This window comes from Mercenaria mercenaria, chromosome 15 (genome assembly GCF_021730395.1).
Source record: "Mercenaria mercenaria strain notata chromosome 15, MADL_Memer_1, whole genome shotgun sequence".
Taxonomy (NCBI): Eukaryota; Metazoa; Mollusca; class Bivalvia; order Venerida; family Veneridae; genus Mercenaria; species Mercenaria mercenaria.
This window is the reverse complement of record NC_069375.1, coordinates 5,371,382-5,515,560: the sequence shown is the minus strand read 5'-3', so window position 1 is coordinate 5,515,560 and position 144,179 is coordinate 5,371,382. Positions and strand designations below refer to the sequence as shown.

Sequence of the window (144,179 nt, the reverse complement as noted above, 5' to 3'; positions counted from 1 at the left end):
AAGATTAGTGACAACATTACATGGTGTACACATTTTACTATGTGTCATGTGTGTATGTACGTTATGTTTTTAGTACGAATGAGAACGTTTGTTTGATTCATCTTTTGATAATTAAATTTTTAAATGCAAAAATACTTTTCTAATATGAGCTGTCTCAAGGGGAAAAAAGGTGTTTAGGTTAAAGTTTGAAATTCAAGAAAAACTGTGTCATAATTTGGCTTCTTTTGAATTTTGATTACATTGTAATATGGTATAGAAATAATAATCATACAACCGGGCATATTAAATATAGACACATGTGAATTTTGGCCATTTTATCTTTCTATGCGTTATTAACAATGCTAATTACCCCCTCCCCCCCCCCCCCCCCCCTTCATCTGCCTTTAGACGGCATTTCAAAAAATACATGTATATATAGATTAATGGTTATTGTCGTAAGTTGTTGACAAAATTGTTTCATTCTTACTCAGTTTAAACGGGCTACAGTACAAATTCAACAAAAAAAACAGGAATTATTTCATGACTTTAGTGAACTTTTGTGTAAAATACATATGCTCTTGTTACCTTTTGCGATGAATTTGTAAGTAATGAATGACCTCATCTGTTATAGCTTTTACAATTGCTTTCGTTAAATATATTTTTTTTATTTTCTGTCAATGTTTCTGTTTGCTTTAATGTTTTTTTTTAGTCTCCTACCCGTTTCTCCGGATCGGACTATAAGTAGACTGTCTCTCATGAAATTTAGTCCCAAAATTTCGTTCAGGTTGTGTAGCATTTGATAAATTTCTTCTTACTCATACCCGTTCATGGGAATTGCCTGTACTGTAGTGTTTTCATTCAGTTGTTAATTTATTGTTTTTCTTATTATTTTCTGTTATAAAAATGTTTTTTTTGCATTTTACTTTTAGTCACCTACCATTATGTCAGCGGATCGGACCATGTAAACGCGTCAACTATACGTTATGAAGGTTCATTTAAATTTATACAAATTCTAATCTGTTTTTGTGGTGTATACATGCAAGTGCCAAAACAAAACTCAAAACGTCGAATGACACTTCGTGGTAAAACTTAAATAGTAGCTAAAAGTGTCTTTTTCTTAGTTTGTTATGCCTTACTGACTTTCAAACAGATTTTAAAATAACTGAAATTTATTAATAGCATTATATCTAAATTGGAGCGTTTTCCCAGTTGCAAGCTGTATTCCCGTGATACTTTTCTTTAAAGTCACAATTAAGGTATTTAATTGTTTAATCATATAATGAAGAATTATAAGATCTCATTTCACCTAAAGCACATTCATGTACGGTTTTGGAAAACAGATCATTTAGAGTCTGTTTTTGTTTGAATTTGCGGCCATTTTCAACATTATTCCAGTTATATCAGGCAGCCAGTTCAACTAACCATCGTTCCTGGGAAAGACCAGTACTAGACGCCAAAGTCCGTAAGCAACGCCTACTTTCTCACATAAAAAAAACCTAGTCGGTAGCCCCAGCTCGAACCTGCGACCCTCCGTCAGTGAGAGGATTCAGAGATTACAAGTGCACGGGAAAGTATCCCCTACGTTACGGGGCCCGACTATTAATTTTAAAAGACTATACAAAGGCTCATGTGAAATACTGAATACTGTACCATTTATAAAGCATTCCAGAGTATCCATGCATATAATGCAAAAATGCATGGAGCTCAAAGTCAAAATTACCATTGTTTTACTTTGGGATAATTTAAATGCATTCTTACCTAAAGTTTGAGTTTTAAAATTTTAAAATACAATACTTCCATAGTGGATAAATTTACACACGTCTAGTATGCAAATGGAAGAAGCGATGTGTGCATATGTATTACGTGCCCACGTAAAAACGATGAAGCGTTCTGTAGAGAATTTCCACAGTGTATAATGTATGTTCCATGTGCAAAAAAAAATTTAAAATATTACTGCCGTAGTGTATAAATGTACATTATTTCTGATTACCACGTGAAATTTGTATTTCATGGGAAAAAAATTCAGAACTACCGTAGTGCCACAGTGAAAGTAAAATGGGTGAAAGTCTACAAAACGCATCAGTGGCAGACCCGTGGGTTTTAGTCTTCTAGAATGCCGGAGCCGCATAATGCAGACGTAGAAAATAGCTTTAAATACCGTAGCGTAGAAATGAGTAAATTAATTAAGTTTAAAAAACTGGTTCGGTAATTACCGCGACGAGCAACCATCAAAACTAATGGGTATTTTTGGAGAGTAATGATCCCCTTTAAATTTTCTAAAAGGATTTTCCTTACAACAAATTGCGTAACAATGATTTTAGAACATTATTGCGCACGAGACTTTTGGTTTTTTTTTTAAATTTTATGGGACCTGTAATTTTTTGGGTAATATTATTTGTTGTATATGAATGATTTAACTTTTATTTAACTGATTTTTACCGTTTTTTTAAAAACTAAATGAAAGTTTACATTTCAAAAAATTCTGCAATAAATAAAAAAAGCATTCAAATTCTCCCAGATAAAAAGAAAAATTAAAAAATTCCGGTAGTCTACGCTGAAGATCCCGGAAATTTGGACCCTCTTTTTGAGGTACGTTTTAGGCGCTGCGGAGTCAGTCGGGGATGAAAGGGGAAATTTCGACCCCCGTTTTTAGGTACTTTTGCTAGGAACCGAAAGGAAAAAAGGTATTTAGCAATAATTCTGCAGAAAAATCATATTTGGGCGTGGGCGCGTAGGGCCCTGAACTCGTGTTGTTATTTCCAGGGGGCCCCTTGGACGGGGACTTATTTCCTATAAAATGCTTTCCTCTTAACCCGGGAATGGGGGTGTTGCCCTTTTATTCCCTGTCATTAGCAGCCCCAAAGAAAACCCAATTTTTATATCTTTCCCAGGGGTTGCAGTCTTTTTCTTCTATCAATTTTTCCTTTCCAGTCCTTTTTTAAACTTTTTCAAAATCAAGAATAAAGAAATTTTTTATTCGGGAGCTGTTTTCCCAAGCGGAGCTTTGCTTAGAAGTTTTAAAAAGAATGACTGGGAATCGAATTTATCCAATTAAAAAAAGTAATCCCTTACAGAAAAGAAAAATTTATATACAAAATAATAACAATCTGTTTTAAATTACTAAATTTGAATTTATATTAAAAAAACTAATTTCAAAAAGAAAAATCTAAAAAACCCAAAATCAAAAAAAAAGTTAAGAGTGATTGATAAAAATAAAAATTGAAAACACAATTACTCTATAAACCATCGTCTTTACTTATTGCTCAATAATAAATATTTTTACCAGTTTTTCGGCTTTTAATCTCGGGATTTTCATTTTCATAATCGATTCTCTCAAGGGGGCACAACATTATTTCTCAAACGTACACCTTTAAACCCTAAGTTCATCCCTTAAAAAAAAACCCAACAAAACCAAAGGTTGGGGGCATCCCGTGACCCCGCCCCCGTTTTTTAATTTTTCCCTTTTACAGCTCAAATCTAAATAACTGAAATAATACACAACAACACTTTTTTTTGCTTTCCCTCATTTTAAAACCCCAAAATATAAAATCACCAAAAATGCATTTTTGCCAGATGTTTATACTTTTTACTTTTATATTTAATTTTGAATATCAAAGATAATTTAAAAAAAAAAGGGTTTAGTAAATTTGAGACAGTTTTGGGAAAAAGTGCTGAGAGCGGGCTACCCAACCCTAACTCCACTGGGAGGGGTGGTAGGGAAAAAACCAAGGGTCTAATAACACTTTTCAATCGCCCACCGCGTTATCCCAAATTTTGGGTTCTAAATCCCCGTTTCTTTTTTTAAAAAATTTTCAAGTTAAAAAAAGTGGACACTTTAAATTTTAAACAGAATCCACATACTGCTGTAAATAAAGTAATCATTACAATGAATTTCATTCTCCCAAGTGTCTATTATGTTTGTAACGTTCGTGTAATATACTGTACGAGGAATCTGAAGTAAACAAAACGATATATCAAAAATCAGATTAATACATAGGTAAAATATTTAGAAATGCCAAAACAATTATAAAATTCATTTCACAAAAAAATTGCCAAATAGGAAAAGCTTGTAAATGTTCAAAAGTAATCGAAAATATTCTAATATTTTCGGAAATTTCACTAGTGGACGGCTTGAACGTAAAGCCTCGAATGACTATATTACTTTTACACACTACTTCGTATAATAAGCGCCAAAACTACTTATCCGTGTTATCATTGGTAATCACCATATAAGGAAAGACACGGTGTATGCACCGCAAATAAATACATTACTTAAACCTTAGTAAAATATACATTGGCATCTACTAGTATATTGTTATTAGGAAAGTACGGACAACTAACCACTGACATTTACTGTAGATCCCAAGAAATTTGATCCTGTATTATCTCATGTCAACGCAGATATATGCTGCAAATAAAAGGAGACTCTGAAATACCGTAACTAATGTTTGTTTTAATTAAGTAATGTACCGAAATGTTATTTCTATGCTATACAGAACGGTAACTGGTTGTTTCTTCACAAACGAACCTAAATATCCGAAAAGTGTATCATTGCTTTTAGTTTGATCATTTGTAATTATTTATGCACTTATACTTTCATAGCTGTATTAAACTTTTATTTAAATGCTAGTGTGAAAATATGGAGAGTTACATCAAATGTAAAATAAACAAGTGTTTTAACAGAATAACAGAATTATTAAATAGGAGTACAACATAATAATTTGTTATTTTAATGTAGGATTGAGATGTTGTTCATGGAGTAAACACCGGCTGCTACATTTTACGAGTGGCACAGACATAAACATGTAAAACAAACACACGTTCTTGTTATTTTATGTCATAACACCTGTTATATTTAACCAGATTACAATTTTTACTTACTCAATATTGTACAAAACGCCTAATAATAACCTTGAACGAAGGTATCCCTTTCGTAACATTGTAAATTAACACTTATTCAATGCCATGTACAAACTGTACATGATTATATAAGATAGCATTTTAGCGAATTGATGCATTCCGCTTTCTGATGGAGTTTGCATTATCACGTATTCAATTCAAATGTTTCCCCAAAAGAATTATGTAAATGACGAAAGACTTTGCTAAATCTAGCGGACGATCATTTTGTTCCAGTTTCAACATTCAGCTAGCTGACTCATTACCGTACATGTCCGTGTAATATGACCGGTTCTGTCATGTATTGTATCGACATGAGAGAAGATATAAGCTAATATTTGACAAAAAGTACAAACATGATTGTATGTTTATTGATCTCGTTTTAAATCTGACCATCCTACTCCATCCTGCAACGCTTAGAACAGGACACCAAAGTTACATCAAAGTTACATCAATAGTCGACTGTTCCATTTTTAACAACTTTTCCTTTGATCTAATTTAAGTCCCTTTTATCAGATTTATAGTATTTTGTGGTTGTCTCTTCTGGTCACCCCGTATATCGTAGCCCACCAGGACTGCTTCTGAAAATTATTCCTCGAGAGTTATGTAATTTACCTCAGCCTGGTCAGGACACCATCCAAAGCTCTTATTCCTGCAGCTGAAGGATTTCTGTTTCTCACAGTCATTGTCCTTTTCGTTATGCAGCACAACCATAAATAACTCAAATGTAGAACATAGTCTCATTAGAAGAAAAATATTTACTGGGCATTTTGAATCTGTCGGATTTGGCTGACCAGTGATGTGATTGCCAAAGAGTGTCGGTACTTCCCAATTTTCTAAGTACGGTCGGCACCGAATGCCTGAGATTATCATAGTACGTGTCTGTTAGGTAAAACATGACTGCCCAAAATGAACAGAACAGCCTAGCTTGTTGTTCCTACCCGAAGATCGAGGACCACTCCACGACCTGTCTCTGTAATAATGTGTACCCGTGTGCCGTAACGCAAAAATCCATTTTACTCAAATAATTGAGTCACTTAGAAAGAAAGTTGTGCAAGCTTATATTAGTACCTCGCCTATTTTTGCAAACAGCAAAATAGTATCATGGAACGTGTCCTTCTCTTTGTTGTTTCAAGTAGTGTTGAACAATTGAAATTTGCATTTTTTTACACAATTTTGCTTCGAAATTGTAGAAATTACATAAGAGAAGCTACAAACTTTGCTGGAATCTGTCTTTTTGTTAGGTCATTGAGTTTTGAGACGATGCGAGAATGAGAATGCGGAAATGAATTTGAAAAAAGAACTGTAAAGTTTGCTGCTACTTTCTGAAATTTCCTGCATTTCACTCAAATATGTATATTGCATTGTCAATGTACTATATGTATTATTGTACTGTTACATCCAAGATAAATTATCACATTTATTACTCATGTATGAATAGATAGTCATTAAAAACCTACTCTTTTTTTTCTCTGTAATTAAACTCTGATTTTCTCTGGAACAACTTTGATTTAAAAAAACAACAACAAAGTACTTTTGAGACGATGCGAGCATGAAAATGCGAAAATGAATTAGAAAAACTGTAAAATTGTTGCTACTTTCTGAAATGTCCTGCATTTCACTCAAATATGTATATTGCATCATGATAATACATTGCACTGTCACATCCAAGATAAATTATCACTTCTATCACACATGTATGAATGAATAGTCATCAAAAACCTACACTCTTTTCTCTGTAAAAATAATCTCTGATTTTCTCTGGAACATTTTGATCTGAAATCACAACAACAAAGTACATGTATCGGGAAGACGGTCTAACTCAGAAGCAAACAAAAACTTCGACTGTAATTCTTACCCTTACACAGGCTTAGCATTATAAGCCTTGCATATTAAATATCAAAGATAAAACTGAAGTTGCAATTATATAGGATTTAGAAGTAATCCTTTAATTCCATTTCATTTATAATATGACTGCAATATAAGCGCACTCAGATATGATTCTACGTCTGAATTTAAATATTGCAATCTAAATTCACGCACTGCCTAAAGACAATTCTTTTTTCCAACTCCATCTAATATATGGCTGACTTTAAAACCATTTAGAAAGAGGAACAATTTGCACAAAGTCAATATCACAAGTACTGTATCATATGTGAACACACGTGAGAAGACATTTGAAGTCCCCTAAAGACATAAAAAAATAAAAACGAAAGCGTTTTACTTAGTCCTTGGTTACGAGTGAATGATGTATTGACGTGAACTTGGAAATGGAAGACGAACAACAAATAGTCATAGCATATACGATCGATTAGCAACGCTGAGCAAAAGCAACATACATTCAGGAATGTCAATCTTTTGGCAAATGTAGCAACGAAGGAAGCAGGCGACAAAAAGAAAACGAAACGGTTTGGTTAAAAAAGTTCTTATTCTTATTCACGACATTAAAAATCTGGATACAATTTTCCTCATCTTACATTGACATGTATTTCTACTAAAACCTTAATAGAAATGTCACACCAAATTTCACTGCATGCCGTCTAGCAGTGACAGATGAGCGCTTGAACTTTTCTTGGAGAATCGTACACTTGTTGCACATATGTACATAAAATACACTTACAAAATAGATCAGCGCTATTATATTTGTCTAAATAAAATCGGGAGACGAACACACAAAGGTTTAACAAACATGTAAAGGAAATTACATGTTATTTCATTTGCATTGTTAATGTTCAGATTGTCTCATCTTTTTTTTACCTATCTCAGCTGCAATCTTGAGCTATTTGATCAATTTATTAAAATAAACGTTCTTTCCAAATAATTTGTTTGTTTTCTTTGGGGTTAATGCCTATTTTTCAACAGTATTTCAGTTATGCAACAGCCGATAGTTCAGCTAACCAGTCCTGATTCTGAATTAGTACAAACCTGTTCTCAGCAAGTAATTGCCAACTTCCCAAAATGCATCGGAGGTGGAGGACGAATGATTTCAGACACAATGTTTTTTTTATCAAATCGTCGCGGAGAACACACGCCTCGCCCGGAGGTCAAATTCTCGACCCCGCGGCTCATCTGTTTGAGTTAAGCGGGCGGGTCCTAGCTGTAGTCTAGTATCAATCCGAATAGCATGTGTACGACTCTACCAGTATACAGAGGGTACAAAATACAACATTTACGCATTTGTATTCCATCTGTAATAGTCGCTCTGAAATTATTTTCGCCAGAACAGTAGCCCCGAATATCTACAGAATATTTCTGTAATTCAACAAAAACAAGGAAAAAGAAACGTTAAGAATAGCACGTTCAAAGATATTTATATCAAAAAGTAAATAAATACATTACAAATACAAAACAAACACATTAATGAGGAACATTGTGGTACACAGACTGCAAAAACACTTAAAAGTGAGACGTAATTTCGCGACAACCCCTCTATTTTTCCCTATCACGTTTCTGTGTAATTTAGTTATCCCCGTCTGGTGAATCTATTACATACGTACTGGTCACAAAAGTCACAATATGTAAACGCTTGATTAATTGATAAAAACGAAAATTTAAATAACCATATATGCATGCACTCACTACCTTTACAGAAACCACAGTATCAAGAGAAATAGTATTAACCCTTAGCCTGCTGGCGGCAAGTGACTCTGCCTTTGCGACTTGTGCAGACCAAGATCAGACTGCATATCCGTGCAGTCTGATCATGGTCAGCAATGTTCGCCATTCAGTCAGTACCGTTTTTGGTAAACACCATTTTTAACAATTTATGGTACTGTGCATATTGAAAAATGGACAAGTTCATTATAGAAATTTAGCGGGGTAAGGGTTAAGAACCCGACGATACAGAACAAAAGACAACTATCAAAACAGGTCAGTCTCAGCGAGCTTTGAGAATTGCCTGTCATGGAGACTTTATGACCCATTTGCCACAACCATCGAGGACAGCGTAGCTTCCAACTGTAAAAGAACTGAACACCCAACATGCGGCGTGTCTCTATAGCTGAAGTATGAGGACATGGAATAGTTCTTCTGCATAGTCGTACATTTATTGTATTCCATTGAAGCTGAATGACGCGCCTTTTTGTTTAATCTCAAGGGAAAATATCATATAACACTTTTCTTTATCAATCATGTATATTAAATTCTGGAAATAGAGGGAAGCTGGGGCAGATAGAATTTTAGCAAATATCTATCTTTTTGGGCCATTTCGAACGAACCCTTCACATTTCGTTACCATTTGTTAATTTTATACATCTGTTTTCACTGACTGTTTGATACTGAAAATGATTTCCGGTACAACGTTTACACATTCGTATTACAATTATTACTCTTAAATGATTATCTCTGACATGTTTTACAAATAAACAAGGTCATCTCATGACCATTTAACAACAACTATGTGTTGAGTTTTCTCTCCCAGTAGGGGTCATAAATAATATTATGTAATGTATTTCAACTAATCCAAAGGAAAAGGTCGATGCATGTCATTGCTTTATTCAGTAGTTGGTCAGTCATTTATAAAATGTGCGAAAATAACTCTATCCCAGTTTTATTTTGTAGTTATTAGCACATACGTGTATTTTGTAACTTCTGCTGAGATAACAGTGCAAGCATTTAATATTGATTAAGGCCATTTTAATGTCAGGTTTTCCCATCGTACGGCGAAACTCTCCATCGCGCCTTCAAAGTTCAATGTCAATTATTACACTTTTAAATGTGACACATAGCAAATGAGACGATCTACAAAAACAATAATAGGACAGTTCTCAACAACTGATGCAATTTCCGAATATTGTCCTACGGTTAATAAGACAAATAAGGAGAAACATATTTGATTACGAGACAAATACCTTAACTGAACTAACCAAGTCCTTTTATATCTACCTTACTTGACTGATTCGACATGAATTCCTTTTGACATCGAATAAAGTAGTGAGCATCAATGACTTAGACTAATTGAACACAGTTTTGGCGTGTTCAAATTATCTCTGACTTGGTAACGCTTAATCTTAAATTTAGATGTTTGTAATGCTGTTGTCATAAATTAATATTTTCGTTTGGCGTAAATCATGGAAAAGATATGACAAAGAGACAACGTAAATAATTTCAGGCCGTTAAAAGTTATTGACAAATATCCATCTCAGTTTGTTCAGTTTAACAAATTTTGTTGTAGGCAGCAGGGTGCATTTGTAATTGTATAATTGGTAAGTTTTATTCCACTGGTAATGCAAAAGTGCTCTCTTTTGAGCTAAACAGTCACTCTTCAGCGTTTGTCAAATTTATACAGAAGAATGGGTTCATTATATAGAAACAACAATATTAGGAGGCAACACAAAATAAGAATATGTACATTAAATTAAAAACACAAAAGTAAATTTGTGCAGTTTCAAGGGTCGATTTGGCCTTTATTTGGATAATATCATCTCTGGGAACATTTTGTCTTGTTTGTTTCTAATTTGTTCGAATTAATATCCTGTCTGTTATCACTTTGCTTGGAATTCTCAAAAGAAGGATGCATTGAATGTATATGTATTTACTTAGTTATTCCTGTGATATTTTATACTTATAAATTTATTCCTAAAATACTTTACTTTGATGACAATGTATACAGTTACATTGTTTTGAAATACTATGTACATTACACAGGCAAGAAAATTTCTCCAGCCTAAACTTAACTGGAAGGAATTTTGGATTCAGATTTGGAGTTTTTCTTATCAGCATCAGTGTCATAACAGTTTGCATTGGGCCGTGTTGATGACAGTTCATATAATCCGCTTCGTTGAACAAACATAGATATTTGTCAATAATTACGGAAATGCTTACTGACACGGTTGGCGTGGGCAGTGTTGCATTTTCCATTACTGCTCATGAACAGACTCAATCAAACCGAGTCTGCAATTTTCACTGTTTGTCTTGTTCTTGGTGCTTCCGAGGGATCTACTTTCCAGATTCTATTTAGAAACTAATGTTTTATACGACGCTGAGAAAAGACCCTTGTGTGCGTGTGCGTTTTCTTCCTTTTTTGTAATGTGGCAGTGTCAACAATAGGGATATCCCACAAAAAGTCGCCCATGAACATACTCAGTCAAACTGAGTCTGCTATTATTTTGCTTGGCTGAGTTCAATCCTTCGAAAGGATCTTCTAACTGATTTTATACTTCAAAAGTTGACCATAGCTTCTTATAACGACAAAAGATATTAACGATAATATGAAAAGTATTATATAATAGTGAAATAAAAATAGGAAGCGATTCTTGAAAATGAATTTGTAAGCCATTACTAGCGGGACGGGGGCGTGAATGATGTCGCAATTTTCTTTACCTCTCATCACGGACTCAATAAAAGCGAGTCATCTCTGCTATTATTTTGCTTGGTTGCATTCTCTGCCTCCAAAGGACCTTCTATGTAGGTTTTATTTCTGTTTACAATTATTATTATAAGAGTAGGGACCGCAACAAAAAGCAAAGATGTATAAAAAGGAGTTTAGTTTGAGCTACTTCTTTCTTTTCTTGGTTAGTCTTAAAATATAAATTCTGGTATTTAATACGAAGCAAACTGGGAGACGTGTGCCTTCATCAGTACATACAAATGAAAAATCTTATAATCATTTTTCTCTGAGAGACATCTTACAGTTGCCTTACCAAATATAAAAGTCTGTATTTGTAATAAGTATGAGAACTCGTATCATTAGAAACAAATGCTTACGTGTGAGGTAAATTGTTCTTAATCAGCACGTTTGTTTTCCAGCTATAATTGGTCGCTCTGAAATTAATTACGCCAGTAAAGTTGATTCAGATATCTTCTGAATATTCTTGTAATTTCAACAAAAATCAACACTAATGATGCCGACTTAACTCTGTCTCTTGTTACTTTGTTATACTGTAATGTTTGTTTCACAATGAGCATGGTTTTCTACTTTTTCACTATTCCGATTAGTATATATATCATGAATTTTTTTTATTCTATCAACAGAAAATGAAGGCAGTTTCGGTTTTAAAAGTATTTTTCTAACACGGCCCGATTTATTTTCAAATATAAAAAGGAAGACTGAAACTATGTCTTCTCAATTCAAGCAAAAGTTGCAATAATGTATTACCTGAGACACTGGAATATAAACAATTTAAGACTGAGTACAAATTACGTCAGAAATTTTACAGAGACACCACAGAAGTGTTCTAGCAAAATGTAGATGTGGCGTTGCCCCATTTAAAATTGAAACCGGGCGATATCAAGCTTTACCAATTGAACAAAGAACATGTTATAATTGTCAGACTGAAGTAGAAGATGAGTCACATGTTTTAATTCATTGTCCAGTTTACGAATCTCTTAGACAAGAACTTTTTGAAAATGTTACAAATACAACAATCTTTCTCAATGTATACTGACTCTGAAAATAAATGTTTATTTGCTATCAAACGAAAATATTGTTAAATACACTGCCAGAACCTGCTTTGAAATATCATGTGAAAGACAAAATAACCTGTATAATATTACTTAACTTGTACAAAATTTGTTATTCTATATGAACTTTTAAAGAATGAATATATGCATGTACTATTATAATTAATTAACATGTAAATAGTCCTATTAAAACTATTAGAATCGACATATATATTAAATTAAATTAGACCCTATAATTACCCAAGTTTAAACTATATATATTTAATTCGAAAAGTCAACAGTTGGGTCCGAAGTCGATTGTCGGGCCACGAAGTGGAAAAGTGCGTCTTTTGGCACCCAAATATGTTTTACCACTTTCCCTTTTTTGGCGGGTGTGTGTGTTGGGGGGTGGGGGTGGGGGTGTGTGTAGGGGTGGAGGTTACCCCTATGAAATGACCCTAATGTGTTAGGAACTGATAAGTGGGTCTCTTTGATTATAACTGATTGGTGGGTCAAAATCTTATATAAAATTTAATAAGGACACTTTAATTAACCAAATATATATATATTAAACAGTGGTTTGTTCTTAAATAAACTGATAATTGTCGTTTAAATGCGTGATATTATATCCCTCGAGCTGTGCACTCATGATTTAATTCGTTTGCATCTGAACTCAAAACAAATATTTTATTCAACGACATTTCACTATTTGGGGTATATTACTTCTTTAATATACATATTACCGCCTCGGTAGCCTAGTGGTAGAGCGTCCGCTTCGGGTGCGGGAGGTCGTGGGTTCGATCCCCGGCGCGTCATACCAAAGACGTAAAAATGGTACTAGCAGCTTCCTCGCTTGGCGCTCAGCATTAAGGGGATAGTGCTAGGACTGGTCAGCCCGGTGTCAGTATAATGTGACTGGGTGGGGTATCATGCCACGTGTCTACGACGTGATATTCCAGTGAGGCAGCACTATAAAGTTGGGCATCGTGCTCACTGCTACAAGTAGACACCGTCTTTTATATTTGTTATTATATTTTATTTAATCGTATTTTCTAGAGATTTGTGACCTTATATGTTTCTATATTATCAGTAATTAGCATTTTACTTGAAGTACAATGTATTTCCTAATTGTTGAAAAAGTCGTTAAATCCGAACACACATAAATATACATATATGGATATATTGGTTTTTTAGTTTAATTAGCAATCAATACGAGCTACATTAGAATCATTAATAATAAAGTCTTAAATATCTTAAAGCATAAAAAGCAATCTCAGGATATGGATAACACACAGCGGCACAGCGGCACAGCGGCATAGCGGCAACAAATAAGCTTAAAACGTGTGAAACAGGCACAGAATTAAACATACTTGTGCATTTTTACGCTATCCAAATTTATAATCCAAAAATAGAAAAGCAATCATTTTTTATTTCTAATTGCCACGAGTCTACGGCGTTGATATTATATGTGTGTTCGGGTTTAACGTCTTTTTCAACAATTTTTCAGTCATATAAACGACGGTGTCTACTTGTAGCAGTGAGCACAATGTCCAACTTTATAGTGCTGCCTCAGGCTTCAAACTACGCAAAACAAGATTATCCGGTTTGTCCTTGGTCTTGATAGTATGTCTCATGTTAGTCCTGAGCAGTTTAGGTCATTGAACTGGTTTCCAGTGGTTAAAAGGGTTGAACAGTTAATTCTCTGTCATGTGCATAAAATAAAGATGGGTAAAGCCCCTGAGTACATGAATGATAAATTTGTACCCCTTAGCTCCACGCATGATCGATGCACAAAGTCTAGAGTAACTGCTTTTCCTAGTCCGGATTCCTGTGTTGGTTATTTGTATAGTGATACTGGGCGGTTCTCATTGCCCAAGGTTGGAAGCTTTGGCAAAAAGACTTTTGCCTTCAATGGTATTGCTTTGTGGAATCCCATTCCCAAGGATCTTAGATATATTACTTGTCCTTCTAAATTCAGACATGCCATCAAAATCCAATTAATGACCAGTTAGTATTCCATTTTATCTAGTCACTTTTATGTTGTGCATGATATATTTCTGTTTTTAATACTGACCTCTAGGTGTCTAATACTAAAATACTGTGATAGTAATATGTGACATTAAATACTGTGATAATACTTAAAACTAAATTATCTGTGATACATTTGATTTAAAGGTTTAATATGCAATTTATTGTTAAAACAAATACATGACTTTTTGTGTCATGCCGCCAATAACAGGGACCACAAAGGAAATAGGGGAACTTTTGTTTCTCTTTTTGTGTTATCCCTGGTATTGGTGTGCATTTCATGGTTTAGAACATATGTATGATTGTATTAGTCTGCTTGCCACCATATTGTTGTTATATATCATGCATCTGTTTTATTGCCATGTTTTATAATTGATATGTGTACACTTTTACTAAATAAAATCTATCTATCTATCTAAATATCATTGATTTCGTTTTATTTTGTATTTATCTACAATTAATCTGTAGTATTTACCGGAGACAATCATATATGACAAGAGCATACATTTCAACATGTTTTTATTTCATATGTTTTTATACTTACCTGGTTATGGTTCTAAGGAAACAAATAATATCATAAGGAACTGGTCATATTTCACCAGATAATTATAAATATTCGTTTTGTATCAAATTTTATGGTTTCCATATAATGGTATGATATCTTACTGGTGGATATTTGAAGTATCCCTTTATCTATATAATATCACTTCTGCAATAATTGTTACACAGGAGAAAATTTTTGTAAACTATTTTGTCAGCGTTAGGTAAGTGTAGCCAAGCTAAAGACTTTTATTTATAAGTTATTGTTTATGTTCATTGAACAGCATCTTACAGCTGTACGACAATCCTTTAGAAGTATAAAATCTGACCAAACAAAGATAATATCAGGATGAGTTTGATTGAGTCCTTTTATAAAAGGCAAGATGGACAAGACAGTGTAAATAAACTATCTCCCCGCTACAGTGGCGCGGGCGTGCTTTGTACTGTAGCCAGAGTAACTTTCTGAATGAAAGGAATTTATGTATTTTGCAGACATCTATATTCAATTGTTATTTATGACGTTTATAGAACTAATGTTCCTCACAGCTATATGTTAGGCCATCCATGTAGATTTAGAAATTAGATGGCGAGGCCTCAATTCTAATAGTAAACATAAATTGTGCTATCTACTGCTCTTGCAGAACTTAAAACGACGATGTAACAGATGAAACTGTTTTCGAAGAAAACCTAAACATATTGACTAATAAACTGACGCACTTGGTGAAAATTGTCCTGCTGTTAATCAGGCAAATAAGGAGAAAATATAAGATAGATATTAGATTACAAGACAAATACCTTAACTAGAAACTACAAGTCCTTTCCTTATCTACCCATCTTGACTGATTCGACAAGAATTTCTTTTGACAGCGAATAAACTATTGAGCATCTATAGACTTTGACTGGCTAATTGAGAATTCTGTATTCGAATTATCTCTGAATGCCTTCTAAATTTTACATTCAATTTGACGAATGATGCTAGTGTTTCAAATGATCGCTTTAGTTCCGTCGCCTATGGACAATAAACGACAAATAAACAAAATCAGTACTTTTGATTGGTATTAACCCTGTTTTAATAACCGACAACGCATAACAAATGTAATTTAAAATTAGTGACGACGCAGGTGTCAAAATCTAAAAGACGCTACTTTATAGTCAGTTTAGTGTTTATAGTTCATTGTCTGTTGTTAATAACAGTATGCACTTTTGTGTATGTTGTCCTTCCGACTGTCTTCTGTCAGTGATTATTCCACACGACAGTCTGCATCTGCTGTACTATTCGCCATTTTGTGTGTGTGTGTGTGTGTGTGTGTGTGTGTGTGTGTGTGTATGTGTGTGCGTGTGTGTGTGAGTGCGTGCGTGCATGTTTGTTTGTTTGTTTGTGTGTGCATGTTTATTTTTGTCATAAAATGTCGTTCCCTAGATCTTACCGTTTCAGTTTTCACAGAGAGAACCATGTACGTATCACAGAAAAAGTTACAAACTGCAATTTAGTCAAGATGCTGCAGATATCCGTCATCTTCAACAGGATTTAATTTTCTATCCTTACCAAGATAGCCATATAATGCTTTCATTATAAAGTATTAAGGATAAATCAAAATCATAATTACATAATTACACAGGATTAGTACAAATTACAACATAATACTCTAATCCCATTTAATTTTTATGTAATGGCATTATTTTTCATCTTGTTACGCGGCTTTTAAATATTGATATCGTGATGTGGAGTCTATCACTCTTGCAGTGTTTCTCCGTATCTTCCTTGCAATTAAAACAAGATGAACAATTTTATCGATGATGGCAGTGTGTCTCATCCTTCGAGTCTGCTTCATCAGCTGGTGAAATATAGAAAACTGACTTTATATCCCATACTTTCAGTTCAATAGCATGTCCCTTTTACATATTTTACATAGCTGATTAACTCAACTACCTAGCTATGGTAAAAAATGCAAGCCATTCAAAACAATGTGCCATTACTTTGCTTGGTTGCGTTTTAAGCTTCCAAATGATATTTTCATCAATTATATTAACTATCACAAAGCAGTTTTCCAGTGCCGTGTGCAGGCTATAAAAAGTTTCCCTGTACTTAAACTCCGAGTTATTATATTTTCTGTTCCTTTGATAGAGCCCATCCAATGTTTCTGTATGATATATTAATATTGTTCATATGGGTTCTTTTAGATAAGTTTATTGCAGTCTGCTACACATGTTGCGACAAATGGCAGAACGTTACAGAATCGTAGTATACATTTCATCATGTCAAAGATTATAAACGTAAAATAAAGTAAATGTTTTGAAAATAGGTATTATGTCGGCTTTAAAGTGTGCTAATCAAACTACAAGTAATTTAAACACTTCCTTAACATATATCTTATTGTTCTTCTTCATTGACAAATGCTATTGATATTTGTTCGCTTTCCTCAATGTAGTATCAGCGAAGTGCGAGTCAGCCCTACTCAAGTAACGATGACATTCCCCTATTCCAGAAACAGCCTCGGACACTACATGTGTTCTCGTAAAGAAATTATGCAATGTTAACTTTGACCGTATTTGTAAGTATCTTTAAAACACTTCTGTTCAAACACCAGAACGTCTGCATATACATGTACAACTATAAAAGGCTTCATAACTGAGGCTTTATAACTGATTACAACAGATTTGAAATTTGTCACACGTGAAAAGAAATATGTTGTTAATAACATTAACATTTCAACATATTCAAATAATCTTGGAATCATTCTAGTTATTCTTCCGACACAACCCAATTCTGAAAAGTCACAAAAATGCACAGAAATGTCTTAAATGTAGAAACGAGTGATTTTCGCTGTAAGACAGCACAATCATTATATTCTTTATCCTGTCGTATCTTGGATTTGGTTTGATATTGGTCATATATCAGTGTAAAGTCAGAATTTACACCTCTGTATGCTTGTTACTGCGTAACCTTTCACAGTTTATATATTATGCAATGAAATTACACTCTGAAATAATATCGTAACTTTAAATTATTAGGTATGCAATGTAACCTAGCACAGTGTATATTTATAATGTCATGTAATTTTGTTTAGATGTAACATCTTGTCATCACTTACGTTTTGTTTAATTATTTAGTTTTGTATTACCATATACCTTTACCTGAACATTTTGTCATGACAACATACACATATTTTATTATTTATGCTTGTATTATACTATTGTGTATGGGCCGGTGGCCTTAAATGCAAATAAATAAAGATAAAGATCCTTATATGTTATACTGGTTACACTCACTGTATATGTATTCTTGTGGCATTTACATATGGGCAGATGTCGTAAAAATAAATTGATTAATGTCATCACATATTTCAACTTTGTGGAAATTTTAATATGCTATCAACAAAATATTTGCTAAATCTGTAAAAGACATGATGCTTTCGGAATTATTAAAGATGCTGTCAAAATATCAAGGGGCCGTTAGAAGTTTAATAAGTATATATAGTATCCGTGCTTTTCAAACGATAATAATTGTGAACAGTTTATCTTAGCTCTGGCTTAAACATAGATTAACTTTTAACCAAAGTTGATTTTGAATGACAACTGTATAAGGAGGCTATTCTTCTTTAAACTTAACTTTGGCTTGAGTCAGCTCAATGACCCTCAAAGACAACCGCTTCTCTTTTCAATTTTCTCGTATAAATATCAACTGTACATAATGCCCCTTTAGATGCAGAAAAAAATTTCAACGTGCGTGCTATAACTCTAATCAGCTGACGTAATGTGGTACTTTTAATAAAGCCTTAAGAAAAGTATACATATATTTTCAGGTGGAAGGAATGAAACAAAACAACATTAAGTGGGCATACTTAAAATCGGAAAATCTTAAACTTGTTCAAAGTACTTATATCTACTTAATTTATCTGTCTGTCTGTAAATAAAGTGGTTTGTCCTGTCGGGAGGTACATTCAGGATCATCATATTTCATGTCAGATATATATTAAGAATATCACTTTTTAGTACAAGAGAATAATTAAAACATGGGGCTGCGTGGCAGATGTGACTGATAAATGTACCAAATTATCTTATTATAATAGTAAAATTAATCACTTAATATCCGACATAAAGTATGACAAATTTCAATAACGCATCCTTTGTGATATAAAATATATTGTCATTGGTCAGATATAGTTCTTTCATAAAACATTCAGTTCTGTCAAACAGCAGGCATGTAAGGGTATGTAGGTTTTAAACATTTACACAGGAATACATGGACGAAACAACAAGAACGAAACGAACACACAAAAGAACACAACGGGGCAACACCATAGAACGGTCGGTTGCAAACAAACAAACACTCGGAGTTTAATTAAGCCTGATGATGGTACATTAAACTTCACTGCTTATTCTTACCATGTTCGAAAGTAACAGGACATTGCAAATGCATATTATACCCGGCAGGTGAATCCCATGCAGATCAGATGTAATTGTAACAGAAGGCACGGAGTGGTGTAAAACATGTACATGTACGTAACAAGTCCGGGGAAACAAATACGAAGTCTTTGCAGACGACGGACACGTTAAGGAACACCGCTAAGTTCCCGATAACATCAGAAGACAGATGTCAAAGCAGCACAGTTCCCGGTGACTTTACACAGTATATATGTCCACAATGTTACCAGTAAGGAACTATTTACATGAGAACACTCCCTGACAAAACCTTCATTTGAATTCAAGTAGTTAGTTTGCCATTGAAGTCAGAAGATGGAAATTTGTTGTAGTCAGTTATACAAACTTTTATAGATTTACTTATATTATCAGACGCACGGGTCATGAACAGACGTATTTTGTAAAAATACGAACAAATACAGTCAAACTTAACTATGCATAAATTATTCACGGTAACAGACGCAGCGGCCAAGACTGTTTTGGAGCCCAGTGTCATCGTTACATGTTTACGGCTAACTTACAATTTGTAGCTGACTCTGCATTGAGGAAAATAGCAGGTTAAATTTTCATTAGTCAAGGAAGGAGAAGAATAATAAAACATCAGTAAAGGATGTGTTTAAATTACTTGTAGTTTGATTATCAGACGTTAAACCCGACATAATACCTAATTTCGAAACATTTGTTTAATCGTAGACTTGATGAAATGTTTACTATGATTCTATAACATACTGCCATCTGTCACAACAAGTGTAAACATGTGCAGCACGAAAAGACTGCTTTGTTATAACATCTATAACAAATATTCTTTGGAAGCATAAAAAGAAGCCAGGCAAAATAAGGGCAGTCTCCGTTTGGCATTTTTACGTAAAAAGCTAAGTAGTCTAATTGTTCAATGGTAATAGGGACTTGCTATTGAGCTGAAAGTATGGACTATTCTCTGTCGTCAGTATTCAACATTTCCCCACCAGAGGCTGCAGAATTAAAGAAAACGGACGGATTGTTTGAGACAATTTGGCATGAGCTGTTGCATAAATCTTTATCGAACATCGGGTAAAATTGTTCATTTTGTTTTAATTGCGAGGAGATTCCAAGATGCAAAATCAATGCCATGACATAAAAGTGAAATGGGATTATTGTATTATGTAGCAATTTATACAAATCCTGTGTAATTATGTACTTAAGATTTTAATTTATCCTTTATAATGAAAGACATTAAGCCTATCTTGGCTTGGATAAAAAATCAAATCCTGTTGAAGATGCCGGATATCTTCAATATTTTTACTAAAATGTCAATAATGTTGCGGTTAGTAGCATTTGTGCAGTACGTTGATGGTTCTCCCTTTGACAAATGAAACGGTAAAATCTTGGAAACGATATTATTACGACATGCACAACCATCCACGCATGCAAGCAAGAGCATGTAGGCACGTATGCAGCATACACGCACACACTAAAACACTGACGAATAGTAGACCGAATTCAAAACGTTATAAAAGACAGGCGCGCAGAGGAACCGCTCACAGAAGATAGACGGACGGACAACACAGACACAATAACGCATACGTTAACTTTTGTAACAAAGGACAATAACATATTTAAACACAAAATAGTTTATTTTAATACTAGTGTCCTAATTTTTTTTCGATACTTGCATCAACAGAGTTAATACCAATCAAAAGTACTTACTTTTTATTTGTCGTTTATTGTCCATAGGTGTCGGAGCTAAAGCGATCATTTGAAACACTAGCATCATTCGCCACTGTAAATGCAAGGAGGCATTAACGCTTCTGAGATAATTAGAATACAGCCTTTTTTCAATTAGCCAATCTAAGTCTATAGCTGCTCAATAGTTTATTCGCTGTCAAAAGGAATTCTTGTCGAATCAGTCAAGATAGGTAGATAAGAAAGAACTTGCAGTTTCTAGTTAAGGTATTTGTCTAGTAATAAAAAAACACACCCTAATAACATATCTTATGAAATGTCCCATTTAACCGAAAGTGGATATTTTTAGCAAGGGGCTCGGCGTAATCAATGGTAGTGAGAAAACATCTCATAACCTTCACTGCTTCTCGCCAATTGGATTGTCTGATCAATTTATTTCAGTATATAAAATACATGGTATGGTACAAAACAAATTAAGAATTTCAAATATCACATAATCAATGACTAGGAATTAAAGAATATTGAAAGACAAATAAGAATCATCACTTACAAAAAGTACCAGTAATTGTAAAAACGTATCAGGACATGTATTCATATACCCAGGATGACACAAAAAGGGGAATGTGAATCCCCTTATTTCCATTTTGGTCCTGGATGAATGATGACATGTCCTAGCAAGGCATATCAACTTTGTAGTAAATGGTGGTAACTTGAGCAAATTTATCAGCAGTTAAAAATAAGTATCACAGTAAAGGAATCACAGTATTAATAAAAAAAAAAGACAAATGTAACTACAAGCTATGTAGAAAATGATTTTTATCTGAAACCTTGAACTGCTGCATGTTTGCAGAATTTTTAACATCATGTGGTAAATTATTCCACAAAGAACAACCATTATAGCAGAATGACTTTTTACCAAATCCTTTGACTTTAGGAATATTGAAACATGACACTTTACTAAACCTGGTAATATGACTATGTTACAGAACTGACTCGAGTAAAAAAACTCATTCCTGTAAGAAGGGGCAGGACCTGAATGTATTTTAAAAATGTGATTTAGCGTAATTTGATCCACTCGTCTTGTAACAGGTAATCAGCCCAACTATAAGAAATGCTCTGTATCAATATGACTTCTTTGATCAAGTCTAAGGACAAACCTAATGATATTGTTTTGAGTCACCTAGAGCATGTTCTTTAGACTCTGAGAACTACCATAGTACCATACAGAGCAGAGCAGTCATAGTCAAAGTGACATTGGATCAAGGACATGATAAATATTTTCTTAGTGTACAATGTTAAAAACTTTTGCTTTCTGCACAGAAACCCAAGTATTGCATTTGTTTTTTCTTTAATGATTGATGTAACCATAGTCTTATAACTCAAACATTCCAATATAGCACCCTAATATTTAGTCGGTGAGCTTAATCACCGTACCATAACATACTATACGAAGGAGCCCGCCCGCTTAGCTCAGTAGGTAAGAGCGTTGGTCTACGGATCTCGGAGTCGCGAGTTCGATCCTCGGGCGGGGCGTATGTTCTCCGTGACTATTTGATAAACAACATTGTGTCTGAAATCATAAGTCCTCCACCTCTGATTCATGTTTGGAAGCTGACAGTTACTTGCGGAGAACAGGTTTGTACTGGTACAGAATCCAGGAATACTGGTTAGGTTAACTGCCCGCCGTTACATGACTGAAATACTGTTGAAAAACGGCGTTAAACCCAAAACAAACAAACAAACAAACAAACAAACTATACGAAGGTCAGAGCCCTTCTTTATCCTGGGCTTTGAGCCGAATAAAATTGATTCTGTTTTCCCTAGATGTAATGACAATTTGTTGTCAACTAACCAGTTACTGACTCGTTCAAGATCCCGGGTTAACAAATGCTCAATTTCTAGTTTACATTTGCCAGACACAGAAATGTCAGAATTATCTGAATACAATAAAAGTTTGTTACTTACAACACCTGCTATGAAAGTTACGTAAATTAAAAAAAGCAGGGGCCCAAGTATGGAGCCTTAGGGCACACCACATGTGATATTTGCAGATGACGAAAGAATGCCAGATATGTCTCTACATTGTTGTCGGCCAGATAGATATGACAGAAACCATTTGATAACATCTGAACTAAAACCTAACATTTTTAGTTTGTCTAAAAGCATAGCATGATCAACTGTATGAAAAGCTTTCTGCAAGCAGAATCATGCCAACATAATTCCTTTTATCTAAATTAAAACTTATATAGTCGGACAGGTGTACTGAACATGTATCCGTTGAAAAAGAACTTCTGAAGCCCGCTTGTAACTCGTATAGTAAATTCTGTTTCCTCAAATAACTTTCAAGTTGGTCATATACAATTCTTTAAAATAACACATAAAACTCATAATGGTCTGTAGATTCCTACCTCAGTTTTAACTCTCTTTTTATACAAAGGAACAACACTGGCATGTTTCAAATCGTCTGGCACAACTCCTTGTATTATGTAATAATAGATGCTCCATCTTTGACAAAGCGTGAAGAAATACCATCAAGTATTTCAATACTTTGTTTTCTGTTTTATTTGTTACCGTATGTTTACAATAGGAGGGTACAAACACCTTCATTAAAGCTAACGTGTTAGCTATTGCTTGAACTGACGACATAGGCACAACATAAAACGGTATTCAATGTGCCGTTTTACACCGTGTATATCCAGTAACACCTGCGCAAATAGTAGATCTGTTGCACGAAATATAACACTAGAATGCACAAATTAAAGGCGGAAAATAGCGCCATACGAGCAAACGACGAGTAAACTGGTTAATATCTTTTGTACTAAACCATACCACGTGGAAACAAATGAATACAAGCATATGACCCAAACTGTTTTGCAGAAAAGTTTGCTTTTCGTTGAGGTCGAAACTTTTATGATAGGTAATTGTAAACAAAAATAAAATCTATGAAAAGATACTTTGGAGACATAAAATGCAATAGCAAACCCGGTTTGAATGAGTCTTTTGATAAAAGGTAATGCAAAATACAACATCCCTTAAGAATCATTTCATTCATTAATTTGCAAAATTTTATAATCTATTTTCATATTTTTCATATTACCAATTAGTATCCTCTGTCGTAATTAGAAGTTATGTCAACTCCTGAAGAATAAAATATGTTAGAAGATCATTTGGAAGCATAGAACGCAACCAAGCAAAATAATAACATAGTCAGTTTTACAGAGGTTGTTTATGACTGACCTTTTTGGGATTTCCCTATTGCCGACACTGCGACAATACAAAAAAACACAGAAAACAACAACAACATAAAAGCACATACCTACCTAATGCATAAAGTCTTTACATCTGTGAGAAATTTACCAGAAATATGTATGTTTTAGGAGGCAGTTAACAGTTTTCAGCTGTTAGTGTCAAATTGGCCATGGTCATTTTACAAATAAGAGGCAATTTACGGATTGAAGTACATATTTGTATTTTAAAATATTAATAATTTCCAGAACTGAAATATCAGCGGCAAGATATGAGTTTCCGTTATTGGGTGAAAATCAGTTAGTTGCCCTGATCTTAAAATTATGCCGTAGTGGCATAGTACATACCTTCGTTGAGCTTGCTTCGGTTTAGCAGAGGCGCCATAAAAAAGTAAGACAAAAAAAAACGGTACAATTTGAGCTTATTTTCAGATTTTACAGTGCTACCGGAGTAAGAAATCGTGAAGCAATTGGTGCTACTATTTGCAGGAATGTTTTTTCAACGATTTGAAAAATGGTAAATTTAGCTTTTTCTAATCAGAAATCGCGACCGGGAGATCACAAAATTCAGGTCTTGTAAATAGAAATCTAGATATTTCATATCTATTGCAGATGGTTTGTAATGATACACATACAGTCATGTTAATATTGCAATATCTTTATTTCAGGTGTGTGGTTACAGACTTGTGTGAGGCTTTGAAAGTCAAATAGGCAACTGTATTCCGAGAAGCTCTGAAAGCTGATTAAATTACTGCTCCCTTTGCATTTCGCAGTGCGACACCATAACCATGAGTTTTCAACAGTATTATGTACAAGACATTCACTATTTTTTTATATATTGATAACTCATTGTTTACTAGTTTTGAGACATGTATGTCAATAAGTTATTTATATTCTATAGTTTTCCAGAATGTTCCATCACAAATACTGATCAACAGGGTGTTTACGTTATTTTAAAGTCTGAGTTATACTGTATTTTTTCCAGAATCTTCTTTTCATTCTTGATAATACATTAAAGTGCTTGAACATTCCAAAAGCAAATATAACCAATTTAGACATTAATATTTTGGAGTTTAAAAGAAAAGTATCTTTAAAGAGAGGATTTAAATTCTTTAGATGAAATTTGGTTTTAATACTGGTTCAATTTTGAATTTGACCAGGACATGATTTCGACTAGAACTGGACTTTACAGCTAGTTAATATTGTCAAAGTATTTAATTTGTTACTTTTAAAATTAAATGTTTTTATTGTTAATGGTTTGCTGGTTTGTTTTTGTTACCTTCAGTATTTTGAGTAAAAACAAATTGATAATCCTTAGATGTATTAATACATAAAGACGACAAAGAAATGAATATTACAAAATTGCAATAACAAAGAATAATTGAACAATTAGTTACAAAATAAATAAATTTGCTTCACAGACCCGGTTAACAATAGAACAACATAGGATAGCACAAAATAGAATAGAACAACTGGATTCCATGAAAAACGTAGGGTTTAAAGAGCCAGCCAGTTTGGGTTATGGGAGGACTTTGTCTTGTACACACCTCTTTATAATAGATAGTACTGGCGAATCTGCATATTCTTATGTTTTATGAGTAATGAATTTATTTTCCAAAGTCGGGTCAGACAACTCAAATATTCTTCATATACACCTGTCTGGAGTGCGAATATACAAACTGTTTTAAAGCTTTTTGTTTCGATAAATCTTTCTGCCTCGATGGTTTGTGTACCTGTGCAAAATGAGATAACAAAACACAATTTGTTTTGTGTAGTAACGGCACTGCAGTCCCGTGCAAAGTTGTCATGGTATCCTTTGGAAAAGCAAACATCTACAAGTATTAAAAACAAGAAAAGGAAAGTATTCAAAATTATTTTGCTAGAGTTATGGTTACTGATAACTGCTTCAAATTGACATGAATTTTGTGCACAGAACATTTGAAACAAGTATTTTGATATCTTTAATTAATTTTACGATATCATTAATATATATCTAATGATATCGTAAAGTTAATTAAAGATATCAAAATATCAATAGTATGGCACCTCATAAAAAGTACATAAATCACACGATGAGTGTTTGATAACTAAGAAGGATTGTTTAATATTTTAACATGGGTCCCTTACTGCGGTCAGGGCTTTTCCTATTCCCTGGAAAACGAACATAATATTAGATTTATAGACATGCAAATTAGGTCACTCTGTTTAAACTTTTCTCTATTAACAAACACATTAGTCTACACAATCGCTACTTCGATGTTATCATAACTTTACAGGACACTTGGGTTCTTACCTCTAAAAACCTTAAATTACTTTCGCTGTATCTTTTGTCATATCTTTTCCATGATTATCACAACGCAAATGATAATTTGAGACAGTTTTATATGACAACAGCATAATTTAAACATGTAAACTCACCACTAAGCGTTAGCACGTAAGAGATAATTTGAAGACGGCAGAACTGTGTTCAATACGTCTAAGTCTATTGATGCTCACTACTTTATTCGCTGTCAAAGGGAATTCATGTCGAATCAGTCAAGTAAGGTAGATATAAAAGGACTTGGTTAGTTCAGTGGAGGTATTTGTCTCATAATCAAATATGTTTCTCCTTATTTGTCTTATTAACCGTAGGACATTATTCGCCAATTGCATCAGTTGTCGAGAACAGTCCTATTATTGTTTTGGTAGACCGTCTCATTTGCTATGTATCACATTTAAAAGTGTAATAATTGACACTGAACTTTGAAGCGGCGGTGGAGAGTTTCGCCGTGCTATGGGAAAATCTGACATCAAAATGGCCTAAATCAATATTAAACACTTGCATTTTCGTCAACTGAAAAGGTATAAAATACATGTCGGTGCTGGTTCATAACTACAGATTACTCGATTAGATTTAACCTGAAAACGCGTTTACTTACCGCATAGTGAATAAAGCAATGATTTGCACTGACCTTTCCCTTTAGGCATTAACAATATGGAGAAAAAACAATAGTCAAACACGCTGAATATGTCCAAGGTCATGTAATTGTACGAATCAATACGTAAAATTGTTTGGGTAAAATGCGAAATTTGGTTAAATATAACCCATACAATGACAGTAAATAACAAGAACGTGTGTTTGATTTACATGTACATTGTCATTTCATACTTCCGCTTGTGTCTGTGCCTCTCGTAAAATACAAAAGCTAATAATTACTCTATGAAAAATTATTTTAATCCTCAATTGAAATGGCCAAACATTGTACTCCTACCAAACATGAATAAATGCGAAAAAAGGAGATGAGTTCAATTTTGATGTTGACAGTCTTCATTAAAAGTTACTTTTATGGACCTTTAAGGTTTGTAGTAATTGCCTGTCTTCGGAGTTGATCATAAGGATAGGTTTGACTGTATCTAAATAGAACTGCAGTATTTCGTTGGTCTGCTTCATCCGAATTTGCACTACTCCACGCTTGTACAATGTTTTCAAAGAAAAGATTTCCTTTTAAGGCAAACTGGTGTTACAGTATATCTAGATATAGCACGTGATTTTGAATAGTGTATTTACATTTTGTCGGCAGAAGTTTTATGTTGCATGAAGTTTAAACCTGCAACTTCAAGCTGTGAGGAAAAGTAAAAGCTTATGAAACGGATATCCTACTGACAAGTTTTATCTACGTTCAACAAATCTAGAAAATCTTATGAATCAAGAAATAAAGATCCTTTAAGATGTTGCACGGGGAACATCCCCACCTAAGTAATGAATATTTACATATTTTTTTTTGTATGAGTAGCATGATTGTTTTGATCCTTTGGTCACAAAGAGAATTATCAATAATTATTAAGTATATTTCCTAAATTGCGTAGTGTATTATTACATGAAGTTTAAATGTCTGCCTGCCTAGCCGGAGAAACGTTCAACATAACCATCTCTCATAATGCTACTGTAAACATACATTCCCAAACCTGACATAAATGTTATATAAGGAAAGGAATGCGCTTTTCAAAGGTCGCCACATGTGAACAAATTCAAACTGTTGCTCATGTTCATAGAATAGAGGTGCAGTTGTGCCATTTCAGCTTAAACTTTCGAGATACTCTAAATTCGAGTTTATAACTCTTATTTCGAATTGTTTAGTAAAACGCGTTACAAAGTCTAAATGTCGAGTTGTTATTGAAAAATTGTCAAGTATCTAAGACGAATTTTCCACTTACTATCTCGAAATTTCGAGCTATTACAGAATTAATTCTAACGTTGTTTTTTTTTTTTTTTTTTTTTTTTTTGAAGGCATGCAGTCTAGGTAGGTGATATGGCAGTTGATGTGCCAGTTTTGTAAGTCATTTAGTAAACTTTCAAGCTGTTATTCAAAATTTCGATCTCGTACATTGAAATTTCGGGTTACTAAGTTACTTATTTCTATAATATAATAATACGTAAATGTGAAGTCCTGACAATTATTAAGGCTAAGGTCGGGAACGTTGGTAGTTCTCTTGAATATGAGGAGCGAACATAGAAGGTGAAATATTGAGTAACTTTTGAGGTCATGGCAGGTCATGCAATTATTTATGGTAGTGCATGTTAAAGTTCCTAAAATGCTGGGTACATGGATGTGTAGGAAAATGTACTCATTTTATAATTTTACTAGTCAAGGGTAAACAAATGTTGCACATTAACATGTTTAGCCTTTGACAGATATTGTGCTGTGGAATAGGCAAGATACTACGTTCAAATTTCGTGTAAGTAACTAGAAATGTCAAGTTAATGAAAAACATACACCAGGCACTAATGTTCTTCCATTTGTGTAATGTATTTAGTGAGCTATTACATGTTTTGTCTGTATATGAAATCCTTTATTTGTATATATGTTTTGAATTTTAACTATTTTTGCACTAAATGAATACATTTGCTTCAACTAGAGCTATCACTAAAGACGATGATGGACCCCCCACCCCCATGCACTGACACAGTACATTGCAATTTGACGCACACAATATTGCATAATTATGTGGACTGTATGTATATAGACTGTATGTATACAGTATAGTAACAAAAAACAAAGTCCCATAACTATGCAGAATATTTATCTAAAAGAACGTAACATGCACCATGCACAACCAACTAGGGTTGGTACTGATCACTTGTGTGAAGTTTCATTTAATTGTGTGCAAGGGTTCGGAAGATTAGGCGCGCAAAAGATTGCATATGCAGACTGTATGTACATAGTATGTTAACAAGAAACAAAGTCCCATAACTCTGCAATTTTTGTTGTTGAAAGAACCTAACAATCCCCGTGCACAACTACTGTTGTTACTGATCACTTGTGTGAACTTTCATTAAATTGTGTCAAGGGGATGAGGAGAGATGGTGCGCACAAGATTGTGTCTACGTATACAGTAAAGTAACAAAAATCAAAGTCCCGTAACTCTGCAATTTTTTTTTTCCGAAAAAATCCTAACATGTCCCATGCACAACTACTGTTGTTACTGATCAATTGTGTGAACTTTCATTAAATTGTGTCAAGGGGATGAGGAGAGATGGTGCGCACAAGATTGTGTCTATGTTTATAGTATAGTAACAAAAAACAAAGTTCCGTAACTCTGCAATTTTTGTTGTTGAAAGAACATAACAATCCCCATGCACAACTACTGTTGTTACTGGTCACTTGTGTGAACTTTCGTTAAATTGTGTAAATGGGATGAGGAGAGATGGTGCGCACAAGATTGTGTCTATGTATATAGTATAGTAACAAAAAACAAAGTTCCGTAACTCTGCATTTTTTTCTGAAAGAACCTAACATACCCCATGCACAACTATTGTTGTTACTGGTCACTTGTGTGAACTTTCATTAAATTGTGTCAATGGGATGAGGAGAGATGGTGTGCACAAGATTGTGTCTATGTATATAGTATAGTAACAAAAAACAAAGTTCCGTAACTCTGCATTTTTTTTCTGAAAGAACGTAACATACCCCATGCACAACTACTGTTGTTACTGGTCACTTGTGTGAACTTTCATTAAATTGTGTCAAGGGGATGAGGAGAGATGGTGCGCACAAGATTGTGTCTATGTATATAGTAAAGTAACAAAAATCAAAGTCCCGTAACTCTGCAATTTTTTTTTCCGAAAAAACCTAACATGTCCCATGCACAACTACTGTTGTTACTGATCACTTGTGTGAACTTTCATTAAATTGTGTCAAGGGGATGAGGAGAGATGGTGCGCACAAGATTGTGTCTATGTATATAGTATAGTAAACAAAGTTCCGTAACTCTGCAATTTTTTTTCTAAAAGAACCTAACATAACCCATGCACAACTACTGTTGTTACCGGTCACTTGTGTGAACTTTCATTAAATTGTGTCAAGGGGATGAGGAGAGATGGTGCGCACAAGATTGTGTCTATGTATATAGTATAGTAACAAAAAACAAAGTCCCGAAACTCTGCAATTTTTTTTTCTGAAAGAACCTAACATACCCCATGCACAACTACTGTTGTTACTGATCACTTGTGTGAAGTTTCATTAAATTGTATCAAGGGGATGAGGAGAGATGGTGCGCACAAGATTGTGTCTACGGACAGACAGACAGACAGACAACCTGAAACCAGTATACACCCCCACTTACAACTTTGTTGTCGGGGGGTACAAATACAAATGTTTTAAAATCAGGATTTGATGATAATTAGCTGCAATTAACTGTGTTTTATTGGACATAAAAAGTAGAAAATGTAAGACAAGATACGATTTTTTAAAACGCTAAAAAAACAGGATTCAGTAAATCAATATTTTTTTGTTTGGATGCTCTAATGTATACATCAGTTTAATTACATAATGCTATTAAATCTTAAAACATTGTTGTACTTGTCATGGATGTTTGCTAGCTAGCAGATAGATGTTGTCACAGATAGGCGGTGGTGTCAATCTGTAAAGGTATTTTTTACGCTAGTCTTTAGCCCTTTACCTTCTTTCATTTGTTTTATTTTAAATTAAAAAATTTGTAAAGTTTGTATTTTCTATTTTGTCATTTAATGTTTTCAGTTGTCTATAGAAAGCATTAGAAAAAGCTAATTTTGACTTTTTAAATCACGATTTGTTTAGTTTTCCTGAATGTTACTATCAAGTAAAATTTATCGCAACATGTATATAAAGTAGAGAATGATCCGCGTAATTTTTAGAAAATTGTGATTACCTCATAACTGTTAACAGAATTCAGCTTTAACTTCCATAATCACCGCCATCGTCATTGACATAAATATATGAAACAGAATAATCCAACAGTATAAATCAGAGATAATTTGAACACACATAAATTGAGTTTCAGTCTATAGATGCTCATTAGTTTATTTACTGTCAAAAGGAGTCGAATCAGTCAAGTAAGGTAGATTAGAAAGTATTTGGTTTTCTAGTAATTTAATGTTTTATCCGATTAGCTGGATTAGCTAACAATTTTCACCAGTTGTTCCATCCGATCAGTCATTCGCAACTATAGCTTAGGGTTATATTCATAGTCATTACTGAAACTTGACTCAAATTTGGGTAAGTATCACTCAAGTGGACCTCGGGTAGACCTTGCGGGGAGTGTGAATGGAGTTCGAATGTCATATTCATAAATCCTACTCAATCTTAACTTTCGGAAGGACAGCTCAAGTAATGGTTTCACTGTACACAATGAATTTAGCGAATTATAACGGTTTTATATGACAATAACATCAATGGAATGCAAAAGTGTTGATCATTATTTTTGTAGATGGAAGTTGTCATATTATTGTTTATCTGAATGTTTGTTCGTCCGTCCGCATTAGTATAATGAATATATTTTATATATTTATGATATATATATATTCTTTTTTTTTTCGTTTTCGTCGTCCCCAACAAACAGTATTAAAACTAGAAATGTGTCCATGGGACACAGATGCCCCCACTACATGACATTAAAATGACAATTTTTTTCCAGGTCAGGGGCCATAACTCCTACAATACTGAATGAATCCGGACGCGAAACCCCAGGTGCACAACTGCACATGCTGACCAACATTCCTGTAAGCTTTGGTGATTCTAGGTCAAATACTTTTGGAGCTACGCACAACACAACATTAAAATGACCAATTTTTAACTAAGTCAGGGGCCATAACTCCTACACGACTGAATGAATCCGGACGCGAAACCCCAGGTGCACAACTGCACATGCTGACCAACATTCCTGTAAACTTTGGCGACTCTAGGTCAAATACTTTTGGAGCTATGCACGACACAACATTAAAATGACCAATTTTTTTACTAAGTCAGGGGCCATAACTCCTACATGACTGGATGAATCCGGACGCGAAACCCCAGGTGCACAACTACATATGCTGACGAACATTCCTGTAAAGTTTTGTGACTCTAAGTCATATACTTTTGGAGCTAGGCGCGACACAACACTAAAATGACCAATTTTTACAAAGTCAGGGGCCATAACTTCTACATGACTGAATGAATCCGGACGCGAAACCTGGTGACTCTAGGTCAAATACTTTTGGAGCTACGCACAACACAACATTAAAATGACCAATTTTTAACTAAGTCAGGGGCCATAACTCCTACACGACTGAATGAATCAGGACGCGAAACCCCAGGTGCACAACTGCACATGCTGACCAACATTCCTGTAAACTTTGGCGACTCTAGGTCAAATACTTTTGGAGCTACCATGAGTTTAACTAAGTCAGGGGCTATAACTCCTACAAGACTGAATGAATCCGAACGCGAAACCCCAGGTGCACAACTGCACATGCTGACCAACATTCCTGTAAACTTTGGTGACTCTAGGTCAAATACTTTTGGAGCTATGCACGACACAACATTAAAATGACCAATTTTTTACTAAGTCAGGGGCCATAACTCCTACATGACTGGATGAATCCGGACGCGAAACCCCAGGTGCACAACTACATATGCTGATGAACATTCCTGTAAAGTTTTGTGACTCTAAGTCATATACTTTTGGAGCTAGGCGCGACACAACACTAAAATGACCAATTTTTACAAAGTCAGGGGCCATAACTTCTACATGACTGAATGAATCCAGACGCGAACCCCAGGTGCGCAACTACACATGCTGGCCAACATTCCTGTAAAGTTTTGTGACTCTACGTCAAATACTTTTGGAGCTAGGCGCAACACAACATTCTCGGAAGGACGGACGGACGGACAGACGGACGGACGGAAGGACGGAAGGACGGACGGACAAGGGCAAATCTATATGCCCCCCCCCCCCCTCAAAGTGGGGGCATAAAAAAACATCCTCAACTTAAATACATACACGACACTGTTATCTTACCTTTGAATTAATTAAATATTACAAATGTATCATCTAAACTTGCATTATGATACATTAAGAAACACTCAAGAGTCCCCAGGACATCCCTCAACATTCACTCACTACCGGTGGAGTTAGAGTATTGTCTATGAATAACGTTACGTATATTAAGGGCCGGGAGTACATTCTTACGACAAGCAAAACTGAACAATTAAAACACGACGGAAAAGGAAAATTGAACGTTTGTTGCAATGATTATAATAATTAATCTAGTAGGGAAACTAAGGATCGAATACATACTCATATTATAACAGTATCATGTGAAGTTAGTATGGTGCGGATCCTGATAAACGCTTTTGTTCTTTCAGTGCTAAAGTACAAAAAGATGTAGACACGCTCTCGATCAAATATATTTCTGTGTTAATATAACTTTCATGACAGACAAGAATCACCATGAGAGCTGTGGGGCGTCAACGGGCCAAGTAATAGATTGTATCTTGCATAAATTAGTAGGTATCATAAAATAAATATTATTATCCAATGAGGAGTGATAAATTATTCTCATCATTTAATTGTTTCAGATGTTCTAGTAGCACTAACTGAAACATGTTATAGGAATAAAAAACATTTATTTTATGAAATGTATCCATCAAAGGTTATTAAATAGCTGATATTAAATGAACGCCTGTATCTTGCAAAAAGACGTTTAGGTCCATTAGTCTGTTATTCATCAAGGTATTTGATTATCATTCGATGTAAATGTTTCCCATGATGAGAAGACGTGTGCCATGCGCAAAACCCGGACCTCTAGCTCAAAGGTCAAGTTCATACTCGGATGTCAAAGGGCAACCTGGCTTTTTTTTCTGTTCAGTCATTAAATTCAACAATTTATGGCGGGATTTTATTATTCATCGGCATAAATTTTACCTATAATAAGACAATGTGTCATGTGCAACTTTCAGACCCCTAGCTTAAAGGTCATTGTCACGCCTGACTGGCAAGTTTAGCATGGCATGAACAGGGTTTATTTCGTGTGCAGAACATCTATTAAGGCATTAGTATATTACTTTTTCAAATCCTTAATTCAGTGTTTTCCAAACAAGTAAACAATAAAATACAACATACACTGTTATGAATGTGATGTATACGATGTAAGTAAAATATACATGTTTATGATAAGATGCAAGGTTCTTTTAATACATTCTTAAGTATATGAGATGTTAGCTTAGTAATAAGTTTGTCACATTCAAAATATTTCGACAAAACTAAAAATTCATACTTGAACAATTTGCAGATATTGAATTGCTTAGTTCTACTTTCACTTAAAAATGTATGCTTTGTAAATACAAACCCCAACATTACTAGAATCGTGTTAAGAGTGAAGTACCCTTGGTAAGCAAGTTTGTATCCCAAGATAACTGTCTGCAAGGATTTTAAATTTCTTTCGATACCGCGCTCTCTAAGTGCACATAATACCAAATTCCAAACGTCTTGAACCACAGTACAATCTAAAAATACACGTTCGTGATTTTCCACAAAATCGCATATATTGCAATATGCAAAACCATTTTCCATCTAAAACATATTTCTTTACAAGGAAAGATTGTATGGAAAAGTTTATATTTAAATTGTTTTATTTTATTGTTATGTAAACTATAAAAAACCTATAAAAGGGCAGCCATTTAATGTCTTCTTCAAAATAGGCGTTCCAGTACCTATGTATGTAGCGTTCCAGTACCTATGTATGTACTGTTTCGTAAATTTCATATTAACCATATGGTTATAGATTCAGTCAATCCCTTTTCAGCCTAAGTTTAAAAACTTTGATAATTATCTTGCCATGTAGGAAATAAAGATTGATCTAAACTTAGTTTAATATATCTAATACTGTTTTAATGCTACATTCATCCAAAACGATGTTTAGACATTTTGACACATTAAATTGTCTTGGCCTTAAATATCGCAAAATAAATTTATTAGATACTTGTATTTTTCAACTTTTTCATGCAAATCATGTATAATTACCATCATGGAAACACAATAGAATACTGTTATTTTGTGCTGCCTCTTTAATACCGATTCCTTCACTTTTTAAAATAAGAGTTGTCCTCTATTGATCATGTGTCTTTATTATTATCATTATTTATTAGAATGTGAATCTCATGCTTATGCTATGTACATACTGAGAATTTGATAGTAATTAAACTTTGAAACTTGGATTTGTTTATTTGTTAAATCGTGGATCATTGTGTTATGTATGCACAGCTCGAATTTTGTTTTCACTTTCGTTAGACGCGAATGCTCGTTCTGGAGTGCTTGAATCCAAGTTTGTGGAATACATTTTTTAAAACGATTTATTTCAACGATCCCATTTGTTTTATGATTTTTTGATGATAAGTCTATTATAAATGTACTCTTCACAAAGTACTCCATTTTTATCTATTACATCGTTAATAAATATAATATCTTGGAATATATTCTGCTCGTATTACTTCGAATGCATCGCACTCTAGTGTAAAGTGAAACTCATTAGAAGAAAGATGAAATTGGTGTTTGATTGACATAATATTTGACCGCACACTTTATCCCTATCTTCAGAGACATCTTCACCATCTTGCTCTGTTTCTGGCTAAATATATGTTACAATGTGACGGGATTGGTTAATGTTAGCTAGAGACATACAGTCAGGGAAGAATGGTAAAATATGCACTGATATTACGATGAAATTAGTTTTAAGCGGCGCCACATAGTGTGTCCTTTTTATGTTTGTTTCTGGCTTCTCCTTCTGGATCTACGCTCTTTTCTATTTTTTTTGGCGTGATTAACACTTATCACTCCGCGATTCTGGTGATATTATACGCATTATCTATTACTTTGTCAGTAATTTGTATATCTGATATAATTGATAACGTAACACATAAGCACAGATAGAGCTTGACTCCGTTTGCATGGTGTCATTGCTATAATTATTGTTGAATTGCTGTTAATCGTTGCAACTTCAATTAAGAGGAAAGAGGCCGAGCATCTATGCGATAGGACTCGTATGTTGTTGATTCAAAGACAATGGCTGACGGGTACTTCAACAAGAAGACCAGTCAGGTATAGAGTCTCCAGCCTATAGGAGTTTGAGCTCATTTTTATCAACTGAAGATTGTTAGTGTTTGAAACATTTAGAGATTTGCCTGATCCCTGTAATTATCTAGCTCATACATAATTGAAATCATTTACAAATCATTGGTACACGAATCATTTAGGCAAGGTAGCCAGAGGAAAATTTTATATATAAGATATTTGGTCTCACCAGCTATACGTCTTAACAAAGGACATTCTACATCATTCGTCAGCTAGACTAAGACATAGTCACCGTAGCGATTGGACCCATTTCATTGTTCAAGATACTAAAGGCGTAGGCACTTCCCTGGGTCATATAACTCGTATTCCTGACACATTTCTTAATTAATGTAACAATATGGCGTTTACGAAAACGCTTTTAAGATAAACTCACCCAGTAACTGCAATATTGTTTTGCTGTGCTTCATTTTACAAAACTATACTAGTATTTTGTCATTTGAAAATTACTTAAACTAAGCTAATGATTTCGTACAAATGATTGTGTAACTGATTTGAAATATGTGGAATCTGTGGAAGAAATTATTATGTAATGAATGTTTCGAACTATGCAATTTGTTTCAGAGTAATGTTTTTTCCATATTAACCCCTGTTCTATTCCAGTTTATCACATGCCACTTTGCCCCACCATCAGTACTCATTGTCAATTCTTCCTGGTATCTTATAGTACCATCCTTGCATTGCCGCTGCCTTTCTTAGCCCTAACTGAGGCAATTAGGTGTCTACCTGGCTGGACTGAAACCTATGACCCGAACAATAATTTCTTGTCAGAGAACCCATTTTACCGCTTTTCCGGATGTTCTCCTGAACTAAACAAAATATCACAACTGCCGGATGTTCTCGTTTGTCGTTTGAACCTATACTTAAATTATTAATATACAATTTCTAAAATTCGCCTTTTTCCCACCTGTTGATGATCCGACTTTCCCATGTGTAACTGAGCTTAATTATAGCCGCCACCAGCAACCCATATGGACGACTCTTTCAGAAGACTGTTAGGAGATATTATAGAGAATATAGTACAAGATACAGAGAATGCTCCGATTCCACAGGTTTCCCTGGTCCTTTGTTATGCCAGCTGTAAAACACCTATACATTGATTCCTGTCCTACTGTAATGCTCTAACTCATGACCATTGGTTTCACAATCAGTGTTATCACTGATACAATGAGTCTAACAGTGGTACCCTGATCTGCGTATAATAGATTTTTAAAGGGGATTAGACCATTCTGAAAGCTGACATGTCTTCTGGAACACCAAACATTAATAAGTTGTCAATCTAAATTTAAGTGCCCTGCATTAGAAGATGTAAAAGTATAAGTGCTAAAGCTTTATTAGTTACCAAACAAATATTAATAATGATTGTAGTATCATTTAAGATACAATGTATTCATGTAAGTGAAAACAGAATCAATTACCTACGTTATTGGTCAATTAAATTTTGTTGACAGATAGTTGGAACAGTTATTTTGTTGATAGATGGTTGGACCACCTAGATATGCCAGGACTACTGGATTTTAAACCACGGTTGTCCTTTGGGTAGCAAGGATAAACAGCTTGTGTCTATCCCTGCAGCTACTTACATACTTCATTGCCACACCTCCATCTCTAATTTCCTTTAAGTTGCAATTTAAATCCAATTTTTAAAAGCAATCATTCCCGGTGTTCCTTCTCAGCATGAAAATATTTGTGTGCGCCTTAGACTAAAACTACAATAAAGAGCTGTGATTCCTATTGATACTTAATAAAATCATTCAAGACTGAGTGAAACGAAAATTAGCGTTTTAAGTATATTGATGAATATTAGCCCAGTACGATAATACACTACGCATGAAAGTGGTGTTTGTGCTGCACCTCTGGTTACGACAGATAACCTAAGTAAACATTTCATCACGTCCAAGATAATAAACATAAGTGAAATAGAGATTTCGAAAATAGATCTGTATGTCGGGCTTAAAGTCTGCTTCCTTCGGGGACATTTTATTCCTCTTCTTCCTTGACAAATGCAAATTTAAAGCGCTGTTGACACATGCTCGCTTTCCTCAATGTAGTGTCAACGAACCTATACAAGTAACGATGACATTCCCCTAATCCAGAAAACAGCTACAGTACGATCAAAATGAACTAACAAAAATGACCTCCAGTTGTTAGGAAAACTGGTTGACATCTATTTGATAAAGAAACGGTTGACATATAATACTGAGAATGCGATGATAAAAAGAAAGAAAAACGTAAATAGTAACACATGGCATCTTTTCAGGCATATACGCAATCTGAACGTTCAAAATGAAATTGCAAAATCTTAGAAAACAATTCAGACAGAATGGAAACTTGGAAAGTTGAAATCAGGCAGATGCGATAAAAAGAAGTTGTATTAATTTGATTTGGAGGAAAACGACAGTTTCGTTGCAATCCATTCTAATCGCCATATGTGAGACTAAAATGTATTTTAACAGTGTAAGTAGTAAATTTGTTTGCAGGTAAGAGTGAAAACCTGGACTAAAGTGTTAAGCTCCATTTAGGAAAACTGCGCGACAGCAACGTTTTACAGAAGTCATATATACATTGAAATGTATAACTGAAAATGACGTAAAACCTTGAAACCCTTGGTATCAAGTTAGATTGTTTTCATGTATGTAGAAATAACTATATGTAGTACATTTGAATTGAAATTTCAACTGTCAGATAAAGTGTTTACTCGGGCAGCATCGGCCTTCTGTAAGCTGGATGCCTTCCTAACATGGAAAATTCTACATCCCGAATGGAGTTTTAATCAACATCGGTGAAGGTCAAGTGATTCGAAGTACCTTAACTACTTTAAGCTCTCTTTGAAGGATACAAAACAAAGTTTAAAAAAGTTAATAAACACCTCTACCTGAACCATTAATACAGCCTATCGCTGATTTACTCACTCTGGCAGTATTTTCTGTCATTAATCAATGGAGATCAGTCCCAATTTTTGTTTGAGCTCGAACTTGAGGATGCATTAAACCATGTTGAGATATTGCTAGTACTATTGTTCAGTTAACAATAATTATTGCATTGCTGCCAGATTTTCAATATACCGGCAGCAAACGTCCAAAGAAGGCTTCCTTACAGATATGGAACATAATTTGGATGCAAAGTTATTGCTGTTTTCTGCAATAAAAACGATACACTCGAAACAAGATTTTGTACACTTAGGTCATCGTCGGGGACTGCATGAGATAAACTATGAAATCGGTTTTAGCGATTAATGTATTGTGTGTCAACGAAGGATAACCGTAAGCTAATTAGCTTTCTGTCCAATTCCCTTATCTCAGTTGTTGTATATTATTCATGTAATGACATTTTGGCGACTTTCATGCGCAAACTCTTGATACTACTTTAGTTAACAATGTTCGAAGTGCTTGGGAATGCAATGTACCATGTCAAAAAGTTTCTGGTACGCTAGTTAATTCACAAGTGTAGGAAATTCTCTTCATAAAGAGACTATAATAATGCAATATACATGCCTTTCCGTTGTCATAATTTTAAAGTAAACACTTACCAAAGCAACAATTGTGTTGTTTTCACTCCAGTGCCATTTTTATATGTAGTATGTCACAGTGTCTTATGGCAACTTTACTGAAAATATGGAATACAAATGCATTTTCTTATATAAATGACCACCAGGAAGTCAGTGCTATATTACAAACTTCTTAAGACCCTTCAAGTACTTTTTTGACAAATACAAATTTGTGTGGTATTTGACCAAGAGTCATCAAATCTTACAGGGTTGTCATTCACCAAGGGAAATTGCGCACCTGCTGTTCTGTTTGGGATTTTAAACAACCTAAAGAGATATTGTCCTTGACTTAGTGAAAAATACAAATAAAGTGCTTATTAATAAGTTTGTGTTGCATATGTCTTGAAAATATTTTACCTAGAGTCATGAAACCATGTACAGTGACAGAAATTGTGGGCACCAGTGTCCTATCAAAGAAATAGAAGCATTTTTGAAAAGTTTATATGTATCCAAAGTAAACTTAGTTAAATTTTAGAAATCTTTTATTTTACAGGTATTCCTTGTTAGCCCTTGGACAGATGGGGGAACTGCAGCCAAACAATTCTAGGAGTGATCTTTTGTTGTCAAGGTTGAAATTGAAGGACAGGGCACTAGGAAATACTAAGGTGAGTGATATTCCTTTTTTTCTTGTAGGAGATATAAGAGGTTAAGAGTTCCAGAAGGATAGAGATTGTGTCATTAAAAGTCTGCACATTCAGATATGGATATTGAAGTGTAAAGAATAGAAATTAAAGGTATAAATGTAGGAAACAGAGGGGGGCTCCATGGCCAGTGGTAAAAGTCGCTGACTACAAATCACTTGCCCCTCATCGATGTGGATTCAAGCCTCACTCGGATCGAGCTGGCTTACGGAAGGTGGCTCTACCCAGTTGCCCATTCGTGATGAAGTAAAGCACGGACGGGCACCTTGGGTCTTCCTCCTCCATCAAAGATGGAAAATCACCATTTAACCCATAATAGTGTCAGTGCGCAGACCTTAAACCTAACAAATAAATAAATAAATAGAAAATAGAGACTTGAAGAGGAGACAGATGGTAAGTGGGGACATATAGCAAAGATGTTAAGAGAAGAACGTAGAAAAGTAAATACATGAAAATATAAAACAGAAATGTTTGGCGGTAGAAGACTTAGTGGAAATATTGAAAATTAGAAGAAAAAAATGAATGTATATATATATATTTAAATTTTATTCTGAGAGAGCCATGCATGATTATAATTGAATCTGTATTTATGGTGTTTACTATTGATCTAAACTGATACATGATTGATATTGAAATACCTTCATGATTGACTTGTGCCCTCAAGCATAAAAACACACACACTGACACATACAAAATTCCTTGAGTGAACTTAATTGCTATGGGTACAGTGTTGTCTTAGCAACAATATATATTACATAGTACACAGTTTTCTACAGTATTGTAAATACAAGTATTGTATATGGACAAAAATGTTGATTTTTAGAAATTCTAATGGCAAATATTGTTCAGAAATGGGAAGGACAGATGTCCCAAACAAAGAAATAGGAAAGTAGACATTCAGAGTGCGTTTACATGTATGTTGATGGGACATGTGACTAAATTAATGCTTTATTTTTTTCTTAGGTACTAGTATTCCTGAAGTTTTATCATGTTGAATACGCTGAGATACAGGGAAAGATTACACGTATACAGGCTGTAACAGAATGATAATTTCAAGGAATCGTTACTACGAACTTAAATGGAAACTGGAAAAACAGCTCTTATATTAAAGTTTGTTTGTTTTTGGTTTAACGCCATTTTTCAACAGTATTTCAGTCATGTAACGGCGGACAGTTAACCTAACCAGTGTTCCTGGATTCTGTACTAGTACAAATCTGTTCTCCGCAAGTAACTGCCAACTTCCCCACATGAACCAGAGGTGGAGGACTAATGATTTCAGACACAATGTCGTTTATCAAATAGTCACGGAGAACATACGCCCCGCCCGAGGATCGAACTCGCGATCCGTATACCAACGCTCTAGGACGGGCCTTATATTACAGAGACGCAAGTTTGTATCCTTGTAGGGACAATTTTGTCATTAAATTAATTGTGAAAAATGTTTACTACATAATTTATTTCTTCTTAAAAGATATTGGTTTGGCCTTCATTCGCCTAACAATATTCCAGTTGAAAGCATATACTGCATTATATGTAGCTGCAGAAAGTTTTAAGATTTTAAATAATTTACCTTTGATCTTTGACAGTGTCCTTGAGGTTTATCAAGATTAATTATGTGGTTTGTTGCAGTTGTCAGGAGGAAAGTACAGCCAGAACTTCAACAACGGAGATTGGCAGTTGTGAAAATACAAGCTGTGTATAGAGGTCATAGTGCAAGAAAACTGGTCAAACAACAGAAAGAGGAGGAAAAACAAAGTGTCATAAAATTACAGAGAGGTAAAACTATGTATAGCAAAATATCTACAGATATTTCACCAAATAAAATCCAAAGATTTCTCAATACAGCATTTCTAAAGAAGCAAATTATTTGCCAAAATAACCTCAGAAAAGTGAAAAAAATATGGATGCAGCAGTGTTTTAGTCACAAAAAAATCTGTTAGGTGTAGTTTATTCAAGTTTGCTTTCTGTTAGGTGGAGTTTATTAAAGTTTGCTTTCTGTTAGGTGGAGTTTATTCAAGTTTGCTTTCTGTTAGGTGGAGTTTATTCAAGTTTGCTTTCTGTTTGGTGTAGTTTATTCAAGTTTGTTTTCTGTTAGGTGGAGTTTATTCAAGTTTGCTTTCTATTAGTTGGAGTTTATTCAAGTTTGCTTTCTGTTAGGTGAGTTTATTCAAGTTTGCTTTCTGTTAGGTGGAGTTTATTCAAGTTTGCTTTCTGTTAGTTGGAGTTTATTCAAGTTTGCTTTCTGTTAGAAGGAGTTTATTAAATTTTGCTTTCTGTTAGGTGGAGTTTATTCAAGTTTGCTTTCTGTTAGATGGAGTTTATTAAAGTTTGCTTTCTGTTAGGTGGAGTTTATTTAAGTTTGCTTTCTGTTAGGTGGAGTTTATTCAAGTTTGCTTTCTGTTAGAATTAATATTTTAATGAAAACCTTTTGTTCATGGAGATATGTGAATATAAACTATTCTCCGTAAAGTTTAAACCAACTTCCTGTTTAGGTTCACAATAGGTTATTTCTGTACAATTACATGCTAGGCAATTTGGCATTCTTCAGACATGAAGATAGCTTTATGTGCACATGGTTTTTCACAAAAACTGAAGAATGCCAAAATTGCATAATTATGGTGAATACATAATTAGCAAATTTTCATTACGGGTCACACTAGTTACATTTTGTTAACATTTGTTGACTATACATTTGTTTGAATCATGCCAGGAAATAAATGTGAATGCTTTTAAAAACCATGTTTGTTTGGCATTTATTAAGTGTGGAGACCAGTCTGGGAATGCAATGTTTCCATTGGTCAATTTCAAAAATATGCTCAGAAACAACCAATCAGAGGCTGGAATTTAGAGACTGGTCTCTAAATTCTATTAAATGACCCATATTCTTGTTCATTAATTTTCGCAAAGTAACTGTATTGAGTATTATTTTTTCAGCATTCAGATTTTGTAAAGCCAAACTCCTTGCCAAAGCTGAGAAGAAGAAGAGTGTGGACTCGAAGGTCAAAGCAGCTATACTGATACAGTCTGTGTATAGAATGTGGAGATGTAAGACAGTATATAAACAACTTACAAAGTTTAAGGAGAAAAAAGAATTGCAGTTGATATACTTTAGTCAACAGGCAAGAACTTAATATATCTTTAGTTGGAATTAAAGCTTTATATATATGTTTGTTTGTAACTAAGGATACTTCAATATAATGCATTAAGTCACTTTGAATTAACTAAATTAACATCTGAAAATATGAGCAGTCCGATTCTGATTTATAACAGTTAACATATTTCTTATTGCTAGTAGATCTAAAATTTATTAAGTCTGTGAGTCTGAAATTTGAAAAGTCAGTTGTATTGTAAAGTAGTTAGCTCAATATTTTTATAGGATTCAATATTCCAGTGACCTTGAGTCGAAGTTGAAGGTTACAAATTCCACTGCCAAACCAGTGCCAATCCCAGAGGAGGTACCAGCTGCAGTAAGAACAGGTTAAAGGAGTGCCGAGAGCCAAAAGAAAATGGCTCCCATAAAGCCAGTAGAGGTTGCTAGGGAACCATCAATACCAAAGAGGGTTCCAGATGCCGGTGAAGAAAGATTGGAACATATGAAGAAGATGGGACAGCTAAAAACACCGATGCCTACAAAAGAGAATGCTTATTATGACAGACCAAGTTTCGAACTTGGCCTAGAGATCATCAAGAAAAACATTCTGTGCAAGATTGTATCAAATCAATGCATAAATGAAACCTCTACATAGCTGAAAGGGTCAGAATAGAAAATTTTGCCCCTTTTAGGGGCTGTACGGTTTTCAAAAGGAACCTAGATCTTAGAGTGACTTAAGTTGTGTGTAAGTGTGCTTAAAATCAAATGTAAAATGTCACTTCTATCATGTTCCCAAGGTAATAATTAACAAATTTTGTCTCTTTCAGGGGTCAATCAGGGGGCGTAACTCCAGAACACATGACTGGATCTGACTGATTCATCATGGAATCCAAAATCTATTGTTGTTTAAGAAATTTAGCAAGTTTGAATCAGATCAAACCATAAATGAATTCTCTATATGGCTGCAAAAGCCAAAATAGCAAATTTTGGCCCTTTAAGGGGGCATAACTCTGGAACCCATGATGGGATCCGGCCAGTTTTTGAAAGGAACCGAGATATTATGCCATACAAATTGTGTGCAAGTCTTATTAAATTCAATTGCAAAATGTGGTCTCTATCATGTTCACAAGTCAATGTGGGATCTGGCCAGTTTTCAAAAGGAACCAAGATATTATGACAATACGAGTTGGGTGCAAGTCTGATTAAAATCAATTGCAAAATGTGGTCTCAATCATGTTCACAAGCTAAAATAGCAAATTGTGGCCCTTTAAGGGGCCATAAATCCGGAACCCATGATGGAATCTGGCCAGTTTTCAAAGGAACGAAGATATAATGCCAATACAAGCTGTGTGCAAGTATGATTAAAATCAATTGCTAAATGCGGTCTCTATTATGTTCACAAGAAATTGTGGACGGACAGTGGACGAAGGGCGATCACAAAAACTCACCCTGTCACTACAGGAATGTTGAAGAGTAAGTAACCAAAGTCATAAAGTAAGTAACCCTAGTAACCAACGGTATATAGTGGGTTACAAATGGGCTGGGGTGCACAGTTTGGGCCATATTAGCATGGAGGCCCCAGGGTTTAAAGGAATAGACAATAAGTAGTGCTGCCTATTTGACCTTTGATCTAAATGACTTTGACTTTGAACTGACATGGTTGATTAAAAGTCATTTTACAGTGAAAATAATTATATAAAGTTACTTCAAAATCCTTTAAGGAGTTGAAAAGAAACAGAACAGCCATTCTATGAATGAAAGTACAGACCATTGGAAATAAAATGGAAGCAGACACAGTAAGAGTTCCATTCTGAAAACATGAACATTACCACATTATACGTCTGATTTTGAACATACTTGAAAAGCATTTCAATAAAAGCTCTTTTTTTCAAACCATGTAACTTCAAAATAAATTGAATGAACAAAGGCTTATGCAATAAAGTTTTATAATGTTGACATGGACTTCACTCCTTAATTTGTGCAAGCTTTATTTACAAACAACTCGCAGGGAATAGTTACCAAACCAAAACAGTTAACCCACAGGGTGAATGTGAGTAAGGTGTGTAACTAAGACTTAAAAAAGTCTTTTTTTTTTCGGTAATATGCTCAAAAAGTTTAGGGTAGGTAGATCTAGGTCTGAATATTTTTTGTGGGTATTTTTTTTTATTAAGTACGACTTTTCCAAAATAATTTTTGTGTCACAAAATGAATACAAATAAGGGGGTTATGCCTTTAGAGATGTCTAACATCATTGGCCACGTTTAAGTCATAAAAAGTGCAGTTTTGCAACTTTTTTTAAAAAGTTAAAAAAATATTCTCTAAGGCCATAAAACATATAGGGTCGGGCCAAAAATTTAGGGTAGGTCTGGATACCGGAAACAAACTCTTTCTTTTTACGCCTAATACAAATGTCATCCCAATTACACTTGGTACCGGTATATTAAATATGTCCTGCTGAGAAACATTCCTAACTTCTTTCTACTTCGGCACCAAGACACTACAGGTAATGATATACACCAACAAAGTATCTGAACTATACTTGCAAAAACCCAAAAAATATGTATATATATTGATCGAGGTTTAAGCAAATGATTTTCAAAGGTAATCAAATACAACAACACTTTCTCCATTCCATATTTCTTTTTATAAACCATTTATATTGCAAGCATAACCTTAACAAAATTAATGCCTGTGACATTAAAACATTTCAGCCGCACCATGAGAAAATCAACATAGTGCATTCGTGATCAGCATGGATCCAGACCAGCCTATGCATCCATGCTGTTCGCTAACAGTCTTTCTAATTGCGCTTTGAAAGTGAATAGCATGGATCCTGAGCAAACTGCGCGGATGCGCAGGCTGGTCTGGATCCATGCTGGTCGCAAATGCACTATGTTGGTTTTCTCATGGTGCGGCTCAATTTTAATTGTCAAATGTAACATAAAATCTGCAACAAAATGCCATATTTAATCATTCTGTAAGTAATTCTACAATCCAGAAACACTCCATTTAAAAATGTAAATCTACATAATACAACATGTGAAAAAATTGATGTCAAATTTCCTAATTTAAGATATAAAGTTTTAATGATGTAGTATGATTGAGTTTTCATTTTCTATGAACATTCTCAGCTTTCCTTCTTTACATATAGACATGTCACTTTCCTCTTTAGATACACTGACCAGTTTTTTTAATTGGTCATCTTACATTTACAAACATATACTATCAGGTTTTCCAGATACCAAAGGAACTTCATGGCACTTTTTATAGAAAGAATGTTACAATATATCAGTAAAAGTTCATTGCATATTTTTTGTTGTTTGGAAAAGAAACATAAGTAGAATACCAAATTTAACCTTTCAAGGGAATTACTTAACAAGATGCCTACAGGCAACATGTCAAGCCCGCCAGCTGTCATAAGGACTACGAGTTGCACACGACATTCGTAGTCCCCATAAAAATCCTTACCAAGTAGAGATAGGTCATAATACACCTTGAAAATTGGATGTAACATGCATGTTGTACTACACAGAAGTGGCCCCTTTTCACCCCAGGGGCATAATTCAAAGAATCTTGTTAGAAATCAACTAGGCAATATCAATGGCTTGGTAGAGGAACATTAGATGATGCCACATACCAAATTTCAAAGCTCTAGCTACTGTCGTTTTGAACAAGAAGATTTTTTAAGTTTTTCCTTTCGGCTGCCATGGCAACCAGAGTTCTGCATGGATTTCAATTCTTTGGTCAATTTTGACAGGGGGCACCCAAGGATCATTTCTGTGAAGTTTAGTGTAAATCTGCCCAGTGGTTTTGAAGAAAAAGATTTTTGAAATTTACAATATAGCCATATAGAGAAAATAAGCCCCGCGCCCTGGTGGCCATGTTTTTTACCGAAACAGAATGGTTAAAGCAAATTTGGTAGATGGTCACCTAGAAATCATTTCTACAAAATATTTTTGAAGTCCGGCTAACAGTTTCTAACAAGAAGATTTTCAAAGTTTTTCCTTTCAGTTGCCATGGCAACTGGAGTTCTATATGGAATTAAATTCTTTGGGCAATTTTGAAAGGGGGCTACCTAAGGATCATTCCTGTGAAGTTTGGTGTAAATCTGCCCATTGGTTCTGAAGAAGAAGATTTGTTTACAAATTGTTGACACACGACGCACGACAGACATCGAGTGGTCACAAAAGCTCACCTTGACACTAAGTGACAGATGAGCTAAAAAGTTACAAAATAAGCTATTTATAGTAACAACAAAGGGGAGTTATTCTAGTTTCTTGTGCATGACACTGTCTCATGATGGTGAACAACTGTGCCAAGTTAAATCAAAATCCCTCTATGCATGAAAAAGAAATGCTCTGGACGAAGTCATTCTTGTATCTGACATTGACCTCTAAGCGTGACCTTGACCTTAGACCTAGGGACCTGGTTGTGGTGCAAGACACTCCGTCTCATAATGATAAACATTCATGCCAAGTTACATCAAAATCCCACCATGCATTAAGAAGAAATGCTCTGGACAAACTTCAATTTGACCTTTGACCTCAGACTGTGTCCTTGACCTTTGAGATAGGAACATGGGCTTTGCGCATGTCACTCCTTCTCACTGAGGTTAACATTCATGCCAAATATATAGATTGGTCCAAACATGTTAAAGTTATGGTCTGGACAAAATCCGACGAATGCACAGACGCACACACATACACCGAACCGGCAAAAGTGGCAACTAAGTCAAGCTCACCACAAGCGGGCTCAATAACTGCAATTTAAGTGCTGAGAGCAAAATTATTGTATCTTGTTCTTTATTTATATAAAGTTACAGAACTTTTGCATTCAGACCTCGATTCTTTGCTGCTGCCTGTGACTTACACTGTGCTTTCAGTAAAATTCAAATAGCAAATGGTATCATTACATCCTTTCCCCTTGTAAATATCAACAGATGCAATTGCCTAAAAACATCAAAGAATGATTTTTTCTTACTGCTCAACTAAGTACTTCTGTCATATTTAATTAAGACAGTAAAATGGTCTTTTTCCATCTAGCTTTTGCAGATCACCAACAGAAATTTCAAACCTTTCATAATTTCAAAATTTAACATTTCATAATGCCCTAGCAAAACTTCTTTGCCAGACTTTCTTATACACTAAAAAGACTTTGGCAGTTGAAAATTACTTGATAATACAGGAATTGTACGAAACTGAATTGTGTAAAATCTTAAATTCACAGTGATCATTATTATTATAGTCAAAAGTAATAATCTGATGAGAGCAGTGCTACTTGCTTACTTCATTTTCTCACATCCATCTCTAATTTCCTTTAAGTTACAATTTAAATCCGATCTTTATAACACACCTACTAAAGCCTAGCGCCACCACCAAAAAGTGTCGATAAGGACATGAGCTGTTGACATTTCCATAGTGAAGCTATCACCGGTTTAAAAATGTGAAAAGGTGAGTAAAATTAACATGTTATTCTATATTTTCATTTGCAGAACTTATTTCAAAAATACAGGTTTACTGTAAATTCATTACAATATTATGTATGTCATTGGGTATTACTCATATTCCAACTACATTTCAATGAGCAGACACGCTGTAAGAACATTATCATGCATGCCGATGGTCAAAATGTGTATGACAATTATGCAGACAAACATCCGAAATCTTGCCAAGCAATTTTCTCCTAAAGGATTATTTCCAATAAACACTAATATGCCATGGAATGCAAGCTCTACAGCAAGAAAACAGATTACATCAAATATTGTCATGCTGCTGCAAATGGGCTAAATTTGTTCACCAATGAAAAGTTATGTCATAAAACTGAACTCACCGTCCAAACAAAACAAAACTTTTGACTATTTAAGATATGATATGATTCTAATAATGATAACGAATATGGAAACTTACTTGAAAAAATGTTACTTTTTTTAATCAAGTAATTTTAGCATAAATTTAAAAATATGATTATCTAAGAGAATCTTTCGGAGTCAATAAAATTCTGTATAGTTTCTGTGATCAATATAAACTGTGTGATATTATTAATTTTGTTCAATTTAGATGTTTAACATTGAAATTTTATGCACAAATTTTTATTTTCTATCGTTTTAATACTATGTTATGTTATATATTTGTATGCTATTTCTGATGCTAAATAAAACTATCCATCTATCTATCTATCTATAGCAAAATGCAGGAATGTGACACTTGATCTTTAGCCTGCTCACGGCAAGCAATTCTGCCTTTGCAACCTGTGCAGACCAAGATCAGCCTGCACATCTGTGCAGTCTGATCATGGTCTGCACTGTTTGCTATTCAGTCAGTAAACTGCAGTGAACATACCTTCGATTAATAAATGGTACTAGCCAAATTGAATGATGGATCAGTCCATTTTAGAAACTTAGCAGGGTAAAGGTTAATAGAATAAGCAAATTATAACATTGTCAAAACTTTATGCTCTCACATACAACAGATGTATAATATGTAGAAGAATATGAGAATAAAGACTAACCTTTTACTACAACTCTGGGACACAAAACAACATACACAACAGCTACCAAAATAAATAATTGCAATTATAGTATATCAAGATTTAAACTTACATTTTGAGAAGTGTATTTACAATAATTAATTATTGTCTAAGACCATTAAGTTGTTAATTAAGGAAGGCAATGTCTTCTCCATTTTATGGTTAATATGTAGAAATTGCTTCACTTCCTCGAACCTATGAAAAGCCTTTGTTTACATGTGATAATCCTACACAGATTTGCATGGAGCATGTCATCATTATACTTCGAGCCTACAGTACAAAGTGTAGATAGATGAAGTTCTTCACAGTGGTCTACGTCTGTTCAATGTCTGTACCCTGTCTCAATCAGGTAGAAGGTTTTATACTGAGAAGGCTTCCAAATAGGAAATGTTGTATCACAAACTTGCTTACCTACAAACAAAAATGATGTATCCTACAACAAACAGAGGCCATGAGCCTGAATCCTCCCCTGACTCGACCTAAATCCAAGATTAAATTCTGACCAGTTCATTAAGCTGTCAGAAATATAGCCCTAAAGTGTTAACAGTTTACTTGATTCACCTGGTGACCTGTTTTGACCCCACAGACCCATCAACTTGACTAAAGATTATCAGATTTCTTCGGACTGTTTCATGAGACAGTCAAAATGGCCTACAGTGTAAAAAGCTTTCTTTGTTGACCTAGGACCTACTTTTGACCCCCCCTGACAAGATTTTACATAACCTTGCCGCGCTTGAAAAAGATCCATCCTTGGCTTTTAATGGTACCACAAATTGCTAGGATATGGTATAATGAGATATGGATAATAGAAGTTAACAGGTATGTATAATAGGATAGTTAAAAGATGTACGAGTAGTATATAGAATTATATGTTTGTTCTTCAATAGTCCTTGAAGCTCCATGAGTTGAGTTATGTATTTATTCCAAAGCAACACAATGTTTTTTATTAACTACAGTCCGATGTTCAAGATGCGCTGTCTTAGGATTCCTTTATCATTTCATAAAACAAGGCCATGAAGGCCTGTATCACGTCTGTTCAAGTCTAGATACACTTCTCAATCAGTAGAAGGCTATTTCCTATACGAGAACGGCTTCCAAATAGGCAATGTCCTGATCACAGACAACTTGGATACCTAAAATCTCATGATAACATACTGCAGTTTCTACAAATACAACAAGAGGGCTCATGAAAGGCCCTGTATGCCACCTGACCTATGACCTAAAGATCATCAAGATTAACATCTGACAAGTTTCATTAAGATATTCAAAATTGGCCTCTAAAGTGTTACAAGTTTTTACTTTGATTCAACCTGTGACCTAGTTTTTGACCCAATGACCCAGATTCAAACTTGACCTAAAGATCATCAAGATTTACATTCTGACTAAGTTTCATGAAGGAACAGTCATAAAATTAATGTGGCCTCTACAGTGTAAAAAAGCTTTTCCTTTGATTTGACCTAGTGACCTAGTTTTTGACCCCCACCTGACCCAGATTTTAACATAACCTAAAGATCATCAAGATTAACATTCTGACCATGTTTCATTAAGATATGATCATAAATGTGGCCTCTACAGTGTTTACTAGCTTTTCCTTTGATTTGACCTGGTGACCCAGTTTTTGACTTTAATGACCCAGATTCAAACTGGACCTTGAGATCATCAAGATTAACACTCTGACCAAGTTTCATGAAGATACAGTCATAAATGCTGCCTCTACAGTGTTAAGAAGCTTTTCCTTTGATTTGACCTGGTGACCTAGTGTTTGACCCCAGATGACCCAATATCAAACTCGTCCAAGATTTTATTGAGGGTAACATTCTGACCAAGTTTCATTAAGATTGGGCCAAAATTGTGACCTCTAGAGTGTTAACAAGCTTTTCCTTTGATTTGACCTGGTGACCTATTTTTTGATCCTAAATGACCCAATATCGAACTCATCCAAGATTTTTTTGAGGGTAACATTCTGACAAAGTTTCATTCAGATTTGGCCAAAATTGTGACCTCTAGAGTGTTAACAAGCTTTTCCTTTGATTTGACCTGGTGACCTAGTTTTTGACCCTAGATGACCCAATATCGAACTCATCCAAGATTTTGTTGAGGGTAACATTCTGACCAAGTTTCATTAAGATTGGGCCAAAATTGTGACCTCTAGAGTGTTTACAGTCAAACTGTTGACGACGACAGACAACGGACGGACGACTGAAGGACGACGGACACAGGGTGATCACAAAAGCTCACCTTTGAGCACTTCATGCTCAGGTGAGCTAAAAAAATGACTGGCTAATACCTACAAACACAAAATGATTGGATAGTGCCTACATACACAAAATGACTGGCTAGTACCTTCAAATACAAAATGACTGACTAGTACCTGCAAACACAAAATGACTGACTAGTACCTACAAACACAAAATGACTGGCTAGTACCTACAAACACAAAATGACTGACTAGTGCCTACAAACATAAATGACTGGCTAGTGCCTACAAACACAAAATGACTGCCTAATACCTACAAACACAAAATGACTGTCTAGAGCCTACAAACACAAAATGACTGGCTAGTGCCTACAAATACAAAATGAGTACCTACAAACACAAAATGACTGGCTAGTGCCTACAAACACAAAATGCCTGACTAGTGCCTACAAACAAAATGACTGGCTAGTGCCTACAAACACAAAATGACTGGCTAGTACCGACAGACACAAAATGACTGGCTAGTGCCTACAAACACAAAATGACTGGCTAGTGCCTACAAACAAAATGACTGGCTAGTGCCTACAAACACAAAATGACTGGCTAGTACCGACAGACACAAAATGACTGGCTAGTGCCTACAAACACAAAATGACTGGCTAGAGCCTACAAACACAAAATGACTGGCTAGTGCCTACAAATACAAAATGAGTACCTACAAGCACAAAATGACTGGCTAGTGCCTACAAACACAAAATGCCTGACTAGTGCCTACAAACAAAATGACTGGCTAGTGCCTACAAACACAAAATGACTGGCTAGTACCGACAGACACAAAATGACTGGCTAGTGCCTACAAACACAAAATGACTGGCTAGTGCCTACAAACGCAAAATGACTGGCTAGTCCCTACAAACACAAAATGACTGACTAGTGCCTACAAACACAAAATGACTGGCTAGTGCCTACAAACACAAAATGACTGGCTAGTACCTACAAACACAAAATAATTGGCTTGTGCCTACAAACACAAAATGACTGGCTAGTACCTACAAACACAAAACGACTGACTAGAACCTGCAAACACAAAATGACTGACTAGTACAATGTGCCTTCAAACACAAAATGACTGGCTAGTGACTAAAAACATAATGGGTAATCACAATCAGTAATGTAATTTTAATCAGCTATGGGCCTCTGTTGAGTGGTAAAGGGTTCTCACTTTGAATCACTGAAACCTCAATCTCAACCTGGAGGTTTCAAACCTCGCTTTGATTGTAGAGGTATCTGTGAGAAAGTGGTTCAGCTGGCTTATGGAAGGCTAGTGATTCTACGCAGGTGTCTGTCCAAATATGAAACAATTCCTTGAGAGGCACCTGGGGTCTTCTTACACCATAAAAGAAATACTAAAATATTAATTTACAGTTTGAACTTCAAATGTAACTAGAGTTATTACTATTAAAAAGTAACTGATATGGCCAACAACTGATGCCAGTTTGTGCAATAATTACCTTTAAAAGATATACACAAAAAATTATTATAACTATTATACAAATGAGGTTCTTTTATACCTCTGCCTTGTACATTTTTACAAGCCCTGAGTTGACTTTATCCCAGTTTGGTACTGCACTTATATTCCATAATTGATTAGAATGTTCAGCGAATGGACCGGTTTTTACCTGAAATTGTTACACAAAATGTTACACTATACCACAGATAAAGCACAAGAGGACCATGATGGTCCTGAATCGCTCACCTCTTCCCACATGACCCAGTTTTGAGTATGACATCGTTTTTTCTATTATTTGACATAGTGACCTAGTTTTTGAGCTCATGTGACCCAGTTTTGAACCTGACCTAGATATTATCAAGATAAAACTTCTGAACAATTTTCATGAAGATCCATTGAAAAATATGGTCTCTAGCGAGGTCACAAGGTTTTTTCTATTATTTGACCTATGGACCTAGTTTTCGAAGGTACGTGACCCTGTTTTGAACTTTACCTAGATATCATCAAGGTGAACATTCTCACTAATTTTCATGAAGATCTCATGAAAAATATGGCCTCTAAAGAGGTCACAAGGTTTTTCTATTTTTATACCTACTGGCCTAGTTTTTGACCGCACGTGACCCAGTTTCGAAACTGACCTAGATATCATCAAGGTGAACATTCAGATCAATTTTCATGAAGATCCATTGAAAAATATGGCCTCTAGAGAGGTCAAAAGATTTTAATAATTTTAGACCTACTGACCTAGCTTTTGACCGCAGTTGACCCAGTTTCAAACTTGACCTAGATATCATCAAGATGAACATTCAGACCAACTTTCATACAGATCCCGTGAAAAGTATGGCCTCTAGAGAGGTCACAAGGTTTTTTTATTATTTGACCTACTGACCTAGTTTTTTAAGGCACGTGACCCAGTTTCAAACTTGACCTAGATATCATCAAGGTGAACATTCTGACCAATTTTCATGAAGATCCATTCAAGGGTATGGCCTCTAGAGAGGTCACAAGGTTTTTCTAATTTAAGACCTACTGACCTAGTTTTTGATCGCAGTTGATCAGTTTCAAACTTGACCTATATATCATCAAGATGAACATTCAGACCAACTTTCATACAGATCCCGTGAAAAGTATGGCCTCTAGAGAGGTCACAAGGTTTTTTTATTATTTGACCTACTGACCTAGTTTTTTAAGGCACGTGACCCAGTTTCAAACTTGACCTAGATATCATCAAGGTGAACATTCTGACCAATTTTCATGAAGATCCATTCAAGGGTATGGCCTCTAGAGAGGTCACAAGGTTTTTCTAATTTAAGACCTACTGACCTAGTTTTTGATCGCAGTTGATCAGTTTCAAACTTGACCTATATATCATCAAGATAAACATTCAGACCAACTTTCATACAAATCCCATGAAAAATATGGCCTCTAGAGAGGTCACAACGTTTTTTCATTATTTGACCTACTGACCTACTTTTGAAGGCACGTGACCCACTTTCAAACCTGACCTAGATATCATCAAGATGAACATTCAGACCAACTTTCATACAGATCCCATGAAAAATATGGCCTCTAGAGAGGTCACAAGGTTTTTCTAATTTAAGACCTACTGACCTAGTTTTTGATCGCAGTTGATCAGTTTCAAACTTGACCTATATATCATCAAGATAAACATTCAGACCAACTTTCATACAAATCCCATGAAAAATATGGCCTCTAGAGAGGTCACAACGTTTTTTCATTATTTGACCTACTGACCTACTTTTGAAGGCACGTGACCCACTTTCAAACTTGACCTAGATATCATCAAGATGAACATTCAGACCAACTTTCATACAGATCCCATGAAAAATATGGCCTCTAGAGAGGTCACAAGGTTTTTCTATTATTTGACCTACTGACCTAGTTTTTGATGGCATGTGACCCACTTTCGAGCTTGACCTAGATATCATCAAGGTCAACATTCTGACCAATTTTCATGAAGATCTCATGAAATATATGGCCTCTAGAGAGGTCACAAGGTTTTTCTATTTTTAGACCTACTGACCTAGTTTTTGAAGGCACATGACCCAGTTTCGAACTTGACCTAGATATCATCAAGACGAACATTCAGACCAACTTTCATACAGATCCCATGAAAAATATGGCCTTTAGAGAGGCCACAAGGTTTTTCTATTATTTGACCTACTGACCTAGTTTTTGAAGGCACGTGACCCACTTTCGAACTTGACCTAGATATCATCAAGGTGAATTTCTGACCAATTTTCATGAAGATCTTATGAAATATATGGCCTCTAGAGAGGTCACAAGGTTTTTCTAGTTTTAGACCTAATGACCTAGTTTTTGAAGGCACGTGACCCAGTTTCAAACTTGACCTAGATATCATCAAGGTGAACATTCTGACCAATTTTCATGAAGATCTTGTGAAATATATGGCCTCTAGAGAGGTCACAAGGTTTTTCTATTTTTAGACCTACTGACCTAGTTTTTAATGGCACGTGACCCAGTTTCGAACTTGACCTAGATATCATCAAGATGAACATTCTGACCAACTTTCATAAAGATCCCATGTAAAATGTGACCTCTAGAGTGGTCACAAGCAAAAGTTTACGTACGCACGCACGGACGACGGACACCGCGTGATCACAAAAGCTCACCTTGTCACTATGTGACAGGTGAGCTAAAAAGCAGAATTTTTTTTTACCCTAGACTTGCTAAAAACAGAGCAAGTATGCACTTACTTAAATAGCTGACCTTTTTTTCCAAATAAGCAAAACTATACAAGACAAATGAAGGAGAAAAAGATAAACAATCTATTTATGCCATTTTCATGTGCATTCTTGAAAACTGAATCTGAGAGAACTTTGGTAGCTGCAAACAGGCACATACAGGTTTAAACTGAACAACTGCTCTACTGCTGGAAGTCTATTTTAAAATCAAATCTACATAACTATGGTATGTTGATAACCCAAGCTGAACTGGACAATGCTGAAAAAGATCAAAGATGGGAAATTATAACTGACTAAATATAAAACAGTTATAATGTTCCTAGGGCCAAGAGGAGGTCCATGAAATACCCTACTAGCCTTCAAGTCCAGATGTAGAAGTGGGGAAAACTAGCGCACAGGTTTTAGCGGTGGGTTTTTACTTGGGACCCTGCCCATTTTCATGACAATCAGTGCAATTTTAAGTCATTTCAGACACACGTTTGTAGGCAAATGTGTGATTTATGTGTAAATCAGGTTGAAAGTACAAAATGTACTCAGAACAAGCAAGGAGAATTTGAGATCATGTATGTGCAGGAACAGGGGTTTGTGAATCCTCTCCTGAGAAATGTGTGCAAACATGACAAAAATGTGTTCAAATGTTGATGATACTGGCAATATTAGAGTACCATGGAATGAAGTTATGTAAAAATAGAACTTACCTGATTAATATATTTAATGCAGCTTAAAAACATATAATCTTTTGAGAAGTGTTCATAAATTTCTGGCTTTACTGATGACTTTGGAAAAATTCTGGGATGTCCTGAAAAGACCAAACATGTTATATCATAACAGCAAATACAATAGTCAAAACATACTTGAAGAATGTACAAAACAAGGTGTTTATCCTTCAAAAACTTTGTCTTTATATGACTAACAATTACATACTCATAAATTTATGTGCATAATATGAAGAGATCAAACAGATGCATGATTTATACTTTATGCACACAAGTTTTTAAATGATACTTTGTACATGACCACAATATCAATCAGTACAAAACTTTACCAGTAACAGGGGTCTGTATCTAACTTACTTCTCAGTCGCATAGATTGAAAACAAGATTTGTTTGTAAAACATGTGTGCCCTCTGTGATGACCTTTACAAGGTTACTGGGTACGTAAATATCAGTCTTAAGTACATGGTGACCTTAACCTTTGACTTAATGATTCAAAAACTAAAAAATGAAAGTCTAAAATTTTCCACTGAGACCTTAACCTTTGATCTATTGACCCCTTAAACAACAGGAGTCATTTACTAACCTCTGGCAAATGATAGGAAAACATATGGTCTACAAACAGCCAGGTAGGTATGAGCAAAACAATATACCTATTATTCTTCAAAAACAATATAATTATATTCTTCAAAGGAAGGCTTGATAAATCAAAGTTATGGTAAGTGACATGGCTAAGATGCTTTTCTAGGGAGAGTTGTTTCTGAATTTACAACCTAGTTACTCCCACTGCCATCTGTCCTTTGGCCAGGCGCTTGAATATAAAGATCTCAGTCCATTGAGCTTTTAATGGGTACCAACAAATTGCTAGAGATATGGTATAATAGAGATATGGCATAATAGAGATATGGTATAACAGAGATATGGTATAATAGAGATATGGTATAATAGAGATATGGTATAACAGAGATATGGTATAATAGAGATATGGTATAATTGGTTTTGTTCTTCAAAGTAGTGTCCTGTGAAAGCTCCACTGAGTTGAGCTTATGTTATTTATTTCACAAAGCAACAACAAATGTTATTTTTTACTTAAACCTAACAGTCCGATTGCTTCAAGTAATGGCAGCTGTCTTAGTGAATTCCTTTTTAAATCATTTCAGTAAAACAAGAGGGCCATGAAGGCCCTGTATCGCTCACCTGACCTGTTGGCCTAAAGATCATCAAGACTAACATTCTGACCAAGTTTCATTAAGATATGGTCATAAATGTGGCCTCTAGAGTGTTAACTAGCTTTTCCTTTAATTTGACCTAGTGTCCTAATTTCTGACCCCACATGACCCAGATTCGAAATTACCTAAAGATCATCATGATTAACATTCTGGCCGAGTTTCATGAAGATACAATCATAAATGTGGCTTCTAGATTGTTAACAAGCTTTACTTTTGCTTTGACCTGGTGACCTAGTTTTTGACCCCACCTGACCCAGATATGAATTTGACCTAAAGATCATCAAGATTAACACGCTGATTAAAGAGAATTCCTATAGTTTTTTTCCTTTCATAGATTTTTTTTTAAATTCACATATATGATATGAAATTTTGTGCTGAAAACAATGAACAAATAAAAACAATAGGTCACCAGGCTTGTTTTTGTGAAAAATTGTTTTAAACACACCCACTGTTGCTGAAACTGCCAGCGATTTTTCAACATTTTCATAATTTTCTGCTTTTTTATAAATACCAACCAAAATATACATCAAGACAGCACAATAAGGTTTTTTTCTTTTTACAAATTTTATTATATACTTATTTGATATTATAGCCATATTTGTAATACTCTATCCTTACAGTAATTGGTACAAATGAAAAAAAAATATTGTTTCATATTTACTTTTGTGAACTTTTTTCAATGAAAAATACCCATAGTGAAGAATATTTTTTTAAATTTTGAAAAAACTCTTTCATAGAATTTTTTCCTGTTTTTCTTGTGTATAGATAATTGTATTGTGAACATAAAAATGCCAAAAAATGTATGGGTCACCAGGCTAAATTTTATGTTAAGACCGCTAGAATACAACACCTGTTAGGACGGAAAGTGGCGCGAACCTGGCCAAACTGATTACATGTATGTGCGCTAGAAGTTAAAAAAAGTTTTTAAAATTCTTAATTCTTTCTATAATTGAATGCTAAATAATCTGAAAGGTGATATTGACTTATCAGTACTAAGTCAATTATCTTACATTATGAACAACACTGTCTTTGTACTAAAATGCGATGTGAAACACAACCACAAAAATAGCAAGATATCTGTCAGGCATGATACTTGTCAATACAACATAAACCAGTATCAACATTTGATTACTGATAAAACTTATTTCATTCAAGAAACCTCATATTTAAAATTGTCTGTAACATGTTTCGACAAATGTTGACTTCAGTTCAGATTTCCATAGAAAGTGTCGGCTGCGCAGAAAGATGCGCATAAAAAACTATAGGAATTCCCTTTAAGTTTCATTAAGATATGTTCATAAATGTGGCCTCTAGAGTGTTAACAAGCATTTTCTTTGATTTGACCTGCTGACCTAGTTTTTGACCCCAAATGACCCAGATTCGAACTTGACCTAAAGATCATTAAGATTAACATTCTAAGTTTCATGAAGATACAGTCATAAATGTGGCCTCTAGAGTGTTAACAAGCTTTTCCTTTGATTTGACCTGGTGACCTAGTTTTTGACCCCACCTGACCCAGATTTGGACTTGGCCTAAAGATCATCAAGATTAACGTTCTGACCAAGTAACATTAAGATATGGTCATAAATGTGGCCTCTAGAGTGTTAACAAGCATTTCCTTTGATTTGACCTGGTGACCTAGGTTTTGACCCAACATGATCTTGACCTAAAGAACATCAAGATTAACACTCTGACCAAGTTTCATGAAGATATACAGTAAACCTCACTTATAAGGAACTCGGATATAAGGAACACTCGGTTATAAGGAACAGTTTTCAATTCCCCGATCTAATTCCTTCTTTATTCAATGTAAAAATCCTCGGTTATAGGGAACTCGGTTATAAGGAACACTCGGTTATAAGGAACACTTTTTCTAGTCCCAAAGTATGGAATTCAATGGAAAACCCCTCGGTTATAGCGAACAGACATAAAGAATAAAAATTATTGAAAACCAGAAATAAACAGTGAATCGCTGATGACGTCAGAGTAACACTCTACTTTTAGATTTTAATGGGTAGTCTAATTAAACATTTTTGTAATTAAAATTTGAACATTTTTTTGTATTAGTATTGATGCCTATTCACATAAAATGCAGTCGAGCAAGGTAAGGGGAGTAACTGCAACATATCTCATAGTCATAATGTAGCACTCTCTAAAAAAAGAAGGTAGAAAAAAAGAAAATAGAAAAAAAAACGACAAAAAATAAACTCAAATTACTGCCATTCTTACCGATGTACATTTTGGCTTAGTTTAGGTTTAACGCCGTGTTTCAACACTATTTCAGTCATAAACATGCAGGCAGTTTACCTTACCATCTCTCCAGGAAAGGACCGGTAGATCTACTAGACTTGCAACATTGATTCATGGTCGGCCCGGAGTGTGAACACATAGCCCTTTTCAAACGTCAGTCAAATAGTGTTCGCTATGCAGATTGTGTTCGTTATACAAACCTCGGTTACAAGGAACTAGTTCGCTATACGGATATAAGGAACTTCGGTTATAAGGAACAATTTTTAGAGGTCCCAAGCTGTTCCTTATAAGCGAGGTTTACTGTAATCATAACTGTGGCCTCCAGAGTGTTAACAAGCTTTTCCTTTGATTTGATCCGATATTGAACTCGTCCAAGATTTTATTTAGGGTAAAATTCTGACCAAGTTTCATTAAGATTGAGCCAAAATTGTGATCTCTAGAGTGTTAACAGTCAAATTGTTGACGACGACGGACGATGGACACAGGGCGATCACAAAAGCTCACCTTGAGCACTTCGTGCTCAGGTAAGCTTAAAACCCACTAGGTTGCAGTTGTTATCAACATACCAGTTTATCAGCGATCAACTTACCAAGTTAATGCAGTTTTCACTTACTAAACTGTAGTAGTTATAAACTTATTAAGCTGTAGTAGTGATCAACTTACCAAATTGCAGATGTTTTCAACTTACCAAGCCATAGTAGTAGACCCTCAAACATTATTATAAATTACTTATAAACAGCAGGGAAAGTAAACATTTGTCCAATCACACACCAGGGATAGATATTCCTGTCATTCCCTAGGGAGAAACCCTGTCTAAAATAGCATGCACTTAGGAGACGTCACATAGTACTGACACTATTACGACGTCATAAACTATAAAAATAATGCCAGAAAATACCCAAATCTATATGTCACCACGATCTGTTTTAAACGTGATAGGCAAGAAAAATGATCTAACATGTCTGACAGTGTAAGACAGCTGTTTTCCAACCCTCGGGACAGCTTGGATAAAAAACCTTGCTAACACTTGGTTTTTCATTCCACATTGTCCCTCGGGTAGAAAAAGCCTGTCTTACACAAACTGGCATGTAAGATCCTTATAATCTTTATGTGCAGAAACATTACCTATGAGTTGAGAAGACCCCCATATAAAAGGTATAAACTGATGATCATCTAACGCCCACACCCCCTGACTTCCTGCCGGCTCCATTCTGTAGGTCTGTTGCAGACTCCGCACCAGCAGTAGATATCTGTATAACATTTGTATAAACTCTGTATCACAAATTCTAAGGGACTAAGCATTTTATTCTGAGATAACTTGAATTTTTTAACTTAAAAACACTCGTGATGCAGAAGACGTGTGTCTGCATAAAAGACTTTGCGAAAATTGCTTACATGCAAAACTTTAACCGAAATTTCTATCTTTAAATACGGCATGATGCTGAAGAAAGTTTGAAAGCATCTGGCAGAGCTTGTTTTGATAAACCTGCTGACAAACAAAACTTTAAACAAATTTTCTTAAGATATGAATAACTTTGACAAAAAATAAACTATGTAAATCACCTCTGAACGTGTTTATCATGCAAGGGGAACTACATAAATCTGGTATAATATAATATAGTATAGTATATGTGAAATAAATAAAAGCTAGAGTTACAAACCTTGTCCTGTGAAGTCAAATAATGATGCCAAAGATATGTGTGAAGTAAAAAAAGCTAGAGTTATATAACTCATCCTGTAAAGTCATTTAATAATGCTACTGACATGTGTGAGTTATCAACATATGACACCAGTACTGGTGGACTAAAGAGTGGCTCAAATAAGCTTAAAGCATTCATCACAATCAAGCTAAAATAAATTAGTATAAACTAAACTATGTTATCAACATCTGACTCTCCCAAAAGATGAACAAACGACCTTGCTGAACAAATTCTCTCACTTCAGATCTTGTCTGACACAGTAAGTAGTACTTTTTCCTTATAAACTAAGAATCACAGTGTGTATCGACCAATGGCAAGGATGTCACACTTTTATGCTCATGAAATTAGGGCTGAAACATTTTAAAACTTTTGTATACAATCCATGTATTCATAGGACAACTACCTTGTGCTGATGATTTTCCACCCTGCTAAGAGTACTCAAGCAGCACTTATTTTAGCCCTTGTTTGAGAACAAATACATGTATATACCTACCTACTGAACACTTTAAGGACTACAGCCTCGGCATCCGACTCTTTCAACACTCCTATTTTATAGAAACAGAACAGGAATGCTGCAAAAGCCATCTCATGACCTGAAATATACAAATCTCTATAACAGTTGCAGCCCATTTGAGCCACGCTATGGGAAAACCAACATAGTGGCTTTGCGACCAGCATGGATCCAGACCAGCCTGCGCATCTGCGCATCTGTTTCCCAGCTTGTAATGGCCATGCAGAATGAGCAGACAAAAGCAGTTTTAGTTATTGCAAGGGCCAGCACTTTCTTAGTTACATTTGTACTCTAGAGGTGGGAGTAATTGTATTAATGCGTCAGCCTACCTTATCCTAGAGTATTGTAGCTGAACCTTATGATAATATATCCTTGTCTAGTTCCCAAAAGTTAAGTCCTAACTGCAGCCCAGCTTACCTGTGCCATAATCTATCCTTGTCTGGTTCCCAACAGCTTCTACAAGGTATACTGCAATTTCCTCACTTGCCTTCTGGTACTTATCATCTAATAGACCATCAACTAACTGCTTAGCATTCTATAAATTCAACAAACAGAACAGATCAGTGAAATTCTTTGAATCAGCTGTTGCAAAGTGTCTACATTAAGATATTTTTAAGACAATAGATAGTATAAACACAAAGAACTTTTCCATTAAAAATTCTTCTTCAAATCTAAAAAAGGCCATGATGTTTCCTAGACTGTTCAGCTGTTTCATAGATTGCTTGAATAATTTTGACAGAGTGTTGCACATGGAAAATAAGTTATTTCATTTTGAAATTGGACCAGCATTTGTTGACAGGCAAATCTTTAAAGTATCCGCTATATGCATACAGGAAATACTGTATACATACTTATATAAGAACAAGAGGGCCAAGATGGCCCTAGGTTGCTCACCTGAGAAACACACCATAACACTGTAAACATGTTTGACCTAGTGATTTCATGGAAACAAATATTCTGACCAATTTTCATTAAGATGGACCAAAAATGTGGTCTCTAAAGTGTAAACAATTATTTTCTTCAATTTGACCTAGTGACATAGTTTTTGAACCAAGATGACCTACATTTGAACTTGACCTAGATTTCATCAAGGCAATCATTCTGCCCAAATTTCATCAACCTCAATTGAAAAATAAAGCCTCTATCGCATGCAAAACATTTTTCTTTGATTTGTCCTAGCAACATAGTTTTTGACCCCAGATGACCCATATTCAAACTTGATCTTAATTTCATCAAGGCTATCATTCTGACCAAATTTCATGAAGATCAATTGAAAAATACACAAGGTTTTTCTTTGATTTGACTGAGTGACCTAGTTTTTGACCCCAGATGACCCATTTTGGAACTTGGCCTAGATTTCATCAAGGTAAACATTCTGACAAAATTTCATGAAGATCAGTTGAAAAATACAGCCTCTATCGCAAACACAAGCTAAATGTTGACAGACGACAGACAGACAGACAGATGCCGGACATCGAGCGATCACAATAGTAGATCATAGGCGTAACCAGGATTTTTCGGAGGGGGGTGCGAGTTGACAAGGGGGGTAGGTGTGGTAACCCCCTCCCGCAGGTGGGGGTGTGGGGGGCCTCCACCAGAAAATTTTTAAATTAAGAAGTCATTTCGTGCGATTTGGCGTGTATTTGAAAGTTTACTGATGGGTAGATATGTGACTCATTTTGTGCTTTTTTTCTTTGAATGTACATAATGTCTTTTTTAAGTTCACGCAGGTGGAGGTATGGGGGCGGCCCCCAGAAAATGTTTAAATTTAGAAGTCATTTCTTGCGATTTGGCGTGTATTTGAAAGCTTATTGATGGATAGGTATGTGCCTCATTTTTTCGCTTTTTTTTCTGTGAATAGTACATAAAGTCTTTTAAGTTCCCGCAGGTGGGGGTATGGGGGGCCTCCCCCAGAAAATTTTTAAATTAAGAAGTAATTTCGTGCGATTTGGCGTGTATTTGAAAGCTTACTGATGGGTAGATATGTGACTTATTTTTTTCGCTTTTTTTTCTGTGAATAGTACATAATGTCTTTTAAGTTCAGATCAGTAAGTTAAGATAATGATAATAATACAAAAGTAATATCAAGAAAGACATAGATCTACTATTTTTTTTTAAAAAATATTTGACAGATGTGATGTGCATAGAATAAGGTCATTGTTGTTTATGAAACAAAGTTTACATCGTACCATCTATTAGAAATTAATGTAAACTTAAACTGTTATTTTTATATATTTCATTCCACTATTGTGAAAAGGTATAAAGCTATACATAATCATTTTTGCATACAAGTAATCCTCTGGGTTTTCTAAAAATCATATAATAAGATACAAAGAATAATTAGACATGTATATGTACACAGCTGAGAATATTTGGCAAGTAATGCCTAGTTTACATTTGGCCTGCGATGTGTCTTTGGAGCCCGTAGACTGCCCGTATCCTCCTTTCCGTGCAGGAGGCGGCAGAACAATTTTTGTTCACGGGCTCCGCAGCCTCTACGATTTTGCTTAGTGAAAAGTTATACAAATTAGAAAATTCGAAAGCCCACAACTCGTAGACGTGTTGCAGATGGCATTGCAAATCCCTGCACGGGCATCTTTAGGAGGCCTTGCGCTGATCGTGCAGCCAACGCGCGATTTTTCGTGGATATGTTGCCCAGACGAAATCGTACGGAGATTGTAGACTCGTGGGACCTTTGCACGGCCCTCGCACAGCGTCAAGGTTGTCGCTAGCTGCCCGTGCGGTACCCATGAAAACGCACGAATACTAAGCAATCATCGTTCGGCAACCCTACAGCGGCCACATCATCCACATTTTTCAGATGGTTATATATAAATGGCCATCTCCGACATGTTTTCATTATTTGTCGGAGAAATGATAGTTTTCCTAAGACTCAGAGCGGCATACCTGCGGTTGCAGTTGAGGCAGGTCAGGAGAAGAAAGCAGATGATTACAAGCCTTGTCGTTCTTGATGAGCAGCAGGCCCGACAGAGGCACAGGAAGAGGACGGTATGCGTGAAACCTTTGCTGCTTCGACGGGCCACCCTCGGACACTTGGACACCCTGATGCAGGAGTTGATGCCGGAATCCTATGGGGACTTCTAAGCTTACCTCATAATCGAGCCTACCATGTTTCGGGAGATGGTAGACAGACTGATCCCCAGAATGTCTAAGCACGTAGACTGCCGTCCAGGCTTTTACCTTGTATCTTCTCCGCGCAGCCTCTTCGTGCACGGAAGCAGTACGGGCTTTGTACGATTTCCATACATAGAACCAGTACAAAAATGGCACGATGCTTGTATATAATGTGAATACATACGCCGTAGCCCATAGCCATCTACGATGCCCAAAAAATCCGCAAGGAATTATCGCGCGCAGCACGGGTTAAATGTGAATTAGGTATCAGCTATAGAAAGAAAAGAAATAATTATAACGCACGACAAAATAAATTTTCTCTTTTAGCAGCTGTAGCATGACACTGTATTTTTCTTACAATATATCTACAATTAAAAAAAATATACTGAAAGGAAAAGGCACAGCTGTAAAATTTGATTTCATATGCAGTTCATGTAAAAATTACAAAATAACTTATGTTAGATTTATTTCTCATCAGGTTAGTTGATAGATACATCCAACCTTCTGTAAAATCGCCAGATTCAACATTGAAACGTTAGGTAAAAAGCTGCCGGTGCTCAATCCATTGATTTTTGAGATATAGACGGTAATCAACAGACTTTTTACAAAGGTTACAGCGTCAATATTAGTAAATATATGTAAATTGGCGAGCGTAGCGAGCCGAAAAAAATCAAAGACTGGGCTTTCAAGGGTATTTTGGTGTAATGAAAAATGCAAGCTTAGCCGAAAAAGGGGGGTGCGATCGCACCCGTCGCACCCCCCCTGGTTACGCCCTTGTAGATGGTCATGTTTTTTCTACTAAATGCATTAATTTGAACAAACCTGGTACAAGGTCACCAAAGACACATTTCTGTGATATCATTTAAAAAAGATTTCATACTGACAAAACACACCAACCATGTTTTATATAAATCAGGCAGATGCTTAACCAAGATTTTCAATGATATGACCTACTGACCTAGTTTTACACCCAAATGGCTGACTTACAAATCTATCCTAGATTTTAAACAGACACATCTTCTGTCCAAGTAACATGAAGATCAGGTAGTAAACTAGGGCTTTCTATGATTGAACTAGTGATCTACTTTTTTATGATAATCCAGTTTCAAACTTAACCCGGATTCCATAGGGACAAAATATCTACGTTAGTCTTATGATGATCAAGGAGAAAATGTTTTCTATGATTTGACCAAGTGACATAGTATAAGACCTCAGCCAACCTAGTTTCAAACTTTACCTACAATGTAGACTTCGCAGACACTTTTTATGAAGATCAAACGGAAAATGTGACCTTTAGAATGTTCATGAAAGTTTTTTTCCACGATTTGACCTAGTGGCCTAGTTTTTGATCTCTGGTAACTAAGATCTGAACTTGACCTAGATCCCATGGAGGCAAATATTCTCACAAAGTTTCATTCAGATCATTTCCTCTGAAGAGATAATAAGGTTTTTCCATGATTTGATCTAGTTACCTAGTTTTTTTTTTACCTTAGGTAAACCAGTTTTGAAACTGACCTATATTTCATGGAGACAAATGTTCCGACAAAGCTTTAAGAGGAGCAAGTCTAAACTGTTAAGTTGTGGTCTTTGAAGTGTTAACAAGTTTTTGTATGATTTCACCTGGTAACCTAGTTTAAGACCACAGGTATCCCAGGACTTTACAGAGACAAACATTCTGACAAGTTTTATTAAGATAAGGTAGAAAATGGGACATATAGAGTATTAAAATATGATCTATATAACCTATATAATGGCCTAATGACCCTGTTTTTTACCCTAAATCACCCAGTAACAAACTCCCTTGAGAGTTTACTGAAGGACTGGTCACAATCTGATCAAGTTTCATTACAATTGGGTTAAAATTGTTACCTCTGGAATAAGCAGTGAAATTATTGATGACAGACATGCATGGCTAAGGACACAGGGTAAAAGGTAAAGGTAAAGTAAAGTTTCTTGTTTAACGTGGGTAGTCGACGAAAGTCCCCACCTGGAATGGATGGAACAACTTATTTCCAGCCGAGCCCACAGCAAGTGTCATATTTACCTCCCAAGCATCCAGTCTGGCCGAAACTGCTGGAAACAGTACCAATTTAAGGAAATCACCCAGCACTGAATAGCAGTCGGGATATCAGCCGCGACCGGGAATCGAACCCGGACCGCTGGCGTTGTAGCCCAACCTGCACCATTGACTCACAATTATATCTCAACTTGCACATTTTGTGCTCAGCTGAGCTAAAAATATAATATTTTTCTATGCCCTGTCCGATGTACAAATTTTCTAAAAACAATTACAATGTATGTTGAATTTCATTGGCAAACTGGTACATGTGCAAGCATGGACTGTAAAATTAAAGTAAGCTGCTCATAATTTAGATAATAAAAACAAGATTTTAAACCTGTTGTAGTTTATCAAACCAGTCCCTAAAGGACTTATTGCCAAATCTCTGTGGTTGATCTACAGGCGGAAATTCACTTATCCAACTTTCTAATGTATCTAGAAGTTCCATCAAATGTGTTAGAAACTGCAAAGAGAATAATCAATATCAAAACAACACACTGTTTCATACGAAACATACTTAAGTCTCTCATCATTTAAACACGCAGACATTTTAAAATACCACAGACTAAAGGCTGCGATTCCAATGAAAATCACTGAATCAGAACATTCAACTTGCTTTACACTAATCACTCCTGTGAACACAAACACTGAATTTGACAAATCAATGGTAAAAATACCACTGAAAATCATTTAACTTGAACATGTTGATCATATGTATAACTGATCACTCATGAGACTTGGAGAAATTCAGTTAACTCAATTCACTTAAGTGCTGGGCAGTCTGTCTTTATGTTGCGAAGTTTGTCCATGCATTTTCTTACATAATATATAACATCATTAGTAAGTTTTGAGTAGTACTTTCAGGTTGAATGATAAAAATAATTTGAACTTACTGGTGACATCTGACATTCTGCCGACATCTTTTTTCCCTTTACTGCATTGTTCATTGCCAGAATGAAGCCTAACAGATCTTGATATGCCTATAAAAGAAGCCTAACAGATCTTGATATGCCTATAAAAGAAGCCTAACAGATCTTGATATGCCTATAAAAGAAGCCTAACAGATCTTGATATGCCTATAAAAGAAACTTAACAGATCTTGATATGCCTATAAAAGAAGCCTAACAGATCTTGATATGGCTATAAAAGAAACCTAACAGATCTTGATATGCCTATAAAAGAAACCTAACAGATCTTGATATGCCTATAAAAGAAGCCTAACAGATCTTGATATGCCTATAAAAGAAACCTAACAGATATTGATATGCTTGTAAAAGGAACAACAGATCTTGATATGCCTATAAAAGGAACAACAGATCTTGATATGACTATAAAAGAAACAACAGATCTTGATATGCCTATAAAAGAAGCCGAACAGATCTTGATATGCCTATAAAAGAAACCTAACAGATCTTGATATGGCTATAAAAGAAACCTAACAGATCTTAATATGCCTATAAAAGAAACCTAACAGATCTTGATATGCCTATAAAAGAAGCCTAACAGATCTTGATATGCCTATAAAAGAAACCTAACAGATATATGCTTGTAAAAGGAACAACAGATCTTGATATGCCTATAAAAGGAACAACAGATCTTGATATGACTATAAAAGAAACAACAGATCTTGATATGCCTATAAAAGAAGCCCAACAGATCTTGATATGCCTATAAAAGAAACTGAAATGCACAGAAACATGCCAGTATAAGACTCTAAAACACACTCCACTTTTCTCAGTGCTTGACTCTAAATTAGAGCTTTGCCAGTTAAAACTTTATAAAACTTTAACCAAAAACTTTTAAGTTAAAAAGGGGCATAACTCTGTCAAAATTCAAATAAGAGTTATGGGGATTGTTTCTCCTGGTGTAGACTTTGATAGTAAGTAACCGTTTTAAATTGCAAGTCAAAAGCTTTGAGAGTAACAGATATTTGACTTTATAAAAAAACTTTTAACCAAAAAATACTGGCCATAGAGAGTAGTTACCCGCAAACCTGGGATCAAGCAAACAGTAGACTTTAATGATAAAATTTCATCAACGTGCTCCTGTGAACACAAAATCTTCAGGTTGCAAATCTTTGTGTGTGCCTTACAGAGCTAACTAGGCAGAAACTGACACTGACATACAGCAAAAAGATGTTTACCTGTGATTTCTCCCATTTTGGTATTTCTTCTGGTCCTGGACCAATTTCTTTCTTTGGTATCATAAATTCATGTCCCTCAATATCAAACTGCATTTCTTCTTTTGAGGGACTGCTTCCTGAAAGATAAAATGAATAAAACACTTTCGTTTACAAGTGTGGGGTGGGAGGAGGGGGATATTCCAGTATCAAGTTTTCATATGTATTGGCTTTGTTCGAAAGAGAAAATTGACACAACTTTTAATATTTTCTGGTTTTCTTCAAATAAAATAACTCTACTGCTCACTGGAAAACTCTGAAAACATAAAAGAACTTACAGCTAGATAATCTCTTAAGTATCACTTATAAAATGTAAAGAATATAATTGAATGTATGACAACAGCTGTCAGAGGACATCAACGCTCCACTGTTCAACAGTCCTGTCAACTGAATGAATACAGAGGTAAAAAATTGGCCATAATTCGGTAAAAATGCAAAACACGGTTATGGAACCTGTAGTGTATATCAGCGCATGACAGTGAACTTGTGTGTGAAGTTTCAATCTATTCCCATTAGTGGGTATACCAGCTTAAATAAAAACTGCTAGGCCTTTCTGATTTCCTGAAATTAGCAGTAAAATTTCCAGGTTTTCTGGAAAATACAGTACGACCAAAGTGAAAAGTTCCAATGGACACCCATCACCGCGATACCAAACCAGCGTGTTCAAAGAAATTTGACCACCCAGCTGGGTGCTTTCACTGCAAATCGCGGTGAACAGCGTGTCCGGACATGGTGCTCGCCAAACACGCTGTTTCGCAGTGAATTGTGGTGTCCATGATTGTTTTTTGATGTGCTTTTTTCATTTTATTTTATCCAAAAATTAAAAGAAATATACATATAATTATGTTAACACAAGATATCATCGTAATCTTCAGTTTCAAAGTTTGTCTGCAAGGTAATTTACGAGACTTTTCGTATTTTTCAGGTAGAGCACTTTACACGAAGCAGATACGATGAAACAGTGCTTTATAAACAATAAAACCTGTAAATTCAGTTGTTTTATTTAGAGTTTAGTTTTTTCAGTTTTGTATGTTTGTTGCAAACTTCTGTTGTTATACTAACAATTACTTTAATACAATTACATTATTTAACACCATAACGATTAAACTTCGTTCACAGTTTGGCATGGAATTTTGATAATTATTTAAAAGGTAGGTTACCAGTTAAAATTAATATCTTTTTGATAACTTGTTAATTTGTTAAGAATTTATTTGCTTTTGTAAATATCAAAAAAAAAGAATTTTGAAATATAATTTACAATATAGAATATCGGAATTAAAGTTTTCATTCTGATTTTATCTGCTTCTTTTTCAGGGCAAGATTACGAAAAAGAGTACTGAGTACGAGCCCTGGTAACAACAACTTACATTTTTATATTTATTTTGTAAACATAATTTTATTAACATTATATGTCATATATGTATAAGCCTCATATAAAACAAAAAACCTGTGTATCGATAATGCTTACAGAAATCATTTTGTGTTCATTATATAATTCGTATGTGTACTCACTACTGACAAAAATTATTTATTCTTCATTCTGTATTATTTTTGGCAAGATTAAGATATTTGCATATTCGTAACATTTGCATATTCGTTGTAATGTAACTATGTGATCTTTTTCATAAAATTTGGTCTGTGTAATAGACTAAAGGGAACAGCAACACAATATAAAATAGAATATACTGTTTAGTTTTAACAACTGTACGTGTATTTGTCACGTTATGCGTGTGATTATTACATGAAGATTTATAGAATATGTCTGTCTTGTCTGCATTTTGTGTACCGGTAAATAAACTTCAATTGTTGGTATCGTTTGTATTTATGTACTTGTTATGAATAAGAAATAAAAAATCAAAAGCTCGTAAGCGTGACAGTCTGTATATTAAAATGAAGAAAAATAAGAACCAAGGTCATCAAATTTCTACCCAATTTCATAACTTGAAAGATCAAATATAAAAGAAAATAAAAATAGCTCATGAGACCTATAACCAACATGTACTAGGTTTGGATAACACAGACTGTGAAAAGGGTCATAACTCTACATATTCCACCAAGAAGCTCTACAGTCTCCTTAAGGCGTCTAAACAAGATGCACAGGGTATTCCCCCCTTAATTGATAACACAACAGGAGCAACATTAGACCAAAGCACAGATAAAGCCAACCTACTGAATAAACAGTTCCAATCGGTATTTACTAAAGAGTCACCCTTTCCATTTCCTCAACCCTCAGAGAGTAACTACTCAAATATAACTGATATAAAGATAAGTGTAAATGGTGTCAAAAAGCTCCCGTGTGATTTAAACCCCCATAAGGCTGCAGCTCCTTATAATATCAAACCACTTGTCTTAAATAAACTGCATCTTGAATTAGCACCACTGATAAAAACTCCTCTTCCAAAAATCTCTTGACACCGGAACTTTACCGAAGGACTGGACGTCAGCAAACGTGACCCCACTGTACAAGAAAGGACTGAAAAGTGACCCTGCCAACTACAGACCTATCTCACTAACATGCATTCTCTGTAAATCACTGGAACACATCATTGCATCAAATCTCTCAATCCACTTTAACAAGAATGACATCTTGTATGATCTGCAACATGGATTCAGAGAAAAAAAGGTCAGGTGTCCCTCAAGGCTCAGTCCTTGGCCCTCTCTTATTCCTATTATATATAAATGATCTACCTCAGTCCTTACAATCACAAGTCAGGTTATTTGCAGATGATCGACACCGCAGTTTACTTCACAATCTCTAAAGAACAAGACTGCGTCACACTACAGCAGGACCTCCAGAAAAAATAGAAACTTGGGAACATGTTTGGGAGATGGGAGTTCAATCCCAGCAAATGTCAGGTCATGAACATAACAAGAAACAGAAAGAAATTTACACACAACTACATATTACATGGTCAAGTCCTGGAGTGGTCTCCAGTGCTAAGTATCTCTCCTGGAACACACACGTAGATAGAATCACAAACAATGCTAACAAATCACTGGGTTTACTTAGTTTTCCTACGCAGAAACCTCCCGGTCAAACACCAAAATATTAAAGAAACCTCCTACAAGACTCTAGTTTGACCACAACTAGAATATCTACGGTATGGTCACCACACACACACACACAGAAACATACATAAAACAGAAATGGTGCAAAGAAGAGCAGCCAGGTGGGTAATGGGTCAATATTCATATTATGATAGTGTAACAAACATGTTAAATGATCTTAGTTGGCAGACACTCGAGGACAGACGGACAATTGCTAGACTTTTCATGTTCTACAAAATCGTTCATGGTTATATAGCTATTCTAATCCCTCCGTATCTGGTACAGCCATTCAGACGAACCCGTCATATGCACGGCCACTCCCTTAGGCAGATCCATACAAACATTAATGTTTTTAAGTTCTCCTTCTTCCATACACTGTTACCATATGGAACCAACTGCCTCCCCTGATCGTTAATCAGCCTGATCCTGAACATTTCATAGTTACACCCGAAAGGGGTGTCAAGCAGTATAGATACATACATACATAATGATAATGGTGCTTTTTTATCGTTATTAGTATTTTCTACACAGGGAAGGAATGAATTTAAGATTGAAAGTCTGAGAAATCAACAGTTGTCTTTTGAAAATTGGACCCGATTTGATCGGTTTATTACGTGCCGGCTGTATCGCCAGTAATCAAATCTGCAAATGCTTTAATAAGATAAAACGCTGACACAAGCTTACGGGAGATTATCTCCTGTTGCCATTCTGTGTATTTTATACTGCCTTGGTTTTACTTATGCCTAAAAGAACTATCCGATATTTCCTATCCGAATTTTCTCCTGTTATTCAGTAGACAATTCAGTACCTGAATAATGTAAAATAACTTAATAAATGCTTAAGTCTCGTCATTGAAACTCAGCCAAAATAATCACTTTATATTAGATAAATGATCTGGGTAGTTGTCATTTCATTAAAATTTATATTTATCGAAAAATAAAGGAAAAACTTCAATATTTTTTTCACCATTGCTTTCGGCAGCCATGATGATCTGGATATATGTAACCGCTTGAAATTGCAAGCGTTCCCAATGCTTTGCTGAGCTAATTGGACATTGGACCAAAATATTTGCTTTCATCGGTTTATTTAATGTCTGACAGCTTATCTGTTATAAATTAATTAGCAGTCATGCTCCGTTTATTGTCACGAGCCATTGTAAGTTCGTTTTTAGTAACGAAATTTACAAGTGAATTATTAACTAGGACGTTCTAGATCCTGACCTGGAAAGTGAAAGTATCAAATTTTATACTGTTATACTATATACTGTAGTGATGGAGTGAAGTTGAAATGTTAAAGATATTGACACTTTTAGCTTGAACCTCTGATGCATTCTTTGGAATGAACAGTAAAAAGATTATAGAAAGGAATAGTGCCAGTGGTAATTCTTTATCAAAATTTTGGGGAATTTCCTAAACGAATAATTTGACTTTCACAGACTCCTAGCTAGTCATATAAATAAGCCATAATATGCGCAATTTTACCTTTAAATGATATCTTTTTACGATATTTTGCATTCTTTAGTTTATTTTTCATCACATGTAATATGTCAAGTGATAGAAAACAGGAAAGATTAAGTTTCATAGTCATAGAAAATAATTAATGTTTGAAGGTAAAATTGTACATATGTTATAAATGGCTTATCTAAGGACTGGTTGACTCTAAAAATTTAATGGCAGTGGCTAGGTAGCTGGACTTATATGAACATTTAAGTCAAGGTAGCCGCCTCTTTAATAAACTATATTATAAAGGATAATAATTGTATTAGTTAGATAAATTACATTTCTTGTGAGTTATTATTTTTATGCCCCCAAAGGGAGGCATATAGTTTTTGAACCGTCTGTCGGTCTGTCCGCAATTTTCGTGTCCGGTCCATATCTTTGTCATCCATGGATGGATTTTCAAATAACTTGGCATGAATGTGTACCACAGTAAGACGACGTGTCGCGCGCAAGATCCAGGTCCGTAGCTCAAAGATCAAGGTCACACTTAGACGTTAAAGGTCATTTTTCATGATAGTGCATTGATGGGCGTGTCCGGTCCATATCTTGTCATCCATGGATGGATTTTCAAGTAACTACGCATAAATGTGTGGCACAGTAAGACGACGTGTCGCGCCCAAGACCCAGGTCTGTAGCTCAAAGGTCAAGGTCACACTTAGACGTTAAAGGTAATATTTCATGATAATGCATTGATGGGCGTGTCCGGTCCATATCTTTGTCATTTATGCATGGATTTTAAAATTATTGGGCATGAATGTGTAGCACAGTAAGACGACATGTTGCGCGCAAGACCAAGGTCCGTAGCTCAAAAGTCAAGGTCACACTTAGACGTTAAAGGTCATATTTCATGATAGTGCAATGATGGGCATGTCCGGTCCATATCTTTGTCATTCATGCATGGATTTTAAAATAACTAGAATATCTCAAAAAATTTTGAAAGATATCATAGGATATATAAATTTTAAGAAATATTGTATAGAAAAAAACATGTTTTAAAGTCACTTATGCACGGAAAGTGGTTATACGTCTGCAGAATAATAATTGAGCACGTAGCCCGTGTGAATTATTCTGGCGACGTATGATTGATTTTGAGTTTATTAATTTAGGTAAAACACAATAATTATTTTGCTATACATTATTTCGATTCTAATATGCCCATAATCTCAAACAGTGGATATAATATAGTAGCGCTCTTTCTTAGTCACAACAAAATCTTTGACATCATGGCACGTTAAAATGACGTCATTTTAGCATACTTGAAGCGTGTTTTAACAGAAACAAGCATGTCAGAACAAATGATATTCAAGGATATCCTGGCCGTTATTACTTGATAACAGCACAGTTTAAACTGAAATGCTTTTTATACGCCCGAAGGGACGTATTATGTTATGACGCTGGTGTCCGTCTGTCCGTCCGTCTGTCTGTCTGTCCGTCTGTCCGTTAGCAATTTCGTGTCCGCTCTGTAACTCTTGAACCCCTTGAAGGATTTCAAGGAAACTTTACACAAATGTTCACCACACCGAGACGATGTGCAGACCGCATGTTTTGGATGTCTCACTTCAACGTCAAGGCCACACTTAGGAGTCAAAGGTCATATCAGTTTGTTTCGTGTCCCCTCTGTAACTCTTGAACCCCTTGAAGGATTTCAAAGAAACTTGACACAAATGTTCACCACACCAAGACGACGTGCAGAGCGCATGTTCCGGATGACTTGCTTCAAGGTCAAGGTCACACTTGGGGGTCAAAAGTCGTATCAGTTTGTTTCGTGTCCGCTCTGTAACTCTTGAACTGCTGGAAGGATTTCTAAGAAACTTGGCAGAAATGTTCACCACATTGTAACGATGTGCAGAGCGCATGTTCCGGATGACTCGCTTCAAGGTCAAGGTCACACTTAAGGGTCAAAGGTCATATATGACTTTGCTTTGTGTATATTGCTCTGCATTGCAGTGGTCTTGTTTTTATTTGGCAGATCTCTTTTTTGTACTTACAATAATTTTTTTTTTTTTAATTACTTCCCTTTTATGTTACTATAAATAGCTTATTTTGAAACTTTTTTATTATTGGCCGTAGGGAAAAACCGAGACCACTTTTCTGTGGTACAACATGGATGGTACCTCCAATTTTAAGGTGTATTTTTACATACCTATACCTGATAAGGATTTTTTTGTAGACTTTGATTTTTTTTTTGTGGACTTAGATTTGTTTTTTGAAGTTTTCCTTTTGTTGTTCCAGTCCTTTGGGGCTACAACAGTCAAGTTCTTAAAATTTTGCTCCAATCCTATGATGTAAGCCTTCGGGCGTATATTGCCCCGCATGGCGGCGCTCTTGTTACAGTGTTGAATTTATTTTTGATGAAAAATTACATTTCACTAAATTTTCTTGAAAAAAAAATCTCCTGATATATTACAGGTTCGTCAGACGTGTAGTTCAAACGGTGGAAGGATGCCGTCAGTGCAGCCTAAGAAGTTGAAAGGTCGCATGTTCTCGGTGCAGGCAGCACTGCCAAAATATCCAGTAGCACCATTAGAGCAGACAATGAAGAAATATCTCAAATCTTTGGAACCATTGCTTTCTGAAGAGGAATATAGGCATACAGAAAAGGTTTATATTGTAGTCACTGATACAAAATAGTCATTCAAATTCTTAATTATACCTCATACTAGATTGCAATTAGAATTAGGTGTCAGTTTTTGTATAGTTTCTTTTTCAGATTTAGTGTGTATATTTTATTTAGTATATTTATTTTGCTGTTATTTTTATGCAGACAAAATTATGTTCATTAAATATTATATAAACATGATAAATGATAAATTTGTTCTCAGTGTCTCTTAGTGTTTGATATTCTTTTTACAATTTTATTGATTTATTTGACAATGGAGAAATTTTATTGAAAAATAGAGAAATTTAGTTTTAAATTAAAACCTTGATTTCAGCTTTGCAAAGAATTTCAAAATGGAGTGGGGAAGACACTGCAGAACAAGCTTCTTGAAAGGGCAGAAAAACGTGATAACTGGGTAATATTATATCTCTTAAGGTGGAATGCGCCCCAAATTTTTTTGCCGAATATTGTCCTGAAATTTATACGGTACAAAATTCAGGATATATGCGATTGAGTTCTGGTTTTAGTTTGTCGCCATATTGTTCGTGTTTTTTGCTATTGTGTCACAAACATGGCCCCTGACGTCAGTTTTTGTGCAACGCCCAGCTCCGAGTGTTTTCGGCATTTTTCCTTTCCTGCGCTCTGAATGTCATATAAATGAAAAATACAAAGTAATGTTCATTTTGCATACAGAAAATACAGCTAAATGCTACAAAATTCAGCGAAATAAGATATACACTTAGGACGTCAGAGACGATATTATGACGTCAGAACGGAAAAACTTACATCAAGTTTTGCTATAAATTTTGCCTTAAAATCCAGTTTATAAAAAATCGGCTCGATGAAAAAACGTACAATTTTGGTATGTTGTTTCGCAATGTGTGTACGTCTAGTAGACACATAAATACTTAGGGGTCACCGACTTCATTTTTACGCAATATAATATAACTTTACCCCTACCCCCACATAGTTTGAGGCTATATGACGTTAGAGTTAAAAAGAATGTGTTTTCAGCTTACACAACTCACGTTCGTGTTAAAAGCGAGATGTATTTATTATAAGAAATGTTCACGATACATTCGATCTGAACTGCAGGTGCCATGTACTAGTGAAAGGAAACACCTCTGACAAAATGTATATCTTGTACTATTGTCCGTAAGTATTTGACCTGGCACTCGTTAATCTTCGCTAATACTTTCCGGCGTTTTCGTTACTTTACGTAATCTTGTATCCTGAAAAGATTCATTGTTACACAAATAACCTTTATAGTTAACCGTCTGACTTCCACGCACGTTACCACGATTTCGAAATTACCTCAGACCATTTTTTTTAAATTCAGTGTAATATAGTGTTACCGTATTTCCTATCTTTTGCAACGACTTTCACGAAATTTAATTGTTTTCTCTTGTGGCATATTTTCGGGAGTAATTTGTTTTTTTTTTTATTTAAGATACTTTTAAAGATTTTTATTCGACACTTTCTACAAAATATATCGAATACAAGTGTATTTCTTTCAATAAATGAACCAATTTGAAACAAAATAAATAGAAAAGTGCATCAATTTTCCGTCCTGTAAATTTTGGAAAATTTAAAATATAAAAAAAAGGTGTTAGACTGAGGACTAAAACCCACAACCCCGAGATTGATGACTAATCGTTTTGTCCCCGCAGCTACTTGCACATGCGATATTTCTTTTAAATCATCAAGAATACTTACACATTAGTTATTTCTCTATTGAGGGCCAGGTCAATACTTATGGACAATATCCACTTTTTACTATCCATTGATTATTCCTAATGAGGTTTTCAAAATGCAGATTCAAAGCTTGAAGACTAGATGTCATTTCTGTTACAAACCTTCTAAGTTTAATGCAAAATGCTAACTTAGCTTTGTAAAAAAAAGCTAGTATGCGGTCAATTGACGATGATTCATGAAAAATGGTACTTATACATGTTTTAAATATTTAGAAATTTCGTTCATATGTAATTTTATGATATGAATGGTTTGCTTGATTTTACCAGAAATATTTATCGACGCATGTCGGACTGTTGCTCCATTTCCCATGTAAAATCAGCACGAAAATAGTATACCAGATCCTATATCTCATATGAAATTAATATTTTTACACGGATTAATTTATTGTGAATCATGAAACAAATTCTACCAATTCAGACATCAATCTCCACATCTTATTCATGCGAGATTATGAGTTGAGAGAAGTGTCTGTTCTATACGCATAATGCGGAGCAACTGGTATCATTTATTTCACATCCTTGGTAAACGACCAGCGAATAAAGCCCTGACCTTCCGCACGAGAAAGACAAAGAGACAAAGACAGTGATGTCATAGTAAGGCACTGTACCTAGTCCAGCTAATAGACTTTATTCTTTAAGGATAGATCTTCAGATGACGATAAAGTATTGCAGTTGGCCAGACGCAGAGAATCTATTCTTGAGAAAGCACAACCGCTGATCCGATGCAAATAATTCATTTATTAGCGGAAACCTTTTGATCAAGTGCAGTTACAAACTCTTAGTAATAAATACTAGAAACTATGTTAGAAAACCCTCACCAGTTGCAGCTGAGTACGGAAATTTAGTAAATGCCATTCCTGTTTCTCCGGATGCCCTGGATTTAGAAACTGTAGTTTCGTGTTCACAATCTGAACACTTAAATTTAAATAATCATAAGTAATATCAAGGAAATGTCGTTTACATGATTTACACCCTTTATCAAATATCTCATATTTCATATCTACAATACTTCTTTCCAGAACAAGTCCGTAATCACCTGAATGTTTCAATTTATTACATGTTTTTTTTTTTTTTTTTTTTTTTTTTTTTTAAAGAAAATCAACTTTTTCTTTTACACTTTCTTAGCAAATCTCACCATATGTCTCTCAATACTTCATGTCGATTCATTTCATCAATTCATTCCCAATGTACCGTATATGCATGCAGCTTCGCACATTAGTACTTTTTAAATTATTTTATTAAATAAACGACGATTAAGCGTGTCATTTCTTCATGGGGTAGGGGTAAAATATCGTCAAATATTGAAAAATATAAGTCGGTGACCCCTAAGTATTTATGTGTCTACTAGACGTACACACATTGCGAAACAACATACCAAAATTGTACGTTTTTTTATCGAGCCGATTTTTTATAAACTGGATTTTAAGGCAAAATTTGTAACAAAACTTGATGTGAGTTTTTCCGTTCTGACGTCACAATATCGTCTCTGACGTCCTAAGCTTAAATCTTATTTCGCTGAATTTTGTACCATTGAGTAGCATTTTCTGAATGCAACGTGATAATTATTTAGCATTTTTCATTCACATGACATTCAGAGCGCAGGAAAGGAAAAATGCCGAAAGCACTCGGAACCGGGCGTTGCACGAAAAGTGACGTCAGGGGCCATGTTTCGGACATAACAGCAAAAACCACGAACAATATGGCGACAAAGTAAAACTGGAACTCAATCGCATATATCTTGAATTTTGTACAGTAAAAATTTGAGGACGAAATTCAGCAAAAAAATTTGGGGCGCATTCCACCTTAAATGTGTAGATATGATTCCTATGTACAGTACCTTTCTGAACTTTCATGCCCCTGTTGTCAAAGACTCTAAAGGCACATAGTGTTTGAACTATTGTCTGTCCGCAGGTAGGAGAACAGTGAATAACAATAATTCTATTCATTCTGTTTCTTTTATGTGACTAAAGTTTTTTATGTCGGTGAAAAGAACAATTGAGGGAACAAAAGAGTAGTCACTTAACTACTGTACTGTGTTAGAACATCCTTTGGTTAGCTGTACTCAACTCCTACAATTTTCATCCAGTTGAAATGAAACTTGGTATATCTAATTAACATGAAGTGGACATGCAAATATTATAGGCACTTTTATGTGTGATTATATTTTCTACAGTTATGGCTTAGTTTGGACTTGACAAGTACAACTCAATTCTCTACAATTCCAACCCAAATGAAGTCAGCATGGATTGCACATGCCCATTTTGTTTGGGGAATCATGTCAAACTTCTCCTTTCGTTAGTTATGCATGTTTTTTGAACTTGATAATGATCATAGGGAGCATTCACAACTGACTTGTAGTTTATAACAAAGAGAGATATGATAGAAGAGGCAACAGAACTATTTTTGATATTACATAACAGTGTTTTTCTACCATTCATATGGTATATGGTATTGAGAATTGATTGATTTTACATGGTAAGATCGTTTTGTTATCTTTAAAATTTACTTTATACATTAATGCTAAAATTCATAAAATGGTTAATAAGCACAGAGCATAAAAAATCATAGGTCTGCAACTTCACAAATATATAGTTAGGACGTATTCTAAGAAAGAAAGCTGTTGTTGAAACACAGTTTTAATTGATTTGAAAAGATTTTACAGGAATGAAGACAATGTGGTTTCTCAGTAAAAGTTTTAAAGAAATGGAGTACTTGCTATTTCAGTTGTCTGACTGGTGGAGGAGTGTAGCATATTTAGGTTTCCGAGAGCCTGTTGTGATCAATTCCAATCCAGGTGTGCTATTTCCTAAAGCTGACTATAATGATATCCAAGGACAGTTGACGTAAGTTTGTAAAGTAATTTTTCAGTTAAGTTCAAATATGTAATGTTTTACCTATAGAAAACAGACAGTTCCAGTTTGTTTGACAACAGTACAAATGTATTTTGAGCTATTTCACTTAAAGCAAGTTAACTTGGTAGAACCATATACTTTTTGTATGCAATACAAACTAGTTAGTTGTGTTCCAAGTACATTATGGCCACTTACTTCAGATATAAAGAATCTAATTCATACCTGTATGAAAACTACAAATTCATGATTTGATTCATAAATAAATTGTTAATTTATTAGGCGTAATGTATTAAAGTCTCTAAAGCACAGAGTCCTTACAGCTTTGATCCATAAATCAGGTATCTAATTCTTGAACCATAGAAATGATGCCCCACATTTGTACCAGTTTGTACCCATATAAAATGTATGTACAATTTCACTGTGGAGAATGATTTTATTTCAGGTATGCATCAAGATTGATAGCAGGTCTTCTGGATTATAAAGTGATGATTGATGAGTAAGTTTTTTTTGTTGTTTTCTGGGTTAAACACCATTTTCAACAGTGTTCCAGGAATGAAACAATTACTTAGTTACTTCCGTTAGTCCAAATTTGTGTCATGCATATCTAAAAAGTGTTTGACCTAGAGTCGTCAAACCTCACAGGATTGTTACGCAGCATGGGAAGTTGTCATGGGAAGTCTCAGACAGCCTGACCAGAGTTATGGCCCTTGACTTAGTCAAACATATGCATAAAAAGAGTCTGAGTTTGTGTCACATGTACATATATCTCAAAATGTATTTGAACCAGGATGAAGAAACATTAAGGGAATATTATTCAGCATGTGAAGTTTTGCATCTGTGATATTGTTAGAGATATTACTCAGCCAGACATGAGTAGTGTCCCTTGACTTAGTAAAATTTATGCAAAAATGGGCATGGAAGTTTGTGCTGCACATATCTCAAAAAGTATTTGACCTAGAGTTATGAAGCATCATAGGAATATTATTCAAAATGTGATGTTGTGCATCGGTGTCTATGAGTCAAATTGAGTGGCCCTTGATTGTCAAAAATTTGAATAAAGGTCATACAAGTTTGTGTCACATGTATCTCAGAAAGTATTTGACTTAGAGTCATAAAACATTAGGGGATTGTTATGCATGTATAGCATAGAAAGTTGTGCATCTTTTGTTTTGTTTGGAATTTCAATCAACCAGACCAGAGTTACATAAAGTGCTAAAAAGTTTGTGTTATATATCTAATAAAAAAAACATTTCACCTAGAGTCATGAAACCATGTATGAATATTATCTAGCATGTGAATTTATGCATATTTCATGGCCCATGACTTGGGAAAAATAAGTTTGTGTCCCATGTACATCAAAATGTACTTGACCTAGAGTCATAAAACAGAGGATTGCTATATAGCTTGTAAAATTGTGCACCTGGTGTTCTCTTTGGGATTTTACTCAGCTAGGCCAGAATTATAATGTTTAAAAGTTTGTGTGGCATATATGTTAAAAAATCTTTCAAACAAAGTCATGAAACAGACACTAGCCAAGATTATGGACTTTTCATAGCTTAGTGACCTGTTCTATGTTACAGACAGACACTACCAGTGGAGCACCTTGGGAAGAATCCTCTATGTATGATGCAGTATTTCCAGGTCCTTGCAGCATGTAGAATACCACTAGAGAAACACGATGATTGGACGTGTTACCCGCCAGACAGACCTGGAGCACCCAAACATATCACTGTCATATATAACAATAATGTAAGTACATGTACATAAGTGATAGGTTGTTTTATGAAAGACATCTTGTGAATTTCTTACAGAGCTCTGGGGGGAAATATTTTGCTGCCAGAATGTCTCAACAACATAAAAATGTTTCCTTTCTCTTCTTTATAGTCAAAATTAGGTATATTAGTGAAGCTTTATCTTTATGATTAGTACATGTTTCATTTTAATTTTACTTTTTTTTTCTGTACAGCTGTACTAAGCTTGGGTTTGTCTGGAAGTTGGCCAGTAAAATTGTTGTTTGAATGACAAGTTATTTTTAGACCGGGAAACTACATTTGTAAGGCAGTTAAATGATACATGTATTATCTGACAGGTGTCAGATAGGCAGTTTTTAGCTCAACTTTTCGAAGAAAATGTAGAGCTATTGCACTCGCCCCAGCATCGGCGTCCGCGTTGGTTAAAGTTTTTGATAAAGTCAAATATCTCTGTTACTATCAAAGCTATTGACTTGAAACTTAAAATAGATATTTACTATCAAAGTCTACACCAGGAGAAACAATCCCCATAACTCTGATTTGAATTTTGACAGAATTATGCCCCTTTTTAACTTAGAATTTTTGGTTAAAGTTTTTGATAAAGTCAAATTTCTCTGTTACTGTTAAAGCTATTGACTTGAAACTTAAAATACTTATTTACCATCAAAATCTACACTAGAAGAAACAATCCCCACAACTCTGATTGAATTTTGACAGAATTATGCCCCTTTTTAACTTAGAATTTTTTGTTAAAATTTTTGATAAAGTCAAATATCTCTGTTACTATCAAAGCTTTTGACTTGAAACTTAAAATACTTATTTACCATCAAAATCTACACCAGGAGAAACAATCCCCATAACTCTGATTTTAATTTTGACAGAATTATGCCCCTTTTTAACTTAGAATTTTTTGTTAAAATTTTTGATAAAGTCAAATATCTCTGTTACTATTAAAGCTTTTGACTTGAAACTCAAAATAGTTATTTTCTATCAAAGTCTACACCAGGAGACACAATTCCCATAACTCTGATTTGATTTTTGACAGAATTATGTCCCTTTTTAACTTGGAATTTTTTTTACTGGCAAAGCTCTAATTCAGAGTCAAGCACTGAGAAAAGTCGAGCACGCTGTCTTACGGACAGCTCTTGATAAAGGATCAAGGTTGATTAGTTTGAACTCCATATAAAGTGGCAGTACACATCGGGGAGAGCCAATCAGGGCAGGGGTGTAAAATTACACTCACCTGGCGAGTTAAAGTCCAGAAAGAACGTGTGGACCCCGCTGTATAATCTGGTGACCATGCGAGTGCTTTTTAGCTCACCTGTCACAAAGTGACAAGGTGAGCTTTTTTGACCGCTTGATGTCCGTCTAAAAAAATCTTCTTCTTGAAAACCACTGGGCAAAATTACACCAAACTTCACAGGAATGATCCTTGGATGGCCGTCTTTCAAACTCGTTCAAAGGATTGAATTCCATGCAGAACTCTGGTTGCCATGGCAACCGAAAGGAAAAACTTTAAAAATCTTCTTCTCAAAAACCAGAAGCCCTAGAGCTTAGATATTTGGTGTGAAGCATTGCCTAGTGGACCTCTACCAAATTTGTTCAAATCATGACCCCGGGATCAAAATTGACCCCGCCCCAGGGGTCACTTGATTTTACATAGGAAAATCTTAAAAAATCTTCTTCTCAAAAACCAGAAGCCCAAGAGCTTAGATATTTGACATGTAGCATTGCCTAGTGGACCTCTACTAAAGTTGTTCAAATCATGACCCCGGGGTCAAAATTGACCCTGCCCCAGGGGTCACTTGATTTTACATAGTAAAATCTTCAAAATGTTTCTAAAAATAAACCAGAAGGCCTAGAGCTTAGATATTTGACATGTAGCATTGCCTAGTGGACCTCTACAAAATTTGTTCAAATCATGACCCCCAGGGTCAAAATTGACCCCACCCCAGGGGCACTTGATTTTACATAGAAAAATCTTCAAAATTTTCTAAAAATAAACTAGAAAGCCTAGAGCTTAGATATTTCACATGTAGCATTGCCTAGTGGACCTTTACAAAAAATGTTCAAATCTTGACCACCCAGGGTCAAATTGACCCAGCCCCAGGGGTTACTTTATTTTATGTTACTATAAATAGCTTATTTAGTAACTTCTTTATTATTGGCCGTAGGGAAAAACCGAGACCACTTTTCTGTGGTACAACATGGATGGTACCTCCAATTTTTAGGTGTATTTTGACATATCTGTACCTTTAAGAAAATTTCAACTATATTTACTCATGATTCTTTTGATTGATCTTGATTATGATTTTTTGACCTTCCTGTCCTGAAGTGCAATGATAACAGGTGAGCGATATAGGGCCATTATGGCCCTCTTGTTACATCATAACTTTACCAAAATGCAACAAAAAATGTTATGAATTGCAGTACTTTGTGAAAATTGATAAACTTTGCGTCAGTAGACACTTTAAAATTCAGCCGCCTAATGATAATGATTAACAGGTGTGTGCTAGACTGTGATTATTATTATTATTATCAGTGCACTTGTTACAACAAAAACATGGACTGTAAACCAGTCAAGATAAAAGATATTTTATTCAAGTACATGTTATTATCATCACCATTTATTTTCCCATACTTTGTCAAAGCATAACAAACCAACATCCGCAGTTTATTTGGAAAAGGACCAGGTGGTGGAGATGACAAAAAACAGTAGAAAGAAAAAGAAAAATGTCCTGCCGAGAAATTTTTTTGAAGCAAAACAAATATCAATAAACAAGAAGGAAATGAAGTGTACATGAGAATATAATTTGTCTACTGTGTGTTAATTTGCAATTTGTTTGTTGTAAATAATACTTCTTTCATAAAAGTGACAGTAATGAAGAGAAATTATTTAAGACAGTTGTAATTTTGTTAAGAGTGACTCGCGCCAAGTGACTGTTCACTAAAGGCGAGTAGATTTTACTGGCTACTAGTCCTGCAGGGCAGGTGGTGGGGGAAAAATCTACACCCCTGCAGAGGTTGATATTTTATAGGTAAATAAAGTTTGCTCAATATGATAATTTTTTTATCGTGGGAGCATACTCATATCTTTGTGTTATACGGATTGATCTAAAATGCACAAACAAGCTTTTTGAAAATTCTTGCTTATGCCTCCAGTATAGGTGGAATACATTGTTTGAATTGTCCGTTCATCAGTCTGTCAAACAAACTTTCTTGTATTTTCAATAACTTCTAGTTATCAGCTAATTCAAATGAAATTTTGTATATGTCATCAGCATGAAGTGGACATTGGCATATTTTCAGGGCTTTTTAGCTCACCAGAGCCAAAGGCTCAGGGTGAGCTATTCTGATCGTTCACCGTCTGGCATCTGGCGTCTGTTGTCCATCCGTAAACTTTTACTTTAAACGACATCTCCTCATAAAACGCTAGCCCAATTCCATCTAAACTTAACAGGAATGTTCCTTGGGTGAAGTTCTACAAAAATTGTTCAAAGAATTGAATTCCATGCAGAACTCTAGTTGCCATGGCAACCGAAAGGAAAAACTTTAAAAGCCCTAGAGCTTAGATATTTGGTGTGAAGCATTGCCTAGTAGACCTCTACCAAAGTTGTTCAAATCATGACCCCGGGATCAAAATTGACCCCTCCCCAGGGGTCACTTGATTTTACATAGGAAAATCTTAAATCTTCTCAGAAACCAGAAGCCCTAGAGCTTAGTTATTTGATATGCAGCATTGCCTAGTGGACCTCTACTAAAGTTGTTCAAATCAGGACCCCGGGATCAAAATTGACCCTGCCCCAGGGGTCACTTGATTTTACATAGATTTCTATAGGAAAATCTTCAAAAAAATTTAAAAAATAAACCAGAAGGCCTAGAGCTTAGATATTTGACATGTAGCATTGCCTAGTGGACCTCTAAAAAATTTGTTCAAATCATGACCCCCTGGGTCAAAATTGACCCAGTCCCAGGGGTCACTTGATTTTATATAGGAAAATCTTCAAAAATTTTCTAAAAATAAATCAGAAAGCCTAGATCTTAGATATTTCACATGTAGCATTGCCTAATAGACTTCTACAAAATTTGTTCAAATCATGACCCCCGGGGTCAAATTGACCCTGTCCCATGGAGTTACTTGATTGTACATACAAAAATCTTCAATATTTTCTAAAAATAAACCAGAAGGCCTAGATCTTAGATATTTGATATGTAGCATTGCCTAGTAGACTTCTACAAAAAATTTTCAAATCATGACCCCGCCCCCATGGGGTTACTTGATTGTACATAGAAAAATCTTCAAAATTTTCTAAAAATAGAACAGAAGAGCTTAGATATTTGACATGTAGCATTGCCTAGTGGACCTCTACAAAATTTGTTCAAATCTTGACCCCCAGGGTCAAATTGACCCAGCCCCAGGGGTTACTTGATTGTACATAGGGAAATCTTCATAAATTTGCTAAAAATAAACCAGAAGGCCTAGATCTTAGATATTTGATATGTAACATTGCCTTGTAGACTTCTACAAACTTTGTTCAAATCATGACCCACATGATAAAATTGGCCCCGCCCCAGGGGTTACTTGATTGTACATTGGAAAATCTTCCAAAAAATTTCTAAAAATCATCAGTTTGACATTTGAAACATGTAGCTCATATTACTCGGGTGAGCGATCCAGGGTCATCATGACCCTCTTGTAATAGTTTTGGAGAAAGTCCCCTTTTTGAACTTTTTACTATACTAGTAAGTATTTTCAGGGAGCATGCATGTGCCATACAATGTTGACATCATTTTTTGTTTTGAAATGTAATGGTATTTATATTACAAGTCGGTACTGAAGTAATTTTTTAAAAACTTTCCACATCATAGGCATTGATAAAGGTAAATTAATTTTAAAAAATGTAGAATGTTCTTTAACTTATTACTAATTGAATTGAAAGGGTTATTTCAGTGTGATTCTTATATTTAAGGCAGTACAGTTAGACCTATGTAAATGGTTGCCTCTGTTTCCAGTTTCGATGTTTTCAGAGCAAATTAATCTGTATAAAGCAAATTGCCTTAAAATGCCATTTTTGCTGCTGCTAATCAAGAAGTTGACTGTATTTACTTAGGAAAAAGCATGTGTGCAGTCTGTGAGATATGTAGAAAAGCTTGTGAAGTTAGTCACACAGTAAAAAATTATGATGAATAATTGTTAGTTAGCTGAAGTTTACAGTTATGATACTCATAAATTCTTCAAAGATTTTTCATGTATTTTAAAAATGATTTATTGTATTCTGATTATACTCTTGAGAAATTTTCCTTTAACATGCAATTATTGAAATTTTCTTTTTTTACTACTGTATCGTAATATGACCTATTACAGATATTTGAGGTGCCAGTATATGGTGGCGACAGCAAACCACTTACAACTTCACAGGTTAGAGACCAGCTGTCAGAGGTTGTAAAACAAGGAGCAACAGCAGGGGAACCAATAGGGCTCTTCACAATGGAACACAGAGATAACTGGGCAAATGTATATAAGAAAATGATTCAAGGTAAAATGTTGTTTGAATTTTTTCTAAGCTGGTTTTGAAAAAATGGGACATATTATGTAATGGCGCATGTGTTTGTCCATCTGTCCATCATAATTCCAGTCTGGAGCATACTTTATAACCATTAAAGATATTGACTTTAAACTTGGCATATTGTAGATGGCAATGACTTGAACCGGCTCTGTAGGTCAAAGGTCGAGGTCATAAATTGAACTAAAAGGTCAAAATTGGTAATCATATTTCATGTCTGGAGCATAACTAGATAGCCAGGCAAAATATTGACTTCAAACTTGGCGTGTTGGTAGATGGCAATGAGACAATGTGCAGAGCACATGAAATGGGTCTGTAGGTCAAAGGTCACAAATTGAGCTCAGAGATCAAATGTGTCCATTTTATTTGGTGTCCGGACTAGCCATTTCAAGGTATTGACTTCAAACTTGGATTGTAGGTAGGTGGTGATGAGAAGATGTGCAGAGTGTATGAACAAGGGTGGTAGGCCAAAGGTCAAGATCACAGCAAGGTCAAATTTACCCATCATATCTTATCATCATATCTTGAAACTGTTCAAGGTATTGACTTGAAACTTGGAATACAGGCAGGTGTTGATGCAGAATGCAACAATCTACATTGCAGCCCCTGTCCTCTCCCCCAAACCTTTCTCCCTCTCCCCTCCCACCCCATCATATGCCTCACCAAAAACATTCTTCAAATATGCTTTTTCTTTAAATTTTTGCTTCCCTCCTCTTCTGCTATAACCCTTTGGGTGTATATTGCTCTGCTTGGCAGAGCTCTTGTTTACTGTTAATAACTTGAGGCATTTTTCCACAGTCTAAAATATATTGCAGTATATCAGGCATGCATATTCCATCAAGAACTTGAGCACTATGTACACATTCTATATCAGTTGATTAAAACAAACTCAGGAATTTTCAGAATACAATAGAAAGTAATGTCTTGGTGTACTGCAAGCGCTCACAAACAGGTGTAATAGTGTTCTATTTTATTTCATTGACAACACTTCCAGAAATTTAACACAACTGTTCTTGAATGTAAAAGGAATATACATTGTATATGGTTAATAATCTGCCATTAAAGAGAAATGAAAAGGTATCAGAAAACAGAAACACTGCAGCAAAAGGTTCAAGTTGAAAAGAGTTCCAGATTAATGTTTTATGTAAATAAGTTGTATATATACCGGTAAATATTCTGACATTGAAATATGAAAAACAACCATTGAGTTAAAATATTTGATTTGTTTGAACAGATAAGACCACTAAGGCAGCCCTAGAATCTGTTCAACGCAGTATCATAGTGCTATGTCTAGACAAGTCAAACAACACAATGACAGATGCACGAACAGTCAGCGGACATCAGATGTTACATGGCAGAGGCTCCTCTTATCATACTGGGAACAGATGGTTTGATAAAACTATACAGGTATTTATGCAGTGCTGTTCATTTGCTATTTTAACATCTGCCTAAGTGGTCATTCATTAGCTTGACTATTGCACTCTTCCATTTGTCGTTGTCTGCTACAGGGTCCAAGTTTGTACATAAGTTTGTGCCTCAGTAACCACTAGCGAGTAACGATTGAAACTTTATACACTTGTTCAGTGTGATGATCTGACATGACATGTTTGAATAACTCTTATTTTGCTTTTTTACCAAGTAATGCCTCATTTTTTGTACGTTTTTGTTTGTTCTTGTGAGCTGTTATCTCAATACCAACTTTGGGAATAAATTGAAGCTTCACACACATGTTCACTGTGTTTACACAGGTACCATAACTTGGTTTTGCTATGTTCACCAGGTTTAAAAGTGAGTCTAGTTGTTTGGATGTCTGCCGCTCAACCTGAGTTGTGGGTTCAAGCCCTACTAGGGTCACAACCATATCTTCTCATATGACACAAGTACTGGTTCTTCCAAGAAGCTGACTCAAGAGTGATTCAAATGTTTCAAACTTTCGTTAACATTCAAGCTTAAGTAAATTAGTATAACCTATTTAACCAAGTTATGCTTTCACAGTTTTTAGCTTTGATATGATCTCATTAAGCATTACAAGAGTGGAAAGGTCTATAATTCAAACCTATTGCTCCTTTTATACTTAATATTAATTATTTTTTCATTATTTTGAGTTAGTATCAAGCCTTCAAATAGTCAAGAATTGCTGTCCTCCAACAGTGCTTGTGTTGTTGCAAATCTTTTGATATTATTGAAGACTGGATAGCCAAGGAGTTCATCTGGTTAAAGTTATAATGCCTGTCTATTTTTCAGTTTATAGTAGGAGAGGATGGTTACAGTGGATTGAACTACGAACATACAACAGCAGAGGGACCACCTATAATACATCTCATGGATCATTGTATGAAATATATGTGAGTGGTGTTGGTCAACATTTCAGTCAAAATAATAATACAGTGGAACCTTTGTGAATGGATTAGGGACTAGAGTTCAAGTTTGGTTTGGAAAAGTTTCTAACTAAGATGGAATTTGTTAGCGGAATGCATGCTACATTGCAAAATAATGGTTTTAGGCGATTGCCTGGAAACCTGATACATTAGTATCATGATCTTGTAAAGTTTTTTGTGTGAAAAAAGCAGTATTATCAACATATGCTTAGAATTAGTGTGAATTTAGCTGATCATGATGAAAGGGAAGTTTCAGATTGGCTTTAACATTATTCAGATTTTAGGGTAATTTTGTTCTGATATCAAGAGTTTCTTTCTGGAGCAGATGTTTGGGTTCTGGTTAACAGTAGTGTTTTTCTTTTTTATGAAGAAAAATTGTGGGACCACAATATATGTTCAGTTTGTGTTAAAGTATATATTTTTAATATTTCTTCAGTTCAGTCTGAAGGTTTTGCCCTAGTGGTTGGGTAATTAGACAGACAAGATAAATGTTGATCTAGAACTATTATGTAACGCAGTTTCTTTGTTCATTTTTCTAGCTGGAAAAGTATACTTGTTGGATCATATGCCTTGGATAGAAATTTTGCCCTTTTTTACAGAAATGCCTTACATTCAGTACTGGTTATACCATGACTTCATAATACATGTATATACATAATACACATACATACATACTGTAAAATCATTTAATTTCATGGGCATGAAATTTCGTGGTTTTGGTCAGAAGGGCAATTTAAATTCGTGGATTTCAACTTTTGAACTTAAAATGAATGGGAATTATACATGCTTGTTGGGATTAAATTTCGTGGATTGACTCAACCACGAAATCCACAAAAATTAGTCCCCCACGAATATTAATGATTTCACAGTATGCTGGGTAATAACCAAGTCTGTTTGTCATTAAAGTGATAGGCAGAAAATATGATCTTATTTGTCTGTCAATGAAGGAAATATGTTTTGTCTCAGGACATTGAGAAGAAATATTATTGCCAATGTTTCTCATTCTGTGTTGTCTGTCTTACAGAGGCAGGCATGTATAAGGACCTTATAATCAATTTTAGTTTAATGTTGACACTTGTTTACAGATCTAGTGGAAAGGATTGGAGTCCAGCGACTGATGTGAAACCACCTACAAAATTACAGTTTAACCTTACACAAGATGTCAGTGATAGTCTCATACATGCCAAGGAAAATGCAGACAGGTAAGTCAGTGATAGTCTCATACATGCCAAGGAAAATGCAGACAGGTACGTCAGTGATAGTCTCATACATGCCAAGGAAAATGCAGACAGGTACGTCAGTGATAGTCTCATACATGCCAAGGAAAATGCAGACAGGTACGTCAGTGATAGTCTCATACATGCCAAGGAAAATGCAGACAGGTACGTCAGTGATAGTCTCATACATGCCAAGGAAAATGCAGACAGGTAAGTCAGTGATAGTCTCATACATGCCAAGGAAAATGCAGACAGGTACGTCAGTGATAGTCTCATACATGCCAAGGAAAATGCAGACAGGTACGTCAGTGATAGTCTCATACATGCCAAGGAAAATGCAGACAGGTACGTCAGTGATAGTCTCATACATGCCAAGGACAATGCAGACAGGTAAGTCAGTCATAGTCTCATACATGCCAAGGACAATGCAGACAGGTACGTCAGTGATAGTCTCATACATGCCAAGGAAAATGCAGACAGGTACTTTATGGTGTACAATATGTGTTTGTTTCACTATTTATTTAGCATAGTGTCAGAGTCCTTTCAGTATGCATACTCATACTACATGTATAAAATAGATGACTTACATGAAAGAAATTACAGTACTATTTAAATACTGTATTTCAAGGAACATTTACTGTTCATACACATCCGTTCAGCCTTATTATGGTCATCCTCTCAAAAACATGCAAATAGTATTTCTGTGACTAGTCACCTCCCCTGATGGTCTGCTTCAGGAATAACAAGCAATAGCTTTAAAAAATTGGCCAAATCAGTAGGATGATTTTCACTAAGTGATTGCCCTTTTTGATAACTCTACATTCGTAAAAAATGGCCATCCTAGTAAGGAGTATTTTCAGCAACCACTGGCTGGAATTCAGCAAAAAATTCATAGGATGCTTCACTCTCAAGAGAAGTTGGGCATATTGTCTTCATGTTCCAATGGAATGATATTGCCCTTTGTTTAATCAACATTAGGAAACTATAATGTGCCCAGTCGGTGGATTTCACTTTTGTTCTTTTAACTTGCTATGGTCATATTATTGGAAGCATCTATCAGTTTTACTGATATTTCTTGCTTTGGAATTGCGATAAATAGCTGACATCATTTGAATACGAAAGATTTTTTACAGAGATCTGTATCTTAATATTTTTATTTGCCTGTTCTTCTTTGAACATCCTGAAGTATGTCATTGTTCAGGTTGGCAGGCAGTCTGGGTGGGAGGGAGTGGGTCAGACAGATCATTTCCACTCAGTAATTTTAGATTGGAGGGACCTATTGTCACCAAACTGGGTGTGGTTTTAGTTTTCATCAAGACAAAGATTGTGGTTGTATTTTGGGTCACTTGGGTCAAGGTCAAAGCCACTTTTTGTAAAGGTAGAAAATGGTTTCCACTCAGTACCTTTAGTTTGGATAGACCTATTATCATAAACGTTAGTGTATAGATAGCTTTTACAAAGGTTGGAGAGTACTGTAAACTTCAGTTAGTCATCAGAATAATTATGTACATTACAGTTGTTCAGATGCTGGCATTACATACATTTGTATTTGTATCAAAGTGTCAGATGTCAACCATTGAAAATGTGTTTTCTTCACATTGCTGTATTTCTTGCTTAGTATTGTGTTTCAAAAAAGGAAGGCATAAACTTTTCGAACAGTTTTCATGCTCAATTTTAAAAAAGAATGTTATATTAGTAATTCTTTATCATGGCTATTTTTAGCTCGACTATTCGAAGAATAGTCTAGCTATTCTACTCACCCTGGCGTCGGCGTCGGCGTCGGCGTCGGCGTCGGCGTCGGCGTCACACCTTGGTTAAGTTTTTGCATGCAAGTACATACAGCTATCATGTAAAGGCATATAGCTTTGAAACTTATTTATTCCTTTTTCTAGGTCAATTACCAACCTCACTGGGTCAAGTTCCATAACTCTAACATGTATTTTGAGCAAATTATGCCCCCTTTTGGACTTAGAAAATTCTGGTTAAAGTTTTACATGCAAGTTACTATCTCCAAAACTAATGCAGATATTAAATTGAAACTTCACATGTGTCTTCGGGGTTATAAAACTAGTTGATAGCACCAAGTCCCATAACTCTGACCTTTATTTTGGCCAAATTATGCCCCCTTTTGGACTTAAAAAATTCTGGTTAAAGTTTTGCGTGCAAGTACATACAGCTATTACTAAAAGGTATATAGATTTGAAACTTATTTTTTCTTTTTCTAGATCAATTACCTACCTCACTGGGTCAGGTCCCATAACTCTGACATGTATTTTGGCCAAATTATGCCCCCTTTTGGACTTAGAAAATTCTGGTTAAAGTTTTGCGTGCAAGTACATACAGCTGTTACTAAAAGGCATATAGATTTGAAACTTATTTTTTCTTTTTCTAGATCAATTACCTACCTCACTGGGTCAAGTCCCATAACTCTGACATGTATTTTGGGCAAATTATGCCCCCTTTTGGACTTAGAAAAAGTTTTACATGCAAGTTACTATCTCCAAAACTACTACAGATATTAAATTGAAACTTCACATGTGTCTTCGGGGTTATAAAACTAGTTGATAGAATCAAGTCCCATAACTCTGACCTGTATTTTGGGCAACTTATGCCCCCTTTTGGACTTAGAAATCCTGGTTAAAGTTTTGCGTGCAAGTACATACAGCTATTACCAAAAGGCATATAGCTTTGAAACTTATTTATTCTTTTTCTAGGTCAATAACCAACCTCTCTGTTTCAAGTTCCATAACTCTTAACATGTATTTTGAGCAAATTATGCCCCCATTTGGACTTAGAAAATTCTGGTTAAAGTTTTACATGCAAGTTACTATCCCAAAACTAATGCAGATATTGAATTGAAACTTAACATGTTTCTTTGGGGTTATAAAACTAGTTGATAGCATCAAGTCCCATAACTCTGATATGCATTTTGGTCAAATTATGTCCCCTTTCGAACTTAAAACTCTTTTGATATTTAACATTTTGGGTAATAATTTCCTGCTTCTGTGACAATATTTCGAATAGTCGAGCTTGGCTGTCTTACGGACAGCTCTTGTTTCTTCAAGGTTAGTATGATACTTTTAGCATAGACATGGATTTGAGGATTAAGAATTTTCTTCTCCTGAGACAAACATTATTGAGATATAACAGGCCTGTATTCATCAACACTTAGAATTCAGGATACTATAGTTGTTTGCTTTGTTAATGTTAAATTAACACATATTGTAAATGAAAGTTTAGAAAATATTCATCAATTATATAAATATGCCGTAAACATAGCTACTGTAACAGTAAATTGAATTGTGTTTGTCTATATCTGATTAATGCAGGCACTGTGTCTGTTCATATTGAAGTGTATTACATATCTTTTATGTTGTTTTCTGATGGTAGGATGGTGAGTGACCTTGACCTGAAGGTATTTGTATTTGATGAGTTTGGTAAAAACTTTCCCAAGTCACAGAAGGTCAGCCCAGACAGCTTCATACAGAATGCTCTACAACTAGCTTACTACAGGTAAGTAGATTGTGACAAGTTTGTTAGCTTACTCAAGTTTTAAAATCAAGTTGTGAATTCCCACCTTCAAAGAAGTAGGGGCAATTGTTTTGCTGATGTGGATTGGTCTGTCGGTTGGTCGGTCCATAGACCAGTCGGTTTCCGGATGATAACTCAAGAACACTTGGGCCTATCATCATGAAAGTTGATAGGGAGGTTGGTCATGACCAGCAGATGACCCCTATTGTTTTAGGATGAGTAGATCAAAGGTCAAGGTCACAGTGACCTAGAACAGGTAAATGGTTTCCATACAATAACTTGAAACGCTTTGGCCTAGGATCTGAGGTCAGTATGTCGTATGTCCAATGCACAGTGACCAAATAATTTCTATTCAATTTGCAGTTACTGAATGCATCAAGGGGTCAGATAGTTAGGTTTGGAATTTCAAACCAGAAAATTAAGAAGAAAACGGAATTATAATTTGCCACACTTGTTTTCAGACACCATAAGAAGACCTGTGGGTCCTATGAATCTGCTTCTATCAGAATGTTCCAGCTTGGACGGACAGAAACAATACGTTCGTGTTCGACGGAGTCACTGGAGTTCACCAGAGCTATGATGGACAGTAATGTTAGCAAGCAGAGAAAGGCAGAACTACTGAGACGTGCGATAGACAGTCATAAACAATACACTAATGATGTGAGTATTTTTAACCCTTAGCCTGCTAAATTTCTGAAATGGACTGGTCCATCATTCAATTTGGGCAATACCATTTGATATTCAAAGGGGTGTTTACTGAAAATTTACTGGCTGAATAGCGAACAGTGCAGACCATGATCAGCCTGCAGGCTGATCTTGGTCTGCACTGGTCGCAAAGGCAGAATCGCTTGCCGTCAGCAGGCTAAAAGTTAACTGGACAAATCTATAGTGTCATTGATATAATGTTTAAATGGTCATCTACTATTTGCTTGTGATGAACTTTTAGGATCATTTGATGTCAATCCTCCACAATCTCTTTAAAAAACATCTTAATATGACAATATTTCTTTCTTTATAATGATAAAATATGATGATAAATCTGTTCACATGTTAAATAATTCTACATATTTTAAAAAAATGTTTAAAATCGGCTTTAAATGCACAGACCTCTTTAATCTGACATGGGTCAGTATCTTAAAAACAAGCAGACAGACCTATACAATTTATTTCACAACATTATATATCACATATCTATTTACAACTGTGAGAAGTTTCAAAGAAATTGACATTGCAGAATAATCAATATTTGTGAAATTGTTATCTAAATTGTGATTTACCCATAGACTCCCATTATATAAAAATCTTATGTTAGGTACTTTTCAAATCAGTCTTTAAAAAAAAAAATAAGCACACAACCCTGTCTTTTTCATCTGCAGAATTTTCTGAGTATATGCTGAAGTTTTGAAAAATCAAGGTTTCAACAAATTGTACATTGTAAAAAAAAATTTGAATATGCAGAACTACCTCATAATAAACTAAAACAAAACAAGATTAAGTAATGAATAGCTTCTGCAGACAGCTAAAATGTTTTCTTTAATCATTTACAACTTGTCAGCTACATGAACTAGGTCAGAAAAATGATATTAACAAAGCTCTTTTTCGTCACTGGCATAATAAAACATTTTTTTTTATACTCCCCTATGCAGCCTTTATTATGCCCATCCCCCTCCCCTTCAAAGAAGGAGGGCTATTTTGTTTTGCAGATGTTGGTCGGTCGATATATCTGTCGGTCCAATAGACCAATCTGTTTCAGAATGATAACTCAATAACACTTGGGCTTAGGATCATGAAAGTTGATACGAAGGTTGTTCATGACCAACAGATGATCCCTATTTATTTTTAGGTCATTAGGTCAAAGGTCAAGGTCACAGTGAGCCTAAACAGTTTACAAATGATAGCTCAAAAACACTTGGGCCTAGGATCATAAAATTTGATAGGGAGGTTGATCATGGCTAGCACATGACTCCTATCGATTTTGAGGTCAGTGGATCAAAGGTCAAAGTTACAGTGACCTGGAACAGTCCAATTGTTTCTGGATGATAACTCAAGAACCCTTGTGCCTAGGATCATGAAAGTTGATAGGGAGGTTGGTCATGACCAGCAGATGACCCCTATTGATTTTTAGGTCAGTAGGTCAAAGGTTAAGGTCACAGTGACCCAGAACAGTTAAACCGTTTCCGGATGATAATTTTTGATAAGGCTTGGGCCTAGGATCAGGAAACTTAATAGGGAGGTCGATCATGACCTGCAGATGACCTCTGTTGGATTCAATGTCAGTATGTCAAAGGTTAAGGTTACAGTGACCCGGAACAGTCAAACCGTTTCCGGGCAATAACTTGAAAATGCTTTGGCCTAGGATCAAGAAACTTAATAGGGAGGTTGATAATGACCAGTAGATGACCCCTATAGATTTTGAGGTCAGTAGGTCAAATGCCAAGGTCGCTTAGATCCAGAACAGTAGATCCTTTATTTGCCAAATAACTAGAAAATGCTAGGAGGCCCTAGGGTGTGCTTTCATAAAGATAGTTAAATGTTTAGTAGACAATTATAAGGATGAGGACTTATTCTTGAAACAGTGAATTCTTGTTGAACTTTAATAATTCATGTATTTAGCAATATTTCATTGACGACAAACTAAAAGAGAAAATGTTAAAATGTCGAAGAATGTATTTGTCATTTCTTTAACATTTGTGATCGGCTGTTCTGTGAAGAACAAAGGAAACTATAAATGGATGTGTTTGAAGTGCCGATTAAATGATAGTGATTGAAAAAATAACAACTGTATTTTGGTTTTATCCTGACAGGCTATCTCTGGGAAAGGCATTGACAGACATTTGTTAGGTCTCAAGTTGACAGCTGCTGAAAACAATATGGAGATACCTGAGTTGTTTAAAGATCCAGCATACACTTTCAGTGGTTCATGGAGGATTTCAACTAGTCAGGTAAATAAAGTCCATCAAAATTAGACTGATTTTAGAAAGAATGTTTAAATATGTCAGTGTGTTGTTTACTTTGATATAACAACTTGCAACAACATTGGGTCAACTCTTCACAATTACTTCTCTGGTTTTACAGCTCTGTAGTAACACCAGTGTATTTTGCACACAATATTCAAACAATATATAGGTGTTTCACACTAAAAACAAACATGATAAAGTACAATTTTATCAAGAAGAAATAGACTAAATAGAACTGTAATTGGTAAAGGCATATGAAATACGTGTACAAACTCACTGGAAAAATTTGAGCAAGTAATGAACCCCATACAGAAAGTTTTATGCATAGTTTCCAAGTTAAATGTATATATTGTAAGCAAAAACCATTATGCATAGTTCTGTAAATTATTTGAATAGTCAGTTTTTCTGTCTCTTGACCATTTTTAGTGTAAGTTTCCAAAACTCTTTCACAGGTATAAAATGCACACATATGGCCTTTTCTAGTAGTACATTGCAATGATGTTTGAAAATATTTTCAGTGTTCCAATTATAGTAAGTCATATATTTTAGTTGCCCCATTTGCAATATTCTGTTGAACATGTATGTACATTGTGTTGTTATCATTTTTATGCCCCCAAAGGTGGGCATATTAAAAGCGCACTGTTCGTCCGTGTGCCCGTGTGTGCATCCATGCGTCCGTGTAAATTTTTGTCTGGGCTGTAATTCTACCATCCATAAAGGGATTTTGAAATAACTTGGCATAAAAGTTCACCACATTGAGACGACATGTCATGCGCAAGACCCAGACCCCTAGCTCCGAGGTCAAGGTCACACTTAGAGGTCAAAGGTTTAAATGGTCTGTTTCGTGTCTGGTCCATAACTCTGCCATCCATGAAGGGATTTGAAAAGAATTTGACACAAATGTTAACCATATTGAGAAGGTGTGTCATGCTTATGACCCCGGTCTCTTGGGTCAAGGTCACCATATGATGTGTGATTTATTTGCGCAGACAGTTGTAGCATTCTTGGGCACTCTTCGGGGGCATTTGTCTGCAACAGTGACAGCTCTTGTTAGGATTCTATATCCCTTCAGTTTTCAGGTGAATGGCTAGACAAAACTGTTTACTGCGAAGCAAAAGCTTGATCCCCCTCCACTGTTTTTAAAGATGAAATTTGAATAATAGAAGATAGGAATAAAAAAAATTAAGTTAATTTGTTAAAAAATCTGACTTTTTATGCCCCCGAAGGGAGGCATATTAGTTTTCAACTGTCCGTCTGTTTGTTAGTTCGTTCGTCACAACATTAACTTTTTGCATGACGGCACTTTACTTGCGAACCACTGCACCCAGGACCTTCAAACTTCACAAGCTGATAGTACTTATTGAGTAGACGACCCCTACTGACTAAGGGGTCACCAGGTCAAAGGTCAAGGTCACCAGGTCAAAGGTCAAGGCACTGCGGGGGGCATTTGTCACCATTAGTGACAGCTCTTGTTATTTCAGCATTCCAAGTCGAACATTTCTCATCTGATCTTCACAAAACTTGAACAAAATGTGTTTGCCAATAAGTCCTCGGCCAAGTTCGATAACTAGCCAGTTCGGCCCAGGCACTTAGGAAAACTTGAAACTTGTTTTTGATAATCAAAGCACTCAAAGTCTGGTAAGGCAGTTGAGGTCTTGGTGCATGGTTGACCCATATACATGTACTACTATTCAGATGATTAGACAGTTGTGGGAGACATGCAGTTTTCTCAAAATCATCTCTAATTTACTCTGGTTTTGTTTATTCTTTATATTCTTTATGTAACTAGGTACCAGCCAAGTCAGAGTCTGTTCTATTCTTCGGGCCTGTGGTACCAGACGGGTATGGATTCTGTTATAATCCTCAGGAGAAGTGTATACTGTTTGGAGTATCTTCCTACAAGAGTAACAGTGTCACCCTGCCAGCAGCCAAGATGGCTGAACTAATACAAGACAGTCTTAGAGATATGAGAGATGTGTTGGCAGCCACAATGAAAGCTAATCTGTGATACTTGTTTAGATTTAATATATAAAATAAAATGCAAAGCGTTTTATTCACATTTGTTCATTAGAGCATGTAGGCTTTGTATCCATCTGTCTATACATGAGCATTCCTGATTAGAATAATTTGCTGTAAAATATTGCTTTTTTTATTACAATTTTTTTATATTTATTTACAGTCATACATGCCACCACCTGTATTAAGCGATCTTCTTGCTAGATAAATACATCACATTTTTTCATTAAACGACCTGTGTCTACTTGAAACGGTCCCAGCGGATAAGATTATCTGCAAAAGTCTAAAATCTATTAAACGGTCATATAAAAAACATTTTCACCTGTCTCATTAGTGGATATGTTTGCACTTGTATATATTAAACCTTTGTAATAGTCAAGTAAGGGAACTTGGAGAAGTATTCACCATAGTAAATCAAAGTTTGAGCAATAGGTATAATTTTATGCACATCGTATTTCAGCAGTTCAGCATATTACTTGTCATTCAAAATTTACTAGAATCTATTAAGAGACTACTTTCTGGCCTCTCAATACAATGTCTACTGTATTGTCCTAACTCATGAATGGTGTAACCTCCAGTGATGAGCAATCCTCACTTTTGGCTTTATCAGACAGAAATAAAATGGAAATGAAAACAACTAGATGTGTTGAGCAATTTTCCAGGTTATGCATAAGTATGGTTTAATGTTTTTAGCTCACCTGTCACAAAGTGACAAGGTGAGCTTTTGTGATCACGCGGTGTCCGTCGTCCGTCGTCCGTCCGTGCGTACGTGCGTCCGTAAACTTTTGCTTGTGACCACTCTAGAGGTCACATTTTTCATGGGATCTTTATGAAAGTTGGTCAGAATGTTCATCTTGATGGTATCTAGGTCAAGTTCGAAACTGGGTCACGTGCCATCAAAAACTAGGTCAGTAGGTCTAAAAATAGAAAAACCTTGTGACCTCTCTAGAGGCCATATATTTCATAAGATCTTCATGAAAATTGGTCAGAATGTTCACCTTGATGATATCTAGGTCAAGTTCGAAACTGGGTCACGTGGGTTCAAAAACTAGGTCAGTAGGTCTAAAAATAGAAAAACCTTGTGACCTCTCTAGAGGCCATATTTTTCATGAGATCTTCATGAATATTGGTCAGTGTGTTTACCTTGATGATATCTAGGTCAAGTTTGAAACTTGGTCACGTAGGTTCAAAAACTAGGTCATTAGGTCTAAAAATAGAAAAACCTTGTGACCTCTCTAGAGGCCATATTTCTCAATGGATCTTCATGAAAATTGGCCAGAATGTTCATCTTGATGATATCTAGGTCAAATTCGAAACTGGGTCACGTGGGGTTAAAAACTAGGTCAGTAGATCTAAAAACAGAAAAACCTTGTGACCTCTCTAGAGGCCATATTTTTCATGAGATCTTCATGAATATTGGTCAGAGTGTTCACCTTGATGATATCTAGGTCAAGTTCGAAACTGGGTCATGTGGGGTCAAAAACTAGGTCAGTAGATCTAAAAATAGAAAAACCTTGTGACCTCTCTAGAGGCCATATTTCTCAATGGATCTTCATGAAAATTTGTCAGAATGTTCACCTTGATGATCTCTAGGTCAAGTTCAAAACTGGGTCACGTGCGGTCAAAAACTAGGTCAGTAGGTCTAAAAATAGGAAAACCTTGTGACCTCTCTAGAGGCGATATTTTTCAATGGATCTTCATGAAAATTGGTCAGAGTGTTTACCTTAAAAATCTAGGTCAAGTTCGAAACTGGGTCACGTGGGGTTAACTAGGTCAGTAGATCTAAAAATAGAAAAACCTTGTGACCTCTCTAGAGGCCATATTCATGAAAATTGGTCAGAATGTTCACCTTGATGATATCTAAGTCAAGTTTGAAACTGGGTCACGTGGGGTCAAAAACTAGGTCAGTAGGTCTAAAAATAGAAAAAACCTTGTGACCTCTCTAGAGGCCATATTTCTCAACAGATCTTCATGAAAATTGGTGAGAATGTTCAGCTTGATGATATCTAGGTCAGATTCCTAACTGGGTCATGTGCGGTCAAAACCTAGGTCAGTAGGTCGAAAAATAGAAAAACCTTGTGACCTCTCTAGAGGCCATATTTTTCATGAGATCTTCATGAAGATTGGTGAGAATGTTCACCTTGATGATATCTAGGTCAAGTTTAAAAGTGGGTCACGTGCCTTCAAAAACTAGGTCATTAGGTCAAATAATAGAAAAACGTTGTGACCTCTCTAGAGGCCATATTTTTCAATGGATCTTCATGAAAATTGGTCAGAATTTTTTATCTTGATGATATCTAGGTCACATTTGCTCAAAAACTAGGTCACTATGTCAAATAATAGAAATAACGATGTCATACTCAGTTCAACACTGGGTCATGTGGGGATAGGTGAGCGATTCAGGACCATCATGGTCCTCTTGTTATCTATTGCTAAAATGTAAAAAAATATATATTGTCAAACCAAAATACAGATTTAATAATTGAATGTCATATGGTGATATCCATTTTCCATAGGAGTTTGTTGAAGATGTCAAGGTTAGGTAGTTAGGCAGTTATAAAATGTGCATTTAGGTTGTGTTAATTTAATTGCTCAAATATATTTAAGATAGATGTAGACATTGTGATTGTAGGGATTTAATTTTATTTCCATTTTCATCAATTATCATGGAAAAAAGATATCTGTAAATATTGTTTCCAACTCCATATTAAGCACTATACCGTTTATATTATGTAAACTTGATAATTGAGCCATGCCATGAGAAAACCAACATAGTGGGTTTGCGACCAGCATGGATCTAGACCAGCCTGCGCAGTCTGGTCAGGATCCATGCCGTTCGCTTTTAAAGCCTACTGCAATTAGAGAAACCTTTAGGGGACAGCATGGATCCTGACCAGACTGCACGGATGTGCAGGCTGGTTTGGATCCATGCTGCTCGCAAACCCACTCTGTTGATTTTATCATGGCGCGGCTCAAATTTACTTGTGTTGTATTTCGAGTACTGTAAGTACATGATAAGTTTGTTTAGTTTGTTTCATCATTCCGGTCTGCTTTGTGTGGAAAATATATGTGCATCTCAAGTTGATTCATAGTGACCAGAGTTGCAGATAATTGATTAGGCCTAAAAAAAAAAAATCTCCATTTCTGGTAACATGCTAAAAAAAATTAGGGTAGGTAGGTAGGATTTTTTTTTTTTTTTTTGATTTTTTTAGCTCACATGTCACAAAGTGACAGTGTGAGCTTTTGTGATCGCGCAGCGTCTGTCGTCCGTCGTGCGTGCGTGCGTGCGTCCGTGCGTAAACTTTTGCTTGTGACCTCTCTAGAGGTCACATTTTTCATGGGATCTTTATGAAAGTTGGTCAGAATGTTCATCTTGATGATATCTAGGTCAAGTTCGAAACTGGGTCACGTGCCTTAAAAAACTAGGTCAGTAGGTCTAAAAATAGGAAAACCTTGTGACCTCTCTAGAGGCCATATTTTTCACAAGATCTTCATGAAAATTGGTCAGAATGTTCACCTTGATGATATCTAGGTCAAGTTCGAAACTGGGTCATGTACCTTCAAAAACTAGGTCAGTAGGTCAAATAATAGGAAAACCTTGTGACCTCTCTAGAGGCCATATTTTTCATGGGATCTGTATGAAAGTTGGTCTGAGTGTTCATCTTGATGATATCTAGGTCAAGTTCGAAACTGGGTCAGCTGCGGTCAAAAACTAGGTCATTAGGTCTAAAAATAGAAAAACCTTGTGACCTCTCTGGAGGTCATACTTTTGAATGGATCTTCATGAAGTTTGGTCAGAATGTTCACCTTGATGATATCTAAGTCAGGTTCGAAACTGGGTCACGTGCCATCAATAACTAGGTCAGTAGGTCAAATAATAAAAAAACCTTGTGACCTCTCTAGAGGCCATATTTTTCATGGGATCTGTATGAAGATTGGTCTGAATGTTCACCTCGATGATATCTAGACCAAGTTTGAAACTGAGTCAACTGTGGTTAAAAACTAGGTCAGTAGGTCTAAAAATAGAAAAACCTTGTGACCTCTCTAGAGGCCATATTTTTCACAAGATCTTCATGAAAGTTGGTCTGAATGTTCACCTTGATGATATCTCAACTGGGTCATGTGCCTTCAAAAACTAGGTCAGTAGGTCAAATAATAGAAAAACCTTGTGACCTTTCTAGAGGCCATATTTTTCATGGGATCTGTATGAAAATTGGTCTGAATGTTCATCTTGATGATATCTAGGTCAAGTTTGAAACTGGGTCAGCTGCGGTCAAAAACTAGGTCATTAGGTCTAAAAATAGAAAAAACTTGTGACCTGTCTAGAGGCCATACTTTTGAATGGATCTTCATGAAAATTGGTCAGAATGTTCATCTTGATGATATCTAGGTCAAGTTTGAAACTGGGTCACATGCCATCAGTAACTAGGTCAGTAGGTCAAATAATGAAAAAACGTTGTGACCTCTCTGGAGGCCATATTTTTCATGGGATCTGTATGAAGGTTGGTCTGAATGTTCATCTTTATGATATCTAGGTCAGGTTCAAAACTGGGTCACATGAGCTCAAAAACTAGGTCACTATGTCAAAAAATAGAAAAAAAACGACGTCATACTCAGTTCAAAACTGGGTCATGTTGGGACAGGTGAGCGATTCAGGACCATCATGGTCCTCTTGTTTTATTAAGGGAGACTTTTCAGAAAATATTTTGTGTCAAAAAATGAATACAAACAAGGGGGTAATGCCTTTAGAGCCTTCAGTAAGTTGATTTTTAACATCACTGAGCATGTTTAAAGCATAAAAAGTGCAGTTTTGCAATTTTTTGTTAAAAAGTTGAAAAAAAAAATTCTCCAAGGCCATAAAAACATTTAGGGTCGGGCCAAAAATTTAGGGAAGGTCAGGATTCCGGAACAATTTTTCTTTTACGCCTTACTCTTCCAGAAGACTTTTTGTCAGACGCAGTACCTCACTTTAAAGTCACAAATGACTGTTAGTGAATTAGTTTTAGGAGGGGCGATTAAACTCATGATCCCTAGTTTTGTAGTTCAGAATTTTAGCACAGAACCAATGGCTCTGCATAATTTTGAAAAAAGTTTGACAATTTTTATAAATTATATACAACAACAATGATCTAGAACCAGACTGTTTGATAAAATTAATATGGATGAGGACTGATATTAAGACTTATTGCCTGTAACTACTGTAGCCAGGCACTGTGTGAATGAAATGTATAAGAATCATGTCTACATAAATTATATCGCCACATTTATATATTAATAATGGAACTGTGCCATTTGAATATAATTGCAATTTGTATATTTGTTAACACTTCTGTTTAACTAGATTTAATGCTGGTGCTAAAGTTGTAACATTAAACTGTGAATTTACATGTGATTGTAATACAGTATGGTTGTAACTTGTGTAAACCTTTATTATTCTGACATATTGTCAGGTGAGCTAGAATAATTTGTGACTTTTGTGTTTTCGTACTTATATGGAAGCCCGAAGATTTTATTTGATATAATTAACAAAGCTTGCTTTATCATTAAGATTCACTTGTGGATTAGTTTGATGATGAATTCAGCAAACTTTTTCTGTGAGATGGTAATGAGGTAGCATACACTTTAGAGACACATGAATACACCAGATCTTTGATGGAATTTAGAAGTGTGTTATGAATTTCTTGCTGTCTCTTCACAATGCCATTACAGAATTGACTTAAACATTTTTCACCATTTCAAGATGGTTTCTTATACCATGTGATTGATTATTGACAGATTTCTATTATTATGAAATATTAAAGTAATATTAAGTTATATTTTTATAATTGAAATTGTTATTTTTATTACCCCCCCTTAAAGGACAAAAAGGTTAAAAAATAGTAAAATTTGAGAAAAGACCCTTACTGACCCATTAAAATTTCCTGTTTTCCAAGGTGACCTTTGTAAATCAACCTTTGCCATTACTTTAACACTTATTCATAAAAAAACCCTGCCCAATTGCAGATCGTTTTTCCAGTAAATATTTTTAGAAAAAGGGGGCCAATCATTTTAAAAAAGATAAAATTAAACCATGCCAGGAAAACCACATAGGGGGTTTGCGACGCGAAAGGACCCAAACCCCATCCTGTGCATCCGCACAGTCGGGTCAGGAGCCTGCTTTTCCCTTTTCCCAAAGCCTTTGGGCAATTAGAGAAACTGTTGCAAACACTTGGACCCTGACCAACTGCAGGGGCCCGGGGCCTGGTCTGGACCCTTGCGGGTCGCAAACCCACTTTTTGGGGTTTTCTCGGGTTGGGGCTCAAAATTCTTTCATATATTTTTGGCATATTTTGGTGCATAATATATATTTTTTTTAAATGGTATTACTTATTTTCCTGAAAATAGGGGAAAAAAAAACATTTTGGAAAAAGGACTGGTTGCTTCCCTTAGGGGGTTTGGGCCCATTTTTTTTGGGGGTTTATGGTAGCATAAAAATACATTTTAAAAATTAAAAGGTTTTTAATAAATCTTAAACGGGGCATGATTAAAAATTATCTGGTTTGGGGTTTGGCAATTTCCGTCATTGTGTGCCTTTCAGACTAGGGGGGCTAGATATTGAAACGAAAAGAGGTTTAACAGACAACTTTTCCCTTATTTTATTTTTTTGAAAAAGTTAAAGGGTTTTTAAAAAACTCGAAACCCAGGCATTTTCATGTTTTGTCCTGCCCAAAAACCCAAAAACCTTGTTTGTATTTTCCCCTTGGAAGTTGGGCCCGGTTTCTTTTTAGAGAAATTGTCTAACAAAGCTTTTAGACATACATAGGCTCCAAATTTGGCTACCCCATCGGGTTTCAAAGGGCAGCATGCCCAACATGATACATTTATCAGCTGTTTAGATGGAGTAGAGGCTGTGACGGGAAACAAAGCCTAGGGAATATTTTTGGGACAACATAAAAAGATTTTTAAAGTTTCAAGATTAAAAAAAGGGGCATTTTCCCTCTATCCCCCGGATATTACAAAACTGTTTTCATAAAACTTAAATTTTTTCCCTCGATGTTGTTAGTCAAACGTATAGCCCCGGGGGTGCTTTTCTCATGATTTTTCAGAAAATTTTTGAAATCATTTTTTTTGGGGTCTTTATCCCCCCACATAAACACTACGGCGCAATCTACGTCTAGCCACGGATAGAAACGTGTAATCCGTATCGTCCGTAGGGATTACTACTTTCGGGTACGGTTTAAACAACGTTTCTATCCGGGCTCACGTGGGGGCTATCACCCCATATGTGAAACTGGGTAAAAACCCACAGTTTTAGGGTTTTAAATGAGCTAGGAAGAAATTTTTTTTACCCTTTATTAAACCATTTCTTTTGTTTTTTCCTCGCACATTGTTATGCTTTTCCCCCGCCCCGGTATGTTTGCCGTTTTTGTTACCCCGTCTGCCTTTTTGGGTTTCCGGTCTTTTTTAAAACTTTTTGTGTTGATATTAACGGGTTTCATTGCTTCCTGCCCTATGGGGTTTTATGGGACTTGTTTTTGAAAAGACCCAAACACGTGCATAAACCATAAGGGGAGAAAAACGGGTGGGGGGCACTTGGTTCTATGTATCTCTGTGTTTCCCAGCGGGTTTCAATTTTTAAATAGGTTTTTAGCTTTTATGGGGAAAATATGCACGATTTCTCGGCGGAAATTTTGCTCGACTTTAGGGCGCATATTCTTCGCTGAAAAACGACGCATATTTCCCATGAAAGATAAAAACCCTTTTTTATTACTACACATCTCCCCGTAAAAATATAATGAAAATATAAAAATTTTTGTTAAAAATCCTGACTTAAATTTGCCCAATACTGGACTAAAAAAAAAATTATGCAAGAAAAAACCCCGAATTAGGGGTCACGCCACCCGTTTAAAAATTCAGGCGTCTGTAGGGAAAAAATTTGACTTTCCCCCGGTACCATTTTAACTTAACGGGAAAAACTGTATGAAAATAAGTGTTTTTCAAATTCAAGGGCCTAATATTTTTTCTATGTAGATGAGAGGGAAAATATCAAAGGGTTTTACCTTTTGTTTTCTGGTCCCATATATTTTTATTGTGTTTGATGCCCCCGAAAAAACCCAAAATCAAAAAACAAACAATGATTTTTTTTATATATATATAGTAGTAAACCCTTAACAGGATGTTTTTCTCTCACTGTGGACCCTCCTTTTGTTTTCCCGGGCTCTTGCTATCTTCGCCACGATTATTTTTTTACTCCCAAATATCTATAACCCTATCAAATACATCATTTTGTGTATTTCATGAAAAACATCCCCTAAATTTTTTTTTTTTTGTTTTTTTTTTCCCTTCAAAACTGCAAAAAAACTACCGCCGGGTTTTTTTTGTTGTTTTGGTTCCCTTTTCAACCCATGTCGGCTTGTTGTCCGAAATTGAGGGCCCCAAAAAGTTCATATCAAAAAGATTAAACATCAGTGTAAATTGCATAGGGTTCAGGGAACTTTTTTAAAAGGAAAGCATTTTGAAATACAAAAGGGGGTGTAAAATCGAGTATTTTCAACCCCGTTTTAAACCAAAAAATGGTGGTAAACGAAAAAATTAATTTTTCCCTCGGCAACCACGAATAAATTACCCCCCCTTTCCGGGCCCCGCCGACAATTTTCTGACCCAATCTTTCCCCCATCAAAATTTTCCACTTTTAGCTTTAATGTTAAATGATAACTGTAATAATTTAAAAAACATTACCGGGGATTTTTTTTAAAAATTGCCTTTTTTTTTATAAGAATTTTATCTTTGGGCTAAAAATATGAAATTAGCTTCATCTTAGAAATAATTACAGTTTTTGGGCCGCGATTACAATCATTTTTTGGGGTTTTTAGATGCAAAAAATTTAAAAACCACGGGGGGGATTAATCTTTGTAAAAATATTGTGTAAAACAATATAAGTACAAAAATGCTTGGGGGCCGGATAGAAATAAATTTTATTGCGGGCCAGCCCGGGAAACTCAAACCCGGGGCATCTGAATATCGTTCGCTTTACCCATTTTTTTCCCCCTTTTTAAAAATTTTCCCAAGCCATATCTTTGACATTTTTCCCTTTCACCTTTGGGGAATTGTCCCAAATTAAACCACGGGTACTTTATAGTCAAAAATTCCCCCAGGCATCTAGATAACAAGTGAAAAGGGGGCCGTCACGGGCCCCGTTTTGGACCCCAAATGTCCCCAAGGGAATTATTCCCAGCCAGCCCGGGACCAAAACCCAGAGCCTCTAAATCCCGTTTTTTTGTAACCGGCCACAAAATTCATTTCTCACCCCCATGACAAATCCCCCAACTTAGTTTTTAGCTATAAAATTTTGAGTGCGCGGGAAGCGGTGTGGTTTTTGTTACGATTGATCGATTATTGCGATTTCCGCAGTGATCGTAAAAAATAAAATAAACCGGGTGTTTAAATTTTGGTTATTTTATGTAAAAACCTCAGGTATGTGACACTTTCTTTCTTTTTTAAAATCACATTTATAGGGCTAACATACGGTAACCGGTTTTTCACTACCTATTACTAAATCCCAAATTTTAAAATATTTCTTTTTATTTGGAAATTTTGGGGAACCATAGAAAATAACTAAAAAGGGCGTGAACGTTTTTTGAGCCTTAGTGGGGCGGGGGGGTTAAATTTTGGGAAGGGTATCCTCCGCCATTTTACCAGTCGGGGTCCCCCCCCGGGAAGTTTTTGCTATAGCCAAAAAGGGGAACGATGAAAAATCGGGCGGCTTTAAACGCTCAGTAAGTTTTTCCCTCGTTTTTTTACAGGTTTTCACATTTTACTGTTCTAATCACTTGTTAAACTATTTTAATCACCTATTGACCTACAGAAATAACTTGTTGCGGTCTGTAAAACTTAAAACCATTTAAATGAAATAGTTTTTTGGGGGTCCCAAAAATGGGACATATGGGGCTTTATAGAAAAAAAACTCCAAATTTCCAACGGGGCATTTTTTTCAGGAACGGGTGGGAAAGCGTGGTAGAACCCTCGATCTTCCGAAATTTACCTTGAGGCGCCCCTCCACTAAAGGGCGGGTTTGGGCCCCCCTTTGAAGTCACTCCCCTTGGGGGCCCCTTGTTTATATGAAAAGAACTTAAACAATTGAATCATATATGTTTCTAGGGAAAGGGTTGGGTGCGCCATCTGACTCCCAAATGCAAATTTAGACATTTAATGCTAAATCCCAATTAAACCAAAATTTTTAAACCCCCAAAATCCCAAAAAGGCTATATGGGGGGATTTACATGTTTTCCCATTTTTTATTAAAATTTTTTAAAAAGGGTTTTTGAATAAATAATAACTTCGAGGTTCTGTCGAGCTTTTTTTAATAAATTTTTATTTCCACGTGTTTAAAAAATTTAATGTAAAAAAACCCCAAAGGGAATTTCCCTTTTTTCACATTGGGTTTTTTTTCTTCAAAAACCCTAAAAATTTCTTTAGTGTTTTACAAATTTCATGTAATTGCTTTTTTTCAATTCCTACGAACTCAAACACGTGAAAATTTTTTTTTTTTTTTCCCTTTTTTTTTTTGCTAATCCCAAAACACAAATTGTTTTTTTGAAAAGATGAAAACGCCCAATTTTTTAAAATATTTTAAAAAATTTTAACTTAAGATCTGTGTCCCTTAAAGACTAAATCAAACTTTTAAAATTCGCGAAAAAAAGGTAAAAAGTTTCTGTATGCAGGTAAATGGGAAATGGGCCCGAAAACATTTTACTCAAATTTGGTTTGAGGGGCTTTTTCATGTAATGGCTACTTAAGGGGGCATTCATACACTGAGGGCATTCAGCTCATTTTAGCAAAAGCTTTTTGGCATTTTTTTCCAATTTTAAACATTTATCATTTATCGTTTAAAACCTCAATTTTTGGACTTTAAAGCGTTTCTAAAAAACATTTTCACTAGCTTTTGGGCATTTATGCCCAAATTGCCCCCATTAAAACCCCCCCCCGGCCTTCGAAATTTTCTTTTAAACCCCGGAGAAAAGGGTGATCTGGGGCAAAAATTTGATCTTTTTTTTGACAATTCTTAGGGGAAAAAATACGATCAAATTTAAAAAACCTCGGTAGATTTTAAATATTTTTTTTGTCGTTTTTTTAAAATATTTAATATTTCCCCCCCGTGTTTTTAAACTTTAAAACATTAAATTTTGTGACTAAAAAATGAGAACCCTTTTTTTTTGCGATGCAAATCCTAAACAAGGGGTTTCCCAGGGTTTTTTTCCCCTTTGACCTGACCTCCCGCCCCCCCCCCCCCCCCCCCCCCCCAACAAAAATTAAATAGCGATTTTTTTAAAATTTTTTTTTTTTTTTTTTAAATTGTTAAACCCAAATAAAATTTTAAAACCACAATTTAAATTTTTTTTTTCGACTGCCTGATCCCATTAATAAAAAGTACGGGCATAGAAATTATGGAATTTCGATGGGAAAAGCAGGCAAAAACAAAACAGATAAAATATTTTAAAAAAGGTAAAAACTCCTTATTAAAAAATGGGGATAAAAAAGGGGAATTCTTTTCTTTTTTTTCTTTTTAAATTTTTGTATGATTTATTACCCCCTTAAATTTAAACCCTTGGCTCTAGCAAATTGTCATTAAATCGTCATATTGAAATTTTTTCTTATAATTTTAAAAATTTTAAATTACCCCCGCCGTCAGATAGAAAAATATCCCCCTTTTTTTTTCCCTTTCTTTTTTTCCCCGAAAATACTTTACATGCCCGGGGATGGCCGGAATTTCACGGGGAAAAAATTTTCCATCACATTATATAATTGGCTTTTAACCGGGTTTACTGCGCGGGAAAAAATTACCCCTAAAATTGAAACTTGGATAATTCTAATTTTGGGTTGCTGATAATCCTTCCTTTTACCAAAAACTTTAGGGCCCTCCTCATCATTTACTTTATCAATATCACATTTTTTTTTCCAGATACCTCTGATGGACGGGCACCATTTTAGCCCGCCCTCTGTATAAAAAATTGGGGTTTGGGGGGGGCCAACGGGGCTGAAAATTTTTAAAGATGGTTTTCATGGCCCCAAGGGATCCCCCTTGTCCCGCGCCCCATCTGGCTTTTTCCCGGTTATGTAAAAAGATAAAGGAAAACCAGCCCCCAACTGAAACAGAATGTACACAAAACCCAACTTCTACCAAAAAATCCAAGAAAGCTTTTTCACAATTCCGTCCAAATGTTTTTTTCCAAAAAACCCCCGCGGGGACGGAAAACCATGTCCCAACAATTTTTCTGCATCATTTCAACGCCCCTGAATTTACCCTTTATGAAGAATCCAACTTGCTCAAACGATCCATTCGGTGGTACAGTGACCACTGGTCTTTGCACATGTTTTATAGCGCCCCGGGTGGGTATGCGGGATAAAAAGTCTGCCCAGAAACTGAGGTTTTCCGGTCAAACTGACAATTGCCTAAATAACAAGACATCAGGGCATAATGACAATTTTTGAAAATTTTTCATTCAAGAAATAACTCTAAATTCAAAATGAAATCCCCTTCTCCTCTGGCCCTCCCATTTTAAAATTTGGTCTAAACAACCCTAACTATTATGCACTTTTCCTATTTTTCAAAAAATTTAAAGTGAAATTCCCTCTATATAGTACAGCTTTTTTATCAAATTTTCTTTATGTTTAGTTTTGCTATTTGTTATAAATTTCAATGTTTTGTGTAACCTTTTTTTCTTTAAAAAACAACACAAAACTGCTATAAAAACCTTTCCTATTTTTTTTCCTTTTGGTAATTTGCTTTTATCATTTTTTCCACAAACTTTTTATCTTTTTAATTGCATTTTTTTTTAAACAAAACCCCAAAATAGCAACACATGGACTTCCATTTACCCGGGGGTCGTTAGGGGTTAGGGCGCGCCGGGCTCTTTTCCGTAAACGGGCGGGTAACCCCCTTGTTTACGGGTTTTGCTCTTTTTTTTATAGTAACAATATAAATAAAACATTATAAACACAAAACCATTTCGGCCCGGAAATCGTAACGACTTATGCACTCACAATTTTTGAAGCTCAGATTTCATTTTTGTCGTACATGAGGGAATTTTCAGGCCCTTTCAAACTCCACACTGCGTTCCCTAAACCCGGGCTAAATTTTCCGTAGGGGAACTAAAAAAGTGAAATAACATATTTTTCATGAGATTTTTTTGACTTTCCCTGTAAATTTTTCTTTACACAAAGCTTTTCTTTAAATTAGAAATCATACACGAGGGCTTTTTTTTAAATTTTTATTATTTTGGTACAAAGTAACAAAATAATTAATATTAAATGAAAACATTTTCTATTTTATATGCATACCTCCCCGCTTTTTATAAATTTAAATTTCATTTTTCTTTTTAAAAAAGGGTTTTATTTACTATTTGCTGTTTATTGTAATTACATTAGATTATTTTTTAACAGTTTAAAAAGAAAAAACTTAAAATTTAAACCACACAAAAATTAAAGGGGGTTTTTTTTAAAAGACGTAATTGCTCAAAACCCAAAAGGGACGGAAAAATCGGGGAAAAAAAAAACCCGGAAAATAAAAACCGGTATGAACTTTTAAAAATATGAAGACATCAATACCGGGTTTATAAAAAGAAAATTTTTTTAAAATTACTTCTCCCACAATTTTACGGAATGTATTTCAAAAAATAAAAGATGCTCCCTTTAAAATTTGTGCAGCATTTACAAAAAAGTTTTGGTTGGGGGAGACTAAAAGGGCCCAAGAAGATCATTTCAAGGTTTTTGGGAAAACAAGGCAAGAGAATCTTTGGTGACAAAGAAAAGCCCCAAATTAGACAAAAATTCAAAATTCATAAAGAAAAATTAGTGCAACGAAAAAAACATTTAAAACTGAAGGGAAGACAATGTAAAACGCCGATCTCTGTTTCTTAAAATTAAAACTTTCTAGCAAAGCTGCTTTGTCCCCGACATCATATGAAAAGATAAGGGGGGGAAGGGTTTAAGCTTTTTTAAGAAGTAAGCCCTGCATGGATAGCGCTTATTTTTGAAAACTTACCTACACACCCGTGAAAGGGTTTGGTGTTAGCGTTTATATTTTCCAAAAATTTTTTGTAATACACTTTGGGAAACGCGCTACAAGTTTGAAACCATCAAACCCATTCCCCCAAACTAGATATCTTTTTTCTAAAAATGTATTTTTACAAATCAACCGGGGGCTATACTGTAAAAAATTTTTAACAATATTTTTTGCGCTTTTGCCCAACTTAGTGTTTTTTCAAAATAATTCACATTTTCGGGGGAAAATTTACCGGGCGCACTTCGGAAATTACCCTCTTTTTTTGTTCAAAAACATCCAGAATATAATCATCATCAAACAATTACGCAATTTAACAATGTCGATTTCTTTTAAACTGGTATTGTGATATTCCCTTGAAAACTTTTTTTCCCCTTTTTAATTTAAATTTTCAATTTTCAGAGGGATTTGTTTCGCATTTCCAAAAACGACATAGAAAATTTTACCATTTCCTCCGCTTTAGAAGAGCATATCCCACACAAACGGATTTTTTTAAACCCAACCCTTTCCCTCGTAAAAAAAAAAAAACCGGGGGGTTTAAAAAAAAATGAAAATAAGTTCCACTCAGACATTTTTTCAAAACAGTTGGGGAAAAATTAAAAACCCTTTTATTTTAGCATCACCGTTTGGGAAAGGGGAAGACGGCTTTCCCCCAACGTTGGCTTTGACAGGTGTAAAGGCAAAAAAAACCCATTAAAAGGGAAACCCAAAAAATATTTCTCTAATTTGAGGGCAAAATATTGATGCCATGAAGTCGTTTTTTTCCCTTTTTTCCTTTTTAATCCAAAGGGCATAGGAAAAGGGCAGGGGTGACATCTTTTCCCATGATAAAATCGAAATATTAAAAACCGTTAGCTGAAATATACCAATAAATTTTATGAAAAACCGCCCCCCCTTCCCGCGGGGAAAAAACACTTTGGGGGGAATTTTTTTGATGGCTTAGAGAATGGTCCACCCAAACCCGGGGTTTTACTCGCCTGAAGAAAAAAACTGACTTTTCCCATCAAAAGTAAGAGAAAAACTTTTCCCCTCCTAATAACAAAGCCCCCGGAAACTTGAACACTGAACTGTGTTTCCAGCCGGGATTATAAAGAAATCAAAATGGCCCAATAAAGGGAAATAGGGGCCATTGAATTTATGGGTGGCATTTACTAAACACCAAAACGGGAAAGTAAAAATTTAACAATAGGGGCCTGCCGATTTTAAAAGCCTCTTTCAAAAAACCATTGGGCAAACTTCATCACATACCATTTTTTTAAAATGCGTTGTTATGCCCTCGGCTTTACGGGCACCCCAATGGGGAAAAAATTTTAAGCCAATTTCCGAAAACGGGTTGAATGTCTTTTTAAACGCGCATGGCGAAATTTTCCCAAAAGGGAAAAAATAAAACCCGACTGTAAAAAAAGGAACACTACCAAAATTTTTTCGAAAAGCGACTACTGTAGAAAATACAACTTTTTTTATTTAAATAGGCCCTTTTGCTTTTAAAGAAATTGGTTTATTTAAAGATCGATTTTTAAAAAGTTTTGTATTTGCCCTTTTTCCCTGCAGCAACAAAATGTTAATCTGAAATGTTTTTGATTTTGCGTTAGAGCCCGGAATTTTTTACAAAAAAAAAAGTGAACGGAAAAAGTTAAAAACAGGACCTAAATTTTATCATTTATACACAAGACATACCAAGAGTTCTTTCTGCTGAAATACTTTCCCTGGGGACCCATTTAGCTCCTTTTAAAAATACTTATTTCGGGAACATCCTTCGCTTTGTTTGCTAGACATTTTTGGGAAAGTTTTTGGGTTTTTCTATGGGGGTTTTTAAAAGGGAAAAAAAGGGACAAAAAATTTTGCCCCGGGCAATGCACTTTCTATTTCCGGATGAATGTACGCGGGCAGCCAGAAAACTTGCGATAGAATGCTCTTACAAGCGAAAATGAAATTTTAAAGGGAATGTTTGAAAAGAATGTCTTGGGGAGAATAAAAGCTGTGGGGGGGTACGGGGGTGCTTCTTTCCTCTAAACGACTTGATTTTTTTCCGGGGCATAGTTTGGACACCGGGGATTGCGGAGTACTTTGTCTATTTTAAACACCTGATGAATATTAATCTTGGGAAAAATAAAGTCATTGCAACTGGCTTGTATACGCAAATATGAATTTTTTGCGGGGAAAAACTGGAATCTTTTCAATTTTAAAAGGCATTTTCTGCACTTCAACAAAATCTGGAATCCTATTCCCAAAAATTAATTTTCCAAAACTTACAAAACCCTCAAATTCCTTGATATTGTTAAATGCCAATCACTAAAAGGGCTCCCTTAAGGGCTATTTTCCCTTTTAAAAAATTTTGGAGGTTTTTTCCAATGGGGGACACCCAAATGAAAAAGAAAGGAAATATAAAAACTGTACGAAATTTTCGAACGTACAGATCTGAGCATCTTGGGTTAGGGGAGACGGGGGCGAGGGCGAGGAAGTGATGAAAAACTCCGTACCCCCTTGTTTTTGGGACCCAAACAAATTTTAGCCGTTTTGAATTCCAAACTTTTGGGAAGTTTTAAAAATAAGAAATGTGAATTTTTTTTCCCAAATTTTTCCATTTTTCAAATGCAAAATTTGGTGATAAAAATTGTAGTCAAAAAAATACCCCCCTTTTTTTTCTAAAAGCGCGTCAATGTAGTTAAAACTAGATTCTACTTACAACAATACAGATCGTGTTGACACACCCTAAAATAAACCTTCCCACATTTACAAGAAATTGAAATTGAAAATTTTACTGAATTTACAATTGTACCTAATGTATCAGTATTTTGATTTTTTGGGCCCGCGTGAAAAACTGGACGATTTCAGTTTCAAAGGGCATTTTTTTTCTCCTTAACCCGCAAACGGAGAAAAATCAGGAAAATTTGGTACCCAATTTAAATTTAAAATCGGTAACACAATACAAGCGTCCCCTAGCCCAAAGGGGAAAGGTTCAACAGGGGAAATCATAAAAGAAGACAAAAAGAAGAAAACCCACTTTTGGTGTTTTCTGCATTTTAAAAGTGTATGCGAGAATTTGTTATAATAGATTTAAGAGCCGGCCGTTTGCTCAATAAAAAGAGCGTAGATCTAGGGTCGCGGGGTCGTGCTTTTGATCCTGGGGGGTTGCTTGGGTAGACATGGGATTGATTAAAGGGCCCTTGTGTCCGAAACCATTTGTCCCCCCCTTTTCCTTTTCCCTGGGGGGAAGTTGACGAAACTTGCGGAAAACAATTTGTACGGGTTAAAAATTCAGGAACACGGTTTTGGGGTTTAACTTTCCCCTTATATAACGAAATCTTTTTGAAAAACAAAAAACTAAAAAACAAAAAATTTTTAAAAGGGTCTGTGATGTTTTGTCTCTTTTTTGTCCATGTAAAAATTCTATTTTAAAGGGAAAAACACACACCCCCGCACCACATCCACGCAAAAAAAGGGTGATGTACATTTTACCAATACTTTTTTAAAAGTGGGTTTTTTAAAAAACTTGTTTTTAAATGATTTTGGGGAAGAAGTTTTGAAGTTTTTTTCCAAAAAAAATTAAAAATTGGCCCATTTCTTTTTTTAAAATTTAAAATAAAAAACCGGCGGGGTTTATATTAAAAAAAATAATATTGTCCCGAAATTTTTTACATAAATTCTTTTTTGGTTTTTATAAACAGCGAATTAGATTTGGAGTAGATCACTTTCAACTGGCGTAACAAATATAAGGGAGGGCCCTTTTCCCCAAACCATTCCCGGGGGAAAATCCGACGTCATTTCCCAAAAAATGTGGAAAAAAATTCCCCCCTTAATTCAGAATTTTTTTTTCACTTTTGATCCCAAAACCTTTAAAAAAGAACAGTAAATCGGCTAAACCTTTTTTTCTGACTTTAAAAAGGTAAAATTTTAAATTTTCACGATTTGGTAAAAAATTTTCTTTTTGGATAAAAAATATCAAACAAAAACCAGGCCCGGGTTTTTTTTGGGAATTTTGGGTCTTTTTGGCTATTGTGAAATAGATATTTAAAAAGATCATTGAAAATCCGGACTATATTTTGATTTTCTGGTACTAAATGGAAACAAACCACGTATTTTTTGTAAAAATCTACTTAACAAAATTAAAAAAAAGGGCAAAATGCTTTTTTTTTGTTTTTTTATTTTGGGTTAAAAGCCCCACTTTTGGGGGAAATTTTTTGCAAATCACCCGTACCCCAAAATATTATTCCCAGGCCCGGTGCAGGTTTTTTTTTTTTGCTGTGTTTTGTGTGTGGGGGGGGGGGGGGGGGGGAAGGGGAGGGGAAGCCCCCTTTGGGGGGGGTTTCCCGGGGGGGGGTACCCCCTCTCGTTTTTCAAAATTTTTTAATATGGTAAAAAAAGATGCATTTGCTGCTCCCTTTAAACCCTTTTAAGGATGCATGAATGAAATTATTTTTTAAGGAAAAACAAAGCTGAAGTGGTAACGATCCTTTTTGGGGCCCAAACACCCTCCCCCTTTGGTTGTGACCTTTTGGCCGATTTTCCAAAATAAAATTTATGATTTTTTCCCCGAGAGCCGCATCCCCTACCCGCGACGTGCCGGGGGCGAACTCAGGACAACCCCCTCCCCCAATAAAGTCCCCGGTTTTTAAAAAGGCCAATCGTCAATGAAGCATTACAATTAATTTTTACCTGTCATGTGGGGGGCAATTTTCCCACTATTTGCACTACGGGAAAATTTTTTAGGGGCTCTTGGGGCCTGGGGTATTGCTGTCTACCCTTTTAATTCAAATTGTATTTAAATTTTTGCAATCATCATTTTAACTGGAATTAATATCCTGTAAGGGAATGTACTTTTTGGGGGCAGGGGTTTTACATTGTATGAAAGTTGTACGGGTCAAAAAATTTTTTAATCTGTATATTGTTAACGTAACCCCTAAGCACAGATAGTGTTTCGATTTTCCCTTTTTTATGTTGTCATTGCAAAAATTAATTTAAATTTGTTTGTTATAATAAATTTGGGTCTTTTTGTGTTTTTTTTGGGGGTCATTATGTGGAAAGGGTGGGTCCCAGCTTCGCACATTTTGTCATATCCCAAAAATTTTAAAAGGGGAAACCCAAAAATTTGATAGGCAAATCCCCGTTGTAAAACTTATGTTTAAATTTGGAACCACTCAAAACAAGTTCTAAAAAAAGCACTTCCCGGGGTATAAATAGGTGATTTATGAAAAAGAGCTCATTTTGGATCCAGCGGTTGAAGAAAAAAAACTCGAGGATTCAATAATTTTTCCCAGTCCTTTAGAAGGAGACTATTTTCATTTTCCCCCTGTCAGGGGGGAAAAAATTATTAAAAAAAGACTTTGGAAATTCTTAAACTAAAGAAAAGGGACAAAAATTTTTATAAGGTTTCGAGCTATAGGGCCAGCCCCATAGGAGTTTTACCTTAAAAGGGAATTGAATGCATAGACCGTACAATATAGGGGTGAGCTCGGGAAGCTTTAGACCGAACCCAGGTTTTGGGAATTTTACTGAATAGTTTGGGGGTTTTCCCGCTTATAGACATTTTACATTAAATTTGGGAAAAATACAGCCAAAGGGATCGGGGATATACCCATATGGTATTTTTAAAGCTATATATGAAAACCTTGGGGCTGAGCTCCAGGAACAAGGCATTCAAAATAGAGTTGAAGGACAAGGGAACACTATGGGGACCCGGACTCCTATGTTGGTTTTATTCAAACATTTTCCCGACGGGAAAATTCAAAAAAAGACCAGTCAAGTAAGATCCCCACCCTAAGGAGTTTGGGGCTAAATTTAAAATTGTTATTTGGGAAAAAAAAAAAATTTAGTGATTTTTCCTATCCTGAAATTGTCTAGCTTTTATAAAAAAAAAATCATTTTCGAAACATTGGTACAAACGTCATTTAGGCAGGTACCAGAGGAAAATTCTAAAAATCTGAATTTTTTGGTCTCAAACCCCTTTACGGTTTTTAAAACCAAAACTTCAAAACTTTGGTTTTCAACTAGTCTAAGACCCCCGTCCCCCTTAGCGATTGGGCCCAAACCATTGTTTTTAAGAACTAAAGGCGTAGGCAAATTCCCCGGGGGCCTATAACCCCGTATCCTTACAAATTTGGGGGGGTCTTTTTGGGTTTTCTAAACAAAGGAAAGGGAAAAGAACTAGTGGTTTTAACGTTCGTTGGGGTCCAGAAAGGGGTGTGACGCAGGGAGTCCCGGGGCTTATGTTGGATTTTAAGATAGTTCCAGCTTAAAGGGTTTTTTGGGCCCACATTTGAGGGGGGCGATGGGGGAAAAGAATTGGGGTTTTTAGGGGCTGACTTATGATTATGTTTGGTAAAAAGAAAGGAATTACTGGGAAAGAGAAAAAGCTTGTTGAACAATGCGGGAAGGCGGCATCATGATATGAACAACTAGGTTTTTAGGCTCAAGAACTGAGAAAAAAGGTTTTTTGAGTTTGGGAAAAATTTTAAAAAAAAAAGAGCTTTAAAAAAAGGAAAACGGTTTGAAAGAGCAGGAGTTTGAGATGTTAAAAAATAAGGGCCAAGCCGGCCTTTTTGGGGCGGGTAAAGGTGCTGGCACTTCACGTAAAACTTGCGGCCAAGGGTCCGAATTCGAGGAAAATTAAAAATGATATGGATGCATACCTCGAACATTTGGCCCGGGTTTCGAAAAGGGCCCGGGGTGGAAAAAAAGAGACTTTGGGGTGTCACCCGCTCATTACTCACGGAAAGGCCTGGAAAGGGTTTTAAAAAAAGCAGGCCCTCCAAACCCAACTAAAGAATTTTACGGGTTAAAAAAAGCATTTTTTAAGCGTTTTTCAGTTTAAAAGAAAAGGGTTTTTTTTTGAATTTTAGGAAAACAGCCTGACGTGGGGAAACTGTTTTTTTTATTTTTTGGGAAGATGGACAGTTATTTTAGTCGATGGACAGAATGGGAAAGTTTTATAATACGTTTGAAATCTGAAAAGACCTTTTGATCAGAGAAAATTTCCAAACATTTCCCAACCCCTTTCTTTGTTTTTTAAAAAAAGGGAAAAGTTGGGAAAACGAGGGGTGAGACACGCCTTTTTCAAACCTACATTGAAGCCAAAATGGTGGTACCTTAAAAAAACCCCAAAAAGGGTTTTTTTTTTAAAAAAAAAATTCCCAAACCCCCCAATTTTGGAAACCCCCCCCCCCCAAAAGGTTTCCCAAATATTTACCCCTTCATCCAGCCCCAAAAAAGAGAAAGGGCCCCCCAAAACCCCCTTTTTTTTAAAAAAAAACCCCCGTATGCTTTTTATGCCACAAAGGGGAAGGGCTATAGCTGAGAATGAGAGACCTATCAAGAGAAAAAAAAGCGGGGGCTGCTTTAGCAGTAAGGGGGGTCCTATGAGGAAAGACCCGAGAAAAAGGCAGGAAAGCAAAAATTCTACCCATAATTGAGAAAGGAAGGCCCAAGGGGGAAAAACCGACAAAAAACAGGAAAATGTCAGCTTCATGCATAGCTGTGTCTTAATTTACAGAAAGGGAAAGACAACATAGAAGATTTATGGGGTTAAGTTGGGGATTACAATCTGTTTTTTGGTCATAGCAAGCACCCGTAAAAAATTGGTGTTAAGAAGGTATGTGGGGGTAAAAAAGTTCCCTTTTTTAGAGATACAGGTTGTGAGTTGGGAAACTGTTAAAAGATTTCGTATCAGAGAATCAAATGTTGATAAAAGTATCTTTTGGTTTTCAAAGGATTGGGCGAACAAGAATTTTTCCTTCCAAAGATACAATTTTAAAACACCCAATTTCAGGAGAAGTTTAAGTCATGGTTTTTTACAACCCTTTTACTGCGATTTAGTTATTTTAAAAATTTAAAAGGGGGGGTTTTGAAGACCAGACATTTAAATGGGTAGTAGGGATGGAAAAAATCCCCCCATCAAAAAAATATTTTGCAGCTGTGGGAACCCACACAGGGTGAGAAGAAAACAGTCAGTAAAAACCTTTTAAGGGCACAGAACCTAAACAGGCGAAATTGATTTCGAGCAATTAAAAAAACTCAAAGGAAAACAATACCCCAGGGAAACGTTGGGCCTATGCCCCCATCAAAGAAAAAAAGAAGACGAAAAATTTTTTAAAAATTTTAATTTCGAAATCCAAAAAGGATGTATTGTATAGAACCCCTTTGAAGAAAAAAAAGGCTTTTTATCAAAAAGGGGAAAAACCCAAAAAGTAGTTTTCCCAAATCAATTCAAAAGAGGGGTTTTTCTTTACTCATGATTTAAAAATTTGGGGGACACCTATCAATAAAAAGACGTTGAAAAGGGTACAACCCGTTTTTTTCTGGCCCCGGGTTCCCAGGGAAATTTAAAAAGTTTTTAGGCGTGTGAAAAAGTCGAAAATGATCCCAAAAGGGAAAATTAGAAAAATTCCTCTAGGGGATTGCCAAAAATGGGGAAACCCCCTTTCCCCCCGGGGGGGCTGTGGGGTTTTAAAAGGAACCATTGCCCTTTTTTAAAAAGGAAAACGGTTATCTTACCGTGGTCACTATTCCCCCAAGATATCCTGAAGCAGTTGCAAATTTCCCCAAAGGGTTGGCAGAACGGTAGCTGAAACTTTTCTAATAATTTTCTAGAGTAGGGTTTTTCCTCCGAAAAACTTGAGTGACAGGGGAATCCGTTTCCCCACACTGATTGGGAAAAAGTTTGTAGGGGTGATCAGTCTGAAAAAAATGTTCACAACTCCGTATAACCCAAAATCAATGTTTTTTGAGCGATGAAAAGGGAAATTTTTAAAAAAAATGTTTAAAAGATTTTCAAAAAAAAACCCAAAAAACTGGGGTAGTTTTGTTTAGCCGTATTGTTTTTCTATCGAAGGTTCCACAAACAAATACCCCCATTCTCACCATTTTAACTACTCTATGGGGAGGACATCAAGGACCTACAAGTACTTAAAGAACTTTGGATGAAACTGAAAACCCCCAGAAAAAAGAAACCCCTAGAATTGTATTAGACTTACGGAATCGGCTGTAGGAAACAGGGAAGGTAGCTAAGAATCTTCATGTGCACCCAAAAACGTAAAAAAAACCCCCCATTACCAAAAGTGCCCGAAACGAAATTTTTAAGATGGTGATAAGTCCATTACTTTTTTAAACCCAAATAAACACAATAGTTTATGCTCCGTGGGAAGGGCCTTTTAAATAAATGATTGGCAAAAAAATGGTTTTAAAGTAAAGGTCGGTGACAAAATTGGGCTTTACCCTATCAAAATTTTCTCAAAAAGTACAAAAAAGACCCAAAAATTTTGCAGGAAGTGGGCGCCTTATCGAGGGGGGTGTTATACAGAGACGGGTAGTTGTGCGAAAAATTTTCTCGATCTTGTCCCAAAAAGGAGGATCGGAAACCTAAAAGATGTAAAAAAACATCCTCCCTTTTTTTCCAAAAACCAAAAAACTCAAAAAAAATCCTTTTGGGAACAGTATCAAAATTTTACAGAAAGTCCTGGACTACAAAAATTTTCGCAAACATAAGGTCGAAATTTTCCCCCACAGAACCTGTTTTGATCAGACAAAACCCAAAACCATATGCAAACAAAAGGGTTTTCCCAAGAGGGTTTAACACATTTAAGGCTGGGAATCATCGGCCCGCCCCTCTGCATACAATTCCCCCATCGTTTTTGGGGGAAAAAAAGACAATACAACCCAATTTTTTATCGTTTTTAGAAATTTTTAATTCTGTAAAGAAATTTGATACAGAGCCAATGGGAAAAGATGAAGTATTCGTCAAAACTTCATTTTGGGTAAGTTTTTTCACAAAATTGACCTCACAAAGGTTACTGGCAAATTTCCGGGCGAGAAACAATCTAGGGGCCCTTTAAGCATTTACAACCCTGAAAGGGGAAATTTTCAGTTCCGGAAAAACCATTTTTGGGATGATCATTCAGGGGCTACATTTAATAAAAAGATGCAAAATTTTTACAGGGTGCAAACATTTTGAAAAAATTACTGGGGCGATTTTTAGGTCACACAATGACATGGGACACCCCTATGTTTAATATTTCAAATATTTTTTAAAAGAGTTGGGGTGCAAATCTTTCATTAAAACCCTCAAAGTGGGCTAAAGGGTATAGTAATTTTCATTTACGGGGCTAAAGCGGAAAAGATCAGCTGGAAATGGAGAGATAAACCCAATTTGCTAGGAATGGGTGACGAAACCCAAACTAAAGACATACGGAGCTTCCTTGGTCTTTAACCCGAATTTATAGAAAATCTACATCATACTCTGGGAAATTTCAGCACCCCCCGAAACCCCCTTAAACAAGAAAGGAAAACCAATAACGTCCTAGGGGGAAAAACAACCCTGCCCAAACCCTTTTTTACTTTTAAACCTTGCTTACCAACACCACTATCTTTTTACGGGTTTCCAGACTTTTTTACGACCTTTTATATTCCCCTGCGATGCTTCAGATCTGGGGTTGGGCAGCACTTCTTCCCCCAGGTTTTGAAAATGGAAAAAATTTCCCATAGCATATGCCCGTAAGAAAATTCCCCCGAGAGAGAGGAAATATTTGGGATTTAAAAAGAATGTTTGCGTGTTTCTTGGTGTTAAGAAATTTTTAAAGTATTTGTACGGCAGTGAAATTTACCGCAACTGATCATGCACCTTGGTTACTTTCACAAATGTAAAGTAGAAAGCTCAAAAATTTGAGAGGGGGTTGTTTTTTTCGTGTTTTCAGATCAAAATTGGGGGAAACATTAAAGGTCGAAAAAGTTTTTCTATTTTTTTAAAATAAAAATAATTGATACATGAAACAGAATATTTTTGTCCCGATTTTAAACCCCACCCAAAAAAAAAAACAAAAAATAATAAAAAGAAAAAGGATTTGTTTACAAATTTTCTTCATGTTTATGAAAAACTTAGAGTATTTTCTTTAGAAGGGGGGTAATTTTCAGAATAGTTGTATATCTGATATATTTTTAAAGTAAAACTAAGCACAGATTTGGCTCGAAACCCCCTTTTTTGTTTTTTTTGGCATTGCCCAAAAAATTTAAAGTTTAAAAATTCTTTTAAATTTAAAGAATTTTGGGGGCTTTGTGGCTAATTTTGGGGGTTTTATTTTGGATGGGTGGGTCCCACTTTGCACATTATGTCTATTTCAAAGTTTAAGGGGAAACCCGATATTTGAAAAGAGCAAATACTCCCTTTTTAAACGTTTAAATTTTTTAAATTTTGGGCCAATTCCCAAAAAAGTTTTAAAAAAACAAAGGCTGCGGGGTATAAAAAGTAATTTTTGACAGAGAGCTCATTCGGTATCCGCGGTGAAGAAAAACACATCAGGGTTTAAATAATAAATTTTTCCCAGTACCTTTATAAAGGGGAAAATATTGCCTTTTCCCTGTCCAGGGCGGGTAAATTATTAAAAAGAGAAATTTGGAAGTTCCCTTTTACCCAAAAAAGAGTAGCAAATTTCGATAAAAGGGTTCGAGCTTGGGCCCGCGGGATAGGAGTTTTCCCTTAAAAGGGAATTTTAAAAGCTAAGACCCCTAGCATATATAGGCCCGAGCCTCGGGAAGCTGAGACCCAAAACCCCGATTTTTTGGGAATCTACTGAGGGTAGTAGGAGGGGTTTCCCGCTTTTATAGACGATTCACATTATTGGCGAAATCAAACCCAAGGGTGGGGGTTAAACCCATATGGGAGTTGAAAGCTTTAAAAATATGCAATAGGCCTGGCATCAAGGGAAAAAAGGCTTCATAAGGGGTTGAAAAGGACCGAGGGCAAGCATCTTCCCGGACCCGTATTTTGTTTATTCAAAAAACATTGGGCGACGGGGGCTTTAAAAAAAGACCATCAAATAAAGAGTCTCCCCCCCTATAGGAGTTTTGACTAATTTAAAAATTTTTAGTTTTTAAACATTTTGTGATTTGCCTTTTCCCCGAAAAATTTTTCTAGCTCATAATTTTAAAAACATTTAGAAACTTGGTTCACGAATCATTTTTGGCAAATTTGCCAAAGGGAAAAATTTTGTATCTGAGATTTTTGTTTTCACCACTTTTCTTTTAACCAAAGGGCCTTCTACATCGTTTTTTAGCTAGTCAAGACTGTCCCTTTTGCATTGGACCCCCAAAACCCTTGTTCAAGATACTAAAGGCGGTAGACACTTTCCCGGGGGCATATAAACCCGTATCCTGACATTTCGCATATTGTGCAATACCGTTTTATATTTTTGGGGCATTTTTTATTCTTTTTTGATTTTACATTCTTTTACTCTATTTAATCTAACTGGGGGGAAATTTATGACTTTTTGGGAGGGTTTTCAAAACCCTTCCAATTTTTCCCTTTTTTTCCTTGGGAAATTTTTCTAAATAATTATACTCTTTCGTAAATAAACAACCCTTAAGATAAAAATTAAATTTTAAAATAAAAAAAAACCATTCAATAAAACGATCTTGTCGATCCGTTCTATCATCATATCCCGGAACCCTTGCGTAAAAGTGAAACCCGCTCTCATTAAACCCTTTTAAATAAATTAAAGTAAGTTTTTTCAGGGAAAAAAAAGATCTTAACACAAGACTAAAGCCCTTACTTAGAAAAGTAAAACTGAGGTTTGATTCTTGTTCCACGAGCTGTTAATTTTTGAAAAAAATCAAAACACCCAAAACCCAGATAAAAAAAGTTCATTTATAAAAGTTAAAAATATTCTGGTGCTTTTTTGGGGATTTCCCCAAAATAATCCTAAAAAATTTTCACTAATTCACAGGCATGGGAGTCATTAGGGTTTCCCGAACTACAATTTTTTTCCGGGTGAAGAAAAACCCCCTCCACTTAGTCCTTTTTCACAAAAGAAAGTTTTTGTAGAACGGCAAAACCGTCTTAAAATTTTTTGTCATATTAACCCTTTTATTTGGGGTATTTTATACACATGTTTTTGTAACAAAATGGTAATCACAAAAATTTATGTAAGCCATGAGTTCCATTTGGCTGTAGCAAATACACAAATTTTTCGACCTAGTCGCGGATACGTTACTGTGCGAATTATAAAAAAGTCAATATATTCATTGTTACCACACAGGTCATATCAATTCAATGCAATGTAATTTAAATATTATACATTATAATTCACACCGCCAGCCCTATGCCAACCAAGGCAAAATATAAATTGAAGGTAATAAACAGTTAAAAGTAACTGAGATTATCTCACAAATGAACTATACTTACACTCTAAACCTAGTTTCACAATGCAATGTCTACAAACAGATCCAAGACCATGATATAAAAAGATATTTATATCCTTTTAACTTATTAGAATAAATGTTTAGCTCATAATCATTTCTTGTCGACATTTTAATGTCATTTTGCCATTGCAAGTAAGTCTAAACATCCAACTGAAAACAAATCCATTCTCTGTTAAGGCGAGAATGTTTATGTAATGATGATAATAATAATCATTAATCACCACGGTACTTACAAAACGTATTTGTGATTTGACAGCTTGCAGCTTGTAAATCCAGCTACTTTGTCAGCAAGAGAAAATTGTAGTTACTTTTGTAAGCATCGGACTGCTAATCCCCTATTAATTGAATCAGACCCAATGGTAAATTTAAATTGAAGGCTAGAGTGACAAACCCTCGTCTGAAAGAATGGGTGCAGAAATCTTTAGGTGTAAGTCTTACCTGTTTCATCAACGTTTTCACTTTCCTTCAAAACATAAAATACATGTATATGTAACTTTTTTTTCCTCTTGTTAATACAAATAGAGGTGATTAGATCTTGGAACAGCTGTAACTATTTTTAGCTCATCTGATTTTTTGAAAAAAAATGATGAGTTATTGTCATCACTTGAGCGGTTGTCGGCGTCGGCGTGTGCGTCGGCGTTGCCTGGTTAAGTTTTATGTTTAGGTCAACTTTTCTCCTAAACTATCAAAGCTATTGCTTTGAAACTTGGAATACTTGTTCACCATCATAAGCTGACCCTGTATAGCAAGAAATATAACTCCATCCTGCTTTTTGCAAGATTTATGGCCCCTTTTGGACTCAGAAAATATCAGATTTCTTGGTTAAGTTTTATGTTTAGGTCAATTTTTTCTCTTAAACTATCAAAGCTATTGCTTTGAAACTTGTAACACTTGTTCACCATCATAAGCTGACCCTGTAGAGCAAGCAACATAACTCCATCCTGCTTTTTGCAATAATTATTGCCCCTTTTGGACTTAGAAAATCATTTTCTTGGTTGAGTATTATGTTTACGTCAACTTTTCTCATAACCTATCAAAGCTATTACTTTAAAACTTGCAACAGTTTTTCACCATCATAAGCTGACACTATACATCAAGAAACATAACTCTGTCCTGCTTTTTGCAAGAATGATGGCCCTTTTTAGACTTAGAAAATCACGGGTAGGACAATATTTCTATTATACAAAAAAAATCAGATGAGCGTCCGCACCCGCAAGGCAGTGCTCTTGTTTGCTTAGTCATGACTGGACATAAACATGATTTATTAATTTTTACTAAAAGAGAAATTAGAATCCTTTATCCGTTCTAAATTTTATTTTTAGCTCACCTGTCACAAAGTGACAAGGTGAGCTTTTGTGATCGCGCAGCGTGCGTGCGTGCGTGCGTCAGTCCGTAAACATTTGCTTGTGACCACTCTAGAGGTCACATTTTTGATTGAATCTTTATGAAAGTTGATCAGAATATTCACCTTGATGATATCTAGGAAAAGTTCGAAATTGGATCAAGTGCCGATAAAAACTAGGTCAGTAGGTTTAAAAATAGGAAAACCTTGTGACCTCTCTAGAGGCCATAATTTTCAATGGATCTTCATGAAAGTTGATCAGAATGTTCACCTTGATGCTATCTAGGTTAAGTTTGAAACTGGGTCAACTGCGGTCAAAAACTAGGTCAGTAGGTCAAATAATAGAAAATCCTTGTGACCTCTCTAGAGGTCATATTTTTCAATGGATCTTCATGAAAATTAGTCAGAACGTTCAACTTGATGATATCTAGGTCAAGTTTGAAACTGGGATACGTGCCTTCAAAAACTAGGTCCGTAGGTCAAATAATAGAAAAACCTTGTGACCTCTCTAAAGGCCATATTTTTCGATGGATCTTTTTAAATATTGGTCTGAGTATTCAACTTAATGATATCTAGGTCAAGTTTGAAACTGGGTCACGTGCGGCCAAAAACTAGGTCAGTAGAACTAAAAATAGAAAAACCTTGTGACCATTCTAGAGGCCATATATTTCATGAGATCTTCATGAAATTTGGTGAGAATGTTCACATTGATGATATCTAGGTCAAGTTCGAAAGTGGGTCACGTGCCGTCAAGAACTAGGTCAGTAGGTCAAATAATAGAAAAACCTTGTGACCTCTCTAGAGGCCATTTTTTTTCATGGGATCTGTATGAAAGTTGGTCTGAATGTTTATCTTGATGATACAGTGTAACTTCTGAAAACCGAACGACCTCCGGACCAGCCTAAAAGTTCGGTTTTTGGAAGTTTCCGGAATTCAGAAGTTTGAAAGTTTGTAGACAAGGTGGATGTGGTGCACAAGAGTTATGTTTTCTTACAAGTAGGATGAAGGAGATTTTTATCCTTTTTAATTTTACAATTTCATATTAATTAATTAATTGATCTATTAGATAATTAATTAATTATTTACAAACATTAAGGATAATAAATACATAAATAACAAATATAAAAAGAAACAACAGAACTTTAATAATAGCATTTACGCAAACATTTTCCACTTACATTTTACCATCTTTGGAGTCCCGAGTTTGTCAACATTAAATCTTAATTAATGTTGATAATGCATAGTTTAATCGATGTAATCATTTAAACCATCTATCTTTCTTTCGTTCAAACATTAAGAAAGTTTTAACACATAAGATATTTAATTCATTTTAATTCATCACGTTTTCATAAATTGAATACAAATGAAAATAATCGCTAATTACTTCCTTACTTTTGCATCAAATGATCATTTTGATTATATAGCGTGTCAAAATAAACGCGCACCACTAAAAGATAAACAAAAGAACATGTTGACAGCGTTTCTGGATTATCATGTGACACTTTTAATCCAGCAAATATTTTGCTGTTCGGTTTTCAGAAGTCAATTTTAGTATTAAAATATAAACGGTGCTTCAAAAATCGTCCGGTTTTCAGAATTCGGAAGTTCCGGTTTTCAGAGGTTAAAAATATATAGAAATAAGAACAGAGAAAAACGGGACCTTGAGTTTCGTGCGGTTTTCAAAGGTTTCCGGTTTTCAGAAGGTCCGGTTTTCGGAAGTTACACTGTATCTAGGTCAAGTTCGAAACAGGGTCATGTGTGGTCAAAAACTAGGTCAGTAGGTCTAAAAATAGAAAAACTGTGACCTCTCTAGAGGCCATACTTGTGAACGGATCTCCATAAAAAAATTGGTCAGAATGTTCATCTTGATGATATCTAGGTCAGCTTCGAAAGTGGGTCACGTGCCGTCAAAAAGTAGGTCAGTAGATCAAATAATGAAAAAACGTTGTGACCCCTCTAGAGGCCATATTTTTCAAGGGATCTGTATGAAAGTTGGTCTGAATGTTTATGGTGATAAAATTCTACTTGCAGACGAAGTTGTCAAAACACATTTATTCAGGAATGCCCTAAATTGTCCACCTGAAAACTTGCAGTATAACTGTATATTACCTGTATTTCAAGAATGATTTTCATGAAGATTTTGTGAGAGAAAAAACTAGGTCACTAGGTCGTGATGGGTCTTTACATGTGGGTATATAACTGTAAAGTCTATTGAGACTGGTAAAATGTTTTCATATATTTGTGCAGCGTTCGCACCTACTCAGATTTCGATTTAAGAACTGAACGCATTTCTTTTTTCATTTCATTTGTGTGTTCCGAGTTCCTAGTGAGTAATATTGTTACGCACTAGGGTGGATATTCTGTCTGGATGTAGCCTTTGGTTAGGAGCTAAATACTTTCAGGAGGACTTGGCCGATCGACATGAGAAAACTTCTTCTAATGTATTAGGTCAAGGACTAGGAACTCTGTAGTAACTGTTCATGAAGTTTAATTTGTGTATTGTTACACAAATAATTCAAAGTCAAAGTATCAACGAATAAAATGTTACACGAATCACATTAAATTTCAAAGGAACTCAGCAATTCACAAGATCCCACAAAGTGTTTATAATGTAACACAGTATAAATGAAGAAGTCAGTGTTAGCTTTCCATAACTTAATTAAATGCACTATTAACTTGAGCATTGAACTCTTTTCATCACTTAATATATCTCAAAAGGCCTAAATAATTCATTATTCAGAAGAGAGGACTTGTAAAACATCAGTACAAATATTCATCATCAAGACTGCATAGGCTTTCCATAACTTCTAAAGATGAGAGCATGTGTCCTTAGTAACATTAATTTAAATAAGACAGCTATTGCATTAAATTCACGTGAAAAGTTAATATAAAGATAAAAGTTCCTTCAAATCTTCTAAATGGATATCAAAATTACTTCATCTTTATGTTAAAATGTGCTTACACCAATATAATTCATGCTGAGACTATTGTATTTGAATCTAAGATAAAGATTAGTAAAATTCTCAGGACTAGCAAAAAGTGCCTTTAAGCTTATTGTTCAGAACTGGAATGACCAAGATGGTTACAAATCTGGCCCTTTTATAGTAGGCAGGAAAATTGACCAAGAAAAATTGGTCAAAATTGGTCACACGGTAAATTTACCAAATAAAATGGTCAGTGACCAAAAATAATTGGCCACAGTGACCAAGTGACCAAAAATAATTGGTCACAAGCCTAATTTACTGGAGAATTCTGTCAAATGCTTCAAAATGGATACTTTATACAATAAAACAGTGATTTACAGTAAACGTTTATACCTGGGGGTTAAATCTGAGGCTTTTACTATCTTTACACATCTTTAAAGATGACAACGATTATGTTTGCTGCTTAGTAACGGAAGTAAACAATCACACAATGCAGCGTGACCAATACACTTTCTGAATGTTTATGGTGATGATATATAGGTCATGTTTGAAACTGGGTCAACTGCGATTAAAAACTAGGTCAGTAGGTCTTGAAATAGAAAAACCTTGTGACCTCTCTAGAGGCCATACCCTTGAATGGATCTTCATGAAAATTAGTCAGAATGTTTATCTTGATGATATCTAGGTCGAGTTTGAAACTGGGTCACATGCCTTAAAAACTAGGTCAGTAGGTCAAATAATAAAAAAACCTTGTGACCTCTCTAGAGGCCATACTTTTCATGGGATCTGTATGAAAGTTGGTTTGAATGTTCATCTTGATGATATCCAGATAAAGTTTGAAACTGGGTCAACTGCGGTCAAAAACTAGGTCAGTAGGTCTAAAATTAGAAAAATCTTTTGACCTCTCTAGAGGCCATATTTTTCAATGGATCTTTATGAAATATGAATTTCTGGCTAGAAAGAAAAAGGAAAAAAGAAACAGGCACCAATACACTGAATTGGTTTTTTAGCACAAATTAAACCTGATATCAATATAATTCTAATATTCCTTTCAATGATAGATTTAAAAGAAAGTCATTTATATGGTCAGTATTAACTCCTAAAGAAGATTTTAGTCCTTACTCCACTTGTAATCTTTAATTGATTATGCTGTTTAAAGAGGCACCACAAAATAACTGTATTCTTTTGTGATTCCATGATGGTAATTATACATGCTTTGCATGAAGAAAATGAGAAATAACAAGTATCTATTTACAAACTGACAGTGACATATATTAGGCCAAGACAATGTGTGTGATATCCAAACATTTTATTGGATAACTGTAGCAATATGTACAGAAGTCAGTGCATTTAGTGAAATGTCAATCACATTTTGTTTCTACAGGGTAAGATAGTTATTCATCTATGTTTTAGAAACTATGCTGAAAAGAGATTGATTGAATACGTTTGCAGATGAAGTTGTCAAAACACATTTATTCAGGAATGCCCTAAATTGTCCACCTGAAAACTTGCAGTATAACTGTATATTACCTGTATTTCAAGAATGATTTTCATGAAGATTTTGTGAGAGAAAAAAGTAGGTCACTAGGTCGTGATGGGTCTTTACATGTGGGTATATAACTGTAAAGTCTATTGAGACTGGTAAAAAGCACAGCTGATAATAAAAATGATTCTCATTAAATCCGTCGATTGTTCTTAGAGCCTTCAGCATATGCCTGTCTGTGAGAATATTTGAGATCACTTCTTAACTGATCAATTTGCATTTTTGAAATAAAACACAGAAACTACCATGATTTTTTAAAATGGAATTCTGATTCTCAACCTGATACTCCACTATATATACCACAAAAATAATTGGTCACAAGCCTAATTTACTGGTGAATTTTGTCAAATGCTTCAAAATGGATACTTTATACAATAAAACAGTGATTTACAGTAAACTTTTATACCTGGGGGTAAAATCTGAGGCTTTTATTATCTTTACACATCTTTAAAGATGACAACGATTATGTTTGCTGCTTAGTAAAGGAAGTAAACAATCCCACAATGCAGCGTAACCAATACACTTCCTGTCAGAAAAATGTGACAATTACAGTGAATTCTCAGGAAATTAAAGCTGATTTACACAAAATAGGATTGAATAAAAGGACGACAGTTATCTTGAACAAATATTTAAATAACATGGATTGATTATGCAGCTGCTACAGTGATTCGCATACAGGAAAAACGATGTAAGATGCAGATAAATGTAGAAATGAATCCAGTCCAGAAAGTAAACAAACTTCACAAGCTTGGATTAGATTAAAACGAACATAGGACTGTATAATATGTGTTTGATCGGTCATTTTATCTAGAACAACACATATGTGTACAATTCTGTGTTACGTTACTTGCAGCTAAAGATGAAAAACAAGGAAAACATGACTAGAATTAGCACCTGAGATGAACAAAGTATGTGGTAAGATCTCATTATCTGGGGCATTACAATATAATGCCAGAGAGGAAATGAGATTTATACTAAATTCTTACCACTTCTATCTTTCAGATTTTTCTTTAAAGATGCACGTGCAATCAGTTGGAGGAATGCCAACAGAAAGGGAGTGTAAATGTTGCAATGGGGTGGAAGTAGTTACATGTTGTACAAGGAAGGTTGCTGAATTCGGGCAGGGAAAGGAATCTGATGTAGCCTGCATTACACAACATCCCGGTTTCAGGCTTGTTGGTTTAAATGAGTTTGTTCGTGAGACTACCTATTACCAGTACAGACAACAGTGTGGTGTACCAGATGTCGGAAGTGCCAACGAGTTAGTTTTTTTAAAATTCATGCAGAATGTAACTTGATTTATTCAAAGATCAATCAAAGTGGCACTCGATCCAGGTGCTTTGATGCTCTATGTGGTGCTTACTACACACCTTGATTTGTGTATCTGTTTGAACCTATACATAATTTACTTCCTTGTATTCTTCGTAAATTTCAAAGCGTAAACAAAGGCGTTATAAACAAAGGCGTACCCCTACGGGGTCTAAGGCAGTCTATAGAAATTGTTTTATCGGCCGCTTACACATGTTCTTCCGAACGTGTGAAGAAACCTTAGATATCTGTTTGATGCTTGTATTCAAATGCTTACTTAACATCAAAATCACCGTGAAATCTACATACCATTATGCTATGAAATCTGTACCAGACGGAGTTGGATCAGAAGCAAAAGTTTTAAAATGAATGAATGAGTTGGGTTTTACGGCAAATCGACACAAAAAGGTCATATATCACCGAGAACAAGTTAAATGGATTACGTTAATTGTAAAGCATATATAAAACTATTAGAGTAAAGTGTATATACATTCATAGTGTAAAACAATCAATTGCAATCAATAAAAGTATAAAAGTTGTGAATAAAGATAAAATAAGGTTTAGATTTTATGATATATGCCTATTTGTTTCAAAAATTGTAAAATTTTTGTCGGCTTGAATTTGCTCAAACAGCTCTTTTAACGATTTAACATTAAAGTATGAATTGCGCTGTGGATCGAAGTCTATACCGTTGATTAAAATATGTTTAATAGTATGACATGGTATATATACATTCAGGTTGATCTTCATTGTTCAGCAGATACGAATGAGTCAATCGAGTACGACCTGATCATTCGACAACGAGAAAGAACAACTTCCTCCCTGCGAACAGATCTGTTTCCTTGGTGGCATTCACCTAAAGTAGGTTTAATTTCACGAAGTTTATTGAAAGAAGCATTGTTACATGAAGACTGCCATTTAGTTAAAACGAATCTGTTGATATTTGGCCTAAAATCAGTATATGGTAATTTCGGTTTAGATTGTTGTAATGAAAGTGATTTCTTTACTGCGGTATAGCATCCTCATTTCCATAAATACCAACATGACTTGGAAGCCAACAAAATATGATGGACTTCTTAAAAGATAGTTTATGAATCCTGAGAAGAATATTTTGAATGAGAGGATTTTCCGTAATTCGGTTGTGAACTGATTGTAATACTTAAAGTGAGTCGGAAAAGATGATAACTTTTCTCCATTATATTCTGAAATAAAATTTAGGGCCAAATCAATAGCTTTTGCCTCGGCTAAAAAAAGTGTAGCGTTATTTGGCAAACGTAATTTTGATTGGTGTAGGTGGCTAACTGCGGCACATCCAACGTTAGAATCATCTTTTGAACCGTCTGTAAAAATTGAAAAATGATCTTTGTAAGTCAACTTGATTTCATTACATTTGGACTTGAATATTTCAGAGTTTGTTTCAGACTTTTTCGAGGCGGTTTTCATATCAAAAAGAACTGTTGGAGAATTTAGAGTCTATGGTGGTGTATTCAGAACTAAATTTTCTTTTACATCATCAAATTCAAAATCAGTTTCCTTCATAGAATCGTTGATGCGAAATCCAAAAGGTGTAATTTGCTTTGGATTACTGTCATACGAATCGTGGTACATGGGTCTAAATATGATTTTATGAGCAGGATTGGATTTGTTGCCAGATACCCTCAGAGCATATTGCAATGACAGTTTTTCATGTCTCGTGTAAAGGGAGGGTTCGTTTGCTTCAACATACAAACTTTCAACAGGCGATGTTCCAAATGCGCCAAGAGCAGTACGAAGACCTTGGTTATGGGTAGTATCCAACATTTGTAAATACGATTTTCTGGCTGAACCATAAATAACACAACCGTAATCTAACTTGAATCTATTCAAAGCTCTATAAAGTCTTCACAAAACCTTGCGATCTGCTCCCCAATCAGAATTTGAAATTACCTTTAAAAAATTCAATAATTTCAAACATTCGACTTTCAAATATTTTATATGTGGTATAAAAGAAAGCTTTTTATAAAAAATAACACCAAGAAATTTTGCTTCGTCAACAACGGGTATTTTTGTACCATTTAGGAAAAGCTCAGGGTCATAATGATGTTTCCGTAATTGAAAAAAGTGGACACACTGAGTTTTTATTGGGAAAATTTAAAACCATTTTCCATGGCCCAAGTTCGAACTTTATTCAAACACTGTTGTAGTTGGCGTTCAATCGTAAGCATATTTTTGAACGATATATCAAAAAATCATCAACTAGTAATGAACAATCTGTCCCTGGCAACAAACATTTCACAATAATATTAATTTTGATGCTAAAAAGTATAACAGATAAAATAGAACCTTGTGGAACTCCCTGTTCTTGCTCAGAAGAGTCAGAAAGGGTAGAATCAATACATACTTTAAAATTGCGATCAGATAAAAATTGTGATATAAATGTTGGAAGACGACCTTTTAAACCTAAGTCGTTAAGACCATTCATAATACCATATTTCCATGTAGTGTCATAGGCTTTTTCTAAATCGAAAAAGACAGACACTAGATGCTCTTTTTTAACAAATGCATCACGAATAAAATTTTCCAGTCGAATAAGATTATCAGTTATGCTTGCGAAAACCGCTTTGAATGTTTGTAATTAGGCCTTGAGATTCAAGATACCAAACTAGCCTAGAATTGATCATACGTTCTAGTGTTTTACATAACATAAACAACTAGTAAGGGCAATCGGTCTATAATTACTGGGGTTCGTGCTATCTTTCCCGGGTTTTGGTATTGGAATAACTATAGCTTCTCTCCAGGAATCTGGAAACATTCCAGTTTTCCATGTAATATTATAAATTTCAAGTAAGATGTCTAATGATTCTTGTGGTAAATGTTTTAAAAGTTGATAATGAATTTGGTCTGGGCCAGCTGCAGTATCGTGACATTTATCTAAAGAGTCAAGCAATTCTGTGAGCGAAAAAGGTTTATTATAATCTTCATCATTATTTGAATAAAAATTTAAAGGTCTAATTTCTTTAGTGGATTTTATGTTTTGAAACCTTTCATCATAATTGTTTGATAAAGAGTTTTTTGAAAAAGTTTCACCAAGTGTATTGGCAATGTCCTTGGTAGATGCAATAGACTGGTCTGATTTTGTTAGATGGGAAACATTTGAAGTTTTTCCTTTTCCACTTATTTTGCGAATCATTTCCCAGATCTTTTTAATCGATGACCTAGAATTAAGTTTTGAAACGTATGAATGCCATGATATTTTCTTTGCTTGTTTTATAATTCTGCGAGCTTTTGCTCTCAGAATCTTAACTGATTGTAGATGTTCTTTTGTCGGCCGTATATTGAATTTTAATAGGTACAATAGTGATAAATAGAAAGAAAATCCTCAATTTGTTCTCTAAGTGTCATTTTCATGTTAAAATGTTGCTTTTTTGGGGGGGGGGGGGGGGGGGGGGGGGGGGGGGGGGGGGGGGCGGGAATAACGAAATTTCACAAAAAGTAATAAAATACACATTTCCAGTAGGGATCTAATGTATTGGGTATGTTTGTTCCTTAAATAAATGTCTTACAGAAAATATGAAAACTGAAAAATGTCATAAAATGTTGCTTAAAATGTGAATACCTATCATAGTGTCATGTTTCTTTATTTTTAATGTATTTCCCCGAGAAATCGAATGGAATATGGTAAGAGTTTAAGTTGCAGTGAACTCAGATATCAAAGGATGTGGTTAAAGCTGATCTTTAGGCATTATTCTTTGGTTAGGCAAACATATATAAAAAAGAAATGGATGCAAACAGAATTTCCGTTAATGCCGGTAAGATATCATTGTATTGGTTACTTTAGTACAAGTAAAGACCAACATTTTTTTCTGTTCGTGAACAGATACATTACTCACAAGGTATTCAAATGTGACTAAAAACTTCCCCATATGCAGCGGAACGGAAGGTTAAATGACTTCAGACACACTGACTTCTGTTTAAGTGTAACTGAGAGTCTTTGTTCATTCATTTCATCAAGAAGGAAATATTTCTTTTGTACTGGATGAGTAAGTGATGCATAAATTCATTGGAACTGGAAAGTCTAGTCACAAGTACAGTACTAATATAAAATACAAAAGAAATACTACGTTGTTCTACATGTGGAAGATAAGGTATTGGTATTGTGTCGTCATATGATACATGCAAGCTAACGAAACACTGGTATCCATATATCTTAATTATTTATGTATACATGTATTCAAACAATATAACTAACAGGATAGAATGCTAACATATACTAAGCTTTGCTAACTTGCGGTCTTTCATGCAAACTGCCAATTAAGCATAAAGAATCCCTTGTTTACGTCGCAAGTGTCTCATGAAAACGTTTATATGCTGATCCATTGGTTAAAAGCATCTTTAAATGTACTATGGCTGCACCAAATAGTTTAGACCGGTTCAGAAGCTGGTAAATAGAGAGTGTGGATAAAACTTGTGTTGCCCCTTGCCGGCGGGGGTGTGGCGGGGGGGGGGGTGAATAGAAAATGCCGGCTGTATCTCCATGCAGAGGGGTACGACTTCCCCGAAAATGGAGCCACCTGTTTGCCGTGGGTGGCGGCCGTAAGCCGGAGAGGAGGGTCCTGGATGTTGAGAGTCCCATAGCATCCCGGGGAGATGATGTGTGCTTGTTTATATGTGTACATCCTCTTTTTGGGATGTGGGTGCCAATACACGTCTTTGGCCTCTGATTCGGTGTAGACGTTTTTGGCGGTCGTATTGGCCCGATACGATCAATCGGCTAGTCATGCCAAGCCCTAAGAAATCTCTTTAATTCTGTTTACATCACTTTAAATTGCAGTCTATGTGTTTTCATTCCTAGATTGTACAATTTTCCGAGTTTCTGCAAATTTATGTTATACAAAATCTAATGTCTCTCTCTATTGTCATATCTTACTGCGCTCAGCAAATTTCATTGTACGTTCACACAGTTATCGAACACTTCACTGTAATATGTATTTCCATCTTATTTCCTAGAAGGCGATGGCTTAGAGTCAATTGGTTGGGTAGAGTAGCAATCCCTTCCATCCCCTTATTGTTTTCTGCAATACAGCTGGTGATATAAAAAAGATTGCAAAATATCTGGCCGAGTATATCACTACAGTATCCCTAACATGTATAAGCTGGATACCCGCTTTGTTTACATGTTCCCTTGTTGGACTCCGCGGCGGATGGGGGCTGCGAGTGATGAATCTGAATCATTCATTTAAATATGGAAAATACAAATAAGAATAAACGACTGCATACGGAAACAGACTCTGACGGCAAGGAAGGTGAAAATTCTTCTCACCGACCATTTGGCTCAAACACTATTACCCTAGATTTCTGCTGATTCAGTCCACCGACGAAACATTTAAAATGTCAAGTATCTCTCCTTTTGTGATTGAGAAAACACTCGAGAGTGTCGCTGGTGCTCCAAAATCAGTTAAGAAACTACGTACAGGGGACCTGCTCGTGGAGGTTGACAAAGCAGCGCATGCACATAATTTACTAGGCATGACGTCAATTTTAACCACCCATGCAAGTGTATTCCACAGCGTTCTCTGAACTCCACAAGGGGGATTCTTCGTTGTCCTGATCTTGCAGGAGTATCGGAGAATGCAACTGCGCGAGAACTTGCTGCGCAACATGTCACTGCTGCTAGACGCATCAAAATAAAGAAATTAGGCAAAGAAATCCAAACGAACACTATCATTCTAACATTTGGCGTTCCATTTCTTCCTTCTGTTATCAATATTGGCAATCTTCTTACAAAAGTTTCCACTTACTTTCCAAATCCTCTTCAATGTTTCAAGTTTGGCCACAACGAAAAATCTTGTAAAGCTGACCACATTTGCCCAAAGTGCTGCCAAGATGGTTATTCTCATGAACATGACACGTGTAAATATTCATAGCGTTGTGTGAATTGCGGCGAGCCGCATTCAGCCAAGTCTCGAGACTACAAGATATGGAAGATCGAAAAGGACGTTCTCCATGTCAAATTCACACAATTGCAAATTGTCACAAATTGCCAATGTTAAATTCGTATCTCCATCACTGACATCGACATATTCTTCTATAACAAAATCTAACTCAAACAAATCAACTCAATGTATTGATGCGTCTACGCAAACTGATTCTGTGCCTGTCCCAAATGTTCAAAACGAAAAGCCAAATGTTGCAGCAAAACCTGTTCAGACACCAGTAGTTCAAAATGCAGCTGTTAAGCCAAAGCTACCACCAGCTGCACAAAATCTACTAAAGTACTCAAATTTGCAGTCGTCAAAGCAAAATGCTATGTTAAATACTAATCAACGTGGGGTGAGTCAAACACCCAGACAAAAAATTGACTTGAAAACAGATGGGTTTGGAAATGGATCTGATGATCCCATTCAAACCCATAACCGGTTCCCTCTTGAATTGAACCGGTTGACGAGGGAGGATGTTGACGATCCGCCATTATCTGCTCCGTCCAGTTTAACTAGCACTAAGGAGGGGAAGACCAAAAGGTTCCCTCCCGAGTTAATGCAGCACTAATACTTCTTTAAATTTCCAGTCGTTCAATTTTGTTTACCATTGTAAATGGCAAGTAAAATTATCCAATGGAATTGCCGTGGACTTAAAGCAAATTATAATGAAATTCTCCTCTTCAAAATATGATCCTTCACTTATGTGCCTTAGTGAAACATTTTTAAAGGAAACGGACAAAATAGCTTTCAAAAATTATTCAGTGTATAACTTCATTAATACTAACACTGACAGAGCTTCTAGTGGTACATCTAATATTAATAATAATGCATGTTCGCACAGACAAATTGTTTTAAATACAAGTATTCAATCAGTTGCAATAAACGTTACATTGCATCGACCAATTACTTTCTGTTTGATTTACATACCTCCCAAATTTAAACTAAAATTTGAAGATCTTGATGATCTTATAAAACAATTACCACAACCATTTTTGCTTATGGGAGATTTTAATGGTCATCATGAATTTTGGGGCTGTTATGACAGCAACACTAGAGGTCAAATTATTGAAACTTTTATTGAAAGAAATGCCCTCTGTTTATTAAATGATAAATCCAAAACGTATCTTCATCCTGCAACAGGTAACTTTTCTTCGCATGATTTTTTTTTTGAAAACGAAGTTCCAAATATCATATTCAAAGCTTCGAACAGTGCCGTGCGTTACCCTTCGCATATTGATCGTGTTTCTACAAGTGACTGCAACACCACCGCCTTTTTTATTTTTTCTATTAGTTACGCTTAATTTATATCCATTTTGGTTCAAGTCAGAAGTTTCAAACTGATGCCGTTTCTCGTCCGAGTACCAAGTGTGTTTGCTTTAAGCTAGCCATATAATAATTTTCAAATGGAAATTAAGATGGGCCCAATATATCCGGGCTAATTGTTGGCAAAGAGATCAGAAGAATCTTGAGCATCCAGAAAGTTCAACAGCTTGTACATATTCATCAGTCTGATAGTTCATGTTCTTAGATACATGAGGAATATTAGGTCGAAAATATTCTTCTTCAATACGACAAAATACAATCAGCAAACATCCATGTCATCGAAACAGCTTCACATATTTGTAATCACACTGAAGCATGTAAAACTTGCAGATAAATTATAACAACCCTAGGTTTTCAAAATGTAGAAAAAAAGTTTTGATCCATTAACTAGTTAAAAGATTAGGAAAGTTTAACTATGAACCATGTCGGATTAGAGTGAATGAAAAATTAACAAACGATATATACGAACAGTACTAAATCTTTTCAGTATAATAAATGTTGAGGTGTGTAAACACACTGGACAACAAAAATACTTCACATATTTGTTATCACACTGAAGCATGTAAAACTTGCAGCGAAACTAAATCAACCCTAGGTTTTCAAACAGTTGAAGAAGCATGTCGGATACGAGGGAATGAAAATATTAACACAGAGCGATTTAGACCATTATATATTTTCAATATAATGACCTGTAGGCGTTTGTGATGTATTAGAAGTTGGATTTCCAATAGGTTTCATTGGAAGATGCTTCTGTTTCCTGAAATATTAAAGGTCTAGAATTATAAGAATTACAAAGGTACAAAGAATTGCCAGATCGAATAGA

General features: G+C 35.4%; 2 protein-coding genes across 4 annotated transcripts; one reads left to right on the top strand and one right to left on the bottom strand.

Annotated features, from left to right (window-relative positions):
* Positions 1 to 46,325: 46,325 nt before the first annotated feature.
* LOC123541544 (serine/threonine-protein phosphatase 2A activator-like) lies at positions 46,326 to 74,618 on the bottom strand. Of its 2 annotated transcripts, XM_053524438.1 has the most exons (10): positions 74,585 to 74,618; positions 70,535 to 70,650; positions 69,285 to 69,371; positions 68,729 to 68,854; positions 63,615 to 63,732; positions 63,180 to 63,279; positions 62,112 to 62,236; positions 57,493 to 57,593; positions 54,130 to 54,237; positions 46,326 to 50,772 (listed from the first exon to the last, which is right to left on the bottom strand). In XM_053524438.1, the coding sequence occupies exons 1-10, from the start codon at positions 74,601 to 74,603 to the stop codon at positions 50,707 to 50,709; spliced, it is 966 nt and encodes a 321-aa protein (XP_053380413.1). In that variant the 5' UTR covers positions 74,604 to 74,618; the 3' UTR covers positions 46,326 to 50,706. The 2 variants fall into 2 exon arrangements, with proteins under 2 accessions (XP_053380413.1, XP_053380412.1); XM_053524437.1 differs by lacking the exons at positions 46,326 to 50,772; positions 74,585 to 74,618 and adding an exon at positions 74,303 to 74,530 and having other exon boundaries at positions 54,094 to 54,237.
* Positions 74,619 to 74,625: 7 nt separating this feature from the next.
* LOC123541438 (carnitine O-acetyltransferase-like) lies at positions 74,626 to 107,555 on the top strand. 2 transcript variants are annotated; one of them, XM_053524435.1, is made up of 14 exons: positions 74,626 to 74,773; positions 77,527 to 77,718; positions 78,051 to 78,131; positions 82,195 to 82,313; positions 82,765 to 82,818; positions 83,903 to 84,071; positions 89,439 to 89,610; positions 90,872 to 91,044; positions 91,882 to 91,982; positions 93,101 to 93,217; positions 96,623 to 96,745; positions 97,225 to 97,423; positions 99,568 to 99,705; positions 101,510 to 107,555. In XM_053524435.1, the coding sequence occupies exons 1-14, from the start codon at positions 74,747 to 74,749 to the stop codon at positions 101,726 to 101,728; spliced, it is 1,884 nt and encodes a 627-aa protein (XP_053380410.1). In that variant the 5' UTR covers positions 74,626 to 74,746; the 3' UTR covers positions 101,729 to 107,555. The 2 variants fall into 2 exon arrangements, with proteins under 2 accessions (XP_053380410.1, XP_053380411.1); XM_053524436.1 differs by lacking the exon at positions 74,626 to 74,773 and adding an exon at positions 74,810 to 74,996.
* Positions 107,556 to 144,179: the final 36,624 nt, after the last annotated feature.

What these genes read in the sequence shown, in the direction of transcription:
- LOC123541438 (XM_053524435.1), top strand. Translation starts at nt 74,747, where the DNA reads ATGCTCCGTTTATTGTCACGAGCCATT. An exon ending in GATATCCAAGGACAGTTGAC is followed by an intron (nt 82,314 to 82,764) that starts GTAAGTTTGTAA and finishes ATTTTATTTCAG; the next exon opens with GTATGCATCAAGATTGATAG. An exon ending in CTACAACTAGCTTACTACAG is followed by an intron (nt 96,746 to 97,224) that starts GTAAGTAGATTG and finishes ACTTGTTTTCAG; the next exon opens with ACACCATAAGAAGACCTGTG.
- LOC123541544 (XM_053524438.1), bottom strand. An exon ending in CAAAATGGGAGAAATCACAG is followed by an intron (nt 69,372 to 70,534) that starts GTAAACATCTTT and finishes CTTCTTTTATAG; the next exon opens with GCATATCAAGATCTGTTAGG. An exon ending in GTCCTTAAAGTGTTCAGTAG is followed by an intron (nt 62,237 to 63,179) that starts GTAGGTATATAC and finishes AATGTTATACAG; the next exon opens with ATATCTACTGCTGGTGCGGA.